This window comes from Ornithodoros turicata, chromosome 7 (assembly GCF_037126465.1).
Source record: "Ornithodoros turicata isolate Travis chromosome 7, ASM3712646v1, whole genome shotgun sequence".
Lineage (NCBI taxonomy): Eukaryota > Metazoa > Arthropoda > Arachnida > Ixodida > Argasidae > Ornithodoros > Ornithodoros turicata.
The window spans coordinates 21,439,419-21,583,597 of NC_088207.1; the positions used below are offsets into that span (position 1 = coordinate 21,439,419).

Here is a 144,179-nt window from a genome sequence, read left to right on the forward strand (position 1 = left end):
GATGGGTTTCCCGCATGGCATGGTATGCACGGCATTCTGTCAGGATATGCGCAATTGTCTCCGGATGATTACAGTGTCCGCAACTGGAATCCTCCCTGGAGCCGATCTTGCACAGTTGAGAGTTCGTGAACGCAGATCCTGTGCGTAATCGATGGAGCATTGTCTGCATACCACGGGGAAGATCTTTCGTGGGGAGAGAGGGTCGGTGATTCTGCATGATGTCCTGTATGCCAGGGTGACGCACCTCAACTAGCTGTTTGACGACCAAGAGCCTGTCAGTGTCGGCCGGGACTGCTAAGGATGGGCTGCAGCTGTTGTGTGCTGAGGAAGCTAGCTGGTCCGCTCGTTCGTTGCCTCTGATGCCGACATGAGATGGGATCCATTGGAGCGTAAGCTCACCTCCGGTTAGCCTATGCTGGGCACACGATCTCCTTATACATCGGGCCAGAATGCTACCACACATGGGGTTTATCACGTTGTTGAGGGCACTTTTGGAGTCCGTAAGCAAGACGGCCTTAGGTATTCCGGTGACTTGAACCGCAGCAGCTGCGTGTAGCAAGGCCAGGAGTTCGGCCGTCGTAGATGAGATTGGCCGCATAGCACGCTCCTAGCCAACCATCATCTCGAATGATAACGAAGGGTGTACGCCTTTCTTGTGACACTTATGCTGTTCATAATTGTCACAAAAAAGGGTACGCCTCTCGTTTTCAGCAAACCAGGGCAGATAACGATATCATTCGAGATGATGGTTGGCTAGGAGTGCTATGCGGTGAAGTTCATTTCTAAGGGTGTACCACGATTTGTTGAAAACGGGAGGCGTACGCCTTTTTTGTGACACTTATGAAACGAGGGGGGGCGTACGCCATTTTTGTGGCATTATGCAGTTCATAATTGTCACAAAAATGGCGTACGGCCCCTGTTCATAATTGTCACAAAAAAAAGGCGTACGCCTCCCGTTTCCAGCATATTAGGGCAGATAACGATATCATTCGAGATGATGGTTGGCTAGGAGCGTGCTACGCGGTGAAGCTCATTTCTAAGAGTGCAGGACTGCAGAAGCTCAAGTACACGGCTTCTCCGTTGAAGTACCGCAGATGCTGCACTGTAACGCCAAAGAGTGTACCCAAATCAACAAAGAGCGTACCCAAATAAACGGGAAAACAATCCCGCCGTGGATCTGTCGAAAATAAAGACCGCCTGACCCATTGTTCACTCGCGGACTGTTGTTCGCACCCGCGTTCTAATTGGTCAGGTGACATTCGCAGCTGCAACTTGCTCCAGAGAAGGTGTCCCACCTGCGTGACTGCTCCCTTGTTGACAGTTGAGCTTTGAGCCGAGCGAGAAGCCACTTTCCCTCCTCATTCCTTTCACGGCGGAAAAAGCACCCGTAAACTTTGCGGAGTCAAAACGGAACAAAAAAGACGCGAAGAAGCTCAGAAAAAGGGTGAAAACGTGCAGTCCCAGGTGCGCAACTTTTTTCCTTGCAAAAGCCGACGGAAGGCTGGCCACTAGAAATAAAGGAAGATGCCCCTTACACATACTGTGAAGATAGAACTTCACCGCAGTGCACGCTTCTCAATCACCATCCTGATTTTCGTTGAATACAGGAAACGTACACCTTTTTTTTTTTTTTGTGTGTGTGTGTCTTTGTATTGTTGTTCCGTAAGTCTTTTTTTATTTTTGTTAAATAGTTGTCTAAAAATGGCGTGCTCTTCCTGTCTTCAAGAATCCAATGATATTGCCGCAACTGGACTTCACTTCATAGCACGCTTCTATACTATTATAGAAATGAACTTCACCGCATAGCACGCTCCTAGCCAACCATCATCTCCAATGATATCGTTAGCTGCCCTCATTTGTAGAAAACAGGAGGAGTGCGCCTTTTTCGTGAAAATTATGAACAGCAGAAGCAGAGGCGGAGAGTTTTCATTTCCCGGAGGGGGCAAGGGCGCATCGCGAAGTAAGTACTCTGGCGGGGGGGTGGGGGATATGTTTATTAAGAAAAAAAAAAGAAAAGAAAGGTAAGCCAGATGGATGTCGGCTTGTTATTCAAAAAAAGAGTGAAAGGGGGAAGTCAAAAGCGGCAAAGAAAATAAGAAAACAGAAAGAAGGAAAGACTTGCCCCCCCCCCCCCCCCCCCCGCAGTCGGCGCCTATGGGCAGAAGTGTCACAAAAAAGGCGTACGCCTCCCATTTTCAAAAAATCAGGGCGGATAACGATATCGTTCGGGATTATGGTTGGCTAGGAGCGTGCTATGCGGTGAAGTTCACTTTTAAGAGTGTAAGCAACAGTCGTCCCGAATGATCGTTCCCTCTCTCGATTTGTTGAAAATGGTAGGCATACGCCTTTTTTGGACATTTTATAGTTCAAAACAGTTGTCCCAAAATAGCGGACACTTCCGGTTTCCGACGGTGCAGCGAAGTAGGTAAACTTTAAAAATAGAACTTCACCGCACGACGCGTTCGGAAACGACCACCATACAGAATTATATCGATCTCTGGCCTGATTTCTTGCAAACTGGCGAGGTGTATACGCCTTTCCTTGACAATCTATTCTTTTTTTAAAAAAATCTGCGTTAGCGCCGCGAAGCAACGATGACTATGAGTGACGTATACAGACCAGGACGGATGGAGAGCAGGAAGAGGGACAGGGGGGTTAGTATGCGTCCTGGGCCGACTTCATGGGGAACTGTGCCAACATTCGTTTGGAAAGTCTGCAGGAAAGCCGAGGGAAAACCTCAAACAGCACAGCAGGATTCGAACCCGCGTCATTTCCCGCGTCTCGGCGTACTTTTTTTTTTCTTTTTCTTTCTTTTCTTTTTGTGACAATCTGGACATAGTACGTTAATTGCTCGCGCGCGCTCTCTCCGGAGCGACAACTCTATGGTTGGCTATGCTTGTTGTTGGCACAATGGTTGGCGTAAAGCGTGCTATGCGGTGAAGTTCTGCATTTTGAGTGCATGTATAGTACAGGTCAAATGCCCCCAAATAACGCTGTTGTTCAAATGCCTGATTTCACTGAGCATATTCAAACACAGCGGCCATGAATGTCGTCACGCAGGTGGTAATTTTACACTGTGATAGACGTTTTAAGATAAGATTTATGAACTCCTCCATGCTGCGTAGGCAGCACTCGTTAGCGAGATAAAGTTTTGGTGCGCGGGCCAGTTTTGGATAAGTGCTCTACACTCAGCCTTCGTTTCGAGACATTCTATGCAGCTGTATGGTTCACTTGGATGTGTCTGTATAGTGTCATAAACAGCACACTACACGTGATGCAAGCACTATAGTTGTCTCACATACCTGATGTGATGGGATATATCTGGACACCACTTCGTAACCTTAGTTTTTTCCTTACAAACAAACAAGCAAACAAACAAACAAATCTCTCATTTTTTTCCTTTTTAAATAAACATATCCACCAAACCCAGCACTTCTATGAGTGCTGTGGTAGTAGGTGCATGCGTCGGTGCCAATGGAATGCTGGGGTCGTGATAAGAAGAAAAAAAGAAAAAAAAAAGACAGCGAAAGGATGTCCAAATACTTTTTAAATTTAATTTCGCTCGAAAGGAGCCGTGCGGAGAATTTACAGCATCAACAAGTAAATCGTGACAATGGGATGGGGCGATTCGCCGCTGGAGAGCAGTACACCAGCCTTGCACGCGAACTTACAAGAAACGTAGAACAAGAAACGGCAATTTTTTCGACAACAACCCTCGCACGTACCATGGGGACAATTAGGTTTGGAGCGACTATGTAATGGTTTATGATTCGCGGAACAGACGACCCACTAATGGTCACTTTCTCAAAAACAGTCTATCGTGCGAGCAGTGATAGCGAGCAAGATATTACGCTACTGACCACAACAGTTTATGCATGCCCTTGACGTCCGTCGTATTTACATGGAAGAGCAGACGCGTGCGATCATTTTTGCACATTTTCAATTGTGAAATATTTGACACATTGCCAAGACAGACAGCTAGTACACGTCTTTCGGCGTTCGCTTATGAAATAAATAAATAAATAAAATAAAAATAAATGAAAGCTTTTCGCATATACAGAAAAACGAAGAAAGAAATGCAAAAGGCGCTATACCCCCAGAACTATTAAGAGAGAATAAGATGAACGAGGTCTTAACAAGTCCGAAACGAGCGCACGGCACGAACACAACAAGCAGGCGGAGCGGTTATAAAAAACACCATAATTCGGCTCAGTGTCAACTGCACCTGCGTTGCGTTAACACCAGTTCACGATTCTTATGCTTTATCCCCCCCCCCCCCCCCTGTTGGAAACTTTTGAAAGGAGGAGGAAAAAAGAAAAGCGCAACTGCTCAGGGGTGCGCGCGAGCAACGAAATCCCCTACGGTCCCACATGGAACAAGGGAGGTCGAGGAGGGGAACACATCCCGTAAGCTTGCGCCGACTAGCGAGCCCGCACAGAAGTTCAACTCACGTGGTCTCAGCCGGCCAATCGGGGCACGCGCGACCACTCTCCTGTTTGCCCTCTCATATAAGAGTCGTTTGCCTCCGAGCAAAACAGAAAGAAAGCAGTGTTATGGCGTGTGCTTCGCATGTTGGCTGCGCCTAGTGATAGCAGAAATGCTCGCCTCGACCAGGCGCTTGTGCTTTGTGCTGTGATCGTGCAACGATCGAAGCAATGCCGTCCAAAAGACTGTGTGACCGGTGATTGTATGACTTCCCAAAATCGTGAGCCGAGCTGAGGAGCGCGCGAGCCACCAACGCCGCCAACATGGCGACCTTCCCCCAGTGGGTCTGGGTCGTCGTGTGGACGCAGTTTGTGTTGTTCTTGTCCCTTTTATCGCCGACGAAAGGGCAGAAAGTGTTCTGCCCATCCCGGTGTAGGTGCCTCGGCGACTTCTTCGACTGTGCGAGAGCTGGATTGACCGAAGTACCCAAGGATATACCGCCGTGGGCGAAAACCCTGTAAGTGCTCGCGTTTGTTCCTCGATATTGAGACGCTGCCGGCGTTTCTCAACGGCGATATGTTTCTGCTAACGCAACTTCGAGCTTTAATAATAACTTACTGGAGCTGCAAGGGCCGAAGGAATGTCTAAAAACGTTGAAAATGTCAACAGGGGGAGAGGTCCTGACATTGTTGTTGTTGTTGATCGTTAGCGTTCCTGTGATATCCGTGTGTCACAACTGATAATGGCATACCACACAGCATATAATACATAGTTTGCGAGTCCTAACGCAAGTTAAATTTGACTGGCTATTGTCGTCTGATTCTAGCTTCCTCCAGAAACAGAGTATCACATCGCTTGCGAAATTGTTTGTTAGGCTTAGCCGTAGCCGATCCGGAGCCAGCGTTCGCTCCCTTCGAGAATACGCAATGTTCGGGGGGCCTGTGTTTACGGTTTGATTGCGTTTCTATTTTGATCAATAATATACAGTCAAATTCCTTTACAACGAAACTCAGGGGACAGCAAAAAATAATCGCAGTAAAGGTATTTTCGTTAAAAAGGATGTCCATTATTGGACCTATAGGGCTCCAGCGGGACCGCAAAAAAATTTGCTGTAGTGGTATTTTCGTTAAAAAGGTGTTCGCTATAAAGGAGTTTGACTGTATTTCACGCCGCAAGTCGAAGGTTTCATGAGGAGTCTGTTCATGAAATGCGAGCGTGAAATGTTTGGTAAAACGTTATGCATCTCGTTCTACCCACAGCCGTGTGAATACACAACCATTCCTTTCATGACATGACATATATAGCAGGAAGAAGGGCAGATCTGCAGATTAATCTGTACGTAACACTTTGGGAGTTTCCTTCGAAATTCCGAGCACAACAAAATTTCGTGGATTGTGGCCCCACAAAGCATTACCTTAGTAACTCTTTTTGTGTGACAGATAACCACAGGTAACAGATAACACACATACAAAGGGTAGACAGAGGGAGTTGCATAGCTGTGCATTGTAGATAACACGGAATATTATCGGATAAGTATTGCGTGCGCTTATCAATTTGATAGTGGGAAAATAAACCACTATAGGCGCTGTGTTTGTATCACGCGGGTCGTCATCTAAACTTATTGCGGTTTATTCGGCGTCATAAACCACTTTTTACGGGCTAGCTGTTCTTTTTTTACTATGCCTGACGCAGTAAAGAAACTACAGGCCAAAGGCAACTGATTTTGCCTGAAGAAGGCCTGATTTCCGCAAGCCATCACAAAACGATAAGACGCAGACGCAAAAATAAAATAAGGTAATAAAAATTATAAAAGCAGAAAATAATGAACACGTAATGAATACTTTACACGCATGTTACGAGGTTTACGCAATTACGACACCGTGGTGCTCTCCTCCTGAAAATTGCTGTACATTCTTTTTTTATTATCCATGTTTCCCGTTGGAATTATATACAAGGTGTTGAGGGATTTGAGTCCTACGCAGTCTGCAATCGACGACGAGCCTGAGGATAGGCGAGAACTGAAACAGCTGCCTATCGAAACCCCCAGACTATTCCATTAACCATCCACTTCGAACACAATAGTGTGACACGCGTCATTCAGCAGCTGCTGAGCATTATGCAGGTGCTGAAAGCGGTAGTGTTGCACACAGTATATAGAAATGATGTCGAGAGATAAGTTTTGCATCGTTTTTCCGAAAAGCGCAAATGTCTTCTGTAAGTTGATTCGCTGGAGAAGCCTTGTGGGATCATCGTGATTTACCACCACTACCGTCACCACCCTCTCGCTGCAAAAAAAGTTATCTTATCTGCGAAGAAAACGACAGATAACGAGAACTTGGGTGCGCTCCCAGCGGGCCCTACGGAAACTCACTTGCAAGAACAGTTTTGAACTGCAGTTGTAATCAGCTGTAATTAAGATAGTTGAACAAGCCGACACGCGCAAGGACTTCTTCTGGAACTCCCAAATTTCTAATCTAGACTGTAGTGTGTGCTTGGAAGGCATCGACGTTTTTTCCTTTCTTGTTCGATAGCGCTTCACAACGAACACGAATCGACGCTGCCTTCTGATTGATTGATTGATTTGTAAAAGAAAATTATGGAGATGTTAGTCCCGAACCACTTGGGACTAGCTGACGCTTCTCGTGAACTGCTCGCATGAACGCGGGTGCCCCGAACCGCAGAGCACCACTACTTAATTACTAAGAACTAACCACTACTAATTACTTAAGAAGTAACTAGTTGTAGTTTCAGCTAGCTCGTGAAAGCAGCAGCTGAGTCAGTAACGTTGAGAACACAGCCTGAGCTGAGCTGAATGTCTTCAAGGTATGTTTATTACGAAATATAACTAGTTAAAGCAACAGTTATAGCAAGTTAAGGTAACTTAATCACTTGTGAGTTACGGTAAATAACAGAAAAACGAGCATAGTATGGAACCACCAAAACTTCATTTCACCTCTCGGGCTGTCCAACCGCGAGTACACATATCTTTCAAAGTGCAATTCAATTTCAGTTTAATTTCAATTGTTTATTTACGTTACGGTGAATAAACATCCACCGCTTCACTCTAGACGCAATAACTGCCATCGTTCAATTGAGTGCCGTTCTTCAACAGCCACCATTCGGTTGAAATGCACCAAGTTATGCACTAAATGCACGAGTGATATATATCTACTCGAAGGAAAAGGGAAAACAGCGAAGGAGCTATGAGAACATGCGCGTGCTAACATGGCGCTAGCATGATGGATCTTTTTTTTTTACCGAAATGAGTAGACTTTTGAACCTTATAAGACTCCTTTGACCGAACTGGGATTTTGAACGAATGAGACGAATGCGTATTAAAGGATGGATGGGCTAAATTACACTTTTGACCATGATACGGCTTTGACTATATGATGCGCGTGTGACTTTGATGCGAAATGAGATGCAGCAATCACCTGCACAGCTGATCTGCAGCAACAGTTTATAGGTACTTTTATTGAAAGCGGCAACTAGCTACACTTACGAGTTACTCATTGCAATTACTACCGAAGCAGGCTCTGAGGTAATGCGATCCAGTCGAATACACAGTTTCTTGCGATTAGCCCTCTTTTTTTTTCGTTGCTCGGCAGTACAGACGAACGCATTGTTGATCTCAGTTCATCGAGGTGTTTTCCTTCCTGTGTGTGAAGACCTCTTGATTCCCTCAAGAACATAGACACCGGTCGTGGGCACCTCATTCAGGTGCTGATCGTTCCAACAATATCCAAAAACATCCATAGCGGCGTGTGAGCTACCAGCATAGATGGATCTGTCATAAGGTCCGAGTTGACGAGCGCAGTCCACCGCGATGCAGTGGGATTACCAGCATACATCACCATACGGGGAATGTCCAGGTTTGAGTTTCAGGCTTACATTGCGCCTTTCCTGCACTGTACCTCAATTATAAAGGACTTGGTTTGTTATCATTTCGAGAGATCATTCCACCCAGCACATTAGTATGCGCAGCACGAGATTGGCCAATCTGATAAAGCGTAGTGATTATTGGATAGATGTCAGACGAGTCGATGATTGTCAGTGGAGAAATTTATTACGCGAGCCGGCCCTGTTCGAAGTCACGGTGGCCCAGAGGTGAACTCGGGCGGTGGTTTCTCCGACGGGGGTCACAGTGACGTTTCCTCCTTCTTTTTTTTAAATATCTCTTCGCTTATCACTAACAGTGTCAAGCATTGAGTGACATGCAGTTAAGCAAACTGCTGTATGTGACGTACGCCGTATACATCCAGAATGTTATGAATGCTTCCAGTGCGGTGGGGCGGCCCGCGTATACTGTGCTTCACACGAGCGAGACCCTCACGGAAGATTCTCGTGGAATGAAAAGCAAAAACGTGACTTACAGTGACTAAGTTCCGTCTCGTGTTATGTTGAGCATTCACACGGTGCAGAATATCGGGAGGGCGTGCTGCACACTTAGCAGACGACACTTCACAGACGACACCGTCAGCGTCTTTCCTGTCGTCTGCTTCCGAATATCTTGTGCCTGCGTTGCAGGATATTCCCCACGGTTAGCAGTGTACGTGAACACTGGACGTTGAGCGCTCGCGCTCAGAAAGCTATGACGTTTTTCGCGTCTTCCGCTTCTGCGGGGAATGTCGCTCGTGTGAATACACGGATATAGTTACAAAGAGGAACACATTTGATGTCAGACGTACTTATAGGTGATCATGTGGACTCGAGCTTTGTGTGTTTCCCTGATTCACGTTTGTTGGCGCCATGCAGCTCGACATTGCTGCGAAACTTGACGTGTGCCAAGAGAGTACCTCATAGAAATGCACAGTCGAACCCCTGTGTCGAAGTCATGAAGTACAGTCAAACTCCTTTACAACGAAACTCAGGGGACAGCAAAAAAAAAAAAAAATTGCAGTAAAGGTATTTTCGTTAAAAAGGATGTCCATAATTGGACCTATAGGGCTCCGGCGGGACTACAAAAAAATTTGCTGTAGCGGTATTTTCGTTAAAAAGGTGTTCGCTATAAAGGAGTTTGACTGTATAGGTGATCCGACGTATACACCGTCACCTGGCTTGCCTGCTTTTGCTGTTCTTCACTCGGGCATTGTACCTTCTCACAACGATAGTTTCAACGTGGTGTACGCGGTCGTTTAGTGCACGGATTTATCAATTTTTCGTCATCACGAGGGTATTAGAATTATCCAAAATCGTAACAGCGGGGGGGGGGGGGGGGGTCGTTATTGCGGATGCGTTGCAACATCATTGCCGACAGGTATCTAAAGCTAAAATACCATGCCTGCTGCAAGGGGTGCAGGGGTGCATATAAAAATAAAAGTTAGGAGCTGTGTCGCCAAACATTGTGGGGGAGGGGGGGGCGGTGTTGGTTGGGGATCTGGATAAATCACTGCTGCATAGGAGTGTGACACCCGTATCAGCTGGCTACTGTCATGTGTATTCACGTAAGGAAAATTAGGGGTGGGATGTCGTGAGATGTTAGAGGGGTGAAGCATTCAGACAGCGTTCGGCGTTTCAGGGCTTTGCTTCGGAATAAAGTACGCACGCGCACAGCTCACGCCACGCTCGAGCCGAAACTGCGCAAAACGCGAAATGGGACAATTTCGTGAAGTATAAGATGATTCGATTCGTCGAACGCATCCACCAGTATATAGCACCAACTCAAGTAGGGATTAGCTTCGAGTGTTTCAGAGAGCCATCTCGCAACGGGCTTTTGTTTTGTGTCTGTTTTCTTTCCGTCGCCAAGGCGCAGACCAGAATCGATAAGTTGGGCGGGCACTTCGATACGCATCGCCGAAAAGGGTTCGTCTCTTCCTGCATGAACGCGATTCGTGAACGCGATTTCGAGAGCACGAGGCACGATACCGCATCCGATTGTTATCGGACGCGGTATCATAGCGCGCGCGCGCGCGCGCGGCCGAATGGTGGGGGTTACGGTGGTGGCCGACCCCTTCGTTATTCTTAGGCGTGTCCGATCGCCGCAGCGTTGACGTGCGGGTAATGCTCGCTCCCAGGTGAACGTCACGAAAAGGCCGCTACACCTTTCTTTTTATTTTTTTTGTGCAGGAGGTATCCTCGGAGGAATGTAGTTCCAGCAACCGATATAAAGTTGAGATATGTGAGGATGGATGCGTCTCTTTAATGGTGTGTACGCTCCGAAGATTCCCTTCGTTTCATGTAACGCTGTCGTTCCAATTAGGAATGTTGTCGTGTTCAACGGAGGTTGTTGTGAAAGGGACATCGTGGAATTCCGAGCTCTAAATAGACGTCTACCCGAGAAAGGTCATCGTGACGTTGGTAGAGGGACTGAAACCGAAACAAATCGGAAGGGGAGGGCTTGATACCACGAATGGGCGCTTTCTTTCTCTCTCTCTCTCTCTCTCTCTTTTATTTGCAGTTTACCGGCCTCGGTGGCTCAGTCGGTAGCGTGTTCGCCTTCTGATCCCGAGATCGCGGGTTCGAACCCGGCCGAGGACGCCAGCAACTTGGTGGCAGGGTACAAGTTGCTTAGACACGCCGTCTTCCGCGAGGGACGTTAAATACGGGGTGCCGTGTGATGAGCTTTCATCGCACGTTAAAGAACCCTCAGGTGGGCAAAAGCAATCCACAGACCGACCGCTGTGGCGTCGCTCATGATCTCTGTTGTCTCGCGGCGTAAACACCCAATTATTATTATTATTGCAGTTTGATTTCGCGCCGCCCCTCTCGCGTCTCGAATATGGTCGCCCTCGCTAGCAGACGATTCTCTCGAGCCAATAGGGAGCGCTGACTGACTTGACGTCACCACGCGCCAGGAGTAAGCGTGGCCGAGACCATCGCCGCCGCGCGCATTCTTGTAAAAAGATTTTCTCGGGGAATTCGCACTTCTTGAAGGAAATATTTTGCGTGACAGTTCCTGAAGGTAGTATCTTCATAACACGCGGTAACAAAAAATAAAAATGAAATACAAGAAGAAAATGTTCGAGGTGCTTTCCATGCTCCTGAAGGATCTCCGTGAAGCGGCGGACACACGCGTATGGAATGTTGCTTCACGAAGATCCGTCTCCGCGCACATTCCTCGTGTGTTTTATTCATGGCGACTGATGCGATAAGTGGGAAACCGCTTAACCCCGCCGCTGTCAAATGGCCGCCGCACCACGGCAGTGTAAATAAACGGAGGAGCCTTGGTTTCAGCATACGATGGACTCTATCGCGAGCCTCTACCGAGCAGAAAGATATTGCGCTGGCGGCAAGGCCGCGTCCTTTGCCAATCTTGGCAGAGGAAGCAGGCAGCGGCATGCGACCTCCTATGTAGGATTTATTCCTAGAAAGACAACACCCTGTTCTCGTAGAAGCTGACATAGACCGTATTTAGCGGGTCGATCGTCGAAGCTGCCGTAAAGTAATCGGCAAGCAGCTTATACGCGTTTGGTGTCATTTCGAGAGCTCGTAGCGTATAAATGGGGCTTCTTGCCGGCATTTATTTCTGGGGAGATTCGGCCGGTGTTTTCCGGCATTTGTACGTTTTGTCAAATTCTGATATTTTCGACATTTTAAACCGCTTGCGACGATTGCGATTTTAAAACGACTATGGGGGGGATAGGAGGTTGGTAGGAGGACTTCTGAGAACGCGAACAATTTCCTTTTCTTTGTTGGGGGGTTCCAGGTCTGTTTGGACCCTCGTGACCCATTGATTAAAAGTTTTGTTGTCGATGCGCCACAAAAACTCGAATCGTCATCATCATCATTGATCCCATTGACACCATTGGTTAGCAGCAGCTCCGCATGATGGTGTTTTCCGCATTCCATCTGGAAATTGGTGAAGGAAAAACGATGTGATGCCCCGGAGGAAGAAAAGTGCAATCGGGTACCGGCATTTTCGGCATGTAGCACCAAATGCAAGAGTATAACTCGGTGTTTTTCGGAACATGCCGAATTTTAAAAAAAATATTCGGCGGGTGTTTTTCGGCACGCGGAGCTCTACTTATAAATACTATGCGCGATAGCACACATGTGATATGTTGCTCTAAAAATAATTCTGTTAGAATCGCGATAAAATCGGTCGGGGTGACTCCTGGTGTGAGACAACCCCTATTCCAGCGGGCAACACTGGCGCTTATGTGTCCATAATATATTTTTGTTGTCAGTTTGGCTTCCACGCTGCGCGCCATAGACGTCGCTGTATTAAACCCAGTGTTACGAGCATACAATGTAGTTTTGCTGCCGTATTTGACCTGCATTGCGAAGTTGGTGTCTACTTCGGCGCAGTGTTGCCTGTAATTTTTCAATTTAAGAAGTTAAGATTTTCCCAAAACCTACGAGTATTGTGATGAAAATTATGCCGTTTGTGTCCCGAGAAGTTGAAAGAACTCACTTTATAAAATTGCACCTCAAGCCTCGCTGCAGAAGTGTGGTACGACGTAAGCTGTAATTAACGCGAAGCAAACATAACCTTGTCTCTTGACTCGCAACTGAACCTTATTCGGTGCCTGCTTTGATAGTTGACCAACCGGAATATTTCCAGTCTCTTTTTTTTTTTTTTTTAATACTCAACGCGAGACAATGTATAGAGGTTATGCTTACCACGCACGTTTCGTAGTAAAATTTGCAGGTGTGAGTGATTGGATGTTTTCGCACGTATTAACCGGTTACGCGCATGCAACAGGAAATGCGCAGCTGATGCAGCTAAATTGCGCGAACAGCAAGTGTTACATCGTGTCTGCGCCAGCTGCGTTAATGTCGGTTGGCATATAGAGTCATGAGAACGGGACAGCTTTGGGAATTTTTCCTTGGTCTGGCTTGGTTAGGTTGGATGGAAGAAAAATAAAACGGAGACTGGAGGTCACAAAGAGGGCAATGTGCTACAGTTCTTGTAATAGACCTCTGTACCCGAGAAACATCGCCATGACGTTGGTAGACAGACTGAAATCGAAAGGGTGGGCTGGGTTCCAGGAATGGGCACTTGTTCGCTGCCTCCTATTGAAAGAAAAGTAGGGCCGAAGTCGACAGTCCCTTTCAGGGACCATCGTAATCCCCTCAAGACCGTGGCTTTCGGGCGCGACCTTGTTCGCCCCCTTGCTTCGAGCGTAGTTCAACTCTACCAAGTTGGTGGCGCTGTCGAACACTATGACGTCATTTGTTTAGAAACAGGGAGAGGCCTCTTGGAAGAGGAAAGGAGGTACATAAAAAATAAGAAACGAGGAAAAATAAACGTTGGACACGCGAAGCCCAGAAATGACAAACATAGTCACAGTAAATCGTCCAACTTGGTACTACCTTTAAAAAAAAAAAACGCACAAAAGCATGCAGGAGTTGGTGACCTCTGATCGCAGGTCACGGACACGAGACGTTCGTCACGTCAAAAAGGTGTGCTGTCCAGTCGGGCCAAGGCTGCTGTCGATGCTGATGATATCGACAAGATATAGCGAGATATGTTCCCTGTCCTCAACAGACCCACGCATTCGGTCAGCTATGGGAGCGTATACTTTCCTAAGCCTACATAGTAGTCTTTTGCTGTAGGGCACATTTATGCGAAGCCAGTGTGAGATTGTGGCGAGTGGCCTTGGAAGATGTGGCGGTAAGGTATGGATATAACACTGTGCCAGCCCGGTGCAGAACACGACCTTATACTGTGCCCGAAGCACATCCGAATCTGCTGAGGAATCTCCTCAACGTTCGTGAAAGCGTGCCCTGGTGTTGGTTATCTTCACTAGGTGAGACGATGCGTTCCTGGACAAGACCGAAATGAAGTGACAGACGGAACTGATTCTGGTAGAAATTAGAGTGGCCGATGTATCAGCATCTCGAATATCGATAAAAATGAATTAAAATAGCGAGGTTTAGTGCACGGGAAGAATTCCACGAAAACGATACGATAAAGAAAGTTATCAAATCCAAGCTTGGGAATAGACCTCTCCATCTCTATAAATAAGTGACGTCATAGTGTTCGACAGTGCACCAATTTGGTAGAGTTGAACTGGGCTCGAAGCTAGGTGCGAATAAGGTCGCGCCCGAAAGCCACGGTCTTGGAGGGATTACGATGGTCCTTGAAAGGGACGCGACCTTCGGTCGTACTTCTCTTTCAATAGACCTCTACCCGTGAAATGTCGTCATGACGTGGGTAGACAAACTGAAATCGAAACAAATCTGAAGGGGAGGGCCGGATTCAACGAACGGGCATTTGTGCGCTGCCTCCTATTGAAAGACTAGTAGGACCGAAGGTCGCGTCCTTTTCAGAGACCATCGTAATCCCATCAAGACCGTGGCTTTCGGGCGTGACCTTGTTCGCCCCCTAGCTTCCAGCGTAGTTCAACTCTACCAAATTGGTGGCGCTGTCGAACACTATGACGTCACTTATTTACAAACTTGGAGAGGTGTATGAGAGGCAGCGAACAAGTGCCAATTCGTGGAACCCAGCCTTCCTCGTCCCGATTTGTTTCGGTGTCAGTCTGTCTACCAAGGTCGTGATGACGGCCTCTCGGGTAGAGGTCTATATGATATCACTCGCTCCGAAGAAAGAGGGCGGTTGCGCGAACACCTTTCCGATGCACCGAAACTCCCTAATATCTATTAAAAATACCGATACTTTATCGATATGCGCGATTCGTTATTTTATTTACGTACGTATCAATATTCGCCAGGAAGTACCACTATCGACTAGAGTAGCTTGATGGGCTTGTTGGTACATGACTCAGAGAACAAGGAGCAGTCAAAAACAGGGACAACGACACAAGAAGACACACAAACAGAGGCTCCACTATCAACAAGTTTTTACTGAACTACACAAGCACATTTATATATAAGCACCCTTGGGTATACCTTGCATACCAAGGGGTACCTTGCATGAACACGTAAGGGTCCGCGGTTGCGTTCCAGAGTTTCCGAGAACAAAGATTAGAGGACGATTCAAATCCAAGAATGAAAGAGAAATTTTCGAGGCCTTTTTGATAATGAAGTATGGGCCTGATAAATGTGTTAGTGAGCCGTCGATATCGCTAACAAGGGAAGAGTTTGGGTTCCTGGAATGCAGACTAAAAGCTGGAGTTGAGTAGTTAGATCCGGTTGTTCCTCGTGTTTTTATGGCCCCCACGTGTGTTCCGTTTCCCCCCCTTTTTTCCCCCTCTATACCATTGGTTATAAATGTGCTTGTGTAGTTCAGTAAAAACTTGTTGATAGTGGAGCCTCTGTTTGTGTGTCTTCTTGTGTCGTTGTCCCTGTTTTTGACTGCTCCTTGTTCTCTGAGTACCACTATCGTTCCATCTCAATGGGGGACACTCGTGAAGATGACCTTCCTTCTGTCGCGAAGCCTACGCGTATCGTAAAATGGCGTCGCTATCTACGCACCTGGCTGTTTTCCCGCGCGATTTGAGCGTGCAGTGCAATTATGCAAATATACGACTCACAGTGCCTCCCACAGTTTTTAGGAAGTGTGCCAGGGAGCTTCGCACACATCGGAGCACACGTATCGCACCCTCCTGACCAAAGCAGTTCTGACTTTCTTGAGAGATTCAGGTCTGATGAACAGCCTGTGAACTCAGTCGTGACATCTCATTCTTCTTCTGTGATTCATCTCATCATTCCTTCACCGTTTGTTAGTCATCTTTTTTTTTGTCATCTTTGTCATTAATCTACCTCATCCTTCTTTGATCATCTGTTAGTTTTTCGTTATTTCCAAATTCTTTTTCTTTATTTCTTATTTCTTAATTTTCTTCCTTTAATTCTTTCTTATTCCTTCCTATTTCTTTCTTTAACTCTTATCTTTTCTTTTTATTTATTTATTATTATTTCTTATTTCTGGAATAGCAAGCCGACGTCCCGTTTGGCTGACCTTTCCCCGTTTTTTTTTTCCTTTTCGTCTAATAAATATATCCCCCCCCCCCCTCCTGAATCTCCACGATTCTGTCTGAGTCGCTCCACTATTTATAACACTAAGCACTGAGTGAGCGTTGTGTAAGCGTTGACTGAGCGTTGTCGAAGCGTTCGTGTAAAGATATAAATATCTGGGCTGCCACAGCTCGTTGTTGCCCAAATGATGACGTCGAGTCTCATTTGGCCAATGGCTTCCTTTCATTCGTACGTCGATGGCGACAAATCGTTTGCTTCCGTTGTTTCCACTTGGGCGCCTCTTTCCTATAGGGTATTTTTTTTTTCTTGTCAGTTCGATATACAAGATGCGATTGCTAACTGGAGCAGATAGTCGCCATCTTATGTTTCTTTCCGCGCCTAATGTTCGACCGGCTTCAGTTTTATTGATGTAGAAATCAATCAATTATATAAGGCTCCCCCGGTGGATGAGTTGATACAGCGTGTTCACTTTCTGATCCCGAGGTTGCGACTTGGAATCCGACCGAGGTTGCCAGCAACGTGGTGGCGTTGTAGAATATAATTTAATAATTGGGTGTTTACGTCGCGAGACAACTGAGATCATGAGCGACGCCACAGCGGTCGGTCTGTGGATTGCTTTTGCCCACCTGAGGGTTCTTTAACGTGCGATGAAAGCTCATCACACGGCACCCCGTATTTAACGTCCCTCGCGGAAGACGGCGTGTCTAAGCAACTTGTACCCTGCCACCAAGTTGCTGGCGTCCTCGGCCGGGTTCGAACCCGCGATCTCGGGATCAGAAGGCTAATGTAGAATATAAGAAACGTGTAGTCCTGAGCGAGGAACGTGTGGGGTGGAACGATATGAATATTCCTTGGAATATCGATACAAAAAATTATCTTTTTTTTTTCTCGCGGACATTGACATATACATTGTGTCCCAACTCTATGATCTTGTTTGTTGCATCTTAGTCGGAACACTCTGTATATCGATAAATTACCGATATCCCCCCCCCCTCCACTGTGGCGTCATATACCGTGACCACTCTTGTTTGCGACGTAGAGAGGTTGTCGTTAATTCGAACAGGCGCGGTGTTTAGAAAACAGGCATAGACGAGCTCCTACGAGGTTGCCGGTGAAATTTGCCTTTCCATTTCTGTACGCACCCGATTTGGGTTCGCAAGGCAGTGTTTGTCAGGTTACGGCCGTCTGGAGAAGGCACGCCCGCGAACACACACACACACACACTCATTGTAGACTCAGAACAAACGGCGTGTGCTCCGTTTGCACAGAGGCGTTGTTGTTGAATTAGTGTTGCGGAGGCGTCTTCTTTGCGGCACCGTCTGTCCGGGTTCTGTAGGCCCCTTTTGACAGGAAGCGTGGGCCATTCGCCTATATAGGCACAGTCAATTGTGCAATGCGGGGCTGTGCGGCTTGGATGTGCTCTGGTGGGATCGCAGTGTGTAGTACCCCAGGCAGCATAATGTATAATGGGGTGGTCTGCTTGCAGGTGTTTTATCACTCCGGTGCATTCTTTGTGCCCGATGCGCGCGCACTTTCAGTACGTAGTGCTGGTTGGGACCTGGGGGCTTAATCGCTTCATCGTCGTTATAGTCGTTACAAGATAGCGAGTGGCGGGAAATTTAAAAAGGTGGGCACGTGATAAAATACGTGCACGGGGCTCTTTGCGCGATACGTGAAGGCCGTGGTACACGTCACGCGCAGTGTGTCACGTGCCCACCTTTTGAATTTCCCGCCACACGTTAGGTTATAACGACCGTAATGACGATGAAGTGATTAAGCCCCCTGACCTGACAGCGTGACGAAGAAAAAAAGTTGACGCAGTTCCAGAAGAGGGGACTGTATATCGCCCTTGATTCTGCGTGATGCGCGTTTCGGACGAGACAAGATCACGATGTGAGAGCAGGCATGAAAATGAGACTACGTGTAAATAATCTGATTACGCGAGATCGGTAAACGCTGCTGCTATTTTGACACCGCGCTGAAAGCGTGAAAGAAAAGACATGCTTGGCCATTATTTTGTTAACCATAAGTGCCTGGTCCCTGGTCAAATCCAACCCACCAACGCTCTGCCCTCGAAGCTCTTTTAACCTTCATTCCCCACATCACCACCATCGATGTGGTAGAGTATCGCCCCCTTGCGAAGAAGCTCCCCATTCCTCATCTTAAAAATAAAGTTGTTGTTGTTGTTGCTAACCATAACATGGTCTCCGTGTCTTCGTGGCCCGATTACAGTCTGATGCTCTATGACAAAGTATGACAATGATTTCGATCCTGGAAAATGCATTGGTTCAAAAATCTGTCAAAAGAGGAGAACGACAGCAAACACATGTGTATAGAACACAGTAAAGCTTGGCTCACGTACACTACGGCGTTTCACTGCGTACAGAGACATGCGTGCCCATACGTAGCTGGACTGTTCACATACACGCGGGCACCGTAAGTGTGTGCCTTCCAGGAAGCGTTATGGCAGACAAGTGAGAGAGACAACGTTAGAGTTCGGCGTAACCCAAACTGCGGTTAGTCTGGGTGTAATTAAAGCGTTAAAGCGTAATTAATCCTGCATCTTTCCTTCTTGCAACCTCTGTGCACTCCATGTTAGCCGCGGCCATGTTAAAATTCATATTACACACAAGAGGAGAAGCGCTTCAGCACGCAAGCGTCGAAGGCGGCGATTATTGCCCGCTTGTGCGGTTCGATGCTTGTGCTTCGGACAAAGTTAAGCTCGGGCCAACTCCTTGCGTTCTCCTGCAGAATGTCTCGCACGCGTCTGTTGCCACGGTAACTAACGATCGCCCGAATGAAATGCAGTACACTCTTAGAAATGAACTTCACCGCATAGCACGCTCCTAGCCAACCATCATCTCGAATGATATCGTTATCTGCCCTGATTTGTTGAGAACGGGAGGCGTACGCCTTTTTTGTGACACTTATGCTGTTCATAATTCTCACAGAAAAGGCGTACGCCTCCCGATTTCAACAAATCAGGGCATACAATGATATCATTCGAGATGATGGTTGGCTATGAGCGTGCTATGCGGTGAAGTTCATTTCTAAGAGTGTAGTGTGAACCATGAAATTAACGACGAAAGATGGAAGTCACTGAAAAGGTTAGCCAGGCTGAAGGACTCGAACCACATCTTCTGGATTACCGGTCCAGGGCAATCCAGAAGATGTGGGTTCGAGTCCTAGAGCTGGCTAACCTTTTCAGTGACTTTCATCGTTCATCGTTAATTTCTTGGACTTTTGAGGCTTTGTATGTGTTTGTCCCTTCTATGTTGTTCCAGCCTCAGAACATCAGTTTTCTCGTGTGAACCAAGTTTAACACTGCGCTCATGTAATGTTCCGTCTCAGCGTTACGGCACTCATACGCTATCGGTACTGCCAACCCAGTGTTTACGGCAGCGCAACAGCGATACCATTGAGTAGGGCATAAATTAGCATATACCGCGCGGGTCTTAACGCTCGAAAAAAAAAAAAAAATAAATAAATAAAGAGGAGCAAAAGTCAGACGGCAACCGCGTGCGATGGCAGATACCATCTAGCATCCCACTAAAGATAGGGAAGCTTGTTATCACATTTGCGCAGTCCGGATGCTGGCCAACTTTCCTCCGTCCTGCAGCATCTACAGAATAGGGGGGCGTAAAAAGAAGCACATCCATTCACGGCCTCCCGTCCCCCTCGTACTTTTTGTCTCTTCCCTCCTGCAAACGCCTGTTTCGGGGCCGCAAAAAAAAAGAAAACGAGCGGCCCAGCGACACTGGCGATGTCTGGGACCCGCGAAAAAGCTGGACTTCTGAATGCCATGGACAAAAAAAAAAAAAAAAAAAGAAAGAAAGAAAGGAATAATGTGACAAAAACGACTGAAGCTCCCGCTCCGAGGACGTCTCTCTCTCTCCCTCACTCTCTTTCTTGGTGGATGGAAGAACATATAAAAGTAATAGAGGAAGACGGCATGGGAGGAGGAGGGGTGAAGGTTTTTGTAAAAATAAGAACGGCCGTGTGGAAAGAGAGGGCGAGAGTGAAATGTCCCTACAAGGCGGAAATTTTAGAAGACGACCCCCCTGTCTTGACCCCCCGCTTCCAAAACGAGAGGAGGATTGGGTTGCTTTCTTTTTCTTCTTTTTTTTTTTTTTTCCCGTTCTTGAGTGGGTGGGAGAAAGGAAGGCGTTTAGGGATCTCGCTTGGGCGTGTGGTGAAGCGGCCGCTCCACTTGTGTTCCGGCGAAGATTGTAGAGACGTGGTAGCTTACGCAGTTTTATGTCGTACGTCTGCAGGACATGAGGGGAAAAAATCGCTCGTTGTATTGGATAAGAAAGCTCTTACGCTTTTTCTTATCTCTCTCTCTCTCTCTCTTTTTCTGTGCGTCATTGTACTCGATCCACTACTCGTATTCCAGGAAAGTGCTGCATTGTGCAAAACGTCCTTCGGTAGAGACTAGTGGTGCCGCCAAAACATCCGCATGCTGTTTTGTGCGGCATTGCTCCACATATGTCATTGCGGCGTATATCCGATTTCGTTAACGCAGTCCTCTGCTCTTTTTTTTTTTTTCCCTTTTTGTTCGCGTGCGACGGAGTCAGGGCAGCGCAGCCGTGAGAGACCGAGCGTTGGCTTGATCTTGTAAATAACAACGCTGTTACCACCCCATCTCGTGCTGTTGCTTTCAAGAAACAGCGGTGGTCTTTCATTTGCTCGTACTCCCTAATTTAAAGGGGAGGTCTATGATTGGCACGAGCTGGCTTGCGCCACAACGTGATATCAACTATGAAAACATGCTTATTTGGTGACTCGTATTGCCGACGAGACCGCTAACCCCATCTTATCGTCATCATTTATTGTTGCTGTTGTTGTTGTGAGAGCGCTCAGGAGTTCTCATGGTGTACACGAAGTGTACCCAAGTGCTGTGCTCTAATTTAATTAAGTATTTCGTCGTCCGTATTTCGACATGGCGTCGATTAAGTATATATATGTACTCAATCAAGTACCTAATTAAGTAGATATATACATGTAGTATAGTTGCTGTTGCACTTAGCGGCTCGCTAGATCTGCAAGCAGTTGTAGCCTACTTGTGTGCACTTCAGCTCTAAACAAGAATATGTGTGTGTTTTACATTGCAGGGAGCTTCAGCACAATGACATCGCTGACATCAACGAGCACACCTTTCGGAACTTGACGAACCTGGTAAAAATGTGAGTACCTCCCATTTACCCCGTAGGTTGTTACCGCGTGATGTCACGTGATCTAAATCGCATGAACCGTTGATGCACGAAGAATATTTCGAAAGAAACCAACCCCGTAACGAACGTCGCAGTTTTCGTTTTGTGGCTCCTAGCATTGTGGTACCGAGCCAGCGCCATTTAGCTCGTTCCTCCAATCACAGCCATGCTTTCAGCGGCCGTAGCCGAAACAAGTCAACGTAAGCATTGTGAGCGGCCACATGTAGCCAGCAGGATTTCTCTGCTTGAAATCGTCTGCGACGATTAGCTGGAGCAGACGACAGGAGGTAGAGAAGGCGAGAGAAGGCACCGAGGAGCGCTGCTTTAGTCCAGATGGCTCTGCCCTTCTTTTTTACTCGAATGTGGGAAAGCACCCTCTCTCCGTCGTCGACGCCAACGTTTACAACGCGCGTGACGTTGCCGTCGCCACGCGGACTGTTGTTGCATCGCCGTTGGAGGACGGCATCCTTTCTCACTCTCTCGTTTTGGAAACGTATGTGCGCTGGCGTCAAAGACTCCAAAAGCGCGCGCCGTGGCATTACGTCACTCTTCGAGGAAGCTGTTTGCGCCATGCGTGATATCTCTCTCTCTTTTTCTCATTTTCTTGCCTTTCTCTTCACCTGTTCGCAACGCGGTTAACGTTGGAGAAAGGGAAAATGTAGAAATTTCCTTCCCTGTGCAATTTCATTCCCGGATATTTATGTTGTAAAGACGATTGCGTAGGCAGCGGAACGTGTTTGATGACCATGCGGTAAGACGGCAACCGCAAACGCGATTTGCGCAGATGTGTAATTTGATCGCACATCTTTTCTTTGCGCTGATGTTTTCCCGGTATTGAATCTGGAAGCGCGTTTCAGCGGTTTTTACGGCATCTACTAGCCGACAATGAGTTGCAAATGTAACGAGAAATCGATCGGAAGAAAAATCGTTTCCTTGATTGGCAGTGAGTTCGATTAGCGCTCCCAATCGCTGATGAACGACATAAGCAGACTCTCGAATTTTGAAGCAACCTCCTTTTTCGAACATGTACAGTGCAGAATACGCGGCACCTCCATGGCATTTTTGCTTCTTCGTGGACTCGAGAAGAGGTTATATACCTCTGTCTGACGGCCTTTACGGTTACGGCATTAAGAAATGACCTTAAGTGAAATACGAACCAGCGGCCTTAAACCCTGGGAAGTTGCCAGACAGTATCCGTGAAGGCATTTTGCCGATGATGTCCGCATCGATAAACACATCTGCGAACATTGAATGTAATGTAGGGAAGTCACATTTTTTTTCACTGTGAGTACACGTTTTTAAAATTTTGAAAATATAACAGCAAACTACAACTGCATTGAAGAGCTTTGGATATCTTGTTGAGTGCCGTGAGACTTTTTGGATGCAGACGACACGGTGCGATGCCGCGTGCTCATTTATGCTCCTGGTACGAGGGTGTCATTACGAACTGAACAGAGAAGATAAAAAGCAAAGTGGCAAAAAGTGCATCAGAAAAGCTCAAGTCGTCGAACGCGAAAAAAAGATGACAGAACATTGTCTCGTAAAAAACATTTCATTTCGAATTGAATGAAATGTGCGTCATCCTGCTTATGGCGTTTGGTGACGAGGCTTGGGCAGTTTCGAGGGAACGCCGTAAACAGTCTTGCGGGAACTCCGTTGCCCTTCTATCTCAGGTTTGTCGAAAAGGCCGTATTGCTGACAGTCTAGCAAGAAGTTAGTGACAGTATGCACTTAAGGCCGTAACCGGTTAGGGCTGTAAGTGCGCCCGCCTAATAGGGGAGAGCTGGCTTGCTGTTCCAGACGAAAGCCACGTGGATCCGATTTATATTAATTGGAGGCCATTCAATGGGAAGGATTTCGGAAGAATTTCCATGGTATCCGAGTCGAGTCATTTTTTTCTTCTTCTTTGTATCTCAGAACTATTCATGAGCTTTTCAATTGAACTGTTTGGGAGAGACAACTTTCCGTATTTAGTGACGCATCTGACAAATTCGGATTTAAGAATGCTTCTGAATCGACGTGAAAAATGTAAATCCGCTTTCAAAATGACTCGAATTTCCCACACAAGTTTAAAATTCGGGTTCGATTTCGATCGTTTTTTCGTCGTCATGAACCTATACCAACTAGCCCGGATTGTTCCTGTTGTTCTTTTTCTTTTTTGTCGTTTGTAAAGTGTGGGGGGGATTATCCGATTTGAATCGGATCCGTATCGGCACATCCACATCACCTGTGCTCCCTACGCTGCGAGAGAGAAGGTCATCAAAACCGTATGACACGAAGCGTGCAATATAGAAGCATTTCTAGACCTCCCCTATCATTAACATTCTCCGCCTTGCAAATCTCGAGTCGGATCGTAACGAGTTTGCGAATTTTTTTCCCCCCGCCTCGTCCGTTGTTGGATCTTTATGGTAGCTTCTTCATTCCCACGGGTGACGACGCTCGTTACCAGGGTGGGGCTACGCTGCCCATTTATGCTCCTTTAATTCAGCGGGCTTTGACCGACCCTCATTTTGTTGTTGTTGTTGTATATGAGGCGGGGGCCCCCTTCACGCTCACTGCTTCGGACAGGAATCGAAAGCGACGGGAGGGAATTATAACTTCGCGCGCTGGAAGGAATGGGACGTGTCGAAAACACCTTGCGCATCTGGTGCGTCGGAAATAACGCACGCGCGGTTGAGCTGTCTCAGAAGACGGCGTTGCGCGGCATGTTGTCGCGCAGAACCTGCGAACAATGGAGCTACTGTTTTACAGTGCGATACCTAAGCGCCTTTGGGGTCCCCAAAAGGAGTAAAGGGGTCGCCAGGGTGGACGGCCAGAACCTAAACATTGTTTTGTGCAGTGACAACTCCTTGAAAGATGAAAGTCACTGAAAAGGTTAGCTAGCTGTAGCCTGTAGGGATCGAACCCACATCTTCTGGATTACCGGTCCAGGGCTCTACCAATTGCTGTAATCTGTAAGAGAGAAAGGAGGGTGAGTGAGAGTGAGTGGCTGGTTTGTCGTCCCTTCTGATGACGCACCCCGATAGTCGGTGGAGAGCCGTGTTAGCTTAGCTCAATTGGTAGAGCCCTGGACCGGTAATCCAGAAGATGTGGGTTCGATCCCTACAGCTAGCTAACCTTTTCAGTGACTTTCATCTTTCATCGTTGATTTCTTAGGCAATTTGAGGCTTTGTTTGTATCTGTCACTTCTATGTTGTACCAGCCTCAGAACATCAGTTTATCTCTTGACAACTCCTTGTTTGGTTGGAGTTCCAAAGCGCTCGAGTACCCTGTTCTAGGACCATCATAATGTCTTCTTTTCTTTCTTTCTTTTTTTCAAATTCCGCGTGTGCGCCGCGAAGCACCTGTGGCTGTCCTGAGCCGCCATCCTGATATGTACCATCGGACCAATGTAATAAATTTTCTTTGTGTATATAAATATGTAGAAAGTAGCTTGCGCACTATTCCTCAAACTTTTGTTCATTTCTAATCAGTTTATTTATTTATTTATTTATTATTACCTTCTCAAGGCAAAGCACTACAGAGGGGAGTGGTGACTACTTATGATGGCGCGAAAAATGTCAGAGTTAATGAGCAGCAATGGAGGTGAAAGGTGGTTGCAGTCCGTACTTGTTTTTTGTTTTTTTTTTACTTCCCCTCACGAATGGATTTAAGAATGCTTGAACCTGCATTATGGGATCGCTATATATTGTAATCATAATCAACACGAGACAAAACACACAACATAGGTTAGGACAATGGTGGTTAGGATGATCGCTTTCCAGAAGTGACGTGGGTTCGAATTCGGCTGTGCTGTCTGAGGTTTTCCCTGGGTTTTCCAGCAGAATTTCCGGACGAATGTCTGTACAATTCACCCTGAAGTCGGCCCAGGACTCACACTAAGCCCCACCCCCTCTTGTTCCCGCACTCCTTCCTCTTGTCCTCTCTCCATCTTTCCACGCCTGTACGCCGTTCATAGCTCCAGTTGCTTTGCGACGCTAACGCAGAATTAACAAAAAAATAAAAAAAAATAACGTACGATGAGCTGAAACTGCGAGAGGGTGCTCTTTTAAAATGAGGTTGTGCTAGTGCACGGAATGAGAAAGACACTTACAGCCGTGCTTTCTATATGAGTGATACATATCCGAAATCACAGTCTTATATTTACCGAACGTTGGTGCAACAATCCTTTCTGTATTTACTGTCCGCACGGCGCGAAGTGGCCTTCCTCACTCTCTCCTAATCCATATACATAGATCTCCGTATACAGCGACCGGTAGGCAACAGCAGAAAAGTTCCATCTGACGCCATCGTCGCGCAATGAAACGTCGTTAAGTCGAGCGTTGTTGAGGCAGTTTCGCTCGCACACTTTGACCGAGTGGCGCTCTTCAAACCGGCTAAACGGATGGCCACTGGGAACCGTCCCCTAATTTAGTGACAATTCGACAGAAAACTTCTCGGAGCACTATATAGATAGAACATCGATCCCCCTCCCTCCCCCCCTTACCGAGCTGGGCTCCCCTATCACTCCATCTTCGTTGTTCCACCCGATTCGAAGCGGGAAGCAAAGAAACAAAACAAAACAAAAAAATTGATGGACAAAAAAAAAAAACGAAGAAACCGTCACACACTGGAGAGGCGACGATGAAGGGCACCTCTCCGGACGAGACACGTGACCTGACGTCACGTGATCTGCCCTCGCGGTGAGAAGGGGAATCCGTCCGGACTCGCAGGCGCCGCGGTGTTTAATAAATTGACTGTTCGCTTTGTTCACTGCTGATACATGCTTTCCCCTCCCTTTATATACAACATGAGAGAAGCCTTGCGTTGTTGCATTGACGCTTTTGACAGGCGTGGGGTCGGGAGGGGGGTCTCCGTACTGCGTGACACAGAGTCGGCACTCCGCTTGTGTATACTTCTTGGAAGTGTCGGCTAGTTTATGTTATGCTACACGATGTGCCTGTCAGGTGACGAATTTGTCGCGCATTTTTATATTCCGCCGTTCGTTATTATTTGTCGGAGCTGAGTGATTGTCGCTGAGCGTCGTCTGCTTCGTTTACGGCTTGGCTTCGTTTGGCTTGACTTCTTTTTTTTTCTTTTTATCATTGAGAGGGTTGTTTAGGCGCCTCAGAATGACGTCCTTGAGAAAGGTCGGACGCAATCAGTATATGTCAAGAGAGTTTTTCCGACTCGTTTTCTGGGCTCGCCAGGTGCTAGACGTCGTGCCTGAAAGTCGCCGCTTAATTTACCTCACGAACATACCAGTGGGGAACGAGTGTCGCGACGGCGTCCAGGTTAAAGGTGACTCTCCTGGCGTCAGTCGCAAATATCCCTTACACTTTTTTAATACTCATTGGCATTCGCATGTCGTCCGCTAATAGAAACTTTTTGCTCGTTTGTCCAAATATGTGCCAGTTAAGTAGCACGACTGTTTGTGTTTGTCGTTTGCGCATAATGTAAGTTATGTACTGGGTAATGTAGGAATATGGCCTTCTTGCGCCGACTATTCGGCACCCTTTCTGCTCTCTCGAAACGTGTGCGATAATTTCGTGCGGTAAATCCGAATTCGAACGGCGCGAAAATGCAGCGTTCCCGATGCGCACACAGATAAAACGGAGACGTGGAGATATTATTCTCGACGCGGGTCAGACTGGCTCCACACTCTTAAAAATGAACTTCATCGCGTAGCACGCTCCTAGCCAACTACCATCTCGAATAATATCGTTATCTGCCCTGATTTGTTGAAAACGGGAGGCGTACGCCTTTTTTTATGACACTTATGCTGTTCATAATTGTCACGGAAAAGGCGTACGCCTCCCGTTTTCAACAAATCAGGGCAGATAACGATATCGTTTGAGATGACGGTTGGTCAGGAGCGTGCTATGCGGTGAAGTTCATTTTTAAGAGTGCAGCCTTCAATAGAAGAGCAGCTTCTCTGGTGGTCGTAGTCAGTGAATACTGAAACATCGAGAAAACTCAGACAGACAAACCCAGAATAAAGGGCGAATAAAATCGAGACCTAAAATGAAAGTAAAAGAATCAGTATAAACCACCACTATAAACCAGTGGCGTTATTCTTCCTACGCGTCACTCGGCGTAACTTAACGTCAAAAACTCGAGAACAACGTCTTTTTTTCTTCTTTTTTCCTCCTAAAGGCGCTCTTCCAAAATCCCAAAGGCAACATCAGTGGGCGACGCATTGGACGAGTGCCGTTGAACCGACGCGTGCTGAGGCGGCGGCGTGGGTGTGTTGATGGCCAGATTGGGGAGTTCCTTCTTTGATTGGGCAGGGTTACGAGAACGGACGACCTTTTTCATTCAGCCGGTGTGTGTGCGTGTGTCTCTGCGTACACAGCTGCTGCGCGTGGGACGATTCAGAAGGGAGTTTCGTTGTCGCGCCAGTTTCCTTGTGCGGAAAAGCAACACGCCTTTTTTTTATAGAGCGGTTGGTAGAATGGATAGCTACTGTGCGATTCTGTAGACGTTGTTTGGGTGCTTTTCTTTCCGGTTGTGCGAAAGGTTGTATATAGTCAGTCGAGTTTGGGTACGGAATTGGGGACGCAAACGATGCCAAACGCGAGACAGTTTCAGTCGAAACATGTGTGTTATTAGTGTTTCTTGAGCTCACGTGAAATTCTTGATCCTAATATTGCATGAGTGAATGCTCTTAAGATAATCACTGTAGTTTTGAACTCTGTAAATGTGATGTTGTCGCAGGTAGTGTAAAACGGGGGCCCGGGCTCGTCAAGTTGTATTTTACAACTTTTTCTCGGTCCTCCTTTCGTCACATGATGAAAAAGTGATTGATTTATTGAAGAATACTATACGGCTCCCCCAACCGAAACTCAAGACTCAAGCAGCTTGTGCTTGCAACACGATCATCCGGTAGCCACAATATTCGTTCTGTGTGCGGACTCATTTGACTTAAAAGGATACGTTTTCGTTTAATTTAAAAATGTTTTGGTCCTAGATATCGTCGTTGAATTTCTGTTACACTAAACGATGTGCGTTTCTTTCACATCTTTTCGATCATCGTCGTTGTAGTAGTAGTTGTTGTTGTTGTACTCGCAGTAGTACGCGTAGTAGTACTTACTGGAAGTGGTGCTATAATCGTGTTCACGTTGGACACCATTCGGCCGGTAGCGAGCTGGGTTGTCCTTACCCAGTATCACAATGATGTGGGCTGTTGCAGCATGATGAGAACATACAGTCTCAGATCTGACAATGGGCATACGAAATTCATAGTCTCTGATAATGCAAATGCCTGACTGAACTGGACCTAATGTAGCGTAACTCAACAAAATTATTCGGCGCAGCATGATCCTTGTTGTCCTTGCACCAGTAAGGTCAAATCAAATCAAATCAAAGCTATAGTCGTGTTCAACTTAAGAAGGAAAATAAATCTAGTCCGTCAACTACGTACGTCTGCGCGCCAGGAGAAATACTACAGCGCCACCATACGCCATCAGTGGGGGAGCGCACTTTTTGCCGCAGCGTAGTGCTATGCGGCCAGTCTTAACAGCCAATACGGAAGCAGAGTGAGTATAGGGGATTACATTATGTGGTGCAAGAGGGAGCGTGACCTCTCTCTGTGTCCAGCCGCCCTATATCTGCGGCGCTATAATATTTTGAAAGCCGACGGACTAGATTCATTTTCTTTCTGAAGTTGAACACAACTGTAGCAGTAGTACAGCGTCGCACAGTGGCTACAGGCTGTGCCGCGATCGACCGTATTCGACCAACATGCTGCCGAAAAGCCTTATCGATTCATAACACATCCAATTGCAGCGGTCGCCTCTTTTATCTCGGTGTCGTTCATGTGCCCATCGACTGTAAAGGGCCCGGCAAATGATGATGCACGGTGTCGATTTTCATTAGAGCGCGGGAGAGCGGCCGTGGTAGGGGAAATATGGGAAGCTCATTAAGGGAGGATTCGGGGGAAGAGGCGCAAATTCCGATTCATAATTCTAGGCACGCTTCCGGTTGCAGTTCGTCCCTTATAGTGCGCAACGAGAAGGTTGCTCGTAAATTTACGCGAGCTGTATGCTTCACGCCTTGCTTGTTTTATGACTTGTAGGAGGGGTTCGTTATTTAATGGGGCTCACTACCACGGGCTTTGATTTTTTTTTTGTCAAAAGGGGTTGCTATACGCGACTGGTAAAATAATACTTTAACGAGTAACTACACTCTAAGGGGAAAAAAAGAGTAATGAAATGGTAAGAGTAATAAGATGGTAAAATTGGGAGTAATTGCAGCTCCTATATTCCCCTAGGCGGCAATTGCCCCACATTTTAGTCCCCTAGCCCCGAAATTTATTCCCGAGAACTGCAAATAGTCACTGAACCTCGCAGATAGCCTCCTGAATGAAACAGTCCACGTAAGTATGTGCTCTTCGTGAATTTGATGGAATAAGGCCATATTTATTTATTTATTTATTTAGAATACGTTAAAGGCCCAAACGGGTACAACATAACGGAAGAGTTGGGCGACAATAACACTGTAAAAACTGAAAAAAGTAAATAACATGATCGACAAACAACAAAAGAAACGTCAGATATAAAAAAAAGAAATGCAACACTAAAGTCATCAAGACATAATGCAAAAAACCAGCAAGGATGTACATATAGATCCTGTAAACAACAGTGCGAAAAAAGGAAAAAAAGAACGTAAAGAAGAATCAGGGAAGATAACAAATTGGTGATGGCCGCCTATGATATAACTTGATATAATAATATGATATAACTTAGCAAACTTGTCAATATTCCACTCACACGGACGAAAAAATAGTTGAGAAGTTCTTTCTCGCGAAATTGTGCTTTATTCGTGTCGCAAAATTTTGTGTCACTCGACATATCACGGTTGACAGTTTAATTCAAAGTACTTTCATTCACGCACATGAATTATTTACCTAAGACGGCTAGAACAGAGCGATGTAATCCCCACCCTGTGACATTCATTTACTCCCGTGCATTCACCCCCAAAAGGGACTGTTCTTTGTGGCAATGCATTTACTCTCCAAAATGACAAATTACTCGTTTTTTAGAGTGTATATATACAGAGGAAATATCGCTAAAGTTATACAATATATTTTTGCACCTCTCGGGTGTAAACGTCTTTTCGTCCTATGGTACGCACCCTTTCGGCGTAAGTGGTAACACGACGTAGAAGCGAGTGTTTTGTATTATGTACACCAACTTAAATGGTGTATTCTACAAAGAGAGATACTTTCAAAGGGCACATTCCACAGAAAGCGCCAGTTCATGGACTGTATACATATGCCAATTAAACAACAACAACTTTATTTTCGGTCTTGGAGAGTGGGAAAGGCACGTTTTCAACACACATTACATCTTTCATTTGGGCTAGCGGAATTAATACTAAATAGTGTATGTACAAAAACGTCCCTTTTACACCGTGAAAAGTGTAAAGGAATACTGCGATTGTACGGCTGGCGTGGAAAGTATATTTTGGACGTTTTAAGTTGGGAGTTGGGACGATATTTCGCCACGACATCTCTGCCGCGAAGAAATTAATGTTCCGCTTCGGTGATGGGCCTGCGTGAATTTCACCATTCGATCCTTTTCATGGCAGTCAGGACAATAATCTCGGCGACTCGCAATTGCGCAGCATGCACTCTTAAAAATGAACTTCACCGCATAGCACGCTCCTAGCCAACCATCATCTCGAATGATATCGTTATCTGCCCTGATTTGTTGAAAACGGGAGGCGTACGCCATTTTTGTGACACTTATGCTGTTCATATTGTCACAGAAAAGGCGTACGCCCCCCGTTTTCAACAAATCGGGGCAGATAACGATATCATTCGAGATGATGGTTGGCTAGGAACGTGCTATGAGGTGAAGTTCATTTTTAAGAGTGTGCCTCAGTCACTCGGTTACAAGAACCTATACGTACACAAAAACGTGATTCAAGGAATGGGCGCTGCCATTCGTGCTGCCACCCCATGGTAGTCACGGGAACTGTGCTCGTGTGGACTGCCGTGTGCAGAGTTCCTTCATTTTCGTGTCCGTTCGTGTTCATTTCGTGACCGTTCATTTTCTCCCGCTCGGGAACCTGTGTAAGAACAGATGTCGCGCCAGCCAGCACTTCTCGCGCGAAGAACCTTGCATATCGCACGCGGAAGCCAGCAATCTTCTTTTTCCTTGACCTTTCGAACGTTGATGTACGCTACTCTGATCTTTACCGGATGACTATAGTTATATGGAATGTTACGCTATCGTAACTCATACTCATTAAAGACGGCGGTCACCAGTATTCATCCCAATGCGAAGAGCGATTTTGGCAGCCCACCCCTGTTGTGTCGTCGCTGGGAACGAGGCTAAGGAGCGCGCGGAGACTAGTGGTTTGAGAGTAACGCGACAAGGTCTATACGTAAATGCATTTTTTCCCCTGTCACATGCCGCGTCGCTAGATGTCCGCTGGCTCGTTGGAACGTTCCCACCCCCCTGAACGTGTCCTCTCGGAGCTCAAGTACCCTGCTGAGCACTTTTGACGAGCAAGAGAAGAGAGGGAGAGGGTGTGACGTGGCGCATGGCCGCCGAGCGGAAACACTCTGTTCTGTGGCACAGTTCCCGTGTTCACGACAACACCAATAACGCCCTCTCTCCCCCACATCGCAGGAATCACGGCTGCATCGCTCGTTGTTTCTTGCTTCTAACGAATGGTGACACGTAAAATGATGGAGCCATATATATACGTATAGAAGCCGTCCCCGCGCGCCATCAGAGCGGCACACTGGTGCTCCGCTTTGAAAACGAGGCGGGATGCGGCAGGGGTGCGAAAACCATGTCGCTCCCCCCCCCCTCCCTTTTTCGCCGTATGGAAGGGGAGGAGAAGTACCCCCCCCCCCCCCCCCCCCTCTTCTCGCATCCGACAAAATTCTCGTCAGGCAACCGCTGTGACGGTCCTCTCTGGCGCCGGTCGGAGAATGTTATTCGGCATATTTCGTCTCTCGCGGTCTGCCCTCTGTTGGATTATTGAGAGGATCTGAGCTATTCTTGTGTGGTAATTAAGTTGCGAGTATCCATAGTTACTCATTGAAGTAGTTACAATATAACATCTTGCTTCTCTATGGAAGTGGCTTCTGTTACCAAGAATTACTTCTTTTTTTTTGTGGAAGTAAGTAATTTACTCTCGCAGTGCCACGTTTTTTTCAAGCATCAAGTGCCTGTGTTCGTTAAACTAGAATGTTGTTGCATATAAACAAAGGGGAAAAAAACCCAAGCAGCACAATGTACTGAAAGTCGAGTGCAATAGGGGTGGACGGTATCTGTCTTATCAATGTTCTTTAGTTTTACGAGGGTGTTCAAGGCCTTCCACCTACCCGTCCACCCCTATTGCACTCGACTTTCAGTACATTGTGCTGCCTGGGAAGACAGGTGTATAACCGAGTGCATACAACGTGCGCTTTTCTTGGAATGCTTGCACCGAAGTCATGCCGATCAAGGTCATCGTCAGAGTGTGAGGTCACAGATTCGAATCCTGCGATCGCATGTGCTGTCTGAAGTTTTCCCTGAGTTATCCGGCAGTCTTTCTACGCGGGATGTCAGCAGATCGAGTCACCCCCCTTGAAGTTGGTCCAGGACACATACTAACATAACGTTTATGCTGTTGTGCTCTCCACGACGTCTGTACGAAACTCACAGCTACGGTTGCACCGCGGTGTTAAGACGCTGAGCAAAAAGAAAAAGTGTATACCCGACGTGTTGCATGACTGCTCCTCGTATCATACCGTATCACTTGGTCAGGCGGAAATCCTTTATCCCGTATCTGAGGGCCAGCGATAGTGATGGTGTTAACACATGCGCATTTACAGCATGAAGATTATTGTCGCTCGGCGTGATAAGCTGCGATCGGAGGATGAGATACGTGTATCGCGTACAAAGGCAGAACAATCTGTGTCGTTATCTCGGTGATCTCACCGGATTTAGTGTGAGTTCCAATAGGGACTTATCTAAATTGGACAAGATTAGCGTCTTGTTTATGCAAACTGTCTGATTCTCGGCATTCCTATACAACGTTGTTTCGCCTGCAAGGTTGGCGAAATGAATGATTCATGTGGTCTTTGAATTTGCATTCATTTGTGTTTGTGCAGTCGACCGCATGTGACAACGCGATGGAATCTCACGATAACAGAGCAGACAATTGGATTGAATTTGATTGTTTATTCTGAGTAATCCGACCGAATGGCCTGTTCTGCGTGAACCAAGATACATTCCTTCCAGCATTACTTGATAAGTCCAGGGAATAAAGCACTCTTGTCAGGATGTTGTTTATTACGCGGGTAGATACTACGAGGTAGATCGGATAAACCTAGGGAAACCAGTAAACATGCACGACCACGCGGCCGTTCCTCGGAGAAATGTAAGGGGTAGACCAGCGGCGCAAGAACTCTGCTTCACCTATAGCACCATCAATTGATCCTCCAAGTGCACCATATATATATATACTTGTGCAACGGCCAGGTGAGAGGCAACATCACACGTATGCTGCGACTCTGAGGGACGGCCCTGTACCTGTTGCGTCACAACACGAACACAGCACTCTTCGAAACAAAACTTTAATATTCGCAAGCTTTCGTGCAGATATAACCTGCACTTCACCAGGTGAAAACACACACCAAGAAGTTTTGTTGTTGTTGTTGCTGTTGTGTGTGTGTTTTCACGTGATGAAGTGCAGGTTCTGCACGAAAGCTTGCGAATATGAAAGTTTTATTCCAAAGAGTGTTTCATTCTCTGGACTTATCGTATTCTCACTACTACCAGACTGTACTGTGTGTTTTTTTTTTCTGTTGTTTTGTTCTTTCATCATCCAGGTCTAGCATTACTTGAAGTCCAGTTGGCACTTGAAACTGCACAGTGCGAAACTTGTACGCTCGAAACATATTGCGTATATAATTGTATCTTACGTTATAAAATGTTCTAGCAGCTACTTAAAAACTCGTCGCAGAAGGAACATATATCTCATAACGTGAGGAAGTTTTCTGCTAGAAGGCTTACGATGCGAGAAGACGGGTCAAATATGGTACAAATATTTTGCGCCCGGTAAAATATAACCCGCATTCCGACTATCGCAGGATGTCTTGCCCTCAGCTAAATTGTATGACACCACGTTCTACGAATAAGCGGAGTAGCCGGGAGAAGGAAATGCATATATATATATAAAAAAATCCGATTACGTGCAACGGACTTGCGAGCGAGCAATTCGTCCAGAACGCCCAATAGAAGGGCGCGTCGCCTATGCAGGGCCTGCCAGTCACTATACCACATGCTGGGACGCTGTCCGTGGGCCGGATTCTGCCCCCCTTTGGAGATGGATTGAGAATGGGGGGATGGGGTGGGGGGAGGAAGGTAGCTCCGGAGAAAGGTGGTGTACATACGGCGAGGCGTCTGCCCGTCTGACCTCCGCTTGACACCTCCGACTAATATAATGTGGCGCGAGGCTTTCTTCTTCTTCTTTGTTTCGCGCACATTCATTTCGAACGTCGGTGGTCTGTACGTTTGTCATGCGCTCTCCTGGTGGTGCGGAGGCGCCACCAAAAGCCCACGGAGGGTTCCCGTGTATTCACACGAGCGACATCCTCACGGAATATTCTAGCGGAAGAAAAAGGCGAAAAGACTGCTCACAGAGACAAAGTACCGTCCCGTGTTATGTTGAGCATTCACCCGGCGCAGAATATCGGGAATATCGGGAGTGGCGTACTGCGCATTTAGCAGACGACACTTAGCAGACGACACCGTCAGCGTGTTTTCCTGTCGTCTGCTACGGAATATCTTGTGGCTGTGTAACAGGATATTCCCCACGGTTAGCAGTGTACGTGAAGATACGACGTTGAGCGCTCGCGCTCACGTGATAGCAGAAAGGTATGAATCCTTTCGCATCTTCCGCTTCTGGGGGAATGTCGCTCGTGTGAATACACGGTTAGGTTTGTGAACGTAACATTCACTATACGATGTCAAAAACTTTAGAAACTGTGTCCTAACCTTTGTACGTATCCTCGCGTAACGCTCACAGTAATCGTGCAAAGCATTGCAATTGAATTTGCGGTAAATTTATCTACAGATGAAAAGAGAAGACGCATGGTTATTGCGATGAAGCACGCCATGCATTTCAACGCAATTATAACGGTGTTGTTGATTAGCTCTGCGTGCCCTTTCGCTCGCCTAACAATACAAACCGCTTGCCGGGTGCTTCCATGGAGCTCCGGAGTTCTGTTGCACAGCACTTCGGAATGTTCCCGTAACGACGGAAACCTCCCTCCGACCAGTGTTTGCTTTCTCGTCATGCGTCTGTCAGCAGAGGACATGAAAGCTCCGGAAGAAAGTCCCGTAATGGGGGCTCCGATAAGCGCCTTATCTGTGGGTCACGTCTCATGTGGACTTCGGAAGGTCGGCCGAGCTCGCGATAACAGCCCTGTCAACATGATGCAGGTAACCGACGTACATCACTCCAGAGACACAACAAAGGGATAACGCGAGATCCAGTTATGTCAAACGGCAAGATTCCCAGCAGCCGTCTGCGCATGATCCAAATGATGCCAAATTGCCAATTACCGTGTATTCACTCGACATTCTCCCAGATATTCCAGCAGAAGATGAATGAAACGTCATAGCTTTCTGTTGCCACGTGAGCCTGTAGCAGACGATATCGAATTTCGTAGCAGACGACAGTGCCGATGGTGTCGTCTGTTATATTTGCACACTCTCGATATTCCTGCGCATACGAATTCTTCCACCCCGCGCGCAGTTTTTTCTTCTTTTTCCTCTTTCTTTTTTTGTCTTTGCGTATTATTCTCCTCGAATGACTCCACGGACACTTCTAGCGTCATATGCGCCTGTACCACTTCCTGGTTTTGTTAGGTTCGCCACAGGCTCACGGTTCGTTCGTTCACCCTATGAAATGCCGTAGATTAACGATTTTAGTTTGCACAAGATGTTTCTCTTACTTTGATTTACATCCATACCTCATCATGGAAGAAACTTTCAAGTTGATATAAATTTAGAAAAACATTAAGCAACCACGCTTTTAAAACATGTCCACTCCACTCCATGATCCACTCAAAAATCGATTTAATATTAGCGTATTTTGAAATATTAAATTTGAAATATTCATTTTTACCTGCTACGTTTAGCCCTTAAAAGTAGTCCCAATTACACGTTTTACTTTAGTGAGTGGGCAACGGCAACCTAATCGCGTTTAATAATGCACTAGAAAAGGGATAGGTGGCACGAGCTTCGTAAATAATGCCATTCGGGACCCAAATGACAGTAGATAATAATGGCATTTTTCGTGCCAGTGTGACAGGACGCATTCATGACAGTACTCAACTGAAATGGAGGAGTTGGACTTTGGGAGTGGCATCAAATGAGGCACGTTGCTATGCTGCTGAGAAATTCATGTCTGGAGGCCTTGCTGGAATAACTACTCAATAAAATGGCGCGTGTTATTACAGGGTGTCTACCAACCTGGAAAACCTGGAAAACAGGGAATTGTCAGGGAATTTTGATGTGACTGGAAAAGTCAGGGGATTGTCAGGGAATTTGGCCAAAAAGCAGGTGAAGTCAGGGAAAATCGCGGACAAGTACCATGATGATGCACGGCGAATTCGCGAGTGCCGACCGGTGGTTGAGCGGCGATGCCGCAGCAACATTACCGCGACTAGCAGTTTGCCAGTACGACAAGTTCTGAGGCCAGAAAAGTAGGATAGCCTCACTAAATGGTCTTTCTTATGAGGGATCTATATAAAAACGTAGAAGCAGGAACCAAGTTCCCCTTGGATTTTGTCAGGGAATTCGCTTGAAATAATCAGGGAAAACCTGGAAAAGTCAGGGAATTTGAAGGCTGCAGTTTGGTAGACACCCTGTATTAGAGATCGTTTCCTGTGCTTGTCGCCGAGAAAGTCCTCCGCATTTTGGGTAGACGCGTCATTTTGAGCAGGAGAAAAAACAAAAACAAAAAAGTCTTCTATATATGCGTTGCGTGAGGATGTATTTTTCATCGCGGCGGATTTGTCACCGGAGGCCTGTCTTGAGCAGTAGAACAGGAAAACAAAGTTGTCAGGTGTCTCCGCCATCTATTCCTGTCCTAGCCCAGCAAGAAATGATGCATTCCGACGAAAAAAGCGACGAAGCGAACACCGCGTGAAGAATCTCTCTCGACGTCCCGACATAAATCAAGTGCTTTCCAACAGTGCACGTGTACGGTGCTTGTTGTTCAGACTGTCCCGATTTTTGTTCCCTCTCGGTGCTGGTGTAGCCCACTGCCAAGTTCGGTCTCAGTGATCTCAGAGCGTTTTTGTTTTACCTACTCGAGCGGAATTTGCGGAACTTCAAATTTGGATACAGTCCATATCCAATCTTATAATTCGTATCGTTTGAATCCGGACTCAATAGTCCTTCATCTAAAGTGGCGTGGTGCTGGGTACAGTATCTGCTTAACGGGGGTGGCTTTAAAGGAGCAGTGAAAGCTCCGTTCCACAAATTCTCGCATTCCTCATTCGATTAACCATGGTTAGAGACCTGAGGGAGCACGGAATCTCCTCAAGAACGTCTCTTTCGAAAACAAGAAACGCTCCTATGTATAACGCGCACCGGTAGACAACGTGCATGCCTCTTCGGTACACTTTTAGTCTTGGGTGGTAAGTTTACATTGGGTAAGTTACAAGGAATTTGTTCCTGTAACTAGTTACCTTTTGGTTTGGCGAAAACTACTTACAGAAACTGGTTAGGGCTCTTGGGAAATCCTCTGATTATGACAGGGTATAACTATGTTAGGACAGTAAAAGAGCTTAAACAATTCTTTTTTTTTTAAGTTACATTCATTCGGATTTTTTGGCTTAAAAGGTAAAATTTGTAATCTGTCTCAGTCACTTTAACGTGGTAACTATAGCTGTAACGCGGTTACTACTTTTGCAAGCTAAGTGTAATTTAGTTACTGTAAAACCCTTTAATTTCGCGGCCCTCGAGTTTCGCCAATCGAGTAACAGGGATATATTCGCGACTACTAAATTTCGCGAGCTCCTCCAGCTCCTCCTCCTCCTCTGTTTTGAAATTTTCGCGTGCCTCTAAAGTTCGCGAGTTTTCTCGATTCGCGATACTAGCGAAACTTAAGGGCTGAACTAATAACTTTTTTGCCCATGACTGATGCAACATGGACAGTCTGCTACTATATCGTTTGAGCTATCAGGCCAGTGAACGTTCACGCGTCTGGCCGACAATATCCAGCTGCTTTCCTTTCCCCAAATATCAGTTTCGGCTGGTTTGTCCGTATTGACGGAACGTTAACTGTCGGGTGCCGTCAAGCGTCATTGCGGTTGCAAGGCCTGCGTTTTCAGTCTATAGAGGGAAAATATATGAGGGCGAGAGAGAGAGAGAGAGAGAGAAGGTCCGTCCACATCTGGAAGGTGTCTTTGCTGCTGCCCACATGGAGTGTTTGAGGAAACGACGCGCCGCCCAGCTGTGGGTGGATATGTAGAGCCAGCACCCGAGGAAGAGTGGCGAGAACTTCGCGTGTGCTACAAGACCTCCCCAGATAACCGGGACATGGACTTTATGTAGACGTAAATACCAGGCGCTCGCCCGTATATGATGCTTGCTGCGCAGGAACGCCGTACATGTATAGTATAGAAATGGTTTGTAGTGTAACCCGTCTCTGGAATCTTTTTTTTTTTTTTTTTTTTTAGTGTGTGGAACATCTTGGGGTCAGACTCTTCTGGGGTTTGTTTTGACGGGTGGATGCGGTAAGGACGTTTTTTTTTTGTTGCTTTTGTTTGTGTTTGTGTTTTAAATGGTTATCTCAGTTTTTATTATATCACGTGGTTTGGTACGGCTCGCGTCACTGTTAACTTGAACAGCGTTCCAGCCTGCGCGAAGCGGCAAGCCAGCCTGGCAGCGCCAAGCGGAAAACAACGTCTTCATATCGAGGGTCACCGCCCCCTCTATCACTGTAAATGGATGACCAAAGCACCCTCCGCCGTTATTTCTACTAAGTAAACTCCACCAGGGTCCTCAGCCCGGAATGGCGTTAAAGTTAACTCTGATGCGAACTGTACATGTTGTGCAATGTGCAGCCGATAAAATGATTTTTTTTTGTTCTTCGCGCTCTGTAGTCGAACGAAGTTTGTCACAACACACACACACACTCACATATAAATGGGATGTTGATGTGGTGTGTCACGAACATTTTTTTTTAAAATCCCATGTTGGCGCCGCGATGCAACTGTGGCTATGAGTGGCGACGTGGACAGAGGACAGCAGGAAGGAGTGGGGGACAGGGGGGTTAGTATGCGTCCTGGGCCGACTTCAGGGAGAACAGACAACACAGCCGGTGACAGGATTCGAACCCGTGTCACTTCCCAGTCTCGGCGTGGAAAGCGATCATCCTAACCATTATGCCAGTGTCACAAACAACAACAACTTTATTTTTAAGATGATGAATGAGGACTTTCATCGCTAGTGGCGATACTCTACCCCATTGCTGTGTCACAAAGAACCGTAACACGAGCTTTTGCCAATGATGAGATGACATACAGACGCAGATCCCAAGCAGCACAATGTACTGGAAGTCGGGTGCATTAGGGGTGGACGGTATGTGTCTTATCAATGTTCTCTATTTTCATGAATCTGTTCAAGGCCTTTCATCTACCCGTCCACCCCTATTGCACTCGACTTTCAGTGCATTTTGCTGCTTGGTGACAGTCGGGGAGGTCAGAGCTCGGGCACAGCAAGCACAAAAATGCCGACACGCACTAAAACTTCACAATCGCAAGTGTCTCAAGAATACGATGCTGACTGCAGAGTGATGGCGTTTTGGAATATATATATATATATATATATATATATATATATATATACAATTACATTTTATTCGACGTTTAGCGCCATAACGCCCTCCCACATCTGACATCACCCTACCAGCATTTGTGGACACTGTAATATTCGCCCTTTCAGTTACTGGAATCGACAGAAGATGACCGCACGGCAAAAGAAAAAAAAAAAAATGTATATACATCCGCACATTGCGGGAATGACGGCAAGATTTCGTCCCAGCCGTTCTGGGAAATACCACCTTCGGATTAATTGCATAAACCGCGGGAGTCGAAAGCGTTTGACTGCAGCCGCTCAGCGGGAATACTCTTGAGTCTGAGTATGCTGCGTGGTCAGCAACACACCTTGCCGTCGGGGCGCAACAATGAAGTTTTTAAAAAAAAGGAGGAGCGAAAAAGCTTCAAGAGAAAGGGCGACTTCGATTGAAGGCGTTCCTTTCTTCTTCTTTTTTTTTTTTTTGAAAACATCCCGCAATCCTGTAGTGGCGCAATACCCGCCGGAATATAATGAGAAGAAATAGCCGTCTCAAGGTCATCTTTTTTTTTTTTTGTCTTTTCCCGAACGTATATAAGCTTCATTAACGCCTCGTAAATGAGTTCAGAGATTAGATCCGACTCCATCCTAGCGTGGTCTAATAGATTGAGTTTCGCGGAATTTTTTCCCGAACGTCGAGGGATGCAAGGTGGGATGACGAGATTGATGTCGACAAAAGCGGGTCCCGCCTCTCTCTCTCTCCTTGTTTCTCCTCTTCCGAACTTTTCTGTCTTCTTCCATGGTGGGCCGTACGTAAAATGTGCGTGTGCGTTTCGTTTCCGAGGGGAAGGAGGTTCCGTTTTAATTAAGGTTGGCATTTCTTTTGTTCCAGCTAATTGTTGCCGGCGTTGGGTGTTTTCTTCGTGAGGAGGAGGCAGATAGTTTTTAGTGCACGCAGTACATGTGTATACGTGCTTTGTGCTCGTAAGAGGCATTTCATTAGAGGTACTTTATTGGGCGAATGGGATCATGTTATAAGCAGACTTGTGCCCGTTACTCGAAAAAAGTAATTGATTACCGTTACCGTTACTTGTACGGAGAAAGTAATTGATTACCGTTACCAATTACAGGACCTTAAATGTAATTGAGTAACGAGTAGAAAAGTAACGCGTTACTCCGGTCGTTACTCTGCATTCACGCAAATTATACCAGTCTTTGTGTGCCTCAGCAAAAAAAAAAAAAAAAAAAAGAAGAAAAAAGGTAAGTTCAACAGTGGAACAGCTGAAATAACCCAAAAATAAGTACGTCTACTGTATTTATCGCCCAGGAAGACGTTGACCCGATTGTGGAAGATCATGGGTGGAACTTCCCCATGACTCACTAAACCTCCAAAGCTACCACAAAGGTACCACCACACTGGTGCAGGAACAGATTAGGGGGAGAGACCCTGAAATTCCAGAACAAAGGCTGACGGCACGAAGATCTTGACTTGGGGCAGAACATCTAAAAGATGAGTTAGTCTCTGCCGGGAAAGTAATCAATTACTGAGTAATCGATTACTCAGAAAAGTAATTGATTACTCGAAAAATTACTTTGACTTTAAAGTAACTGATTACTCGAAAAATTACTCAAAAAATTAATTGATTACAAGTAACGCAATTACTAGTAACGCGTTACGCACAAGTCTGGTTATAAGGCATCTTCCTCCTGGAAGGTCGTCCGACGTTAATTCCACCTGGCGTGTGATGATTCGATTAAGACTCGTCTGGCAGAGACGGTATTAGGCGGCACGTTCTGCTGCACAAGCTGCGAAAGGCTACTGCACATGGCTAACGCAGCTGGTTTCTTGGAATGCGCGCGCGACTGCCTGCAACACTTTTAGAATGATGCGTAGTTGAGAATTACCACTATATAGAAGTAAGGACTATATTTCCACTATATAGAAATAAATAAGGGGCCGTCAGTGCGCATGCGCAGAATATTCATACGTTGTTTTGCGCAATCTACATTGACGACTCCGCGTACTTCTTTGCGGCACCAATGAAATAAAGATTTGTCACTGCGTATGGCGCAAAACATTGTTTGGGTGCCGGAATTACGCAGTGAACGACAGCCCAACTTCATTGGGGGCCCTGTGCGAACACTGCGTCATTTTGACCATTAATTTACCATAACAGAAAGGAGGAAAGAAAAAAAAAAAACAGTCCGGTCTTATATACGTGTCACTTTCACGCCACAACCAACGGCGCCCCAATCGACGAAATGAACTTGGGTGGCGTTTTTCTCCGGCGTCCGTCGGTATACTCTCTGTATATGCTGCAAATTAAAACTAATTCAATTAAATTACAAAAATCACTGTCCCTTATGCCAGAGAGATTTTTTCCCGCGATTTCATTCCAGCCGTTTTTTCTGTTTCAAAAGGAACGGATTCAAACTTCTCGGGGCGAGTTTTCTATTAAAACGATCCTGCGCGATTCGGCAAATTCTTGGGTGGTTTCACACAAAATGACACGCTCGACGCGGATTTCACCTTTCGCAGTTCGACGAGCCAAATTATCTTCCATGCGCAAGATATAGGGTCGCGACGGGGACCCATAGACCTACATAGTAGACGGTACGTCGAGCGATGCCACCGCCTTTCTTGCCCCTTGGCGTGGAAACGATTAGCGAAGCAGTTGTTGCCCCGCCTTGTCCGCCGACAAGCAGGTATATACCCGACGCGCGCTCTCACTTTTTGCTATGCTAGAACAAGGGCCCCAATTTTCTAAAGCGACTCCTCGTTACGTCCGAGAGGCGCCGCTCTGTCTTGGTATGGTTCCTCGGCGAAATTAGCCATCTTCTGCAGGGAGGAATTCTTCCCTGCGCTGACCTGGAGAAAGGGTGCACACAGTGGGTCGAGGAGTGTAGAGCTTTGTTTTACGGTTTTTGCCACGAATTAATAAAGGATAAAGGATATCGAACGTGACATTACGAGGACCAAAATGATGATGGTTTTAGCGATTGAAAGATGGGTTGATAGTAATATCGTTGGTTCACCTGCTTCGATATAATGATGTTAAGTTAGGTCAGGTTAGGTTAGGCTGTAGCTGTCCTTATCAGGACATCCCAACTAACATTCACCAAGACGATGAAAAAAGATGGAGCGCTCTATGCGAAGGAGACCAACGGAATGTTGTTAGCTGCAGTTGGTATTTATTTCTGTTCTGCCTAATTGGATTAACTGATACGATTAATTCGCTAACTTAAAAAAAAACCTGTTTGCTTAAAGGCCGAAATGCGAATTGGAAACTTCTACAGAGCATATTGAGAAACGTTGGCATATCCAAGGATATGCCAACGTTGTAGAGTATCAAGTACGCGTTGGGTGGCGTTCTTACTGAAAAACAAAAACAAACAAACAAACAAACAAAGAAAAAACAGAAAACACGCTGTCTATACACGTTGCTCGGGATGAGCCCGTTTTGTTTTTCCTTATCTATAGTTATCTTTGTTTTATTGCGCCGCCAAATGTTCTCTTCTCATATTACGCCTACACCTCCAGCAATTACCTTTCGGATTACGCAATCGTGTTCAGGTACAATGCTACTATATGTCATAGTGAGTGGGAGGCGATGTCTAGCGAGTCCTCCCACACTTTCGAAAAATGTATAGGGGGCTATACCACCCGGAAATTTGTTCACGGTAATGGTTTCGAATACCCGACCCAACCCAACCTAACCTAACCTAAAAAAAACATGAAAGCCAACATAACGGAACGGTTCTGACGCTGAGACACACAACAGAGGAACACAAGCCTCAACAGAACATGGGCAACTGAAATATTGTCCAATTCCCGCCGCTGTCTGGATTGGATTGGATTGGATTGGAAAAGAAAAAAAAATATGGAGAGGTTAGTCCCGACCCAGTCAGAACTGGCTACTCCAAAACGCGTTTGTGGGTAAACAAAAAGAAAGAAAAAGGTCAGCTACGAAAAATTGGACAAACAAACAAACAAACAACCAAGCAGGATAAAGCATAAAGGAAGACGGGGGAAAGGAAAGGGGGAGACGTTCGACGCCGAGAAACACTCACTGGCCGCTGTCTGGCATTTCGACGACTGCCATATTCCAACTGAAATCCAGTCGCCTCCATATTGAAGGTGCCTGAGCAATGGGCAGAAGACAGAGAAAACACAACACCCAATAATGCGTCCATCGCTCAGGCACCTTCATGATGGAATTCGTCTCCACCATAGCAAGACTGTTACCACGCCATTTTATCCAGGTACCAGCTCGCGTGGCATACTGGTTAAGGACGATCGCTTTCCACGCCGAGACTTGGAGGTGACACGGGTTCGAATCCTGTCATCGGCTGTGCTGTCTCAGGTTTTCCCCGGATTTTCCGGAGACTTTCCAGACGAACGGCGGCACAGTTCTCTCTGATGTCGGCCCAGGACGCATACTACAGTCAAACTCCTTTACAACGAAACTCAGGAGACAGCAAAAAAAAAAAAAAAAAAAAAAAATCGCAGTAAAGGTATTTTCGTTAAAAAGGATGTCCATTATTGGACCTATAGGGCTCCAGCGGGACCGCAAAAAAAATTTGCTGTAGTGGTATTTTCGTTAAAAAGGTGTTCGTTATAAAGGAGTTTGACTGTAACCCCCCTCTGTCCCCCACTTTTTCCTGCTGCCCTCACAATCTGTCGACGTCTGTTCGCCGCACATAGCTACAGTTGCTTCGCGGTGCTAACAAGAAATTTTAAAAAATTGCGCAATCGGCTGATTTATTTGACGTGGCCGATACCACGTTTTGCTAATCTTTGATTTGACAGCTTCCTTTTTCCTATCGCTTTCGTAGAGTGCTACCGACGCATTTTCTCGGCCGTGTTTTTAACGGAGGCAGTACGGGCCCATTGGAACCTACGGAGCCCGATTGCATTTGAAGCAAACAGACGACAAATACGGTAGTGCGAAACCGGCCTTATCTGTATCCTTGTATCGATCCATCCCCTATTTGAAATACCTCTCGTCTCGCACGTTTTTCTGTCGCATCTTTTCCCACGTGTATTATGCGAACCTCAATTTGCATACTGTCCGCACATTCGCCAAACGACCGTCGGCCTTCGTTATGGCAAATTGGATAGCGTCCGAGGAATAATGATAATCATAAAAATTAAAAAAAAAAAGGTGGAGGGAGTCACCAGTTCAGAGCAGGTGTCGGCTATAAAATGAAGTGACGCCGCATCAATCACATGTTTATCGTCAAACGGGGGGGGGGGGGGGGGGGCAAGGGCGGGGGGGGGGGCCATAGAACAAGTGCGAAGACGCGGAGGGGCTCTAATAATAAAAGCCCCAAGTATAAGAGCAGGTTTCGAGATGGACCGTTCGAGCGAGGGGTGGGCAAGGGGAGGGGCTCCACATCGTTTGTATGCGTCCGGAGGAAAAAACCTGTCTCGCGACGCCTCGCACAAGCCCTGCTGTGTGGGCACTGCATCGCGCGCATCTTGTATCGAAGAAGCCAAAAGCAGTATGACCACGAGGAATGGAACGATACAGGGTTAGCGAAGATAAAGTACGGCATTTGGTCCTCTTCGTAGAGAACACCGGTTGTACGGGGCGGACACCGCCAGTGTCGTATGGGTTACTAAAAAAAAAAAAGGAATTAGAAAATTTTCAGCTTCCAGGTTTGATATGTTCCGATATGTTCCGATATGTCCTGTATTACTTCCGATATGTTTGATATGTTATACTGATATGTTTAATATGTTATATGAAAATTTCGAAAAATGAAAAACCGTTCGTTCCGATGCATTATCAAAGCCCTATTCTGCCGTTTTCTTGAGCTGACGGGAATCTTCGTGACTACGCAGTTAACCCTAAAAGTGGTACGGCAAAACTGCATGTTATGCTCGGAGATTGTTAAAACACTGCAAGTTAAATATCGCTACAAAGTTCAGGCTTCTGTACGAAACTATATCCAAGTACTCGCATACGCGCGTGGTGGAAATGTTAAGATGGCAGCGGTATTTTATTTTTCAGTTTTCTCACAAAGGACTGGAGCAAATTGCAATTCACGTATAAAATTTTAGCACGTAAGTAATGCATCTTTTAATGTATAGCTCGGCTCCCAAACGCACATTTTATTCATTTTGTCTTCATTACAAACCCCATGCTTTATCTTGCCGAACCCCACATACATATCGGTCTTTTAAAATTATCGATATTTTGAGAACATCTTGGTTATCGACACAAATCGACAGCTACATATGAATTAGCTACATAAGTTATGCCGATAATATACGTATTGATGAGTTAGCGAGTTACGTGTATTTAAAATGGTGCTGTTTGCATCGCAGTGGCATTTTACAAGACCTACAGCTTAGGGAGTAAAAGACGCGTGTAAAATTCCCCCGAATCTCTTCCGAGCGTGACACCACCACAGGCACCTGTGCCAGTGTAGCGGCCGCGGGAGAAGTCACGTGCTTAACGGCCGGAGGAGGCTCTCAACCCTATGCGCCGAAGTTTCTTGTTGGGTTTTGATCTTGCCGAGTACGAACACGTAGAAAAAATGATTTTTTTCGTCAATACTCTGACATGCAGTATAATGTGTTGTCGTGCATCGTGTAATAACCACATGTATCAAAGTGCCACACAACCCATCGAAACCCAAACCCACTGGAAAAAAGGACAGAGTGAACCTTGTGATGTTGTTTTTTTTTTTTTTTTTCATAATGCTCAGTCATTCTAGAAAATACCCAATTTACACAGGCAGTCAAATATTTAAATCGAAATTTATAGTCGACATTTTTCATGCCGTGACGTCACTATCGGTAGTCTGTCTGCAAAGCGGAGCCACGGACTCGAGGCAAAACTCGCTGATTATGGTCTACCTTGTCTCAATTGCCTTTACCATCATCACCATCATCATCAGTACCTTCACCATTTGCATCGCTCGTGCATACTTCACCCCCCCCCCCCCCCCCACGAAAAAAAAAAACGTAAAAAAAAAACAAATCCCTAAAGGGTGCTCTGTGGCGAAATTTTGCAGCATAGAGTGTCTGCCGCACGTAACTCACAGTGGGAATAAGGCTCTGCAATCTATACAGGCAAGTCGACAGCTTGAGACTATCTTCAAGCGCAACAGTGTCTGACGCAACGGGGTCCGGCGTGTGCGTTGCGTGATTCTCTCGGAAGAAACAGGCAGACGACAGGTGACCCGCTTGGGTGCGAATGACTCACGGTGATGGCGGCAGCTCCGAAAGCGGTTCATCTCTGTGCTCCTATTTTGAGCTGGATGGAAGAAGGCAGAGCAGACGGAGGAAAGGGCTATCCCAGTCTGCTCGCTTCTCTGTTTTATTCTTTGGCCTTGTTATTTGTTGCGCTTGCCATTCTAATTAAGGACAGCGATGAAACATGACTTGTTTTGGGTCTTCAAACTGCGCCGCGGTCGCTCCCGATTGGGAATAACGGTTTTGTTTCCTGGTGGCGTTTTTTTTCTTCTTCTTCTCTGGTATACGCTAGCGAGTTTTAGCGTATCGGAAGACGTTCGCAACAAAGTTTTGCCGAATACGCCATAAACCATTCGCGTTCATCCTTAGGTGTGAACGACATCAGATTCCTAAGCGTGGATTTCGTCTGTGACTACCTTTGCCTACGGCTGTGACTACTTTTTTTTTTTTTTTGCATTTCGACGAATTCAGACCTGTAAAGTTTATTAATTTCCGTGTTAGTGCCGCGAAGCAACTGTTGCTATGAGTGACGTACAGATGTGGACAGATGGAGAGAGGACAGCAGGAAGGAGTGGGGGACAGAGGGGTTAGTATGGGTCCTGGGCCGACTTCAAGGGGAACTGTGCCGACATTCGTCTGGGAAAGCCTGCCGGAAAACCCAGGGAAAGCCCCAGACAGCACAGCCGGTGGCTGGGATTTGAACCCGGGACCTGTAAAGTAATTAAAGTCTAATTAATGACGTTCTCAGTAATTAGTTACCTTGAGGATTACTTTCGACATTATGAAATTGTAACAGTATTACTTCCGGAAGTAATTTGTAATGTTTTGTAATGTAATTTGTAATGTAAACTTTTGGAATTTTATTTGCGTGCGATTTGGCGCGCTTTGTATGAGAAAATACAATTTTTTCGCCGTTTTACTGCGGCACTTTCAATGCGGTCACCGAATTTCTGGGGGACCATCCCAGCTTCAAGTCAGGCGTGTTATTATGGTGATGCTAAGCATAGATTTACCGCTACAACTCAATTACCATTTCGGCGTAACTCTAATTCCAATCCAATTACTTCGAAAAAGTAATTTTACTTACAGCATACACCCAACGCAAAAATCGACGGGTCTTGTATATAGCACGCTCCACAAAACTTACGTGCCGATTAAAAAAAATCTATAACGTCCGACACGGCATGTGGCCATATTTTTACGAGCAGAAACGGCCGTTATCATAGCACTCAATCGCCCATACCGACAGGGCATGCCGAGCAGCTCGTTAGCATGCCGTACGGAACGCATAACACGCGATGTTGTCAAGCCACATGAATGGGACCCAAGCTACCACACCGCGGATATATGGTAAACAATTTCTCCGGTTGTGTTTCGCTTTGGTTGTGTAACGACATCGTATGTGTTGCAATTGCGTATATGTGTACGGAGTTTCGATAAGAGGGCTTCTGCAACGAAAAGCGGGCGTATAGGTCGTTATCTTCAAAGATGTCAATCTGTGCGGAGTTCATGCTGTATAGTTACTGGGAAGTATACGTGAAGAGAATGGCATATATAGGGACGAGAGATTTTAATGTTATTGGTTTTTCCGTGGCTTTCTTATCGGTTCTCGCCCCCCCCCCCCCACACACACACTATACGATCGTGCTTTGATACGCGTGATAGGAGTGATGGGTGTTTCCGGCGCCTTGATTGGAACGGAAGTGCTCAGCCCGTGTGGGTTCTGTACTACCTGCTGCGGTATTTTTAATGTAAACCGCGTCTCTAGACCACGACCTACTCGATTATAAAAACCATGTCATAATCGGCAACCCCTATGAGGAGCCCATCCCCACGATCCGCAAGGGGCGCTGCTCATCGTCCCGCGAGATTACATCATCATTGGACGATGGCAATTTGAATTTTGAACGCGCAGAAGAGGACGAACGACCACCATAGCAGACGACAGCAACAGCTCCAATGAAAACGCGTAGAATGAGAATGATAATCAACTTTGGAAATAAGCATCTCCCTTGGCACATCCACTGCTTGTACAAAAATATTGAGGTAAGTTGAAGTACAAATTATTGCAGAAATTGAGGAAGCAATAACCGGGCCGATGAGTAGCGCCACCGCTATAGCTTCCAAATGCGGCGCTGGGAAGGGGTGCCTATGACGTGGTCGTTATAATCTAATAGGTCGTGCTCTAAACAAATTTCACAGCCGCAATTCATTGGCGGTTCTAATATGAAGTAAAGAAATCACACCGCTTTTGAAATGATAAATGTGAAACTTATTCTCGAACAGCACATTGAATGTGAGAAACATTTCGGAAAGATAGTTGTCGCAGTAATACGTACCATGCGTCTGTTTTGCGGCCACGAACAGGCTGTTGCTTTGCGTTTCCGTGAGCCAACATGTTTTCAAGTTCATTTGCAGTGAACGTGCGCTACCACAAGTTATGAGGGTGCACACGTGGAGACTAATTTAATGCGGGAGCAGCAGACAAGCTGGCGAACATGGCTTTGTAACCTGCGCTTTCTTCGTGTGTTACATGCTATGGGCAGAAGTGCCGCTCTGCTAGAAACGTGACAACGCATACATTCCTATAGTGGAGCCCGAGAACACGGTTCACTGACACGCGAAGCGCTTGCTCGGTAGAGGCGAAACGTCGTACACATACATTCTTTTATTATTTCGCTATTTGCTCTCGAATACGACCAAAATTGAGCGACAATTACTTTACAGAACAAAATATAACAAAAACACATCTTCACCATGCAAAACTCATTTGGTAGAACTACGCTTATAACTTATAAGCTGACGCTTGGTAAGCAGACGACATCACCCGGACTCGTCGTCTGCTCCATTAAAATTCTTCTCTCGGATCGAAACTTGGCGAATAGTCGTCGGAAGCCGAAGGCGAAGTGCATCCTAGTTAAGTGCACACAGCCTAAACGCAGGTTCCGATGTAGATGCGTGATGCGGCCCTGCAAAATGGAATTAGCGTCCGGTTGCGAGGCTACGCGTTGGCGGTACGCGATGCCGCGCATTAGAAAGCGGCAGGGGCCGTGTGGGTGGTTTCTGTTTCGATAGGAAGCGTGCTTTCGTGATGTTCCGCATTTTCGTCTACGCGGGCAGCATACCGAAGTGTCACTGATTATTATTGGTACAAGGGCAGCAGCAAAAATTCATAAGCGCACGCGTCCCTGCCACACAGACGGACTGGTAGTCGTAAACACGTGGTAATTTGTGTAGATGTCTCTGCATTGTTGAGACTGCCGTCCGTATTTGTAGGCTGTTGTTGTTGTTTTTTTTTTCTTTCGTTTTCTTGTTTACAATTTCTCCCCAGTTTCTGAGCGGCGTCGGCCTGCTGTATAGATGACTTGCATTTCAATATTATCAAACGGTACAGCCCGTTTTGTGCAAAAACCGTTTGCATCCTGGATGTCTTGCCCGACTTTTGCTCATTTTCCTGTGCGATTCGCAGGCAACGCTGACCACTTACACCACTTTGATGCGGGTCGGTTAGAAAGGACGTTACATCTAAACAGCTCTTGATATAAAAAAAAAATCGCGCGCGATTTATATTGGTCTTAGCGCCTTCCCCGGAGTGGACAATGACCCAGAACGTGGACGCTGCGTGGACGGAACAAGGAGCAAATCCCTTTGTGTATGGCGTGAAGGGCATAGCGGGCTCCACGAATGAGATTAGACGGTCCAGTAAAGCGGGGGTGCACAAAAAAGGGGTGCGGAGACAGTTGCTTTTGCAGGTGGTCCGCCGTCCCTTTGTGAACGGGTTCCCCCGTTTCAGGGCAACAGAAGTGAAAGGCGCGGTCTTTAGCAGCTCCGCTGAAAAGGTGCCAAAAAAGACCCACTGTAAGGTGGATGGTGTTTCCTGGAAGGTTGATTTTACGTTGCTTTGCATGCCTTTTTGGTCTAGGGGCGACAACGGACTGCTTGACTGCAGGTTCAATGGGTGGATTTTAAGCGGCGGAAACACAGCTGTGACAGTTGTCGAAACAGGAGACACTGCCGCGCGTTCGTCCTGGGACTCGCTTCCTGTCTTGTGCGTCAATGAAAGATGGATAGGGCGCTGAAAAGAGAAGCATTGTGTTATTGCCAGATGTAAGAAAGTACGCGCTGCGGGTGCGAAACGTCAGATTTTCTAACCGTGCTAACAAACGAATAAGAGACATGCGCACCATCGACGCGACCACAATCTTCGATGTATCACGTGCAGGGTTGAATAAAATCCGGATATTTTTAAAAAGATCCTCTCCAGTGGGCTTTTTTGTATAAACCCCGGATATTTCAGGATATTTTTGGAGAATATATACGAGACTAGAAATGTGACACAGACTCAAAACAAATGCGCTTTGCTGTTCTTGATTTCGTGTGACCTCTCATAGTTTATGTTTACGGAACTGCCTGTCCCAGCAGCACTGTATCAGTTTGTATTGCTTTCCCAAAAAGTGTAGTTCCATGCACGCGTGGAAGGAAGCGGAAGAAAGTCTCTTCCTGAATGGGCAGAAGTAGAAGAAGGCGGGGAAAAAGTTAAATAAGAAAAGTTCTAAGTTAAAACGTTACAAAGTTAAAAGCTAACGTTGCGCGCACCTGGGCTTTTGCAAACAGCTAGCCAACACTACAAGAAAATAAACCGGGAGTTTTCCGTGCGAAATTTAAATTCATATTGTCTTCGCATAACCATCTAGAGAAAATCTAAAAATTCCATATAAAATTGTGTGGATAAAATCCAAAGAAATCCACCGGATAAAATCCACGTGGATTAAATCCAAACAACCTTGATCACGTGCCTGCAGCGTGAGTGCGGTGTAAGTATATGCGAAGGCCCGTTCTTGGCATGCTGTATTTGTCAACGGGAAGGAAACGAACACCGATAAAACGAGGAAAAGTGCTCGCGAGGGAAAGACAAGAGCTTTCCTGCCCTTGACTTTGTCAACACTTTTAGTGGCGCGAGTCACGAAAAATGTTCAAAGCGGTTTATAACGGAAAACCCGGAGATCAACAACTCGGGGGCGATATATTTGATTTGTACGCCTCTTTCACGTTTTCAGCCTTTGCGAGTCACTCGTTTTCGCCGAACGCGATATGCGACGCCACGATACATAGACGAACGTAGAACGTTGCGGTTTTCTTGTCAGCTTTCCTGTCGCAGCTTCTAATGTGCATACAAGAACGAAGCAAGCGCATTGAAATCCATGCGTACACTAGGTGCAGTGGGAGCTGCTCTGTCGGCAACCGATAGGAAAAACGCCTTTACAAAGCGCATTCCTTCGATGCAGACGATAAGTTAGGAGCTGCTCCTTTTTTTTCGCAGACGACAGCCTTACGTGGCGCGTTGTACCGGCATGCACGTGTTTAGCCACGTGAAATGCACCAGCTGCTGCTTCAGCGATGATATACTCCCCAACTATCACCTTTTTTTTTTGCACGCTTTGGAAGATGAATCAGCGCGGTGGAAACATGACATGGATGGATACGGGGCGCTGATATATGTACACGCTGAGCCAACGTGGTCGTCACGCACGGCTGCTGAAATTGTCTGTTTCCACGCTATTTTCGCTTCCTCGCTATGCAGCTTCTGATCCCAGATGGGTTTGGCATGCTTTGTTCCCTTCATCCTCGTGAGAATAATCCACATGGTCAACCCCACATTTGGTCGAGTGCTGAGGTCTTGTTTTGAGGCTATATATTAAATAGTGGGAAGGAAAGCGGACTGTGGGAAATATATCAGTAGGAAAGCATAATTAGTAACCATCGTTGGGCTGGGGAGCACAATATCACGATAGAATTTCAACGCTTCGTGCTTGTCCTATTCTTTGCTCGAACGTACTTGTGAATATTTTTTCTTTCCCCATTTTTTTTCTTGGTTGTGTAACAGAGCTGGAAGCCACAAAATGTAACATTGACGTTGTAAAGTGACTGGATTGGGTTATGTTGTGTTGGGGTTGTATCGTGATGGCCCTTGAGTTACTTAGGGCATGTGTTTGACCAAACACTTTGAATGGCCATTAGAACTTATTATTGATAAACTCTCTTCTTGCAAGTTAAGTAGTCTACGTTTGCAGAAAGAGACATTTTATCCATGAGCTGTAGCACCATTGTTTTATTTTTTTGCTTCGTACAAGGAAAATAATTTCTGGTTTGCAATGCAGAAAATGCATATCTTGGTGGAGTGGAGTGTTCTGTGTAACATCGTGTATACCACATGCAAGTTAGCAGTGCTGGCAACAGTGGTTTCTAAAGATGCCATCCTCATCTGCCATTATTCATTACATAATTATATTCATTGGATAATAAGTCTTGCAAGGAAGCGAATAATACGGTAGAAGAAAAATGCAAAGTCACTAGTTTATATCACAAGTAGTTGCGATCACTATTGAAAAGAAAAAAAGAGAAGTCAGAGCAGTGTACTCTTCATAGGAAGATGTGATACAAGTGTATGCAGACATCCAGTTTTGGATGAATTATGATATGTCTCGCACATATATTTAACTTTTTGGGGTTTGGCAATTTCGTATTATTTATCTATTACTTTGTCAGTGTATTATTCAGTGATGGCCGCTAACTACTTCTACAGTAGTTTAACTATAACTACTAACTACTTCGCGATGGAGTAGTTTAACTAGTAGTTCAACTGCTTTTCAGGGGAGGTAGTTAAAACTACTTCTTTAACTACTGCAATGTATTTTAACTACATCTATAACTACTTAACGTTGTCCATCAACACCAATCCCATTCTATAGTATTCTTGGACACCTAAATATGAATCGCAAGCAGCGATAAAAGTGAAGATTTAATACACATGCACGGCACAATTGCTCTGCACCTCCGTTCTCATCAAACAAGTAGCTCCAGGTAAAAGTCGGAAGCACAATCGTGCCGTAAAGCTTGCGGTAAAATCAGAAGTAGTTGGTGCCTGCAGTAACGTAACTACTGTAGTTAACTACTCGAAATAGTAGTTTAACTAGTAGTTGCCACTACATTTCTGCAAGTAGTTAATAACTACTTTTTAACTACAATGAGGTAGTTTAACTAGTAGTTTAACTACATGTAGTTAACTACTGGCCATCACTGGTATTATTATCATTAGACATTATTGTAATAATTGTTTGCGTTTGTCAGTCCGCATGAACGATGGCAGTCGAAGAAAAGGAATTCAGCTTCCTTCAACTGACATCATTCAATCGAAGTATGCAACTGGGTGTTGTGAGGCTTGCATTTTGCTTGTTCTTTCATGTGTAATTGCCTCATCCACTACAATGTTACACGTCTTGTGGGCCTGCAATCACAACGCCACCTCATTGTCTTTCCAGTGATCTCAGTCACAACAAAATTTCACGCTTGGAGAACACCACTTTTCGGCGTACGCCTGTCCTGGAAACACTGTGAGCATTTTCTACCCATGTGTGTTCGACCCACTGCTACGGTGTGCCCGAGACGCCGCTCGCATGCACGTCACATGTTTCTCTCTTTCAAATTTTGCAGAAAGCTTGCACACAATCAACTGAGGGAAATTCCCAACCTGGGCTTTGTTCCAAAGCTGGAAGACCTTTCTCTGTGAGTACACGCCTCTTATGGGACACACACAGGACTAGAATTCGTTCAGGGAATTTGTTTCGTATCGCATGTTCCGTGTGTGTCACATGGAGGCTTTTGACTTTAACCGAGTTGCTGAAGTGTTCGGACTATAACTGCCTTTAGCTGTAGCATTGGCATTAACGGGAACTTGGCATCAACCTTGGGGATCACCCTCTCTTTTTACCAAGTTCATATCTTCTCACTATTTTATACTATAATGTACAAGATTACGATATATAAGGGCTTCGAAATTACCGGCTCTAGTTTATCTACTAGTTTTACACGGTTATTTATGGGTAGAAATTGTGCGTGCAGTTTTGTACGAAAAAAGCAACATTCTCCAAATTGTGTTTGCATGCTACGAAGTTGTACATCCTTAAGTGTTGCCTACAGCAGGTATGTGTAATGTAGATACGCACATGCATGCTGCACATTTTTCATCGTAATAACGTTAATTATTCGAGGAATACCTGCTGCGCTCGCCTCACCAAATATCAGATTGAAGTTCCTCGCTGCAGTGTTTTCCAAATCCAAACAACTAATCTAGCTGTATATGAGGGCTGTGCCTCACACCATTTAACTGCCCAATTGGCCAGTAGTAAGCAAATTTGCCCATTGATTGGACATTTGTAATCTCAAGAATTGGTGTGGTCAGCAAGTGTTCCTTAATTAGACAACTGTCTCCAAAAATTATGCTGAAGTGTTTTCCCCCTGCAATTTATCGTTCCAGAGCCCGCAACCGCATCAGGGTCCTGCTACCCTACATCTCCGAGTACCCGTCTCTACGTAGTTTAGACCTAAGCTTCAACAGAATCAGTGCCATTCCTGGGGGTATCTTCACAAACAGCTCAAGACTAGTCAACCTGTGAGTTTGGATCAGTGTTTGCCAGTGTTGTTCCCGTTGCCGGAATATGGTGTTGTGATACTTATACTCATTACTTCGGAAAAATAGTAGCGAAATACTGATATTGATACTTCTTTTTTGCCAATAAATTTTTCAAAGTATCATAAAATAATTTTTTTTCTTTCCAATACCCATAACAAAAAAAAGACAGAAAAAACATGTTAATTCGCCCGATACTTTTGCTGGAGATTTTGATGGAGAAGAAGTTGCATAACATGTGCAGCATTGAAATTTTTCGTACTTGAGCACTCCATTTGAGAGAGCTTCTCCGCAGTCTCTCCACTGATCACTATTGTGAAGTCCTGGCGTATTTTCTCAAGGATACCTGCAGCTTGTCAATATTTTTTTGCAAGATATCGAAGTCCTGGTCATAAACTGTGTTTTATATGATATAAGACACAGTTCTGCTCTAAAAGTTCTGCCATCATTTTGTCTGGGATATAAGTTATATCCCAGACAAAATGATGGCAGAACTTTTAGAGTTTCCTTGAAAAGAAACAAAAAGAACTTCAATTTTTGTTTCAGAATTCAGTGAGAACCATGTTGTAACAGTGTTATGTACAACACTGGTGTTTACACATTGCACATGCACATCGTTTTCATCCAGAGCCATCTTGTGTGATGTGCACAGCAAATGATGTGTATGCAACTTATGCCTTCCCAGGTCACTAAACTCCAACAGAATATCACGGATCGAGAAGGGTTCCCTCGACAACCTAACAAGGCTGAAGTCCCTCAGCTTGAACCGCAACAAACTTGCCCATCTTCCAAAGGACTTATTCCTTCAACTGCATTCGTTAGTCAATTTGTAAGTGTGTGCGCTACCGTCAGACTTACTGTGATTGCACTATTGTTCTCAGTTTACTTTCATTTTTCGGTCGTGAAGCGCGATTTCAATAGGAGGGGAGAGCAGTTCGGCGTGCCGGTGACAGGAAGAGATTGATTACCATTCTGAAGTTTCCTCTGGGCGGAAAAATAATTCCGCAATTCTATACCATGAAAACTTCCTCAAAAATAACCTTGAGCATTGCTTCATGCAGCCTTTTGTTAGATGTAACACGTGTACATAACCTAGCAAAACTATGACGAGTTCCATGCAGTGTGTTAGAAAGCTGTTGAGCATATTATTTACTTAGAATAACTTCAAGAGGCCTAAAAAGGGGTGTTAGAGTGGTTAAAGACAATACGACAGCCATTAATCTTTGCGACTACAGAAAAAGCTTAAAGGAACTTCTTATCTGCTCGTGACGTAGTACTTTACAGGGTGGGAGCTCTGAAAGATCAGTCACATTTTCGCGCATGACGTGATGCTTCCATGCCCGATATCTCGTTGACGCACGACTTCCGCTACCTCAAAGTAAAGCATTTATGCCAGAGAAACTTGCGAAAAAATTGTGGTTAGCAAGCACTGTGTAACAAAATAAATATGACCATGCCAACTTTCGTCTCAATCCATCGGTATAGCGCATGGAAAATGTACGAAGACGAAAGTTTGTGTTGTCGTATTTATTTTTTTAACGCTGTGCATGGCAACCACGATTTTTTTGTACGTTTCTCTGGCACAAATTATTTACTGTGTGGTAACGGGAGCCTGTTTCTCAAGTAGGTGTAGCGTCACACGCGAAAATGTGACTGACCTTTTATATATCAGGGGCTTACAGTAATAACTGTGAGTGGTTCTTGCAAGAGGGTATTTACACCGTCACTTCCGTTTCTTTAATGGTTCCTATGGATTTGTCGGTATGTAAGCCAAATAAAAATATATGTTCGTTTGCCTGGTGTATAGGGAACTGAACAAGAACCGTATTGAAGAAATTGAGGGCCTCATCTTCAAGGGCCTTGCATCTCTGAAATCATTGAGCCTTCGTCATAACAACATCGGCGTGATTTCTGACGGTGCGTTCTTCTACCTCGGAAATGTCCGCTCACTGTAAGTTTGCCTGCTTGTTTAGGTGCATAACAGTGCACAGTCTTCAAGATCTTCTTTGAGAACATTGAGCACAGACAGCTTTGAGGTTCCATGACTTTAGCCACTATAATAGATGGGAAAATTCGCTCACCCATGAACATCATTTCACCATCGCGTAATTGATAATGTTGAGTGATGGGGAGTGATATGATGTAATGTTGAAGTTGATGTTGAATGATAAGCTTTTGGTTTTGTAGTTGAAGTGTTGTAATGTTGATGTCGAACGATGGGTTACTACGTTGACATGATGTGATGGGCTGCGAGTAGAGCTCACCTTGATGTGGTGTTGAATAAATTTTTAGAAAAGTGCCGACTCATGGCCACTATGGTATACATACTCATGTGTCTTCCTCATTCTACCTTCCGCAGGAACCTTGATTCTAACAACCTCACCATGGTGACAAAAGGAATGCTGTATGGGCTGACAGCACTCGAATCACTGTGAGAAAACTTTCATTGAGCTCTCTACCAGCACGGTTTCTTCCCCTCGTTAGTGCTAAAATGTGCCATTGCCTATTCCAGCAACCTTACAAGCAACAACATTACTGAAGTGGGCATGGATGGCTGGGAGTACTGCCAGAATTTGGCTACATTGTAAGTGCTCATGAAATTGCTACCTCTGTGCACTTTGTACGCCGCAGCAATCACTCGTACACCATCAAGGTGACCTTAACGCTATTCAGTAACATAGGAGTAACGTGGAGGGATTCATGTGGAGGGAACATGCACATGAATGATACACTTTGCCGTGACGTGTAATCTCAAATAACTGGCGATTGGAGTTCTTTTCAACAGCGAGCGAGGGCATTGCTCTCGTGGTGCCACTTGCAGGGGAGTGACAGAGTCGCTGGCAAATTTGTCGCCATTTTTTGTAGGTTCAGAGGTCCTGACCGTCCCGACCTCCACTTTCATCACGTTCACTGTTCATTTGGTGTGTCTAAGTTCTTGTATTGTGTGAATACATTATCTGTACCATATCCCAATGTTCTCAACATTGATAGTATTCTAAACATCACTTAGCAGTGTGTGAGAACCGAAAGCAAACTTTGCTGGATCTACATCATGGCGACTGTCTCGCCTTTTTCAAGCTAGTGCCCTTTAGGGGGGTGACGCCAATGACTAGACCCTATCCTTCGATGAGCCCAGTTTCCTCTAGAAAGAAGGGAATTCTGTAGGCCTATTCTTTATGTGGGACTCCTCCCTGTGTGAGACACATCGTCATATTTTTTTTTACTAATACACCGCAAACAACGGTGGTAGATCGAGTATTGCTTGTGAGAATAAGTAGAGCCTATAGTTTTCGGGAAATATTTTTTTCTAAATTCGGGGAGTAAAAATTGGGTAAATAAACACCTGCTCTAAATTCATGCAAATTCGGGTGGAGAAACTTCCAGTACACTACATTCGGGGAGAAATCGGGCTCAGTTACTCAAATTGTACTGGTTCGGTACAAACGGTGATACAACTGCGTTTGCTGCCAAACAAGTTAGTGTACATTCCTACAGACGTCTCAGTGATGGCAATTTGCCGGGTAAAAATCGGGTTTCACCCCAGAGAGGCAACCTTCGATTTGGGGCGCAAATTCGGGGAAGAATCGGGTTAAACACTGAAACTTCAGGCTCTAAGAATAAGGTGTCCTGAATCATCGTCAAAATAAAGTCGTCGTTGCCGTTGTATGGCCTACTTTGCTCTACGGTGTACAGCCACTGCAATTTGCTTTGCTGTTCCGTTTTTCAGAGACCTGACTCTCAACCGGCTGCAGGCAATCACAAAGAGCACATTTGCCAGGGCTGCATCTCTGGTCCGCCTCTTTCTGGACCACAATATAGTGTCTTACATCGAAGAAGGTGCCTTCAAATCTCTACACAGGCTGCAGGAGCTGTAAGTTCACGCGTCACTTCTGCTTCACTTCCGCGAGCGACCCGCATTTTCCTGCGGGAAAACTTCATTAATGGCTATTCCAACGCCACAGGCACTTGAACCACAACGAGATCTCGTGGACAATGGAGGACACGCGGGGCCCGTTTCTTGGCTTAAACCGCCTGGTCCACCTCGGCCTGGGTGACAACCTCATAAAGTCTCTGACGGGTAAAGCCTTCTCTGGCCTGGGACGACTGGAAGTTCTGGACCTGTCCCACAACCCGATCACCACCATACATCAGAACACTTTCCTCCCACTGCAGACGTCCCTGCGTGACTTGTGAGTTGATCTGCCATTTGTGCTTGATGTGGATGATGACCAATAACCATACTCATTGTCAGTTGTGTTAGGCGTAAGATTCCGTAAAGCGCGTAAGGGTGAAGGCGCTGCCTTTGCGACATTATTATTGAGTTAAGACAATTCAATTTGGCAGGCGCCTGGACACAAATAACCTCCTGTGCGACTGCAACCTGCGCTGGTTGCCTGCCTGGATTGCGAGTATGGGGTTCCAGGCAAAAGTGAGCCTTTACTGCGGGCATCCAGAAAACCTGAGGCACAGAGCTGTGCTCAACCTGCATCTGAATAACTTCACCTGCGGTGAGTAGGGTTTCACCTGGTTGTAGTCAATCTCCTTCCAGAGCTGCATGTAGTGAAATACTGAATACATGTTTTTGTTGAAATGGCTGTTGTGCTGCACATTATGCAGTTAGATGCAGTGTTGAGAGCAAGCACATCCTCCCTAACCCAATTAGCCAAATTCGTCTGTGAGCGCTACGAGGAATTCTGCGGCTATTCGAATGTCCTGAAGATGCCTAGGAAAGGTCACTATGGCATATTTGGTTTAATGGCAATGTTCCCGGTACCATTCTGTGTCGTCAGTTAGCAGTGTCGTGAGTTATGCCATTCGTGGGCTACCACATAGCTAAGATAGCGCAAGTTCAAAAGCCGTGCTTTCGTATTCACGAAAGTATTATATACTATATAGTATTGCAACATATTAAACCAGCACGTTGTCTGATACTAAAGTGTTCAAAAGAATTACGAAGATTGTTTTTTTGTTGCTCGTACACATATTTTGATAATACGTCAATCACGTACAGTTTCAAACCATGACGCATCACATCTTGTTGAAGCTTCACTTCAACATCAGCGAGACATCTTTGATCATATTGTAAAGAAATATAATCGTGCAGTTTACTCAGAGCGTTACATTTGTTATTTTCTGCAATATTCGCTACATGAGATTCAGACGTAAGCAGGAACATTCGTTATTTTGTTGATGGCGCTCTGGAATTATGAGTTGCATCTCCGGTCGGCGTGAATGTTCACTGCGATGTGGAAACAAATAATGACCATGTACTTAACAAGTTGCCTCTTCTTTACTTGGCTAATCATGTAGCCTCCCTTCCTCTAATGTGCAGAGACACTGTCATAGCATAGTTCTGTCAGAGGTCACTGTGCCATTTGCCCTGGATTCATGACTGTTTTCTTTTGCATTCCAGATGGTTTCCAGAAGCCAGAGATCTTGGAAAGCCCCGAATCCAAGATTGCACTAAAGGGTCAAAACCTCACCCTGATTTGCAAGGCCAGCAGTACAAGTGGCTCCACTTTGGAGTTTCAGTGGCGGAAGGAACAGAAGGTAACCGACCTTTAGCAGGCTGCGAGCCACGAATCATGCGTCTGTTCTTGGGCACAACAAACTCATTCATTCATTGAAACGTTCATACCTCAGAATTGTGTACATAATGCCAAGTTGTACGTCAGAATGACGTAGGTTCTGGAAGATTGGCCCCTGTACTTCCTGTACGGATAACGAAATCCTGATAACCGAGACAAAAGCCAATGGTAGCTGGTTCGTTCCCGGTAATGAAGTCCAGATGAGTAGTTCTCCCGGATACCTGAATTCCGGATAAGGAAGGCATGACTGTAGCCTCTGGGTGGAAAAGCAAACAAATAAAGTGTGTGTCTCGCATTTTGGACAAGTGATAAGATACCTAGTGGCTGTTCTGATTGCGCAGTGCCTAGTGTTCTCCAGTGCCTGTTTGGTGACTGACTGACTTTAGTACTTTAACAAGCTCATTTTCGGGAATTTTTTCAGTTTTACTCCACGTGGTAATGATGTGAACTGGGAGGAAAAAAGGGGTTTCACTGGGTTCCACACTTTTCGAAAATCGAGGGCCAAAAATTCGTTTTTTTTGTTTCAGGAGCTCTAAAACAGGATAGGAGCAACAACAACTACTACAACTACCTTATTTTTAAGTGGAATCAGGATAGAATTAGGTGATATCAGGTGGAAAAGCAGATTTATGGGTGAAAACACCTTTCACATTTCAGATGAACATGGGTGACTGTGCTGAATGCATAGTACAGAAGTTCTCTAGTGCCTGTATTGGTGGGCTACCTCACGCTTTGTGAAGTTAGTTTTCGGGGGTTTTTCACGTTTTACCGTAAGCGTAGATGGTGCAGATCGGGGAGTACAAAACGGGTTTTACCATGTTCAACCCTGGAACACAAGGCTTATCGATAAGACCTTGTTTCAGATTGCAATCACTAATTTGTTACCATCATATAATCCTGAAAGTCGCAGGACATTCCAGGCAGCGCAGTGTACTGAATGTCGAGTGCAATAGGGGTTGACGGGCAGGTGGGAGGCCCTGAACAGACCCGTGAAACTGAAGAACATTGACAAGGCACATACCGTCCACCCCCTATTGCACTCTAGTTTCAGTACATTGTGCTGCCTGGGAAGGGGCCTCTCCAAATAAGGTTCTGCTATACTCGAACTAGATGGTTAATGTGTGTTCCTTTTCTGTCGTGCAGCTTTTCACCGACGGCGAGACTGAGTTGTTTCAAAGTGCCGAGCCGGGTGATCGGACGGTGTTCACCAGCCACTTACACCTGCGTGACATCCAGAACAAGGACGAGGGTCACTACCAGTGTGTCATCCGCAACCAGTTTGGATCTGTCTATTCCAACCAGTCATACATTAGAGTCTATGGTAAGGCAATCTCCTATATGTAGAGCTTGAAGTTTTCGGGAAATATTTTTTCCTACATTCGGGGGGTAAATATCGGGTAAATAAACATGCGCACTAAATTCATGCAAATTCGGGTGAAAAAACTTCCAGTACGCTAAATTCGGGGAGAAATCGGGCTCAGTTATTCAAACTAACTGTAGTGGTTTGGTAAAAACGGTGATGTAACTGCATTTTTCTGCCAAACAAGTAAGTTAGTGCATTCCTACAGACATCCCAGTGAGGGCAATTTGCCGGGTAAAAATCGAGTTTCACCCTAAAGAGGCAACCTTCAATTCGGGGTGCAAATTCGGGGAAGAATCGGGTAAAACCCTAAAACTTCAGGCTCTACCTATATGCTATGGAAGCAGGTCAGCCTTTTCCTTTCCCCTCATTCACGTAGGACGGTTGTCATTGGATCGCTCTCAGATAAGGTACCACAACTACTGCACGTGAAGTCCACGTTGCTTCATCATTTTCACGCTAGTGTTGTGGCGCGTCTGCGAATGCCCCCTTATTGCTGCCTTCTGAGTGGACAGACGCTTCGTCACGCGCTTTCTCCAACCTTTTCTTTCTCTCATGTGCGGAGACGTACTGTCGTAGCGTAATGTCAGAGGCAAGATATGCATCTGTTCATACTAATCCTGACCAGCACTTTGTTACACCCCATCAACGGGCAGAAGAAAAAAAAAGGAAAAGAGGCAGAAAGTAACATCAGTTCATACTTGTGTGTGAAATTGGGCGAGCGTCAGAATTACGGGTATCTTAGAATCATGTAAATACGATATTTGTTGTCAGTCGTCCGTGTATCATTTAATTGTATTGGGGGGGTGGGGGGGGGTATTTCTATGGAACCAGGTTTGTTTTCTTAACATGAGGCTTTTAAGGCTTTAAAGCATGGTTAAGGCCCTTCTTTTTCTGCGATTCCGCGATTCTGCAAAAATTCGCGGAATTGTGGGTCTGCCGCGGAATATGAGGTTTTGCGCAGAATTTTGCAGAAACCGCGTGCTTAACTCAGTTTATGCGCGGGATGAACGGACTTTGCTCGCACCGGATCGGCTTGTGTTACAGCGTAAGTGTGCCAACCGGATAAGGCCACCAGGCCGTGATATGGCCCCATCTGTGTGCTGGAACAACCCTCTAACTCCTCTCTCTAACCCTCAACCCTCTCTGGGATTCTGGAGTGGAATGCAAATGCTGACCCCTGCTTTGGTGTCCATAGCTGTCAAGTACCTCTGTGTGACAGTAAACTCTGTGCATGCAGAGAGGTCACTTAGCAAGTACCGTTTGATAGTCAATGACAAACGTCTCTCCCTCTCAGAAGAAAGTACAATGTACCTTGTTATGCTAAGTCACAAAAGTTTTTGGAGTTGTAACCGTGTTTCTCCACACTAAGAGCTAACAGAGAGTATTTTCTGTCAGAACTAGGGCAATTTGCCTTTTACCGCGGAAAAATGCAGAATTCATAGCTCCCTGCTGCGGAATTCAGGATTTGCCGCAGCAGAAAGAGAAGGGCCTTAAGCATGGTTGTGTCCGCTCTTGGTGCTCTGCGAACCCATTCATCAACTCGTGTAGTATGCCTCCGACTAAAATATGCCGTAGTTAATCTCATGGTGCTCTCAGTTTTGCATCTGACAGTTGAGCTATTTTATCTGCAGTTTATCCAACGTTTGTGAAGCAGCCCGCCGACGTGATGATGCCAGCGGGCAAGACGGCTCGTCTGGAGTGCGGTGCGCAGGGACAGCCTGCCCCGGTGGTAGCCTGGCAAAAAGACGGCGGAGACCAGTTTCCGGCCGCCCGTGAACGACGTATGCACGTCATGCCTACAGATGACGTCTTCTACGTAGTGGCTCTCAAGCCCCAGGATTCTGGCGTCTACACCTGCACTGCCACAAATCCGGCGGGCACCATCAAGGCGTCGGCAACGCTCACCGTGCTCGGTAGGCATGGCACAGTGATCTTTTCTTATCTCTTTCTTTGCTGGTCGTACCTTCGTCTTCAACGTAGGATACTTCTTTGCCCGAAGTTGCCCGGAGCATTACAAGATTAAGCTAGATTTCAATGCCTACTGCTGCTGGTGAAATTGTTAAAGGTGCATGGCAACAGCGTCACGTGATGGAGCATAGCTGTGCATGGTACTTACCGCGACTTACTGCGACTTTTGCCTTGAGATGATGGCAGAGGCACACGAGATAAAAAGTAGATGGTGAAGAAGGGTCTTACCGGGTTCAACCCAAATTGTAAGGCTCTGCTTATAAATAGGGCTTCGTGTTTTTGTGGTTTTTATATTTTTTAAATATTGGATGGTCTGGGTTGAAACTTGAAAGTAAGAAAGGAGCACTCTCTTCTCGCATTTTAAATGAACACAAGATTTGGAACTGCCGTTCCTGTTGTGTACAGTAGAGCCCTGCACCATCCGCAAGTATATTGCGGATATCCGCGGATATCCGCAATATACTTGCGGATTCGGATGAAAATTTAGCACTTTCTGCGGTGTGCGGATCGGATGCGGATGGCTCCAGGTTGGATGCGGATCGGACGCGGATACGAAGGCAGCGGATCGGTAGCGAATCGGATGCGGATATACCGCGTGCTGTCATTTTTCCACCCGCAATTTATTTGTATTGCGCGCCGACAGCCGACAGCGAGCGCATGCTCTGGTTCACCTTTGACCATGCACGGTGCCAAGACGGGAGAGGAGGCATTCAGGCGTCTCGAACCGCGCGAGCGCCGACGAGGTAGCGTTCCACGCGTTCCAGAAGTCTCTCCATATCGCGTTTGTTGAAAGGTTTACCTTTGCTTGTCGTCATGACTGAGTCCTTCCGTGACAGCATGGAGGCATCCGAAATTATACCAACATGCTTCCGACGGTCTTTACGCGTCTTTCGAAATGTGCGGATTTTTGCGGATCGGATGCGGATGGTGCGTTTTGCTCAGCGGATCGGATGCGGATGTAAACTGTTGTGTATGGTGCGGATGTGGATCGGATGCGGATAACGTGTGCGCGGATGCGGGTCGGATGCGGATGCCAAAAACCTCATCCGCGCAGGGCTCTAGTGTACAGTACTTAGCATTGTTTGCAGTTCCTGTATTGGTAACTGAATTGGCACATTGCCAAATTTTCATGTGTTTGGGGGATTTTTTTTTAACCTGAAGTGGCTGTGCAAATCTCGGTGTAAAAGTGGGTTTGATTAGGTTTAGCCCTAAAACACAGTTTATACACAACCAATGATTTATATGATACCAATGATAACAGGGATTTTCGGGGGGGTTCCCGAAATCCACCATTAAGAATAAACGTTTAAGAATAAAACATTCAAGAATAATCTGCTTAAAAAATACACGGTTAAAAATATATCTCCTAAAATAAACCGCTTACTATCCCCGCTTAGAGATCACCGTTTAATAATCCACCATTAAAAATAAACTGTTTCAAAATCCCCTCACCATCTAGCACGGAGGCGGACTGATTGCAATTTGCGCCGGGTTAGATCATGTTATGTTAGGTTAGTTTAGTTTGGTTTCGGTTAGTTTAGGATAGTTTAGGCTAGTTTGGTCCTGTGAGGTTAGTTTAAGCCCCTTGCTTACAGTTCACCTTGATTTGGGCCATACCACATGACCCTAGATACTGTAGGGTGGATTTGGGGGGATTCTGAAACAATTTATTTTTAACGATATATTCCTAATCGTGGATTCTTTAGCGTTTTTATTTAAAAGTGGGATATTTCGGCGATTATTTTTGTGCGTTGTTTCTTAAGCGTATATTCTGGGAGATATATTTTTAACAGTGGGTACTTACGCGTTTATTTTTGAAAGATTATTTATAATGGTTTCAAACGGGATACACCCGGATTTTCCCTCTGGTTCCTTCAGTTCAATGCTAATTATATGTATTATATGAATGAATGAAATAAAATGATTGATTGATCGAATATGAATGTTCCTTCTTTTCTAAAGCAGCCACCATTTCCATTTGATGCTCCTTACAGAACGGCCGGCCTTTGTGCGCCCCATGCAGAGCAAACAGGTGAAAGCTGGGCAAAGTGCAGTGCTGGAGTGCTTCTCTTCGGGCAGCCCCAAACCCTCGCTCTCGTGGCTCAAAGACGGCACGCCCCTCATCGCGACAGAGAGGCACTTCTTTGCGGCAGAGTCCCAGCTGCTGGTGATCATCGAGAGCGAGCCTTCCGACAGTGGAGAGTACACCTGTGAAATGTCCAACAAATTGGGGGTTGAGAGGGGAATCTCCCTGCTCAAGGTGGTGCCTGGTAAGTTTGGGGACCTATTCTTCGTAGTTCTTGTTATTATATTTATCTGCTCAGTAGCATGTAGCCAGGACTGTTGTTGCCTGTCTCTTGCGGGTGCCTCGCCGACGCCATTGCACAGAATTGTACCTTTATCACTGTTGAGAACGGGAGGCGAGGCCTTTTTGTGACACTTATGCAGTTACGTTATTTGTCACAAAAAGGCATAAGCCCCGTGTGTTTCACAAATCAACCGTGATAAAGGTGTCATTCCGCGCAATGGTTGGCCTTCAGGGTGCTATACGGTGATGTTCTTTTTTGTAAGAGTATCTGTAAAGGAAGCTTTCCTCTGTATTCTTCACTACGTGGACATGTAGGATCGTCATTTTTTTTTTTTCATCAGCCTATCACTGCAGACGATTCCAAACACAGGTTTCTGTGACTACCATGCTGCCCATGCTACTACGCTGCCCATGCAACTGACGGTGGCTCGTCTGAGTAGATGACAGCACGGTTGGGATTGGGGTGCTCTTGATCACTACGTCACATTGTTTAAGCGATTAGTAGGGCTGTGCGAATGGTAAAATGTTGAATATGAATCAAATACAAATATTTGACATTGAATATCGTATCGACTAATGACTTCAAGTGGCCCTGTTTACTGCAATGTGCACATACAGCACATACAACCACATTTTGATAATCATAGAAATATGTGGAGGCATCAACTATGAAAGGATGTCGAAAAGGTTGTCACTGCCACAAGACAATTGACACTGCCACGATTCCAGCAGTAGGGACAACATCCGTAGGTGCGGCATTCCAATATCTCAATCAGATGAGGAGAGGGGACTAATGTGAGCACAACACGAACCCGCTCATAAGAACGGCGAAACGAAACCAACAATCGATAGCCATTGCACGCACACATGCACCCCACCTGCGCCACTGTTGTGTAGTTCTGCTAGTTAAGTATTGTAAAAGATTTATTCATGGCCAATGCGTTCTATATGGATATGTCACGTACATTGGCGAGAAGCCATAGAGAAATCGTTTGCGGACACGCTTGATGATTTTGCATGACGCTGACATCACGAGCACGGAACGATAGAATGATCTCGAATATTCTAAGATATTCGATTTATTCGAAAGGCACAAATATAAAACCATTGAATCAAATCTAATACGAATACCGAAAATACTAGATTCATATTCGGAATGTCAAATATTCGCACAGCCCTAGCATGATAAGGCTTTCTTTATCTAGGTAGTGTTGACATGGCCGTCAATTTATGTTGCATACTCAGCCAGAAATTACATTAGAAATGACAAGCGACGAGATCCTTCCCTGACTTTAGAGAAAGAAATGAGAGAAAGCTCTCAAAGGCCACTACCTGTTCTCTACCTTCCAGAAAAATCCAGTGGCCTTGCTGCACACGGCACCACAACTGGCATTGTGGTGATAGTCGTGGTGGTATGCGTCGTTGGAACCTCCTTAGTGTGGGTTATCATCATTTACAAGACACGCAAGAGCAGGCGGCAGTACGGGCCTCCGGGAAGCGCAGCCCTTCAGAGAGGTGGCCCTGAGCACCCCACACTTGAGGAAGTCGCACGTCTTCCTGTTGGGGAACACACTGCGCTGCAGGCTACGGACACTACCTCTGGTACGTACCGCTATCCCTCATTGCATAGAGCTGCAAGAACGGTGGGTACAATGTTCCGGCAGCACAGTGTAGCAAATAAGAAGCATGACTATTTCCACGAATTTGCACCCTGAACCGAAGGTTTCCTCTTTAGGGTGAAACCCGATTTTTACGAGGCAAATTGTCCTCACCGAGACATCTGTAGGAATGCGCGCCAACTTATTTGGCAGCAAACGCAGTTACATCACTCTTTGTGCCTAACCAGTACAGTTAGTTTGAGTAACTGAGCCCCGATTTCTGCCCGAATTTAGCATACTGGAAGTCTTTCCGGCCAAATTTGCATGACTTTAGAGCAGTGGTTCCCAAAGTGTGGTCCGCGGACCCCCGGGGGTCCCCGAGAGTGTTCGTGGGGGTCCGCGACGATCGAAGGCAGCCCGAAGACCGTCTTGGCGAGTGTTGGTCACGTCATCTCTGACGGGGACGCGCGAATCTAAATCGAAATATACTTAACCTTCTCATTTCCTGCATGGCGGTGCCTTGTTTGTTTGTTTTTCTTTCTTCACATCCCTTATTTATGTCAACATGAATTGTACCTAACGGGGGTCCTCGAATGGATTCTCAGTAGTTTTGGGGGTCCGACACAACGAGAAGTTTGGGAAACGCTGCTTTAGAGCACATGTTTATTTACCAGATTTTTACCCCCCGAATTTAGAAAAAAAAAAAAAAGAGTTTCCTGAAAACTTCAGGCTCCAAGTATTTTACGGCTCGTGGGACCCTTTTACTAGCTTACACAGCGTTTCTGAGTTGCATTCTCGTTTCTCGACACCAGAGGGCTCTGGCCACAGTGATGGAAGCCACCAGGAATCGGAAGAGCTGGTGGACAGCGGAAGCCGCACTTACATTCTGGGTCCCTCAAACTTTCGCACTTTGGCTCCGGCGTTTGTTCGAGACGACGGAATCGGCTCCCAAAGTGGTGACAGCAATGCGCACACCCCGCCGACTCCAAGGGCGACAAGCAGTGTGGCGTCTAGCTTTGGACCACGGGCCATAGGGCGGCTTCCTGATGTGCTGGTGCACCGTATGCCACCGGGGAGTCCGGGGTAAGTCAGCCTTTGTTGTGTGAAAGTAGCAAAAATGCTGTTTTTTGAAGGTTGGGAAACCCTGATAATTTTTTGTAGAGCTACGCAAATGGCGAAATTTCCGTTACGAATAGTTTACGAATATTTTAGTTACAGTGCGAATGGAATCCGAGTAACTTCTTTAGATGGCGAATTGAATTCGAATAATGAGAACAGGCCCAATTCGAATAATTTTGAATACCTCATGGTGAAATATTTTGTGGTGTCGTGCTCATTAGGTGATGTTCTGCTTTAAACGTGTGAGCCTTTTCAACCAGCATAACATATCGTGTGCAAAGGGTACCTCTGTGTTGTGTATGGGTAGGCTGCATTAGTGGGATGAACGGCATTGAGAGTTAGTCAACATGTTCCATGCAGCCTGCTTTGTGTGCATCTCCTGATTTTCAGGTTTATTCAGGACCATGAGCGTCACAAAATTTGTGACTTTAGTGACAGAATACTGTAAACAGTGTAAAGCGGGCTTCACCGAACGATTGAGAGTAATGAAGTGAAGCCGACTTGCAGAATTGAGCCTCACACCAAAAGAGCAATGGGAGTAATATGAAGTGGACTTCACCTAACTCTTTAATGTAACAAGGCAAAGCCCACTTACAGAATGGCGATAACGAGACCTCGCTTCAGCACTGTTCGAAAAATATTCCAAAATTTTCTATTACTGAAAATAGGTTGCAAATAGCATTCGAATAGCATCAGATATTCGTTTCATATTCGAAATATTCGCGCAGCTGTAATTCTTTGCAGTCTTTGAAAACCATTGATTTTAGATCTTTGTTGTTATTCTCATGAAGCTGGAGTGCAAATTCTGCTTATCCAGAGTCGTAACTGGAGTTTCTAAGCCACAAGAGTTAGCACTCATTGCAATAGCAATCAGTGGCAGAATCAAGGAGTGTGAGAAATGTTGTATTCATCAACCTTCCTTTCTATCCTATGGTCTTTAACATCCAGGAGTCCTCGATCACCTACCACATTTGTCCGAATATAATGCGAAGTTTTGCAACTCTTAAATGAGTTGTCAAAAATGGGTTGGCATTATACGTGGCACTTTCACGCCAATGTCACCTTACGAGCCTCTACGGGCCTCTCGCGTTCCGGATTTTCACTCCGCGCTTCCCTGCTCCGCAGCGATTCGTCTAGAGCAGTGCGTGGTGTCTCTGTCTCTCACGTATTTGTGGATGTGTACTGGTTCTGATACAAGCCTTTGGAAAATCGAAAAGTTCTGAAAATGTTATCTTGGAAACTGAGCCCATCCGCAGGGGGGGGGGGGGTGCTGAGGAGGCCGACTCCATCACTTCTTTGTCAGTGGGAAGCAGCGTCACGGGCCAACATTGGTCGTTGCTGCGTCATTGAAGTAGTGCTGTATAACAATGACTCGTCTGTTTACGAGAAGCCTAGCGACAAGGAGTCATTCGTCAGACAGCGACAGTGATGTAGAAAACATGTGAGCGTCGAGTGTTAACTGATGTTTTCGCGCAATAAATCGTGCGTAAATCGCTCGCATTCTACCCACTTGTCTCGCGTGTGCTGCTGTAACTATTATCGTAGGGGAATGCAAAAATTCTGCGTCACATTAGTTGCAGGTTCAAAGTAGCCGTTCTGCCGTGGTACAGTGAAAATGTCATTATGGGTGGGGTCACATTATATGTAGAGCCTGAAGTTTTAGGGTTTTAAACGATTCTTCGCCGAATTTGCACCCCAAATTGAAGGTTGCCTCTTTAGGGTGAAACCCGATTTTTACCTGTCAAATTGCCCTCACTGGGATGTCTGTAGGAATGCATTAATTTACTTGTTTGGCAGAAAAATTCAGTTACATCACCATTTGTACCAAACCGCTACAGTTAGTTGAGTAACTGAGCCCGATTTCTCCCCGATTTTAGCGTAACGGAAGTTTTGTCACCCAAATTCGCACGAATTTAGTGCGCATGTTTATTTACCCGATTTTAACCCCCGGAATTTTGAAAAAAATATTTCCCGAAAACTTCAGGCTCTAATTATATGTGGTCAAATACGGTATGTGAACGGATCACTATTGCACATGAGGTGCCCGGCGTCTCACGTTCACCTGAAATATGAGTAGACCCTGATGTTTTAGGGTTAAACCCGATTTTTCCCCAAATTTGCACCCCGAATTGAGGTTCACCTATCTAGGGTTAAACCCGATTTCTACCTGCAAAACTACACCTAGTCTAGGCACCTCAAGGCATCGACATACTAGTTTCTCACAAAATATGTGACTGCCCCTTACTTCTGGCACTCTGAATAAACGGTACAGTGAACATTTATTTTACAGTAATTTCTCCCCGATTTCTCCCCGAACTCAGTCTGATGGTAATTTTTCTGCCCGAATTTGCATGAATTTTCGACATCAATTTATTGACCCGATTTCTACCACCCCAAATTTGGAAAAATATAAAACCCGAAAACTTTAGGGTCTAAATATGAGGCGTGCTTCCATCTTTCATCATTAATTTCTTAACGACTTGAGGCTTTGTATGTATTCTTCCTCTCTTTATGTTCCCGTCTCGGAACATCAATTGTCTCGTGCTTTTTTTCCCCCACCCAATTCTGCCCAATCTTGCCGTACTTTGCACCTCCTGAAACAAAACTCGAATCCTGACTCTTCTTTCTCGAGAATAAAAAGCACAAAACAAATACTATAAATATTTCGCGTGGCACATTCTGAGACTAGGGAAAATAACGGGTGAACAAACATCGTATTTTTAGGCTGTCTTCGCTACCTGCAGCAGCCTCTCCACGGTCCCTCTCCGAAGGCTTTCTGGTGCGATCGCCGTCTCGCGATCGCCACGGCCGGAGGCGCCTTCTCACCCACGGAGCCAGCGTCAGCAGCGACGGCAGTGCTGTCACGAGCAGCAGTGACGAGCGAGATTCCGGCTTCTCTACCTTTCCCAGAAGCGTTCGCACCTGGAGCTCTGCGTCTCTCCAGTGCCGCCTGAGGCCAAGGGGTATGTGGCGAGTGCCAGGTTGTTTACACTGCGATACTCGGTTATATGTGCAAATGCAGCAGAGTGAACGAAAGCATTATTATCATTCAGGATATTACCCGCAGTACTCTGTAGTATGTCTGTTCATGGAGTCTGCGTAGTACTAGAGGTGGGACGAATCCGGGGTCCCCCCCCCCCCCCCCCCCCGCGTCCAAATCCAAGGAAGATTCTGCGCATCCACGAATCTCTAATCTTTCAAACACGTTCTTTAAAAAAAGAAAAGAAAGAAGTCTGTTGAGAGTTTGAAAAAAAAAAAAGAGAAAAGTTAAAAAGCAAAAAAAAAAAAAAATCTCTGCTAAAAAGTGTTTTGAAGCAAAATTTGTTATCTTTGTTTAATTAAGAACAAATTAAATAATAGTTCACTTTCATGAGTAAGCATACCCATATGCTCTTCTTAAATATAATTTATTTTACATGTTGTTCATTAATGACAGGAAATACACAAACCCTCGAATCTGAATTCTTTCCCTAAAACTAAGGAACAATCGAGAGCAAAAGCGTGTTACTTCTAAACTTATAATGCAAGAGTTCCTGCCTGAAATCTTTCAGTTCAGAGCAACGTAAACAAACAAACAAGAAAGCACCTGCCGGCCAATCAGACTTTCGGCGGTCTCTGGAGGCGCAGATTTTAAAAACAAACAAATAAACGCGATTGGTGGATTCGAAAGATTCCATTCACCATTTCGGGCACTCGGATTCGAATCTCGAATCCCTGCCTGGGATTCGAAGATTCGCGGATTCAGTTGGCCCATCCCTACATAGTACCATACTCGTGTGATTACAGGATAAACCCTGTTTCACTAACGAATTATTTGGTTTACGAAACATACAGCATTTACTGCCCAACTGCTCCTTTAAGGTCTGTTTCTCCTACAGACATGCAAATTGCTCGTGAATGATTCACTAAGTCGGTCCCCCCATGTTGTCTCCGCAGACGTGACCAATGAAAGCAGCTTGGTAACCGTGAGTGGGGAGGACCCGAACGCCTCCCCGCAGTTAGAAGACGCCATACCCTCTAGTCGCCACAGCCTTCACACCACAGTGGAGGTCAGTCCAAGTACAACACTCACACCGGCAGCCATCACCCAAGTGGAAAGGAAGGAGAACGACGTGCAGCAGCAACTTGACGTCAGGGTCACCTAACGACTTCAGCTGGCTTCAACCTCACGGCATGGCGGATGCATCTGTGCGTGTTCCTTGAAAAGCAAGGGCCGCTTTGCTTACCAGTTAGTCTGATTGCAGCGTTACAGAAATCTTCCGTAAGATCCACATTGCGTGCTTCTCAAAATATACAGGGTGTTTGTTATTATTCGACATTTTTTTTGTGTATATGAAGGCAGTGAGAGGCTGTTTTTGTGCAAGAGAGGACGTTCTGCACAAGATTGTACGTAACAAGCGGACCAGTAGTTTTGCTGAAGTTCATGGCGAAATGGATGCTTCAATATGTTTGTTCCAGAATTCTTTAAAAACGCCCGGCTTTAAACAACGACCCCCTTTAAATCCTGTAGTCCAACACGTTCCCTCCACAAAACCTCCAATTAAAAAGTGATTCATTAATTTTAGGTAATCACTCATCTTGTTGTTACATGCTCTCTCACACAGAATGTCCTTCCTGGCAATATAACCCACGTGCATAAAAACGTGCACGTAAAAAAAAGTGATTGACACGTGCACATAAAAAAAACAGTGATTGACAGACAGAAAAAGAATATGGCAAAAACCATATCTGCACTGCTGCATTAGACAATGAAAGGAAAAAAAAACTTGCACCGAGTAAAAACACCCTCTGTATACGTGGAGAAGCACACAAAATTCAATTTGGAGCATGCTCAGACTAATGACAAGCGGAACATCGTCGATCAGCAGAAACTTGCAGTCCACCATGCCGCGGCGGAGCGACAGCCACTTCTTGCGCAGCCAAAGATGATTTATGCAGCCCGAGTGATAAAAGTGCAGACAGACTAATATTTCTGTGCCATGAAAAATGTGTTGTGCAACCATGTGTGTGCATGTGTGTGTGTGTGTACATAGTTTAGTACAAAAATAATAGTTTACAGATGTACATAGATATGCATCTATATTATATATATATATATATATATGTATATATTTAAAGAGTCACCGTAGATGGTTGTTCGTGTGGTTGTAAACATATCTGTCGTCATTGTCACGCTATCATCACTTTGAAACTTTGACGGTGTTGCTGTCAGTTATGGATTTGTAAGCCTCAGTGCCATCTGATTGAGGATAAAAGCATTGTGCCTTTGTGGCAACTACTGTGGGCAGCTGGATTCTCATTGGTTGTTAGAAAGAATTCATCCGGTCATTGTAAATAGTCTTGTACATAGGTATGTACAGTGTCTAGATTAACTTACATTTATCATCTAATTTGCCATCCATAAGACAGTCAGTTTATTTAAGGTCTGTAAATAGCCGCTTCCGCTTTCAGGTTTGTCTCAAGCACGTTGCTACGTTTTTTTCTCAGCGCCGTGTCTACAATGAAACAGGTTGAGTTCAGTCTAAATCTCAACAGATATCGAGTGAGTAACGTTAACAAGAGGAAGGCACGTCCTCGAAATCTCACATAGAGGAAACGGTCAGATGTCCCCAGGACTTGATACATATTCAGCAGTGCTTGTAACTTGTATTACAGGATTTCTTCATGCTGTCCCAAGTTGCTGTCAGCTCATAATTTATTCTCGACTCCACCTCCTCAAAAACAAAGAAAAAAAAAAAATTTTTTACGGGTTTTTGAAAGCTTTAAAATGTGACGCGTCCTAAATTTAATTGCTAGTGTCTGTCAAACAGATCAGGGTTTTGGTAGCTACATATTTTAGAAATAGCACAGCATCAGAAGCTAGGACAAGGTATAACCAGCGATGTCGTGAGCCTTGGGAAGTTCAAATTTACAAAGGTTAGCAATATTTGAGCTTCTGTTTGAGAAATCTGAAAAAGTTTGCTGAGGTTTGACTGCGCTGTGCATCATTGTCCATCTACTTCCGGAATTCGGAAGCACACGTTTGATGAATCGAGACTCTGCCACGTACTGGTCTGCAATATGATACTGTAAGTCTGTTTAGCAAATTAAAATGTATTTATTTGAGCTTGTGTCAGCCAGGTCGGAAAGGCGGAGAATACCTTTTCTGCGCGCCACTTAGCGTTGGTGCGCCAGAACGAAGACAAAATCTTTAAAACTTTTTCTTTGTGTACCGAACATTCATGACATGCGATTTTAAACTTGCGCTTTGCAATTATAGAAGCCATATCAGTATACAGCAACTTTAATCAGAATTTGGAGTATCAAGTCCGCAAACCTTGGCGAATCTGACCAGAAACTTGAAAGTCGGTCAAACCGCACAAGCCAGCGGGTTGGACTGCTAACCTCGAGACATCACTAGACATTATGATATAATGCAAAAGAAGCGAAAGGGATAATGTACATCACATTTAAAAAAAAAAATTTAAAATGTTGAGGTGTCACAAATCTTCCCAAGAATAATATACTATCGGAAGCAGCTACTCTCGCTTAGTTCATCGCTTTTTTTTTTTCTTCTTTTTGCTTAGTACATTTGCATTGCCAAACTCAGGATACCATGTTGTGACTAGAATTTGTTAATATTTTTTTATGCATAGCACTTTTTTTTTTCTTCACACCACCACCAGAAGGGGGAACATTCCTTGCCGAGGAAGAAGTATGAGTACTGCGCAGACAAAGTGCCAAGAAGTTTGTTCTTTTTTTCACTTCAGGGTTTCGCCGTTGCCATAATGGTGTGTCATTTCATTGTCCGTTTGTTGACTGAATATTGTAGATAAGAGTGTAACTATATCTGTATTTAAAACACTGGAGGCCCAGTTTTTGCCCACTGCAAGGATATCGGAATTGTAACACCATACTTGTTTTCACATTTACGTGCCATAAAACAGACACTTTCTTTTTCTTCACGTTTTGGGTGCAGCAAGCACTAGCAGACTATTTGTGTTAAGTTTTCCCAGTTTTTCTTTCCCAGAGTCAGCACTGTGTACGTTGCCAAAATGTTCGGACAACTGTTTTCCTGGCCAGTTAGCTGCAATATGATATCTAAACTCACATGCAGGAATTTTTCATTTTTATTTGTTGCAGTCCTTCTAGTGGCAATGAGGTCATAATAAAAGGAATATGACATAGCTAATTTGTTGTTGTGCTCAAATTCTTGTTATATATAGCTGCGTTTACATGAATACGATACAAGCCTATCGAACCCACCCATATAAACTGGTCACTTCACTAGGAGAGCGTATCATATTCAATCCACTAAACAGTGGTGGAGCGAGACTGTGGATGCGCATTCAGATTGTGCACGTAAACAGATGACGCGCATCGACTGAAGAAGAGAGGATTATGGGAAGGGGAGTTCGGCTGCAGGCTAGTTGCGTCGTCTGCTACTCCTAGTCGGAATGACAAAATGGTGATATTAAGGGGTTCTCAGCCACGTTCCGTTTTGGATATGTAGGTTAGTCTACACTGACAGAAGCAGCAGGGTTTGCAACCGCTTGTGTCGTATTCATCTAAACGCGGCTTATGATTCTGTTTATGAAAAACATGGAAGAAAGAGGGAAAGGGAAGTTGTTGTCTCGAGCGACGATGGCGCATATGAGGAGGGGGCTAAAAATTGATTTTGTCCCCGTAACACACAAGGCTTCAAATGTGGTTTGTGCTCCTACGTTTTGTGTTCCGACGTGTGGATGCGTGTTGTCAGGTGCCGTATGCATACTGTAGGGAACTTTCGTGACATTTAATACAGCGTTATTATGTTCCAGCAACACAACAGTATAACACACAACATGCGAGGAAGAGCAGAAACTATACATGCAGATTTGCTCTTGCATTACTGCTGTTTGGAGTTTACACACTGGAGGGTTCTAAGGACGTGCAAGAGTTTAACTTCCAAGACTTTGAAGTAAAAACAATTTCCTGAGTTCCACAGAGCTACCCACGAGTGTGCTAATGACAAAAGTACACCTAACGAATATACCTGGACACCTGTGTTTTCCGGATTTGATTTCTTTCAAATTGGGGTGGTAAAAATCACGTTTTACATTAGAAGTTACAAAAACAGGGTAAAATCTGGTGATATGTAGGGGTGTACGAATATTCGAGTTCTCAAATTGGAATCGAATATCAGTCACTCGAAGTATTGAATCTGCGAATCGAAGGTGCAATATTCGGTTTTCTGAATATTCGGCTGTTCTCCAAATATGAACTACACCACCCTGAAAGTGGGCTTCACCTGATGCCTCTCCTATGTCAGTTGAAGCCTGCTTTACGAAATTGCCAGTGCTGCAAGACCAACACAGGAGCAGTTGTTGTTGTATTGCTCGAAGTGGGACTCCGCAACAAAATCACCACAAAGGTTGTGGTATATCCGTAACCTTTGGGATGTCAGGAACATTGATACGAAATATCTCGTTCTAAAACTGCACAGATTTTATTTAAACAAGTTTATTACAACGCGAGCGCTTTGCCTCTGTGAAGCGAGAGGGCACTGAAAGCAACACACTGCTGATATCATCCGACAAGGGAGAATGCAGGTTTCGAAGCAGACGACAATGCTGGGGGATCTCTCTTCCTCCAGACGAAGCACCATAGTATGGAGCTCTCTTTTCTGCTCTTCACATTTCCGTTTCGCTTTGCTGTTGTCATCACTTACGAATGAATTACTACCGCAAATTGTATGCGAATGTTGTCTTCGGTATTGCTGTTCCCTTACACAGAATTCTCCTGGTGACAAAAAGAAGTGACCTCAACTCAGCAAATTTCAGGATTGCATTCGTAAAAACAATGATTGCAAAGATTCGATGAAAACGAAATGGAAACGCATGTCATAAAAAAAATCCGCGCATAATGTGCGCAGCGAAAACAGCCACAATCCATGGCACTACCCTAGCTCCAGTGCTATCCATGGCGCTGCAATCCAGAAAAGCGACTATTCATCCACCCATCCGCAGCTTATGCGCACACATGCGGATTCTTTCCTCTCCGCAGACGCAATCATAATGTCTTAGGTGGACCGGACAGCTGTGTCGCTGTTGGTGAAATAGCGCGAAGGATTCGCGTTAATTCTGCCATATTTTTTTTATCATGATAAATCGTGGCTTTTGGAACGCCTGAGCACGGATCTCGATCCTCACTACGAAGCTGATCATTACTATATACTCACCAAACTAACACGAGCAATGGGGGCAAGACTACTGCATGTGGCAACAAAATTCCCCAGTCATTAGCACTAAAATAGCGTAAGTTGTTGTTCATGTGGAACAGCAGACTTTTGAGTTAAAAAGGAAAAAAAAAAGTGATTAGCATGGGCAAAACGCTGAGAGGTGTGAGAGATGCATTTAGCTTTCACATGTGCCTGCCAAGTGACCGAGTTTGCGTTTTGGCGAATTCGCTTCTCGGGTGTTTTTCGGGTTTCGGTTCGGGTTTCCGGTGTTTTTCTGTCTGCTTAATGGAATACTACTGTGGTAACATAGACAAAAAGTGCGTGCAACTTATTTTGTGACATTAACGAGAGTGAGAAATTTGCTAATTTTCTCGAACTTGTGCGGTTCAAATTCCGAAGAATCGACATGATCCGAAGCATACTTCAGTAACATCACGTTGGACTTCACACCTATATGGTTTACCGGCACATAAACATGTATCTGATTGCATTGAACACCCACACGCGTGCAAGATCTCGCATGCCGAACAAACTGACGTAAACATCTGCAACAACACAAGTCATGGAGCGCTTTCCCACATTGAGTTGCAGGGCAGCTTTCGTGGCAGGTCTCCAATGTTCCTATCCAGTGGCTTCACTGTTTTGGGGCTACATAGACGCCTATGCGACACGGAAAATGGAATAGTATTCTTGAATGGCATAGTAATTTTTAGGACCTTACAAGCACTGTTCCTGGTTTCTTTCACGTAAATATGTAGCATTCAGATGGACGTCAATACCTGCTGACCATTAATCTTATTTCGGCACACATGACAGGGAAATGTGCATGTATAACAATGGTGATGAACAGGTGTAAAGATACTCAGTGCTGTTTAGATAAACATGACCTTTAAGCAAAATCAGCAGATGCTGTCTGTCAGACCAATACGACCAGACCAAATCTCATGCAGTAAACCGTCGATTTATGAAACGTTGACGTTCCTGGAAAAGTCATTCATAAGTCAACATTTGTAATGAGGAGGGGGAAGTACCTTCTTGTCCTAAAGAGCACCGTTCGTAAAGCGGAGGAATTTCTAAACCAAGGGTTTATAAACCAGGGTTGACAGTACCTGTACTTATACAGCTCTGAAAGGGAAATCAATTGAAGTGAACAAGATAATGGAAAAATTGTGGCATGCATGGAGTGCCACATAGGAAAGTGCAACAATGCACAACTCGTTCTATTTATGGTAATAGGAGCTTCGGGCTCAATAGGTTTATCTTTAAGATGAATCATTCGTTTGCTAGACACTGGTATTGTGCTATAAATTTCCACAAATTTCACTTGGTGCAACACCTGCAAGGCGTCTGTCGACATTCATTGTTCATAAGAAAATATTGGCTTTAGGTGAACGCGAAACAAAAAAGAAAGATTACGGAATGTGGAGTTTTACGATGCAAGCTGTGCATACATTTCTGCTCTACAGATGTATTTGCACGGTAAGTAAGGTTCTGTGTGTCTCCTTTATGTGGAAAAAATAATAATAAAGGAATGTCCCCCTTTGACGAGCAATAAATAAATTCTTAGATACAAATTTGTTCACAAGCATCCGCTTTCATTTTGCCGATATGGATGTTTTTAGTTGCAATCCATTTATTTCCAAGCCGCCGAACAACCATGCACAGGTTTCAGAAATTTGAAGTTTTCCAGATTTTCTAAGCGACTTGAAGCAGCTGAAGTACAGGATGAATGAAAATTAAGGCAGCAGCAGCAGCAGAGGTTGTCCGATTATCCAACATTGTCCGATACGGTTCACAGATAATAAGGTACAAAATACAATATGCCCTCAAGTTTTAAAAAAACATGCAGTGCTTAAATGCACATTTATCCAAAGAGCGGATGTGTATATAATGACTCTACTCTAACTAACTCTAACTCAGCTACTGGGGAGGTTGGACGGAGGCAGCCAAAGTGAATATTGATGATTTTGAAATTTAATGTCTCTTTAAAATTACAGTACTTCGAGTCTCTGTGTATTGCATTAACCCGGCATGTTTCGACTGTAATAATTAAGACCTGACGTTCCCGGTGAGAAGTCACTGTTAAAAATATGTATGGGTGCAAAACTTGGAGATTTTTAATTCATACTTAAAGAAATTGGATGCTACTTATGCACTGGAGTAGAAAAAAAAAAAAGAGGTTGTGCTTAAAATTGTGCCAGACCACACCTTCTGTTATACACACAATGGAAAATATGTGTGTACCATGTGCACAAGCTCAGTTTTGGAAGTTATAGTGTTACGCAGTCACAGTGATATTGAACATCCCAAAATTCAAGTGTGTGGTATTACTGTCATGCAACACTGCAAATTGGGTAAACAATGTTGCAAGACAAAACATTTTTGTCTGCAGCATCTCCCGAATTTGCCTGTAAACGAAATTTGGTAACATGGAACTTCAGAGGTAAACAGCACAATTTCCAACCCAATCCACAACGTGCGAAAACTGCAGCGCCATCTACAAATTAGGCGCAAAACATAACACGTCGTAGAAAACAAGGATATTGGGTTGGAAAGCAGACCAGCCGGCCCAACCGCTGCCATATATGTGTCCTAGTTTTCCACGTACTTTCTGCTTCCTTTTTCTCTTTCACCCCGGGTTGAAATGGCGGATTGGCTTCCAACTGGCTCGAGCATTAATGAGCACGAAATGTGCAGACCGTAAGCACACTCCTTACTGTTGGCAGTCAAACTCACATTTGCACAAACAAACACACTGTGTTTCCCAGTGTGGCTCGGTATGCTGATGAGACCCACTGTTGGTGTGCGTTCATCAACCTCCATTTTTTTCATTGAAGTGTGCAACTGAGCATTGCGAGGATAATGGACAGGTCCATTGAGAACGCACCCCCCCCCCCCCCCGAAAATTAATTTTGTAAAGAAAAATAACATACACAAGCTCAGTCACACACAGGGACGGATCCAGACCTGCGCTTTGTGGGGGGGAGGCGGTTTCGTTGTTGAAGCGCGTAATTGGGGAGGGGAGAGAAGGAAAACTAATGTGCAACCTAGCGTTTTATGCATTATTTTATGTTATGAGGTTTGATGTGTTATTTATATGTCATTATTTCCTCCCCCCTGGACCCCCAATGGTCACACATTGCTTACGCTCAGAAAACAAGGAAGCATCACATTGTTTACGCACAGTACACCAATGTTCCTTGTCAAAGATGGAGTGTCTATAAGCAACTTGTACAAATCACCGCATTGCGCGCAGCCAGGTTTGAACCCGGAACCAATGATCCAAAGCTTGCTGCCTGGTTAGAAAGTGACACACATAACGTGTGGGAGTGGAACGGAAGCAGGTGTAGGTAGGTACTACTGTGATTTTCAGACCCCACATATCATCTTCACAGAGAGCGTAAATTGGTTTCTTGCCAACATATCTGCATATGATGAAAGATGAAAGTCCAGCCTCAGAACATCAGTATATATCTGCATATTGCTCGCAAGTTTATCCCCTTGTTTGTGTCACGGTCACCAGATGCTACGCATCACGTGCTTTCCTGGTGCAGAAATTATGTGCCATGAAGATGGTTCCTGCAATGCTTCAGGATGATAATTTTTCTCGGTAGAGGCTGTTTTAGAGATCCTTCTTTTATGCATCAACAAAAACTGTGGAAATTAACACACCGGGAGCACAAATATGGTTACAGTACATGAAATGATTGTCCTCGGTTGGATTCCAGAATTGTGTACAGGAACCACAAAATAGTGGAATGCACAAGGGATGCCAAAGCTTTATCACTAAATCAAAAGTTTGCTGCTACATAACACACATGCTCAGCAAACACAAGAACGAATGCAAAATGCGGACAACATCAAGAAGACCTGGGGTAACTGCTATTAACACGCAAAAACATACAGAATCAAGGTAATAAAATGGCTGCAAATATCAACGTATCTATGTGTTGCTCTGATGGCTATATTTGGATTAGAGAACTGCACGGGCTCAGGCTTGCTCGAAAACCCGAGCCTGGCCAGTGGGCCGGACAAAGCTTTCTTTCTGCGGGCCCGGGCCAGCCTCAGGTTTGACCATTATGCACCCGGGCCGGGCACGTACATTACCGGGTCTTGGGCTCAAGCCTGTGTTACCACTGTGTTAGTTAGCCACTGTCGAATTTTATAGCCCGATACACTGGGCCGGGTAGCCTATAAATTCCTTGGGCTCGGGCCGGGCCCTGGCGGGTTTAATCAAAGAATGGCTGGGTTCGGGCCGGGCCTAAGAATGCGGCCCGCGCAGTGCTCTAATTTGGATTTGTCGTTGGGTTGTAATTACTCTTGCGAGACACTCATGTATCAATCTACATGTATGTTTAGGAATAAAACATCACATATACTACGGATAAGGCTTAATATACATAAATTGACATCTACCTTTTCACGGCACACAGCCCAATTCTGCTGAGATCATTAAAGATTTTTGGTAAGTTGATCGTCAGATCATGGACATCAACAGAAACTTTCACTAGAGTGCAAAGTCAGTATGGTGTGTGACACTATGTGATCACTATGTGACACATAAGTGTTACTTATATTAGCACCACTTTCGATGATAGTTGAGACAGGTCACAGGGTAGAGAAACCTCATCCTAACGATATATGCTAACACCTCAAGGGCCGCTCATTGAAAGGTTTACTAGCAACACACGACAAAGGTAGTACCGGGTACAAAAAGTAGTAGCGGGCAACGGTGACTAAAATCACCGGATCGTGTCGCGGGGCACGACCAATACTAGGTATGAACATCAGGAACTATAAAAATCACTGTAAAAGCTCTTCGTCTGTTTCATTCGCTGCCGCGTGAGAGGTGCCTCTGTAGGTACCGTTCACTTTGATCGTACGCGATTCCACATCAATCGTTGCTGGAGAACTTTCATCATCGTCTTCCTCGTCGTCCTCTTCATCCGTGGATGCGCTCACCAAACATTGGCTCTCAGTCACTTGGTCGGCCGTTTGACTGAGCCGTATGTAACGGCATCCTCTCGCACTGTCTTTGTTAATAAGTCTCGACTTCCTCAGTAGGTATATCGAGAGAGCCAGTATGCCAAGGGCTCCAAATACTGCCACGACGATGATCAACACATTTTTCATGGCCGTGTCGACAGCTTCGCGCGCCAGTCACAGAACAGATTGTCTTCACATAGTCCCGTTGTTCAAAGCGGTTTTGGACGGAAGAAAATGCGGTCTATACGTTTGTCCTGTACCTCTCTTGAGCATGAAGTCAAAATTGTGCCCTCTGCGTCCATCCCATCGTTATAATGGGGAATATCAGATTAGAGACAAACCGCTGATTGAATGCGCATACAAATGGCAGGCTTCTGTTTGAATAGCCTCCGTAAAGGTGGCGCCAGCCCTGGGGTGAGAAAAACAGTTTCGTTTTCACTATCAGACGACAGTAACGGACAGTTTCGTTTTCGCTACCATTGACAATAACGACAGTTTCATTTTCTTTAGATGTGATCGGCTAAGGCTGTATTAGGAAGAGTTGTCACAGAATGTGACTTGTGGTGGAGGAAATGTACGAACCCCACACATCTCCGCTACCCATCGTTTTTCGAATGGGATTCCTGGAAAAAATGGGAGAGGTCTATAAAACGCTCCGTGTTTGTAAGCAGATGACGTCATAGCGTTCCACAACGCCACCAATTTGGTAGAGTTGAACTACGCTCGAAGCTATAGGGGCGAACAAGGTCGCACCCGAAAGCCAGGATCTTGAGGGGATTACGATGGCTCCTGAATGGGACGCGACCTTCGGTCCTACTTTTCCTTCAATAGGAGGCTGCGAACAAGAGCCCATTCGTGAAACCTAATCCTCCCATTCCGATTTGTTTCGGTTTCAGTCTTTCTACCAACGTCATGATGACGTTTCTTGGGTACCGTATGCAAAACCTAGCGCCATCTCGTGGCACTCCCGGGAACCTACCGACATTCCGCCATGTATGAGGCGTCCCACCCGGCCCGAGCAATGCAAACGACTGTCATACAACAGTTCTCTGGCGTGTCATGCTTCTCACATATACTGTTTCAATATCTTATCTATGCGATGAGACGCGGTTTTCAAAGGGGAACGTACACCAGGTAAGAATACCTCAAATGTCTGTACTTTCAGGGCAGCTTTCAGGGCAGTGACATAGGTTGGACAGGAAAATTACGTTAACCTAGTGGAACGACGGCGTTATCCCATCCCAGGAGAAATGTATACAGTTTAATACAGCTCATTTGAGAACTTGTTAGTGCACTTTATACAGAGGAAGCATTTGGTACGACATAAAAGCTTAGTACGATTGCAGTTGTTGCTAGGAAACCCGCTGTGATACTCACCGTTACGCACTGGCAGAAACTATCGTCTTTCTCAGCTCGGTGAATCTGAGTTTTCGCTATTTGACCATCTCCCACATAACTGTCATGTTTGGTTGCACTGCATTTCATATGACTGTTTACCAGACATGTAGTCCTCTTTAGATGTGCCCCTAGCTCAGACGCTGCACTCTGACTATTTCAATCATTTAGTGCGAAGACACTTCGTGCTTGCCTTACAGTCATCTTCAACAGCTTCCCTGAGACAGAAATGACTGCTGACCACCAAGAGAAAAGATACGTCCAATGCTGACACAGCTAAGGTGTGTTCACGGCACTTCAAAGAGACTGATTTTGTCACAAACGTACCAAATGGAAAACGGGGTGTCTATGAATTTGCTGCGCCATCAGTCTTCACATTCAAGAAGAAGCCGGAGAGAAAATTACCAAGGGAACGCGTAGTAGTGATACGATACTGTCGGTAACTTAGTCATCGATAGTGTACAGAACCATAGGTGCGGCACCCATTCGAAGCGCTGTGCACGAAGAGCATGCACACGCATGACTTATCACACATGCTGTAGGAGCGACTGCACTTACGAGGTTAACAGAGCAGTTTATTTACTTCCACCCTACTTCAACAATTAAAAGAAAAGTGGAACAAATTGACATATTTAGTTTCGTATAAAACGAAGTGATACTGAGATAAAATTAGATAAAACGGCACAATAACTTCACTGCGAACATGACATGTAGAAATTAAAAATTAATATTGAAACACATGACTTCTACGGCCATGTGTCATCGTTATTGATTGTTGAGTACTATGATTCTTGAGAGCTCCTCTCGTAGTCGTGGTCTGTCATTCACGTTCTCTATGTGCTCCTTTGCGGGATGGCGAAGTCGAACCTTGCTATAGCAGTTAGCTATATAACCTTCATGAGGTGAATGACGTGGTTTTCATCAGGAGGGCACTCGAACATGTGCTCGTGGACATCATGATGGAGGTCAGTAGGCACTGCAGTGAAAACCTAGAAGTTATTATTTTTCATTGATTCATTATTATTATTACTTTTTTGCAGTGCATGATAAACACCTAACGAGCTCGGATGTATTGGTTCCTAGAAGTCTGAATATTACGCCACAGGACCCTGACCTTAGACTTCGACTATCTTGAATAATCAGATCATGGACCTGACTTTGAAGGTCTAGGTAGTGAATGTAAAATTACATTGCGAGGAACCATAAAAGCAAAAAAGCAGAGGTGTGTCAGTTCAGGCCCTAATTTTTGCGACGCAGGTTCTGCATCCGCTTCTTCGGCACGGCTGTGAGACTGTGAGGGAACCTGTGTGGCACAAGCGCATTGTTTATAGAAAATACATGGTTTTGAGATTTATAAGAGCAGCCACACATAATTTCTTAGTACTTAAAGGCACCAGCGAAGTAGCGGTGCAAGCAAGTCTGAGTTGTCAGATGCATGCGATACGAATAAACACGATTTTTCCTCAAAATGGAAAGCTTACCTGTGAAACATTATCCTTCTTTCTGTGTCCGTGCGTGAAGTGCACTCAAAACTGCAACAAACTGGCATAACATGCCCTTTAATTTAAAGGAAATTTAAAGAAACGCGGGCAGCCCCGCTTGAACTAAATGCAGACGACAGGATGCGTTGGGCCCACCAATATGGCGGCCAGTGACCACACTGTGGCGCACCCTATGCGCGATCCAGCCAATACTATGGTGTTCTCTCTGCGATTTGGAAATGGGGAACTGGTTAAAAACTGTAGAACATTTTCAAAATGTGCATGGAGTGCACGCATCTGCATTACGCAGTAAGTTGTCTCGAGAATCCAACTACTTCCGCATTGTCTCGCCCACGGTGGTCTCGCCCGTCAGGCCAGTCCGCCACTTTGAGCGCAGAGTAATTCCAGCCGTCCGAAAAGTCCAGTCAAATGTGGCTACTCTGGAGTCACGTGATGGTACAGGCTCTGGCGTCATTACCCAACTCCCTGGCTACACGGGTTGAATAAGAAAACGCGCCCAAAGTTGATGCAAACTTCGCCGCGTGCTCTTCGCGCTTGCGCGCGAGGAGGATGGGCTAGTCGAAAAGTTAAGCAGACGACAGTTTACGAATGCTGTTTTGTTTGCACAAATGGCGGCACAGCGTTGGTCAATGCATTGGTATACCGTGAAGGTGAAACAGCGCGGGCGTCAGGGCGTCAGTCGTGACGTTGCCCACATACGTGAGGCCGACAACGGCAAGCCCTATCACCATCACCACCACCACCTGAAACAGCACGGAACAATTACACTTGTAGGTTCAGTGTCTCACCTTAGATACGCATTAGCACTCAAAAAATTAACAAAACAATTAAACAATTCATGAAAGAATGAAACTTACAATAAAAAAGGACATAATTTCATCGGCGCCAGAATAGACCTCTACCTGTTTGTAAACAAATGACGTCATAATGTTCGACAGCGCCACGAGTTTGGTAGAGTTGAACTACGTTCAAAGCTAGTGGCGAACAAGGTCGCGCCCGAAAGCCACGGTCTTGAGGGGATTACGATGGTCTCTGAAAAGGACGCGACCTTCGGTCCTACTTTTCTTTCAATAGGAGGCAGCGAACAATTGCCCATTCGTGGAACCCAGCTCTCCCGTTCCGATCTGTTTTGGTTTCGGTGTGTCTACCAACGTCATGATGACGTTTCTCGGAAACCTCTACCCGAGAAACGCCATTACAGCCGATTCCATTCGCGCGCCTCTCGCTATACGTTGCAGAAGTATGGCAGTAGATGGCACGCGTAGCGGTGCGTGCTTAGAGTGCTCGTTCGAATGCTTTGGCTCGATGGCGCACATATGACGCACACGGTGACGGCATGTGTCACGCCTCATGCACCCCACGTGTGTGTTGCTTCCGGTCTCTCTCCCCATGGTTGGCAAACGAGCTGCGACTTTCTTTTACATTTATCTTACATAACGTGGGACGAAGTGCTGCAGCCCGTCTGAGAGGGGTGTACGTGTCTCATTGCGCATCAGAGGAGACGAACAAGAGAGACGTCATAAATCAAGCCAAGCCACATGACTAGCCAAGTAAGTGGGCAACTCGTCAAACAGTTGGTCGTCCTTTGGGTACATCACTTAGTTGGCCAAACCTCTTTGTCTCAGATGCAGAGTCCATGCAAGAACGCGTATGGTTCACCTCGAACTTATTTCCCCATTATTTCAAGCCCAACCAATGAGGACACGACCTTCGCAAATGAGGCACAGCGTATCAACCTACAGTTATAATTTGCGTATTGAATATATGGATAACATACCGCAAGCAGTGCACGAAACACATGCATGCAGTTAAAGGTGATTTCTCTACCCTCTAAAGCCAATAGACTGCCACATGGTTGAGTAATGACTTTAATAATCATAATAATAAAAAATATCGATGTAAAATTATAAATAAATAAATATTCAAGGCGCTGGAGGCACAAGAGGTAGAAGCGTGCGCTGAGGCCTAGTGGCGACCGTTTGTAGGTGAGGACTAAGCCCGCGTCCGCAGATATTGCGGAAGTCATCCATTTCAACGTCGTGGACCGCCACGCAGGCATCGCCGAGACCTTCCTTGGAGAGGGACAAGAAACGGGTCCCTAGGTTTGCTTCGCTTTCGTAGACGGCTATGTCGAAGTGGTTGGTTACGGTGCTTGCCTGAAAGAACGTACGAACAAGGAAGTCAATTGCGGTGGCTTTATTGGCGGTTTGGAAAAAAGGAAACCACTACGGGCTAAATCTAGTGTCTTCATAATCTTACCAAATTTATGTTACTGAAATCTTCTTGTCTCACTTTACATCCGTGCAAAGTATTTTGGCTCTACGTGATTATTAACAATTATTTGAAAATTATATTAAAAATTATTGAAAATTAATTTTTATTTTTGAGGCATGTTAGGCTCCGACGGAGTGCCCGGCTCTCATCTGGCAACGTTGTTGCCCTTCGCGTCTTCCCGGGGGGCTCACTTTTTGCACTCCGTTAGCGGAGCCCCACGTAACATACCCTCCGACCGCTCCGACCTTCGAGAAAACATAAGGAGGGAGAAGACATCTCTCCCATTTCCTCCTCTTTCGATCAGCGTCACGTGACTTCTCCACCAGGTGACCCTCCCGGACGCCGCGGCGTCATTGCTAGGAGACGAGTGCTCTCTCCAGGACACGATATCATTGCGATTTGTGGGCTTACGATTGCGTCACCCGCTCCTCACGTAATCGAAACTTGTTGAAGCTCAGCAGATCTTCAAAAATTGACAAATGCACAGCGTTCGTGAACAGGATTAAAATTTCGCGTGTAGAATCCTTGAGACGCGATCTTTTTACGGACTAAATAAAATAAACGCTGTTCCCGAGTGCGAAGTGGCACTCTATGCCACACCTAATGTCAAAGCAATGATTTCAAGGATGGCAGTTGACGCAAAGTCCACGAGAACCCTGGTGCGGAGAATCGAACCCACATCTGACTGCCAGACGTTCGGTTAGAGTGTGGCGCGGCGACACTGGCGCCGGCTTTCTTCGCTGGTGGTGGGAGGACGAACAGTTCTCCAGCATATTCTACAAGCGTGCACGCAAGACGATCTTGGCGATTTCACACGTCATGGCGTGAATTCTGCCTTGCGTTCGACCGATTGCAGTGAATGTGTACAATGACTGATGAAATAGCTGCGGGAAACTGCGAAATAACTGAATTAAATGCTGGAAATAACTTCCCCTTGCCACCACAAGTGGCACTGATGACAGTGATCGAGCGCGCCCCTGGGCAGCAGAACGAGCCTATTACACCACTTCGGGACAATGCCGCCTGCCTCTGTTTGTCAGGGTGTGAACAAACAACAACCTTATTTTGGCGACGATGATCGGCCTATTTCATCGTCAGAGGTGGTACTGTACTCGACTGCTCGCGGTAATTTGGTTGATTTGGTGGATTTACAGCACTGGAGGCCTGCAGACCTACGTTGTGCAATAAGGTTAGTCCTGCTTCTAGGGCGGAGCGTTGGTGGGCTGGATTTGACCATGGACCAAGCGCTTTTGTCATAGTCAGAGGGCGAGAGTCTAGCTGATTTAGAGACATTGTAAGGGTGGTCCTGAAGGGTTGGTAGTGCGGGCAATGAAGAAGGATGTGCTCTAGATCTTTTAGATCACCGCAGTGACAGCCTCTTGGAGAGTCGCCTTTGGTAACGAAACTGAGCTCTGAAATTCTGTTTGTGGTTGTGAGACTGCAGGGAGCAATATGTAAGAGAAAGTGGCTATACCGGGTGTCTCAGTTCAATCCCCGGACTAAATAATTCGCGAACGGGTGCACCAACCGAAGAATTTTCTTTTTTTACAAGTATCTATCCGATACCGCCTACAGGCTGCACACCGTGTGAATGCGTGGGAGGCCCTCATTATTTAAATAAAAATTCAAAGGAGTTTCGTGAAAAAACATGACTTCAAAAGCATTTAGAAAAGGGAGACACAAGGAAGAGCTCTCCAATGTCCAATAGGCACAGTTCATATAATATTCTGTAGTCCTTAATGTTGACCAAAACCGGAACAAAATATTTAATTTGGTGTTGCGTGGCCACGCTCGCCTCTACAAAGGATGATAGCAAGAGGGAATAAGCTTGACAGTCATAACGTACCCTATAGGTGACTGAGCAGTCTCCACGCTTTTGTCTCGACGGTGTTGTCCAGGTGCCATCGCAGAGCTCGAAATGGGCGACGTATCCTGGTCTCTGTGAGAGTCCCTGCTGGGCACCAACGCCCAAAGACAGGCCGCCAAGACGAGTTTCGTCAGACACGTAGGTGCGGGGTGACAGCTCCAAGGAATAGCAAAACTGGGTGCGAATAACGCAAAATGATGCTGTAGTAAGGCTTGACGTTCACGGCAGTCGTCGAGCATAGAGAAAAAGATAAGATTGGAGTGAGAGGGAGTGATGCAGAAAAGCGGCTATATCCTGATCAAATGTCTTGCATTCGCTGCTAGCATGAGAGAGAGAGAGAGAGAGAGAGATTATCGGCTTAATGGCACAAAGGCAACAAAGGCCATAGAGCGCCAAAACTATGGTGAGTGTGTGGGAGATGATTATGGGAGAGATGATGTGAGAGAGAGTGTGTGTGGTACTTAAAAGCTATCTACAGGTATGGGGAGCGATGAGGTGGACCAGGATAAGAGAGAGAGAGATTATGGGTTTAATGGATAAGAGAGAGAGGAGGATGACGATAACAAGTGAGTATGGCAGTTAAAAGCTATCTACAAGTGTGAGTGATGAGGTGATCCAGGATGAGATATTTACACGAGGAGCTAGCATGAGCAATCTTTCTCGAAGGACCACAATTCCCTTCTTGCCGGCAATATTCGCAAGGATAATGGCCTATATAGGTGGCGCTGCGGTGGGTTGCAACAGTGTGGATGGTTTGTTAGATCTGCATAACGTTCGAAGCGATTGTGGAAAAATTGTCCGTTGTTGCTCCGTTAAGCATGACGGATGGACGTTCTGAGGCTGGAACGCGGAAGGACGGACACAACGCGACATCAAGTTACCTAAAAAAACATTAGACAGAGAAATATGGCAGATGTCGAAACGGCCAATCGTAGCGACGGGACGTTATAGTGCGATATATACTGCACTAAACAGGGCATTAGCTTTCATGCGTTGCCGAAGGACGAGAAACAACGAAAAGTTCGGTGTGTCAAGCTCAGGCTCAGGAAACAGCTACCGAAATATGCGATCATGTGTAACAAACACTTCACCAACGAACATTTCAGGATGGTAAAGGAAGACGAACAATACCAAGACACAATACCGTTTGTAGAACTTGTCATCTGTTCAAGATAGGACGGATGAACTCCACAATGTAAAAGCCTGAGTCTGGGCACACAGAGGGACGACACGAACACGCGACACATTGAGTCGTGTCGTCCCTGTGTGTGACCAGACTGAGGCTTTTACATTATGGAGTTATCATCTGTTACTCAGTTACTACTGTTATGTTCACAGCCGACGGGTGGAACCTACCTGTTCTTCCGCACGACTGCATAGCAAGTCGCTGCAAAGCACCAAGTGCGTGATAGAATTATATTTATCGTATTGAAGGGTTTTCTCATATGTTCCTTTTATGTTCCTGTTAGGTAGCCGTGTGATGACACCTCTCGTATAGTTACTAAGTATAATCAATCAGTCTGCATTGCTTAGGATAATGATCATTCGGAACATGTGCACCAGCGCTAGTCAAGTGGAGGCTTACTAACTGAGGGGCACTGTGGAGCCCGGAGGTTTGGATAACATACGCAGAACACTATACACTACAATCACGACCTGCCGACAGAAGTTGCTTTCCTTTAAGAACGCAGCGCCTGCTGTTCCCAACGTGCTCCATTACAGTGAGTAATGGAGGGGGAACGGGGGGCAATGGAGGGAGTTCATCCTAGAAGTGCCCTAGCACTGTTCTAAAGCTGTCCTCAAGTAGTGTCTGTGGATGCTCTGAGGATACCGTGGGGACGCCATATAGTGCCAAAGTGACACGTTGAGGACTTGAGGATCAGATTCACCCTCCTGGGGATGTCACCCCTGTCCATGCCCCAACAACACACCGTCATCCCAGGGATATCCTAAGAGCATCATGCATGGACGGGAGTGACATCCCCAGGAGAGTGAATCTGATCATCAAATCCTCAACGTGTCATTTTGGCACTATATAGCGTCCCCATGGTATCGTCAGAGCAGGGTTGCGGAGTTGCCACTCCGGGGTTGAAATGATTCCAGAATCATTCCAGATTTATCAGATCCCGGAATGAAATTGGAATGGAATGGCTGAAACTGTCCTGGGAATGGAACGAGAATGGAATTAGGCATTTTTTCGCAGGCGGAATGGAATTGGAATGTAATGGTCTGGGTGCCACACGGTCAAGGGCGACGGTATGGTTTGGTCTTAAGAAAAAATAAAATTGAGATTTTGGCTTCACTAGTGTGAGGCCCGCAGCCACACATCACTTGCACCAGTTACTTTAGAGGAGGAGGAGGAGGAGGAGGGCGAAATATAACCTTGTCTTCGTGCTTTTTCCGTGAGGGTAATCTCCTTTATAGCGCTGCTGGGCTAGCTAGTACGGTTACCGGTCCTAATTCTTTTATTGGTGGAATTAAAGTAATGGAATGGGGTTGCCAAGCCATTCCATACCTTTTCATTCCGAGGAACTGAAAGGAATGGAATTATCACAAATCTTCATTCCTCGGAATGGAATTGGAATGGAATGGGTGACCCCATTCCGCAACCCTGCCTCAGAGCATCAACACCTTTTATTTCAGACCACTTTTTATTTCAGAAAAATATCAATCGGGGCCAAGGATCGGCCCCAAAACAAAACAAATGTGTTTAGGGAGTCTTAGCAGGTAAACTCGTCCCACGTGCTACCCACAGGGCCGGGCACAGGACGTATCTGAATGACTCTTCACAGACAGTCGGTGAGTGTCATCCTCAGGACGTTCTGGGGATACACCTCGAAGGAAGAGGACACGATGACACTGTGAGGACATTCTGAGGACCGTGTGTGTTCTTGGGGATGTGTTTTGCTGTATCTTAGCGTTTTCTTTCACTACTTGGTGCCGACCGGCATTCATTGCTCATATGACTGTCTACAGTTATGAAGAAGCAGGTGTTTGGAAAGAAATGCAGCTATCAGCGCCATTCAGAAAGAACCATGCGTCTGAATAAGTTCATACAAAACAGTGTAACCATGAGACTGTGCATGCGGTCTCCAGACGTATCTCCATTAGAGCGGTAAATGAGCGGTATCTCCAGGTGGGTACACCAGAACTGTTGGCTAATTAATCGAAATTGTGTAGAACATGCATAATCGTTGATCGAAGTGTGTCCTAAGCCCCGTGACTACATCAGACAAGGTGACATCAGTAGTATAGATCCAAGAGCATTTTAGTCTACTTACTTTTAATCCAGTTCAAGCCAATCCTAATCCAGTTTGTAAGCTGCTACTAGACTTCTAGGCCTGCTCATATATAGGCTGGGCCCTAACAAACTCCTCGCAATTTCTGGGACACTTATTAATGTAGCATCCTGGGGTGCTTTCTCATTGACTCACTCACTCAGTAGCTGCTACGGCTGTCATTGGCCCACCATGCCAGGACACATTCTTATTGGTCCAGGACACTACAAATGATTGGCTACTCTCCACAGAATCTAGACTTCCCAACTCCTGCCAATGGCTAGTCGTACGTGCGCTCCCCCTACAGCCATTGGCCATGGTTGACCATGATTCCATGACTCATTGGTCCAAGTCACTACCTCAGACTAGGGGTCCAGCTTCTATGGCTGTCGTTGATCTTTTCCATTGATTTCTACAATTCTGAAGCACGTTGTCATTGGCCATCACACTTCCAGGCCACTGATAGGCTGTCCGTTGCTACCCCAGCACACTTCTAGACCCAACCGTTGGCTGGCCACTACCCTCCTTACACATTATTATGCATGCATTGTTCTGTCGAGGCATTCCTGAACTGGATTTTCACAGCGTTACTGTGCTCTCCTCAGTACAATCTTACAGCAGAAGGCCTTGCAACGACCGGTTCACTGAGCTTCTGGTTGAAGCAGCACATATATCTGCCTTCTTCATGGAGGAGTCCAGCTAACTTTAATCGAACTCCGCTCCAGGTTTTGGATTCTGAAAGGACGTCGGACAGTGAGGCGGGTATTGAACGCTTGCTTGCCGCGTCGTCGTAGACGCTTGCGTCCGGAGACTGCTCCTCCCGCACCGTTACCGAGGGACCGGATAACCGAAACCATGCCGTTTGACGTCGTTGGGATTGACTTTTGCGGACCCCTGTACTGCCGCGCGTCACAAAACACTGACAGGGAGGTGTACATAGTTGTGTTCTCGTGTGCAGTGACAAGAGCGATCCACCTCGAGTTAACGATTGATATGACGGCACAAACATTCCTCCTTGCCTTTCGCCGCTTCGCTTCGCGACGGGGTGTGCCGTCCACCATCTATTCCGACAACGCCAAGACGTTCCGTTACTGCGCTAAAGTACTGCGCGCGCTCTTCGACGACTCTGTCCAAGACCATGCCAGTTCCCTCCGCATCCAGTGGAAGTTTATCGCTGAAGGTGCGCCCTGGTGGGGCGGTTTTTGGGAACGGCTCATTCGTACTATCAAGGACGCACTGAAACGTTGTCTAGGGCGCAGTGGCCTCTGCTATGAGGGGCTTCTCACCGTACTACTCGAAGTTGAGGCGGCCGTCAACTGCCGTCCCCTCACCCAGCTTGCCGACGACACAGAGGACTGCGAGGCTCTGACTCCTTCCCACTTCTTGATCGGAAGGCGCGCCGTAGCCTTACCGGCCAGCCTGGGGTTAGAGATGCCCAGTTCCACTCCTGCAGGTCTTCGTCGCAGAGTTCGACATAGACAGGCTCTTCTTGTGCAGTTATGGACTCGTTGGAAGAAGGACTATCTCCTGCTTCTGCGTTCTGCACACCACAGTCAACCGAGGGCACATCCACGAATTCGCGTCGGCGACGTCGTGATAGTGGAGGACAATGCACTGCCACCTCTGGTTTGGAAACTCGGACGCATAGTTGGTTCCTTCCCAGGAAGAGATGGTGTCGAGCGCTGTTTCAAAGTACTTCTCCCGAATGGTCAACAGCTCCGGCGTCCTCCCCAACGTTTGTACCTGCTGGAAGCTGACTCGTCCAACGCGGCCGCGGGAGGATGTTGAGTATGCCGGAAGGGGGCGGCACTGGAGGAGCTCATCTTCCTCCAGTGCCGCCCCCTTCCGGCATACTCAACATCCTCCCGCGGCCGCGTTGGACGAGTCAGCTTCCAGCAGGTACAAACGTTGGGGAGGACGCCGGAGCTGTTGACCATTCGGGAGAAGTACTTTGAAACAGCGCTCGACACCATCTCTTCCTGGGAAGGAACCAACTATGCGTCCGAGTTTCCAAACCAGAGGTGGCAGTGCATTGTCCTCCACTATCACGACGTCGCCGACGCGAATTCGTGGATGTGCCCTCGGTTGACTGTGGTGTGCAGAACGCAGAAGCAGGAGATAGTCCTTCTTCCAACGAGTCCATAACTGCACAAGAAGAGCCTGTCTATGTCGAACTCTGCGACGAAGACCTGCAGGAGTGGAACTGGGCACCTCTAACCCCAGGCTGGCCGGTAAGGCTACGGCACGCCTTCCGATCAAGAAGTGGGAAGGAGTCAGAGCCTCGCAGTCCTCTGTGTCGTCGGCAAGCTGGGTGAGGGGACGGCAGTTGACGGCCGCCTCAACTTCGAGTAGTACGGTGAGAAGCCCCTCATAGCAGAGGCCACTGCGCCCTAGACAACGTTTCAGTGCGTCCTTGATAGTACGAATGAGCCGTTCCCAAAAACCGCCCCACCAGGGCGCACCTTCAGCGATAAACTTCCACTGGATGCGGAGGGAACTGGCATGGTCTTGGACAGAGTCGTCGAAGAGCGCGCGCAGTACTTTAGCGCAGTAACGGAACGTCTTGGCGTTGTCGGAATAGATGGTGGACGGCACACCCCGTCGCGAAGCGAAGCGGCGAAAGGCAAGGAGGAATGTTTGTGCCGTCATATCAATCGTTAACTCGAGGTGGATCGCTCTTGTCACTGCACACGAGAACACAACTATGTACACCTCCCTGTCAGTGTTTTGTGACGCGCGGCAGTACAGGGGTCCGCAAAAGTCAATCCCAACGACGTCAAACGGCATGGTTTCGGTTATCCGGTCCCTCGGTAACGGTGCGGGAGGAGCAGTCTCCGGACGCAAGCGTCTACGACGACGCGGCAAGCAAGCGTTCAATACCCGCCTCACTGTCCGACGTCCTTTCAGAATCCAAAACCTGGAGCGGAGTTCGATTAAAGTTAGCTGGACTCCTCCATGAAGAAGGCGGATATGTGCTGCTTCAACCAGAAGCTCAGTGAACCGGTCGTTGCAAGGTAGTATCATAGGATGCTTCAACTCCTCCGATGCATCAAGGGCCTGCAGGCGACCACCCACACAAAGCAAACCTTTCTTGTCAAGGAAGGGCTGTAAAGTCAGAATAGTGGAAGCAGACTCGACAGATTGTCCGACCTCTAACGTAGCGACTTCTGAAGGAAACGCAGAGCGCTGAACAAATCGTATCCAGTACAACTCTGCCTCACACAACTCCGCGGCTGTTAGCGGTCCGGAGGAGGACGTGGTGTGGAGTGACGCATTACGAAGAAACCTTTTGATCCAAGCAGTCACTCTTAGAACCTTAGTAAGGCGTCTGTAATCATTAATCCTAAGGAGTGGATCGTGCAATTTCGGCAGCACGTACCCACAGTGAACCGATGTGAACGACCGCCGTCACACTGGATTTGTCACGCTGTCTCCTCCTCCACCGGTCGCCGTAACCTCACGAAGATAGGACTGCCGTCTTTCAGAGTAAGGCCCTCCTATCTGCAAACCTGTACTATGCAATTTCTATCACAGCTTATGCAATTTCAGCATGATATCACCTGCTTGTCTATACCACAAGGCTGCCATCACGTGACTTCCCCGAAGCTAGCATGCACATCTGTATCCCAATCTACCACCACACTGAGGTACTCCCTTAACACATTTTATGGTTCTTACGCAGTCTTGCACATGTGTATTCGAGTTTTCACTCAGGATGGTACTACTTGGGATCAATGGAAAGACTGATCTTTGCACCGCTATTGCAAAAGCAGAACAATAAAAGTAAAGTAAAAATATGAATGTACTTTTGAGTTGCATTTAAATCACCATCACACAAAACGTCATCCCAGGGATCTTACGTCAATGCTATATGATCGGGCATGACGAGGTACAACTTTCCAATTTCCAGGAAGTTAATACAGCAGATCTACACAGCTTGCACAGAAAACATCCAAGTGACGGTGTTGCATTCTTGAATACCCACTAACGTGACAACAACACTTTCTACGCACACCACAGCACATCCGAGAATTCATATCAGCAGCGCGCAGACCTTTTTTGTGTAAAAATAAACACATGAAAATTCCACCCTCTTTGCTCTTGCATGAGCGCCTCTTGGCAATCCAGCCTTTCACCTCAACTTCATAGCAGACCACGTGGTCTATCTCAGCCTGCAAGAAAGTCTGCAGAACTGTCACATGTTATCGTAAGCCTTTGATTTCACATCAAAACACAATTGTTCCTCCGATCGTGTGCGCATTGCGATCACACAACAAGACTTGGAAAACAGTAGTCTTATACGGAAGCTCTTTCACAGCTTGCATGCTCTCATCACCATGTGCCTCATCCCCTTCATTACTCATTTGTTGAAATTAAAATTTTTTGTGTTCTATGCAATGTATTCAAAAATCGTAAAGCATGTATGTCCTCTAACAGAAAATTGTTTATTCAGCCTGAATCTCTCTCTGTCATTGAGATGTCATATGTTAACATGCTAGAGAATAACATAATATGCCAGTTTATTCTCTGTCAGAGAATAAACATATAAACATGTATCAGAGAATAGCCCAGACAAACACAATGTCAGGGGGACATCCAGAAAATGTTCTTTGTGTACACAGGATGTCCTACAGACATCCCATAGGCGTAAGTCTCGGAGATAATTTACAGCCCAGGGCACTACAAATGATTGGCTACTCTCCGCAGATTCTACTGTACTAAGCCCACGCCCTACCAATGATTGGCTGCTCATAACTGCACCCTCCCACTGATTGGCTCTCATTGTTCTGTAGTTCCATCACCCATCAGTCCAGCTTCTATGGCTGTCATTGGTATTTTCCACTCATTTACACAATTCTGATTCCACACGATTTTGCACATGCATATTTAAATTTTCCATCAGGTCACCGCTGTTTGGGAACAAAAGGATTGAAAAGACTTGTCTTTACACCACTATTGTAACCGCAGAACGATAAAAATGCAGTTAAAAGCAATGAACTCTGTTTCCCATGAAATCACCATCAGACACTCCCCTGTCCTAAGCACTGGAACATCGACAATTGAACATGAACATTAAACCATCGAACATGAACTTTGAAGCATTGGAACATTGGCCATTGAACATGAACATTAGGAAAGCACCCCTCAAATGGTGGAAAGTAAGCACCCCAGAAACCGCAGAGGGAGCGGTCTGGGACCAGCCTACGAGCAAGACTAGAAGTCTGGATGCGGTTTAGAAATGGACTTAGAGAGAGGTTAGAAATGGACTTGACTCTATACTAAAGACATCCTGCACGTGGAATTAATAAGCAAAAACTTCTCGATACTTTGATAACAATTCAGAAGGAACGGGATTCATCTGTTGGGTTGTTTGTGATTTATGCTCAAACCAAACTGTAATCTACACTTTTCTTCTTCCATACCTCTCAAAAAGCGCTGCAATTCAGAGTGCGGCATCTTTGTTCTCGCGGTGGACGTCTGTCATTGGTCTCCCAAGACGACTTGTCCACTCATGGGAGGAGATCGTTTGAAGACAGTAATGGTAGGCCGCACCACATTGCCATCCTTCTTGAGGGGGAAGGGGAAGGAAAGCATAAATTACAAACAAGGCAATGAATAGATATACTTCTTTTTGCCTTGATGCAAAGGTAATTTGGTGAGGAGAAATGTTAGCACATTAGCGCCCCTCAAAAAGGGTAGTGGCATGTAGCTCATTGGAGAACCTGCTCCGCTTGACGGCGATTCACGGTTAAACCCTGTTAAACCCAAGAAGATAGTACTGCCACGTGTTAGAGGCAGGTATTTTGCTCTAGGACAATGAAGATATGGGGGAATGTAAGAAGATACGTCATAGTAATATATGTAGTCTTGAAAAGAGTGTATGCGAGTATGAAGCCCTGGCACATGACTCGTAATGTAGCAGCACATTAGCTGACAAGAAAGACATGGGGACTTCCCTACAAATAGGTTTCGAGCCATGTTAGTCGGCACATCGGGTTTCGTCTTTTCAGACCGCGTTCGTGGTCTCACGAGAGCCAACGACGATTGACTTCCCAGGGGTTGTCATCAGAAGATGTAAATTTAGCAGCACAAATAATGTATTAGAATATCCCAGACAAACACCAATGTCAGAGGGACGTCCAAAAAATTTTTCTTTGTGTTCATAGGATGTCATGCGGGTATCCCATAGGTATAAGTCATATTACATATCCAGAAACGAACATCCTCTGGGAGCTTTGTAAATGAATATCTCTGGTTGTATGTCTGAATGATGTCCCGTCGTGGCTATTTCAAGGATTGTCTGAATCAGGTCCGGGACTGGATGTTACATGGAGCGTGTGCTGCGAAAAAGAGGGAAATACTGATTGTGTAGCACTGTGCAAGTTTGACTTTGGATGGACATACTGAATGTCTCAAACCGAAAGTAGGAAAAAACAGACGTTATCGTGATGGTGGGGTGCTCCGAGGAATTTCTCAATTTAAAATGTTTTTGTGCACGCAGTCGAATTAAAGTTATGTGCTTCAACCTTCATTTTGACTCAGAAGCGAACAAGACTCCTAAATTTGCAGAAGCTCGCGAGACAAGCAATATATAGTATCTGTTTTCTCTTGCCAAACGCCACTGCAGCTTATGCCTGTCTAAGTGAACCTTTTTGGACTTGGTGGTCCTGGTAGATCCTACATTTCTCTTTATATTTTTAAAATTCTCATGGTCGGTTATGGGACATACGAGAAACAAAAAATGGAATGTGAATAAAACGTGAAATGAATTAAAAAAACTGAATATGTGGTGTCGGAGATAAAAAAATGGCAGAAAGAAAAAGACAACACAAGCACAGTAAAATATGCAGGAAAGGAACAGGGGAGGAGCATTAGAAACGTTCCATATAACATAAGAAAATGCCCTATGCGATGCCATTAGATTGTACGGTGCAGTAGATTACAGTAGACCCTAGTGGTGCCTCTGCCCGAATAGGTGCGAAAGCACCAAATATAGTGTCTGTCATCACAGCAAAAACATGAAATTAAGGTTCCAAAGCACGTCCTATTAAGGTTCTGAAACATGCCCTATTATGTCCTTATCACGTCTCTCGGGACCTGTAGTTGACATAATACAAGTTTCCTCGATATTCAATGGACGTCCGGAATGACATCATCTGGATATTTATCGACATCCAGAGGACGTCAATATATCCTAATAAGGATCTTTTGCAGTCATCCTACAGACGTTAATGGTTTAAAGATGTGACAGCAGATGTAAGGTGTTAGAGAAGGGTCGCACAGCTCCCGTTTTCTCCAACTGACGCTATAATTCTGACTGCTCGTGGTTACGTAGTAAGGTTACCTTTCTGGAGGGTATAGTATACTGATGAAATATGTACAAGGTATGTACAATGTACATATGTATAAGGGAAAGTCCAGGACCGGGGGCTCTGAGCCAACTGAGGCCTGGCTTCAGCAACGCTGCTTAACTTTAAACCGAGATCAAGCGTAGCTGAAACTTGAAGATAACACTCAAATCTTTTTTACAAACGTTAGTTGGTGACATGATAAATGCTTCAGTGACAGTAACTACCTGAGTTACGCGTTAAATTCACGTTAAGAGGCCATTGATCTCGGATCAAATGTTAATGGGCGTTGGTGAAACCGGGCTTTAATGACATACAAGTATTCCCATGAGTGCTACCTTTCTAGCAGCAGATGCAGGCAAGGTGCTGGCGAAATAAAGATGAGCTTCTATTACGACCTTGTGGTCGTTGACGCACCCGATGACGTCGCCGAAGGACCGTGAGTCAACCTCAGAAGTTGTCGCTATCACCATGTAGTCGACAATGCTGTTGAGGCGAATCATGTCGAACCCGTTCTGTGTGAGAACCCACGAACGTTTGCGAGATCATGTAAGATATTCTCAGAATCGGCGCAGCAGGCCACTTCATGCATCTCGTGAAAATCTGTTCTCAGGTCGCTACAGATAAGAGTAGTTATGTGCCGCTTCATTCTCAAAACGAAACCTCACTGCGTAACGGGTTCAAGGACACAGTTATGCTGATTGTAACAAAATGGCGTACGCAACGCGGTTTTAACAAATCAGGGGCAGTGATGGGAAGTAATGCGTTACGTCTCAGCTAAAAGTCAATGTTAATACGAGGGGTGTTCCAAGTCAAACTGAGACTTTCTGTCTCCTGAGTGTACAAATGGCTCGCGCTACTTCTTTTTCGTGATTTTCACACGCGACAGACCTCCGCGTTTACGACCTGGAGATACAAAGTTTGTGCAAAACAGAAGACATGTGCTGGACAAGATGACCGACAACGAGGTGAGCGGACACATCGAACAGCCAATTGTTATGAAGTTTCTCGTGAATGAAGGCATAAAGTCATCTGAAATACACAGAGGACCTCAGGCTTAGTATGGCCACGAAACACTTAGCCGCAGCAAAGCGTTTGAGTGGTGCAAACGGCTGACCGGCAGAGAAGACTGGAAATCTCCCAAGAGCTAAGGTACCGTTTCGACACTGAAGGACAGCCGTTCCTTGATCGGATCATCACGTGCGATGAAACGTGGGTGCAACATTTCACTCCTGAGTCTAAACGCGCACCAAAACAGTGGAAGCATCCGGGCTCGCCAGGTTCCACGAAGTTCCGAAGCACCCCGTCTGCGGGTAAGGTCATGGCCACGGTTTTCTGGGATAAGGCTGGCGTTGTTCATGTTGATTTTCTGCCCAGTCGTACCATCATCCATAGTGCATATTACTGCCAGGTTCTCAGGGATGTGCATGAGGCGCTGAAGCAAAAGCGGCCGGGCCTCATCACCAAAGGAGACCTCCTCCTACAGGACAATGCACGCCCGCAAAACGCGCATCTCACGACGCGCACCTTACAGGAACTTGCCTGGGAGTTGCTGCCACATCCCTCTTACAGTCCAGGCCTCGCCCCCAGCGATTTCCATCTCTTCCGGCCACTGAAGGCGTTCCTTGGGGGCAGCCACTTCAGCTGCGATGACGAGGTCAAGAATGCGGTCCGATCATTGGTGCTCACTGCATTGGCGCGTCAGTAAGGATTTCTACGCGGCTGGCATCCAAGCCCTCGTGAAACGCTGGGACAAGTGCATTAGTGCAGCTGGAGATTACGTTGAAAAATAAAACTAATTTCTTACCTGTAAGTTCATTTTACTTTTGCGAAAAATGAAAAGTCCCGGTTTGACTTGAACACGCCGCGTACATTACGTTTTGTGGAGGAAGAATGAGTAACGTAATGGATACTACAATTTTCGTCTGGTAATAGGTAATGAATATAATTTAGTTGAGTTGAAAATTCAGGCGCTCTCTAAAGCCATCAGTTACGAATTGTACTTGGCACAAGCCCTCCTGAGCAAACGACAAAGTTTTCCTCCCAATCACGATCTCAGTTTTTCAGAAATTCAAGACTGAATATTGCGTGCAACACTGTGCCGATGTAGACAGCAATTTCGTATTGCCTGTCAAGAATGTCTGCAAAATTACATTGCATGCAGGAAACACTGGGCCTAAAGTGGCGACGTCTACTGCGTGCAGCGTGGAAACCAAACCATATTCATAACAAAAAAAAAAGCTCAACATATGAGCGCCAGTGTTGCCTTCTGAGATGTTTCTTTTTTTTCGAACCAGACGTCGCCCCGACAGATTTTATGGCAATTTTGACAGCGTATTAAGATAGTTTAAAGCGACATGCCATGTGTGTGCCGCAATGAAAGGTACTTAGAAACATTACGATATGAAATGACAGCAAACATGCAAGCTGCTTGTTGGTTTATGGCACCATTAAGTGGGCTCCTACCTGTACTTTGGTGTTGTCGTTTGGCACGCGGATAATAATGACAGGTTTCTGGATGATCCAGGACAGTGCTGAACGGACGCTGGTGATAAAGTCTACGAAGGCGTCGCGGTCACTTGCATCGCCGCACTCGCCTCCTGGAGTTCGCCAGTCCAGGTAGGCACCACTGAGTCCGAGCCGTACCAAGTATGTGGCAAAGTCAGAGCCAAAGATGGATCGTCTACTAGCGCTGCGCAGCGCTAGTGATATATTTGCACCGGAAGATTCATCTCCGCCGAGTGACAGGAGCACGGGCATATTCACAGGACTGCAAACAGTACGAACTTTGTAACAATTAAAGGTAGAAACTCTCCAGCAAACTTGCTTATAATGTACGACCTTTCACGATAAAGGTCGGTCAATGAGGTCAGAACACAAAGGTATGTGCATGATTGAGGACAGTCGCCCGTCCAGGACAATGGACTGTTGAGAACGACTGTATAGGTTCTGGAAACTGCGGGTGAAGTTGTCTTTTCTGAAGGTGTTCGGCCATCTCATCACAGAGCGCTGGATGTCGGATGCGTCGGCAAGTCTCTTGCCCTCTAGGGCGATTTTCAGTCGAGGAAAAAAAAAGATATCAGGTGTAGCAAAATCAGGTTAGTATGGGGGTGCGCAATTGGCATAACTAAGACTGTATGTGGTCTGGCATTATCATGGAGAAGCAACCACGAGCCTCTCTTGGCGTATTGAGGACGTCGACAACGTAGTCCCGCCCTTGTCGAAACGTTTAAACCATTCATACACCCACTTCAAGAGCGCGGCATCATCCCCGTAGACTTGCTTCCAGGGTGGCGAACCGAGGAATTTTTCGTTTCGGTTCAAAAGAAACGGTTCCGTTGCCCTCTCACCATGCCAAGCAATACCGCGTCGCTAGTGACCCTTGCCGAGTTATCGGCTTTCCGTGCGACGTACCGATAACTATCCCCGGATTCCAGATTCTCTAGACACCATTTATCGCAACATCAATAGCGACGTAACCATCAAAGAGCGGGTTGTACTCCTCCTGCAAGTGAGCTCGAACAGTGCCCCAGTGCTGCACAGGTATGGTATCAGAGAATGTTTCCACTGCGCACATTCATCACAAACTAAAGGAGCGCCTGTGTATCTGAGACCAGATGGTCGCCCTGCTAATGTACCAAGCGACATTTCTATCCGTGGCAACGTAACTTCGGTCACTTGATACTTGGTGGCTCATCACGACCTTCACTCGTGCTGCTTAAACTGTTTCCGGAGTATTCGGGATCCTTCGTCGTAAAAGTCATCCGATCTGGACCCCATACGTGAGTCGTTCTCTACGTTACCGCGACCTTCCTTTCAAACTTGTTCCCAGGCGTCGGAGAGAAATGCGCTGTCTTGCTGCTTAAACTGTTTCCGGAGTATTACGAGATCCTTCGTCGTAAAAGTCATCCGATCTGGACCCCATACGTGAGTCGTTCTCTACGTTACCGCGACCTTCCTTTTCAACTTGTTCCCAGGCGTCGGAGAGAAATGCGCTGTCTTGCTGCTCCTCTACGAAGTGCTCGAAGTATTCTCCAGTTAGGCCTACTGCGTCTTCGACGACTATCGACTCAACGTCCTCAAGTTCTACCCATTCCACCACGTCTAACATGTCCACTGTGGGCAGTGTGAGATCTGGCACAGTCTTCGTATCAAATACGCAGCCACTGTTACTCCCTGTTTCAAAATTATCATGCGCCATCTGACTTTTGGGTCCAAAGTTCAACTGCTTCCAGAAAACGCTTTCTGCCCTCAAACTTTGCAGCTCCACCCGTAATTGATGCATCTCAGCATCTATTTCCCTGGCCCTGGTTCTCCCGGAGAAAAGGCCTCACCAGTGGGTGAGGCCTTTGGTATCCACGGTGTCCACACGAAGACTGCAGTGAGGTGAGAAGATCAGCGCCGGCAGACATGGACGAAGGATATTGTCCCGAAGACGGTCAGACAGAGACGATGGCCTAAGCTTCACTGCTGAACTCTCGGAATGGTCATCATAGTTGCCTATTCTGGATAAGCAGACCCCAGCGAAGACTCTTCTGGCATCTTGTGGACTGCGCCAGTTAGGAATACAGGTTCGTTCCAGCCATAAGAAACATCTTAACCATCAGAAGGCCCCAAGTCTCAAGCTCCTTGTTCCTTGGTGCCACGCACCAGACTGTAGTCGTTGCTGGTCGTGGACCCTTTTCTTCACTTTGTCACATGACCATGTCATCGCTGGAGCCTTTCTTCTTCTACAATCTTGACTGGGGGTAAGGGCGGAACACCCCGTGGAGCTCCAAGGTCACTTGTGAAAATTCTGCTCTTTATTCATAGGTCATGATTCTTCTCAGATGTCGTAATGGTATGAACTTCCGAACAGCCGTACAGCCCGCAGTGTCTGCCTTCAAGAAATGAGGTAATGGGGGTGCACGCTCTGCCCACCACCTGGAAGCACTTTTTCCCCACCCCCTTGGAAAGATCCAAAATCCCATGATGTGGTTCCCTCTCTGTCATTCGCCGTCGAGGGCCATGTTTTAAGATATCACCATGTAGAACTTGGATTACTGATGTGACACACGCACGTTATCATCTTTCAGTTCTTCATACTCTTCGTATTAATTACTTTTGAACACTTCTATAGAAACTGAACGGTGGCGACCCCTTCTATATATATACATTTTCTCAGAAAAACAGTGGGAGCCCGAGCGGGATTGGCGAACAGGTATCACGTGATATTGAAGTGCTACGTAATGCATTTGAGACGGGTTACTAATTGCTATTAGACCTGTTTTGAACACTAACAGCAACTTTTGCGAAGTCAGTTTGGACTGTTGTAACCTGCAAGAATATCTGTGAGATGTGCGTCATCTGTTGGCCTTTCAATCCCTCCGCGTCTTCATGTAGTCTGCTCCGCCGCCATTACCCACAGTCCCGGGGCCCAATTCTCGCTAAAGTAATCGACCTCGATTGCTTTGTGTCTCGCCTGTCATTGGTCGTTAAGTGAAGAAGGCGTGAAGAACAGATATGAATGTCACGCGCCCTCAACCAATAGTCGAACACTTGATCCTGCACTCTTCATACTTTCTCACTAGACAGCGTATTTTTAGGCATTAACAGGGGGCGTTCTTTACCGCATAGCACGCAGTATGCCAATCATCATCGCGAATGATATCGCTCTGTCTCCCGATAAGCTGAGAATGGGGGCGTCCACCTTTTTATGTATCAACTTTCCTTCCAATCGGAAGATAAAACGATACGATTCTGAAGGTTGGTTGGCCTCGAACAATTTATACGACGAAGAGCGCTACCTGTTTCTTCATCACGAAGATTGCAGGATCAAGAGCCCAACTATTGGTTGAGGGCGCGTGACATTCATTTCTGTTCTTCACGCCTTCACGTAACGACCAACAGGCGACGACAGGCGAGACACAAAGTAATCCAGGTCGATTACTTTGACGGGAATAGGGCCCCCGGCATGAGTAGAGTGACCAAAAGATAGATGCCGCGAAGGACGCTTGGTATCGGTGCTGTTTGCAAAACCCCGCACCCAGGAAATTTCTACGGATGTGTGGTTTACGTTCTAGTGTTCAGGGATGCACCAACCTTGGGCGTCGAGGCGCATATAGACGACCCTCTGTTTACAAACATGTGACGTCACGATAAGACTGGTTCGAGGTTATATTTTGCTGTGGTGGGCAAAAAGCGGGAAAACGCGTCGGCTGATAGGCGGAAAAGGCTGATAAGGTTGATAGGTGCCCACCAGCATGCTTTGCGCAGCGGCGAAACGTAATCGGTGACGTAGGGGTGCAGGTCGTCTATTGCGGTTGGCCACGACCTCCAAGGTGGCTAGCCTAATTGCTTGCATTCTCAATGGTGCACGTGTCGCCTCAAGGTTGCCGCGTCATGAAATCGGCAGATTGTGCTTGGAGCAGCATTCTCTGAAATTATATAGCTAAAACATCCCCAATGGACAGCAGAGCTATTACGCATATCTGAAGATTCAAAGTTACAAGCATTCAGAAAAACATATAGTTTCTACAGGTTTACCATTCACTTTACAGTTCCTTTAAGAAGTTACTGGAACACCAAAGTAACGAGCTACCAAAAAAGGAACTATGTTACGGGTTACTCTCAATACCACATGAAACCTACCTCTTTTTGACAGCTGCGACGAGAGTAGTAAGGTAGGCCACGTCTTGCTTGTAGCGCGGGGTTATTTTACCGTCGCTTGTAGTGCTGAAGTAGCCGAAGACTACGCAGGAGCAGAAATGCAAAGGTAAGTGGGAAGCTAGGTGTGCTTCTTGGGGCCTGAAATTCCTGTTGCTCAGCATGCAGATCACTCGACGACGAAGAACAATGGTCTGGTTGAACGGTATATTTCCAGGAGTGGACCTTACGAACAATGAGAAATGTTGAAGACAGGAGCCTGTCGCACTACAACAAACGTAACACTTTAGTTTTGTACCTGTTTCATCTACCCCAATTTCGAGATGTAATTTGGTGCAAATGCAAGGTGTTTTTCTCAAGCGTTGCAATTTTTTTTGGTAAAGAAATCTATTAGAGCACCGCAGACGCCATTCTTGCAGGTTAGTGCTACGGCTAGGTGGACATTCCATGTGACTCAATATGTAACTACTTTCTTTCTTTATTTATCATCAGGTCGTGCAGAATAACAAAGGGGAGTGGCACACGATGCATCGACTATAAATATAATGCTTCCAATAATTTCCGAAACCTTGTAGGATCAGGGACGGCGACGGTGGAGGCGGGCAGGTTGTTGCAGTCTTTAGCTATCTTAGGGACGAAGGGGTTAGCATAATAATTTGTACAGCTAAATGGGACGAATAGTTTCTCAGAATGGTCTAGGTAATTGGATATGTGATGAGGAGGTGAAAATAGAGCTTATCTAGGAAGAGTGTTATGATAGTAAAATTTATGAAGTAAGGAAAGACGAGCGGTGATACGGCGGGTAGAAAGAAGCGGGAGAGATTGAATATGCGACTACTATATCACTAATCACCATTAACTAATTTCTTAATTAGGAAAATGTAACGTCTTGAAACACGCACGCACTTTGAAATATCTGTTGCCACATCTTGGTTTGCAAAGGAGCCGAAACCAAGCGCGTCGTGACGGCAGGAAGAACAGCTTTCATACCACGCCCGAGAGAACGCGTTCTTTGAAGCGATGGAGCTCACTGGAGTAGGCGCCGTTCAGCTGTACCAATAAACGGTCGACGCTGGAGGTGGTCTTCTTCCTGTGCTCTCGAAGCACGTAGTTTCGGTTTCGGCTTATTCGCATAGCAAAATTTGGCGATGGATATCGTGAAGTACGTGCGCGATTCAGAATTTTCTAAAGGATGGGATAGCTTGAAATGGTGACGGGCTTTAATTCTGCTCTCTCAGATTTCCTCGAAAACATTTAATCATAATAATGTTTAGGTAATTAGTCATCTAGCAGTTGTATATTCTCTCTCCAACAGAATGTACGCCTAACCGTGTAACTCACCTGAAAAAACAAACAAAAAAACGTCATATTTGCTGCCCTTGTAAATTCTATTTTGTAATTTTTGCCCTAAATTTGCAAACAAATTTGTTAAACACCCTGTATATAAGGAACCACACGAAGAGGACCCAAGTCTACATTGCCGGGAGGGGTCACCAAGACCATTAGGGCGACGTGCGGTTGAGCTGATTGATTGAGATATAAAAAATGTGGAGATGCGAGGCCCAGCTATGGCTCAGGCAATTTTATGTACTTTGGCGCAACGTTATGTATTATTAGCAGACTGCCAGCGACACAGGTGCACAAAAGAAAAGGCAGGTCCTTACTTTTTCATGTCAACGGAGCGAATTGTCAACTTTGTGGAGCACACAGAGTGAGATGGTTCTTCTACATTGTGCTTGAATCCACCTCCTACACCCAAAGTGGAGCGTCTTCTGGCTAGGCCAGGTGTGTAAGGAAGAAGGAAAAGACCCAGGGGAATAAGCAGGGACACAAAGCCCGCAGCACACAAGGTCCACATGAAATATAAAGTTGTGTGGCGCACGGGGACCTGCGTGCACGAGCAAGGGGATGGTCACGTCAGCAGGTCGTTCCGCACTCTTTTTTTGTCCCGTTTATTAATGATTCGGGTTACTATGCTTAATTGTAAGATCTCCCGATGGCTCAAATCTGTCCCTCTAGATTTTAAAGCGATGGTGCAGATCCAAACAGAAGCTACACAAACGCTGTCACTTGTTTTCTTATGCTTTCAAAGACACCACCAGTGACCGTGGTCAGTGACCTTGTCAACCAGCTCCAGCCAGATGATATTTTTGAGGCTACTTCCTTGGAGCATATCCTCTCCCTATCGTCCCGAATGGACCTGCTGCGTGATTTCATCACGCCGTATACGTCACCATTGCTTCTGGCTCCTCTGCGCTAACTACAACGTAACGCAGCGTTTTCTGCTTGCGGTAGAGCAGACGCATTGTAGACCTACCAGCCTAGTCCGGATGGTTATGACCGGCCTTGGAAACACTACATTGCAGTGTGGTCAAGTCGCCGGTTATTGCACATTTCTATCCGGAGAGAGTTATAAATGCAACGCTAGCTACGATGAACGTAATCGATATATTGCGATTGATATCTTGCTCGTATATTGCTTTGGCTACACCGCTGAAAATTATCATGTCCTCATGTCTTGTAGGCCGTTACACTGGACCCTGTAGAGTTTTCAACTGCCTTTGAAACGCCACGTACACTGTAGAACATACCACCCTGACAGTCGTCCTCGTGCCGCTGAAAACGTACACGTCTACCTGCCAACGCGTTATGAACTTACTAGTCCAGCAACCATACAATCTCCAGGTCTATTCCTAACCAGGGGAGCGAGCTTCTCAACCATTATCCCTTTTCCAACGGATTTGGTCCACTCAGATAACCTTCGGCTATCACAATTTTATCCCGTCTTATCTCTCAGAGTATGTATTGTGTCCGGCGCTGCACCAGTGGTGTAACCTCAGGAACGACGGTGTATGTACTCACACGCTGGTCTATGCCCGTATCCTCGACGGTCACGCTCGCTGGTCGGGCTTCGGGTACGGCGTCGCATTTAGCAGGTTCATTACCACTCTTCCCAGACTCTTTATGCACTTCTTCGGAGCTGCTGGAGCTGGAGTTGGAGCTGGAGCTAGCACGTCTAGTAGTGGAAGTCTCTACGTTGCTCATTTCTTCTCACTTATGGATATATGTACTCCAAAGAAAAAGCCGACTGGTGTTTAACGTTTGTCCTGGGACATAGAGAGAGAGACTAGGAACTACTAGACAATGCACGAGTGTTATCAAAATAGGATCGCAATTAGCTGACAGTCGCTTTCATCAGCGGCAGCAGGAACCCTATTCAGTCACCGGTCTTGTCAGTGGACCAATGCTGTCAGCTTCACGTTGCGGCATTTTAACATGTTTACTTGCGTTCTTAATCTTGACCTGTTGGAGGGGCCCGGGGAGGAGCGTTTCAGCGGTTCGAACACCCCGCCACCAAAGCCGTGTCTTTGGTGGTGAAGGGAAAATGAGGGTGAAATTCTCCTCCCCATGTAAAGTTTCCACAGATCCGCTACTGAAATTTTTCTGCTTCCGCTACTGATCTTGGCACCGGGACGGTGAATATTAAAACAAACTTGAGCTTTCTATGTTTATTCTGCATGTAGATTGCTACATGTAAACTGCTTATAGTTTTTGTATTCATTATGCCTGTGCAATCGAGTACGTGACTTGAATTTTGACATCCCTTGACAGGGGTACAATACATTGGATTAAGAGTGGGTGTTGGGATGCCACAGAGGAACATCTGGAGTAACCTTGCCAGATCACAGATGAATCAATACGCAATGAACGTAGTCAAGGTCATGCACATCCCTCTAGCTCCCTCCTCTCCCCGTTTGTGAAGGCAGTGTCCTAATTGGTCAGGTTTCAAATAAGGGGATAACACGCTTTAGGTGGACCATGAAGCACCAGCTGGGACCCACCATGGTGGGCCATCAGCTCGCGTGGCTCAGTGGTTAGCGTGCTGGCCAAGTCACGTCGAGATTGGGGGGGGGGGGTACCCGGGTTCAAATCCCGCTGCCGGCTGTGACGTCTGGGATTTTTCCTGGGAAACTTGGGAACATGGCCGACATATGTCTAAAAGCGTCTGAGGAAAATTTTCTCCAAACGCTTTCAGATATAGTCGGCCAAGCTCCCTTAGAAGTCGGCCCAGGACGCACATTCCTCCAGGGCGTCAGTCGTGATGTTGCCCACCTCTGTGAGATCGACAACGGCGAGCCCTTTCACCAGCACCACCACGCTCACGGGACGGGTCTCAAGTGCAGTTCTCCGACGAAACAATTTCGAGGTCCTCCCAATGCATGTTCTGGACTTGTGAGCCCTCATCAAATAAGCGAGTGTTACCATTTAACTCGGCATTGCATTGGCGGCTATGATTTCAGCTCTGGAGAAGTCATGCAGTCTTTCAGTGGCTATCAACTTCACTGAACAGTGCATGGGAGGTTCTGGGAGAAGTGGGCCACCCAGAGAATACGTTGTGGTTGTGGTGGAGTGTCCCCTGGACAAATGAAAAAGGGAATCGAAGAACCCACGACCTACACCACCTAACTGCCAGTGTGCACACCTTACGTACATAACGCTACACACAGCCTAAAAAAGGTACGACGATACGACACGATGTACGTGTGGTTATGGGTGCACCCATCAAACGTTTGTCACTGTGCTCAAAGGTAAAAGATGTAAAAAAATCGGCGCAATGCCAAATTGCCCACAGAAACAAGAATGTCAAATGTGCACAGGAGGTCGTGCAATCGAAGTAGCACTTACACGTGGTAGGGCATACACATGCAGGGAAATAACCGCTCTTCCAGAGTTCTTTGTAGGAAATACAGCAAGCACACCGTTCCCGGGTTAGGAACAGAATGAGGCTCGTGCCCCTTTCCTTCACTTCTTTATTGTCTCCTCAAGCACTTTACATTCGTCATAGGCCTGTTTCTGTGGGCTAGGTGGCGCGAGTGAGCAGCGCCCCAAAAGTTGCAACGCGCTGTAATTTAGCAGACGACTGCGAAACTTTCAAATACATGGCCTCGAGTTGTTCGCACTTTGCAAGATGCACAGCTTTTTCTACGGATTTTCTGCAGGGTTTGTAGCTTTCCTTGGTGCCATACCGCTTGAAACATCATGCAGAACGGTGACGAGACTGTTGCATCCGTAGCCGCTCGCGCCCGAAATGGCGCTGCGCGCGACATGGCAAACTTCGCTGCAATAGCCCAATGGTGCAAGAACCTCTATCTGAACCTTTCCTAACTTCAAGAACTTCAAGAACGAAAGAGTGGCTAAGGCTTCCTGATCTCCTGCTTTTAAAGAACCTTTACATGGTGATAAACACGGCCAAGCTGAAGAACTGAAAAATGGTTCTTTTTCGAATAGTTATCTTTCCCTGTGCATGGGCCAGACTGGAAGATGTTCGAATGTAAGGTTGTGAGAGCATGCCCTCTTGATCAAGAACACAGCACTGGGCCATCTCGCGCATCGCTGCATGAGACTGCCGAATGTAGTCGTCCGACGATGCTAGGTCAGATGGATATGGCGCGGATGTGGAAGACAGTTAAATCGATAATCACGGATGGTTTAAGTACGGTCATACGTTACATATGTGGGCCTGCATTCTCATGTTGGAGCAGAACACCCTTTTCCAGCGGTATACGACGTTTTGTTCGGATGATAGGCTGCGATGATAGGCTGTGATGTCACAAAGACATCACAATATGTTTCATTGTTCATTGTTTGCCCCCTTATGCATTTAATGTTCAGCGACACCCTGGTGAGTCAAGAAAGGGGTTCCCATAGCTTCGGCCGTTACAGCAGTTCGCAGGCTACCAGGTCATGGCAAGTACAGTGCTGGGCAAAAGTTTACGGAACACGCTGCGCTGCATTCCTGCCTGAGAGTAGCACGTTAGCAGCGAATGGTACCCTGCGGACTTGCAAACAGGCGACTGGCTTACCTATAGGCACATGTCAAAGTCCGTACGGTCCCATTCGCTGCTAGCGTGTCACTCTGAGGAAGGAAAGCACTGGAGCGTGTTCCGTAGACGTTTGTCCGTAGACATTGTTTCCTGCGAACTTACGCCCCCCATTTATACACTTGCCGTATAGTGCTATCGAGATACCAAGGCACTGTGCTTTCGTGCAACCGTGGATGTCAATGAGTTTCACACTTTCACTCACGAAGAGACGAATGACTGTCTGCTACACTTCTTTGGTGCAAACCTCCAGCAGGACTGACATTTTGAAGCACCTGTCGCGTGACTACATGTGGGAGGCTGAGGCTTCCAAAAGCAACGCACATATTAGAATACCTGACCTATCATCTGCAGTAAGAAAAGTGAACACGACAGAGTAACGTTATGTACTGAACAACCAGAAACTAAACTATATTGTTGTTTGATTTAATTTATTTACTGAACGCCACTGAGATAGCGTGTCTATAGTGGGTATGAAGATCAGTCAGCTGCAAGTCGTTCAGAATGAGTCAAACCTGCAATACCATCTTGGCGCCCTGCACGGGGTGTCACATCTTGAGCGTGTGATCGTGACAGTGTGACATTGTAAAGCTTGGCCAGTTGTGAGTAAGCTGTTGCCCTGTCGTTCCTAATACCCCGCTTACTACACTCTAAATATTTTCACACCTTTAAAGGTGTAAAATTGGTGTATTCTCATGTATTACACCTATTTTACACCCTAGAACCTTGGCTTGAAAATTTTCGAGGGTGTAACTATAGGTGAATTACACCCTTTTATGAGACATTGTCAGGAGGGTGTGATGAGGGTGCAACAGAGGGTGTATTTGGAGGTGGGACAGGCTCCATTACACAGGCTAGAGGTATTCCTGTTCCTGTGCAGTTTTGGAGTGCTTGTGGTACTCAGAACTTAAGCTTGTGATACAAGTTGTGATATAAAGACCAAATGCATAGTTACTCAACATTTGGTACACTGTCATCTAACCCCTCAAGGCTAGATGACTGGAAAATATAAAATTACTACTGTGTGATAAAGCTGTATTAAGTGATACATTTGAATACCTTCATGTCTACGTAATGTAGGATATATGCTGCATGGCATAATATCAACCTAATAAACGCATAACTATTCAGTTCCTGTGATTTTGTCTTACATGTATGACACCCGCATATACCCACATCAATCACCTATAACATATGTGTGCTGTGCAACATGTGTCTGCGATGTCCTATTTTTGCTTCACACAGGGTACAGCTGAGGAGTATACCTGGATAGTATTACAAGTTCAGTGTGAGAAAAGTGTATTCTTGGCTTTTTAAAGAATATTTTGCATGGCTGTGATCGGAGAGTGATGCCAAAATAGCCACAACGACACTCCACAGTACCAAGCATGCGCCTTCTGTAGAACCTAGAAACACTATACTTTCGCAGTGAAGCTGTAATTTCACCTTTCCTTTGTTTTTTTTCTTAATAAACATATCCCCCACCCCACCCCTGTAATAATTTCCAGCTGCCTCTTCTATGGTTTGCAGGTTACCATTACACCCTTGTGATGTGATGTGATGTGAATAAAGAAAAAAATGGGGATGTAAGTTTCGACGAAGTCAAACTTACACCCTTCCACACAATTACACCCTTGATTACTTGAGGGTGTTCCGTTACACCTTAAAAGGTGTGCGCCATGCACATGTTCTTTTACACCCTTTAAGGTGTAAAATTATTTAGAGTGTAAAGCGTTAAGAAGATGGGCTCACACCTTGTGACTCACCTAATCAGTCAATAACACAAACAAGCAATGCACGCCATGCAAATTATAACCTAATTTTACTGCGAGAAGCACAGATTAATCTTGTCTGACGTGTGTACATACAAATGGTCGAATGTGCATATTGTGATATTTTTAGTAGTTTGTACATTCTATAGTTTATACTAGCGAATGTTTGTGTGCAGTAACATTGCCGTTATCGATGCGTCATCTTAATTTTACGGTGTCAGAGGTATAGCATAGAGTTACCCGCGATCGCGTCGGCGTCGTCGGCATTCGCATGTCCGCACAAAACTCTTATCGCATGCGCGCTGAGCTTTGGGAGTAAGGAGGAGAATCCCGCTAGTTTACAACTGCTATCGATGGAAAGTGAGATAGCTGCGTGAGCTGGCAATAACTTCAACTTCTATCACGGAAAGGCGAACATCCACAGAACTTTGACTGCAAAAGCACAGCCTACGCATCATCACTACGCAGTGCGTGGAACAACTTGACAAGCCCCACTCATTGACACTCGCAGCCCTAAATGTACGCTCCGTAGAGATCCACGCAGAAGACACCACTCCATACGACATCGCTTCTGTGTCTTTCCGAGACGTGGATGAAGACGGAGAGACCGGTACAAGTCGACGGCTTCAAGTGCTGCTGCGGAGCGCGTCGCAGAGGCAAGGGCAACCGAGCGGCCAGAGTTGCCAGAGTCATTTGCTTGCGTTCCTGAGTACTGGCTACACCACTTGAAGTCACCCTTCCTGGAGACGACGTCAGAGAAATTTGCGCCGGAACACATCCGCGACTTCATCGTGTAGATACTCGCGCCTTACCGCACGCACGAGCTTCTCGTCGTCTCGTTTCACTGACCAAGAACACCACTTTCCTAAGTGATATGCCCAAAGAAATGGACCTTTTGCTGTGCACAGACATCCGCCAACCCACAACTAGACATGGCTCATGCATATAGACTTGGTGTTCCAGCACAGCTCCCTTGTTCACGACACCAAATACCTCACCAACCATGTCAATGACCACAAAGTAATACTCATCACACTTAAATAAATTTGTCTACACACTTTCATCCGGCCTCATTTCACCACACGCACATTTGACATTGCACGAGTCGTAATTTTTTTAGGTTACTAGTGAGCAGCAAAGTGTAATTAGGTCAGTTACTTTTTCGGGAGTGTAATGTGTTGATGAAATATTCTGAACGACCAAAGGGCTGCAATACGTGTAAAGGCGTCTACATCCATGGTAGGTTCCCCACCTGACGACAATACACACCAAAGCCTCAGTTGTTATCCAGTATGTAAGATCGAATTTTCCTACGTGTAAAAGAGGGACCACCTCCATAGTCCCCCTACCCTACGGCAGTACACACAAAAGCCGCACATAGCTGCACATGTGCGTTAGTATCGTGCGGTACAATATTAGAAACGGAAAGAGACAGGGAGTTTTTTTTTTGGGGGGGGGACACAAGTATTGTAACAAGCGTAGCGGATGTCAAATGGTATTATTTCTGGTAACATGATAGCTGAGAGCTGAATAACGTCAACCTCATTCCGTTCGCTCGAATACTCACACGTTTCAATGCTCTGTAGGGATGTTGACAGGCACGAACAAGCAGTTGTACCTCAGTTCCTTGAATGGTGAAGCAGAAAGGAACTTTTCGCTACTGATATTGATGTTGATAGCACTGTTGCTGAGCAGGTTTCATTGCCTCGATGGTAGACACTCCACGCCTACACGCGCAGATGACAATGGTTCGAATTACGGCACCGACGTGCTGTCATGGTGTTCTCGATGAGATTTTCTTAGGTCCTTTAAATGCAGTTTATGTTGACGGCGTTGTTTGACACCGTGTTGCTTATAAACCCAACGTCACAAGTTACAAATCTAACAGAGAACGCTTAATATTTTTAATTTGCAAGCAAACTTGAGGTAAAATAGACCTCTCCCTGTTTGTAAACAAATGACGTCATAGTGTTTGACAGCGCCACCGATTTGGTAGAGTTGAACTACGCTCGAAGCCAGAGGGTGAACACGGTCGCGATCAAAGCCACGGTGTTCAGGGGATATGATGGCCCTTGAAAGGGACGCGACCTTCGGTCCTACTTGTCTTTCAATAGGAGGCAGCGAACAAATGCCTAGTCGTGGAACCCAGCCCTCCACTTCTGATTTGTTTCGGTTTCAGTCTGTCTACCAAAGTCATGATGACGTTTCTCGGGTAGAGGTCTATAAAGTGCCTGGATTGGGAAAAGTACCGCTATCATCTGATCTTTGCCATCGCGACCTTGGAGCAACAATGGCTGCATGCCAACACATGCTGCGGCCGCCATTGTTGCTCCAAGGTGAAGGCGGGAATGGGAAAGGATGGCGTTACTTTCCCCAGTGACAGTGTTGTCCGCCTGTAATATATAGTTTTGCCTACGTAGTAGAAGAGCAATACGCAGACCCCTTCGACGGAGCGTTGCCCGTAATTTTCACTTTTGATGTACTTTAAAGCTACGAGTGCAATTGGGACCAAAATTGTGACGTAAGAGTACTGAGAGCTCAAGCTATCGAATAGATTCAGCTTCTGAGATTGCACCTCTACTGCTTTACGATACCTTTAAGGCAAATGTACGACACAGTCCCCTACGCAGTCGGCCCAGGACATATCGCTCGGCAATAAAACACCACTACCCTATACTACTGATGTTAGATTCTTTAGCTGGAGCCCATGATTTAAGAATAAACAAGTCCCATCCATGTCCGCCACTATGCACATGTCCAAGGTTATTTTGGGACGGATATTTGCGCAGGATTTTCTTCACGTGACCCCATCTTTGCCACCTTTCTACAGTATCTACGGTGCTACTTTTTTTTTTTTTGGGGGGGGGGAGGGCTCGACTTTCGTAGGCCGTGCGTGATACCCATATTTGATGGCTTTTTATTTTTTGGCAGGTATATTGCAGGAGTGCTGCAAGAATATTGCAGGTCCCTGGCCGAGTCCAGTCCACCAACGCTCTGCGCTCAAAAAGGTCTTTTGACCTTACTGGACACAATCAGACCTCGATCCTTATTGTGAAGGGGCTCAGTATTTGATTCCCCACGTCACCACCACCAGTGGGGCTGAGTATCGCCTCTGGCGATGAAACTCCCCGATCATCATCTTAAATCAAATTGTTTGTTGTTATGCGGCAAGACTGGGGGGGGGGGGGGGCGGAGGGGGGGAGTTAGAGGGATGACGGAGGGTTTTAGTAAAATCCATGGTTCTGTAAATTGCGATTACGGCTCTACTGGCTAAGCCACCGTAGCACAGCATTGCAATACTAGTTAGAGCTTACACCCAAGGATGGCTCACTTCGGTTGACAGACTCAAAGTTATTGAAACGCTGTTTCGACTGACAGCACGAGTAAGGCGTGAAGTCTCAAGACGTCTTAGCCCCTCAGTACAGCTGACCGTCTGAAATTCGTCTCCAAACTCTTCCGGAAGGTAACACAGGTGAAGGCAAATTTCTGAGGCGCTAATCTGCCTGTGTTCTTGAAAAGTTGTTTGTAACGGTAGAGCACCGTGTCTGTCAGCCTTGTACGAGGTGATATCAAAAATCCTCAGACTAGGTGCGTAAGAAAGCAAGTATTTGCTTTGTTTAAGTTTGACTATTATCACCCTCAACGAAGTCCCCTTGCGCAGTGATGTACCGGTTCCAGCGCTTTTCCCACTTTCGGAAAGCTCTCCTGCTCTCGGAGCATATCGATCACATTCTGCGGTTCACCTGGACCACGCTCACGCTTTCGAAACGGCGACCCTCATCGACGGGAAAAGGAACAAGTAGCAGGGGCCAAACCGGGTGAGTAGGGCGGGTGAAGAATGGTGATTATCTTTCTGCAACCGAAACGCTGTCGAGTTCCTAATGCTGTGTGAGCGAGAGCATTGTCGTGATGGAGCATTCAGTTGCCCCCCACGCCACAGCTCAGGCCTCTTACGCTGAACGTATTATACAGAGGTGGGGAGTAATGCATTACAAAGTAATGCATTACCGGTAATGCATTACTTTTGAGTAATGGGTAATGGTAATGAATTACGTTTTGCCAGCAAGTAATGAGTAACGGTAATGCATTACATTTCGACTGAGTAATGCAGGGCGGCATTACTCATTACTTTTGTCGAATGTTCATTGCGCCACGTGAACATTGGGAACATCCAGGTTTTCTTCAACCCGCCTTTAACAATGAGCACAGGGCAACAAGGAAAGAGAAAGGCGCAGCCTAGGGAATTCTGCAAGAGTTCAACAGTCGACGGTGTGTGTCACAAGTGTCTACATGATGATATCATTTGAAGTAAAGGAAAATCAATGAAATAGAAACATAATCTCTATGAGGGTAATGCGTAACAATTGCTGCAGGGATTCACTGTTTTGGTATGGTACCGTGTTAGCTTCTCTTGTGCTGTCAGAGGTAGTTTCTCTGCCAGGACTGAGGCTGTAGGCTGGGCCTGATCCGCCGGCTCCATAATGCTAGAAAAGGCATCATCTGCAATAAATCTTATCTATAGCTTTTGCCTATCAGACTCTCTTCTTCGGGGATCTAGTGGCACCGATTTGGGGATACTCGGGTGGCTATTGCCTATAGCAAAAAAAGCAAGGAAAAACCTTATGCACAGCACCTTTGAGGCTTATGCCCTAAAACGTAAATGTAATGTCAGAGTAGTGCCATTACTTCGTTAACGTAATGGCATTACTAATGCATTACTAATATCCAAAAAGTAATGAGTAATGTAACGCATTAGTTTTTATACAAGTAATGAGTAATGGTAATGCATTACAAAATAAAAGTAATTTCCCCACCTCTGAATTTACGTATACTCCCTCAAACGCATGGGAACGTCGCCATAAAACTGCGCGTCGTCCCCAATTATGACCCTCGACATGAATGTTGGACCGCTCAAAACCTGCTAAGCAAGATCCTGACAGAGTTCGACACGGTGATCGTTCTGTGTGGTGATCAGGATCCCAGGTAAAGCTTTTGCCGCGATGCGGCACGCGCCTAAACCTAATCTATGGATTCCCTACACTATTCCACATGACGACACGACGGCAATGTCAGCAATGTCCTGAATGATCCTTCTACAGTCCACATGCACAAGTTCCCTTCTCCCGTTATCTATAATCCCTTATCTCATCGACGTGCTCGGGGGTAGCGCTAGGTAGCCTTCGTGGCCTCTCCTCGTTTCCCGACGATGTTAAGCCTTTCTTGAAGCGCGAGTGCCACTCAAAACACCTTGCACGACTCATTGCCTCGTTGCCATGAGCCTGCTGGATCATTTTAAATGTCTCGGTTGAAGATTTTCCGAATTTGATGCAGAATTTGATTCTTGTTCACTGCTACAGTTTGCAGTCCATACTGAAATCGCAACGGTTCGTGAGCAGGAGGTCACAAAAAACGCGCGAATGAGAGCAACCGATCCTCTAAAAAGGGACGCCACTGAGAACGTATGAATGTCATTGATATCAACTGCCGAACCATCTATCATGTGCTCCCTTGGACTGCGACATCTTTCCCTTGGAGTTTTCTTGCATGAAGAGGAACTTCATAAAAGCCCGAAGTTCAACCTGCTCATAGTAGACATGGCTCTGTTTGTAGCCAGAGCAAAAGTGAACGCTCCGCGTTTTCGCGAACGTCCGCCTTTTCAGAAAGAGCTGGTGCCACTGCAAGGCTAACTGGCGAAATAGAGTGGTTGTCAATCATGGCATGAACTAAAACCATGTGCGTGCTGTCTCAGTTTGTCATAAAGGGTTAATTGGACATAAACTGGAGTTCATGGAGCGTTTGGGATGCAACATCGTATCCGGGGACGGGGGACTTATCTGTCATCACAGGCTGGAGCAAGGTTATTACCGGTGTTAGGTGCCCGAGGAGCGAGCAAAGACTGGACTTCTTCTGCTGTGGGTTTAGTCGTTTGAACGGAAATTGGAGGAAGCAAAAGTTCTCCCCCTTCTTGTACCTTGCTTTGCAAGTGCTGATCGTACATGCTACTACCATTTTTATCAACAAGACTTCCGCTTCCCAGGTTCGCGAAATGTTGCCAAAACGTGCAACCCGATACCACATACGTACGTGACGGCAGACGACGGATGACAACCAAAGTGTTTCGCTAAAGTCCCGATAAGATACGCCACCGTCTTGCGTATGCTCCCTTTATAGAGGAGGCGTTGGTTAAGGTTTTATGAAAATGGCATATGATTGCTCTTCATCTTCATCGTCTCATTATTTGTGTCTATACGATGACGAGGTCGCATTCGTATATCTGGAATTGGATCGGATCGAGAACGTTTCAGCGCACCCACGCAAATGTCTGGAAATTACAGCAGAAAAGTACTCAAAGCAAGACAAAATACAAGGTAAAGAAATTGAAATGTATTTGAAGCAAAGTACAAGCACTCGGTACTTGGCATTTCAAGTACTTCACATCACTGCCTATGCTATGGTGGATTACACCTATAACTAAAAGCTCTTGAGGTAATTTACTGGTCAAGTACTTACGCCGTATTGGTAGGATCCACCTCATTAAAAAAAAAAAGAAAAGAAACCCGCTGCACTAACCGAAAACTGAGTGTTAAAGGAGCATGGAAGTGAAGCTGTCCACAAGGAGTCACCACGCAAAATATATATTGAGTGGTGGGTCTGCATTAACCAATCGTGAGCTTCTTTCAGCCGTGACATCGCAGAAGCAGGGGTTTGTTTTGCTTCCGATCACTCGAAGCAGCAAGGCGGGAAGGCGACGACGACGACGACGTGAAAATGGCCCCGAGTTTCATCTGCCAATTCATGGCTGTTTAGTTACCATATTTCGGTATCGGGATCACAGCTTCGAAGGTGTCATCCGCGTTCATGCTACGGATATCCGGCGCGGATAATAAACAATCACGGTGGTACCGGTGCATCACGTCGCAACGAGATATCCCGTGACTGCAGCAGGATAGCGCTCTGTGCTCGGTCGTATGTGAGAACAGCAACCGGAAAAACAGCGCAGGATTTTGAGCGCTATTTTCAAGCGCTCTAAAGCGAAGCGCTGTATGTGGGAACTGACCTTACGGCTCTACTTCAACAAGAGCGGTTTTATAGCGGTTCGTAGCGATACGAGGAGGAAAATATAGGGCAATTTTCTAGCGCTATGTAGCAAAGCGCTGTATGTGGGAACTAGCCTGTATTGTCACTGCGCAATAAAATATAAAAAAGACAGTCGGAAAAAGCAGTCGCTGACGAGAGACACGAGCCCCGCGTGACGTAGAAACTGCTTAGGGCCTTTTTTCTTCGTTTTTTCTTCTCGGCTCACGCGCCGCTTATACATGCTTGAGTTGTGCCGTTGGACGTCGCTGGTCACGTGCCGGAACCCGTGATACGTCAGGACGTCTTCTGCCTCGCCGCTGCGCTCTTTGGATGTGGAGAGGGTTTTCGAAAGGTTTGCGGAACAGAGCCTTGCGCGCGCTATAGGTTACCTGCGCTCATCGTTCTTTCGCAGGAGCTCATTTTACTCGTTGCAGAAAAACAAAAATATTTTGGCGGTCACTTCCATGCTCCTTTCAAGCGAGAATGGAACACAGAAGTAATCAAGTCGTCGAAAACATTCCGCCGATATAAGCCACTCCCCCCGTCACTCTGCCAATAATCTGTTGCCCCGAGGCTTTTATCGTTGCAGATGTTCATCTAAACCTGCTAATTCCATTTCCCACGCATCCCATCTTCGATTAGCCGTTTGAAGGGTGCATTACCGAGCGAACAAGGATAACAAACGTAATCCACTTTCCGTCCTAATGCCTCTGGTGCTCATTTGTTATTACAGCACATCAACTGTTTTGTGTTCTTCTTTCACGCATCGATTAATTCTATTTCGCTTCGGGTTAGTAATGTAAGGACCTCGGCACTTTTTCTAGAAAACATTTGACGTTCATGCTGAAAGTCCGGGCTTCCAAAAACAGAACCCAGCCAGCGAAAGACATCTACGGAAGAAACGTCGCGGTGACGTCATCATGACGTTGATAGACATAGCGAAAGCGAAACAGCGCGGACGGAGAACACCGCTGTTTACCAAAGCCGTATTCCTTCACGAAGATCGGGCGTTCCACCTTTGTATTAATGGTACACACAAATGAGGTCACGTTTGTAGTCGCTTTGGTGTTTTTATTCGCGTTCCCAGTCCACTGCGGAAAGAAAAGAAGGCTCCACACAAGGGTTGGTTGCATCGTCTCGAAAGTCACTGTCGTAATCCTGTGTCGAATATGTTTTTTTTAAATTCCGTGCTAGCGCCGCGAAGCAACTGTGGCTATGAGCGGCGTATAGACGTGGACAGGTGGAGAGAGGACAGCAGGAAGGAGTGGGGGATAATGGGGTTAGTATGCGTCCTGGGCAGTCTTCAGCGAGAACTGTGCCGACATTCGTCTGGAAAGTCTTCGGGAAACCCAGGGAAAACCTCAGACAGCATAACCGGTGACAGGATTCGAACCCGTGTCACCTCCCAGTCTCGGCGTGGAAAGCGGTCATCCTAACCACTGTGCCACGGGAGCTGGTGAATGTGGTTTGTTATCACGACTCAGTTGGCGCTTGCTTCGTACAGAGACACCAGGCGTGCACTCCGAGAGGAACTCGTACACTTCAGGTTCCTGAAGATGGAAGAGCACGGTAGCTATCTTTAGAATGGGCTACCGAAAAGGTAAGGTTACCGGTAGAATGGAGCAGAACAAGGCCATACAACTAATAATGTGTAAGGAATTGCATAAGAATCTCACAATATGCAGGGAATTGAAATTGAAATATCGCCTGCTCCCGTCCTGAGGCAATTCCCTTCATACTTCCTTACCGGTTCGATGGATTTCTACCCGTCTACAATATGAAAAGCTATATTTAAACGCAGGAAGGGAGTTGCCTCAGGACAGAAGCCGCCGATATTTCGAACAGAGACTGTTCTTCTTCTGGGCACGCCCAGGGACACGCCCAGAAGAAGAACAGTCTCTGTTCGAAATATAAGCGGTGGAGATAGCTGGAGTAGGTGCCGCTCAGCTGGCCAGATAAGACCCCGTCGGAGTGGGTGATGCTCTCCTCAGGACAGCTTTTTCGGTTTTGGCTCAGCATACCAAAATTTGGGGATGGATATTTTAGTGCACGTGCGTGTTTGAGGAATTTTTAAGCGTGGAATGGTGTTCAACGAGGATAGACTGCTCTCATAGCTGTTTTTTAAATAAAAATTCTGATGAGTTTTACATGGTGCATCCTGTATATTGTCCTCTAGATTGTTTTTAGTGGTTTATCGGGGAACCGTGTGTAAGCCGAGTCAGTAAACACTTTTACTATGGTGGGCTAGAAACACCCTCCTCTTACCATCACCACCACACTGCTTCTACTGTGACAGCACTCAAGTCTGCGTCGTCGACGGACCTTTCGCGAGTTATCGCCGGGATATTACAGACAGGTCCTTGTTGTACGCCGTAGATCCAACTTTGTCGTCTTCCCTCCGAGGCCGTTTGCCCTCCCGTCTCCCCTCCCTTCTGCATCGACTTCGCCTCAATGTGGCTTTCACCCCGCAGTTCAGATACAGACTAGGGTATGCTTCAACCAGCTCGTGGTCTCGTATACATTTCAGAGGGAGCAATGCTCCAGTCCCAACTGACCCGTATAAACAAGCCGCTCAGCCTGCCTTGCCGCAATCTCGGGTCCTGGTTGTATGCCTGTGCAGGAGTATTGGGGATTTCAAATCTCAGATTTGATTTAAATCCAACAGAGAGATTATGGTGGGCTAGAAAGACTGGTGTGCTTACCGCGCATATTCAACACATAGAATGCACAATGCCCCTGTTTTGAAGTCAAGCTCCAGACCCCTGGCGGTATGCGCTCGCTGCGAACCATGTGTGTTCTTATTGAAATAGTCCAACATATCCAGTGTGTGACGGCGTATGTATGCTTGACTATTTTTTTTATCGTGAACATATTTCGACCAGCACTATTACGTTGATTTGCGTTGCAGCAGCATTACGTTGACTAGCATCCGCAGTTCGTTTGTACGAGGCTGGGAGGAACCCGGGTTCGAATCCCGGTACCGGCTGTGCTGTCTGGGGTTTTTCCTGGGTTTTCCTCAGACGCTTTCAGACATGTGTCGGCACAGTTCCCTTAGAAGTTGGCCCAAGGTGGCACATTGCCCCAGGGCGTCAGTCGTGACGTGCCACCTCTGTGAGGCCGACAACAGCGAACCCTTCCACCATCGTGGCCACCACCACCACCACCACCAGTTCGTTTTAACCAAACCACGTGACAGTTTGCTGCTGTCACGCCTGCCTAGTCGACGATCCTTGCAAGCGAAAAAGGAGGGGGGGGTGGTGACGTGGGGGTTTCGAGCGGTCTGCTTGCCTAGATTGGCGGCACGTTGCTCGGATGAAAGAGGGTGCGGGAAGGGGGTAGGCGAAGAGGAAGGCTCACCCGTCTGGTTCTACAGATCCCTGCACTACAACCGACCGTGAGGGTCCACTGCCTTCAGAAAGTAAGATTTCGCTGCTTTGATGTCATTACTGTTACATCAAAACGATCATTTACCATTGTGCATAACATATATTCCATCTCCGATCGATGTCGTCATCGCCATCACAATGCCCGTTAACATTGTCCGTTGACTGCTGTTGTCCTTCAAAATAAATAAAAACGAGTGGTCCCAATACGGAACTACACGCCGTTCATTGACCATTGTGTGTAACATATTCCCTCCCCGAACGCTGTCATCATCGCAATCACGATGACCGTCAACATTGTCTGTTGGCCGCTGTCTGGCACCATTGCATGATTTACAGCCGTATTTGAGGTACCGAGTACCCTTACGTCCGTAAGGTTTACTGCCGTAAACGTGGCTGTCTGACAGGGGCATCAAGACGAAACGCCAGTGGAAAATTTGTCAAAGGGATTTTTTACAGGACATTGCGCATGCGCACACGTCCAACGTTGTGGCTGCCAAATTGAACATCCTAGGTTTCCAACTGCTCGACCAACTCCTCTACTGGTCTGACATGGCCCCTTCGGACTGTTAACGAACTTGAAGAAACACCTGAACGTTTTCAGGACATTTCGGATGTGACACACGTACGCACACATAAAGGGAATGATGATGATATGGTGGATCATTCACTGCAACTAGGGGGTACATTGCAGCATTGCTCTTACGGAAAGGGTGAGAAAGGCATGATGATGGAAAAGCGTCCTATTAGAGTTCGTCCTTTAGTCCAGTGCTGGAGAGGAGCTCGGAAACAAATTGTAGGCATTGCATCTGATGTGAGGGGTCCGACCATGGTACGGGAATTTTGGCTAAGCTGAATAGGCGTTGATCGACGCATTGCAGAACGATTTACATGAGGGCGCTCTCTCGATCCTACTGTCCGCAGACGAAGAGGATGTGATGGAGGATTCCGACGTCAAACACGCTGCTGAGAACTGATTTGAGGCCCAACCACGGGACTTTTATTGGAACGGTCTGCAACAGCTGCAACTATGCAGTACCAAGTGCGTCAGACTCAGAGGGGAATGAATACATGTGTAATTCCACAACTTTGGCTCTCTTCATCCTGGGCAAAGCCAGGTACTTATCAGCACCGCCTCGTAAATAGTCAAATTTCGCTATGAAGGAGGGAGGGGGAATGATGATGGTGCAGTGGGAGGGGGGTGCACTACCTCTTGCTCTGGGATTCGGGTGGTCTAAGAGGATTTACCCATCGCAGAAAACATGCGACCTTCCCTCTGTAGCCTTCACTGGGATGCTCCCTGTAGCACGTAACCGCCAAGATGTCTATTACCCGTGGACCTCTCCTACCAACACACCAGCAAAATCGAATGGCGATGACACTGTTAGGTGACCTGTGGCCTTAAAAATGGAAGTGTTGATAAGATGAGTTGAAACTGAGTAAAAAGAGAAGCAACTACCTGCTGGAAGCGTTACAGATTTAATAAAGAACAAAAGTATGAGGGTGCGCGTGAGTGTGCGCCCGTGCACCTGGACAAAAAAACTGTCATTGTTGTCGCCCAACCAACACCCCCCCTCGACAACTACTCTTAAATCAACCCCATCTGAATTCTGAGGGCTTCGTGTCGAAGACGAGGAAGTGGCTTGGTTAGGCCGTCTGCTACCATGTTGCTACTCTGGCAATATTGGAGGCTGACAACCTTGCGAGCGACCAAGTCACGTAAATGATGGTGGCGAACATCGATGTGCTTTGTTCTTGCTCGGATCGCCTCACCAAGGGACAACCTGATGCACCCCTGGTTGTCCTCAAACATGCAAGTAGGTTTGTCGACGCTGTGTCCAAAGTCTGACAGAAGGTGTCGCAACCAGAGTACCTCCTGAGATGCATGTGCGGCCGAAACGTTTTCTGCTTCAGTTGACGACAAATGCAACTGTCAACTGTTTCCGACTGGTCCAGGAAATAGGGCCTCCGCCGAGCACAATGAAGTAACGACTCGCTGACTTGCGATCCACCAGGTTTCCTGCCCAGTCCGCATCGACGTAGCAGAACAGTTCGAGATGCGGGTCTGGCGAAAGCCTCAGCTTTAGCGCTCTAGTGTGCTTTAGATATCGGAGCAGTGTTTTCACAGAGCTCCAGTCGCGCTGACGTGGGTTGCTGACACGACGGCAAAGTATTCCTATGGCGCAGGAGATGTCCGGTCGTGCAGTAGTACTCAAGTAGAGCAACTCTCCAACTGCTTGACGATAGAGTTCGTTGCTCGGTAGAAGATCGTGTTCTCCCGTGAGCTTCAAATAGTTTGAGTCCATCGGTGTGGGACTACCCTTCGCGCTTGACAGGCCGTACTTGTCGATAAGGGCGTCGATCTTTTTGGTCTGCTGAAGCAGAAAATTCCCATCTTGAGTCCTCTCGATTTCAATACCGAGATATCGCCTGACTGGCCCTAGGTCCTTTGTCTCAAAGGACTGGTTGAGTTCCCTTCCGACGTCAGTAACAACATCGGCGTTTTCATGACAAATCAGCATATCGTCCACATAGAGTAACACTACAAACGCGTGGTGCCTACTAACTTGGAATATAAACACGGATCCGCTTGGCTACGTCGAAAGCCGCGTTCAAGGAGGACACTGTTTGCCTTTATATTCCAAGCCCTGGCTGCCTGCTTGAGACCGTAAAGGGATTTTTGCAACTTACACACGAGGTGTTCCTGTCCCTCCGCAACAAACCCTTCCGGTTGCTTCATATAGATGTCTTCTTCGACATCGCCGTGGAGAAAGGCTGTTTTCACGTCGTAGTGACGGACGTGTAATCGCCGTGTCGCTGCCAGAGTAAGAAGTACTCGCAACGTGGTCAGCTTGGCCACGGGCGCGAAGGTAGCGTCATAATCTTCGCCGAATATCTGCGAGTACCCCTGAGCAACCAACCTTGCTTTATAACGTTCTACGTTGCCGTCGTTGTCCCGCTTGGTTTTGAATATCCACTTACAGCCAAAGGGCAGTTTGCCGTGTGGCAGCTCGACAAGGTCCCAGGTATGAAGCTGCTGTAGGGACTGAAATTCTTCCTGGGCTGCCCCCAACCATTGGCTTCTTTCCGAAGGAGGTAATTTTTGCATGTGTTTCCAGCTCGCAGTATCAGTCACTGATTGAACCGAAGACGTGTATGCTAGACGATCTGGGAGTACACCTTTGTTGGTTCTCTCCGAACGGCGAGGTGCAGTTACTTGATCCTCCTCTTGTTGGACTGGTGAAGACTGCAGCGGAGGTGGTGCATCCACACATCGACCTCCAATTCAGTGGAAGGGCCTGGACACTGCTCAATGTGACAGGAAGGCTCTCGGCATTGGTATCTTGCAGTGTCGTGCCCACGAGAAGACGCATGAGCACCTTGTCTGCAAAAAGCCTCCATGACTGGCGTTTCGTCGAAAACTACGCTGCGTGTCACTTTGACCTTGTGGGACCCTTTCAGAAGAATCCTGTATCCTTTTTGAGTTTCACTGAACCCCACCAAGGTGCTTTCAATCGCATACGGGTCCCACTTGTGACGTTGCTCTTTAGGGACATGCATGAACGCTCTGCTCCCGAACATTCTGATATGTTCCAGGTTCGGTCTCTGACTGTGCCACAATTCATAGGGAGTCCTGTCCACAGACCTGCTCGGCAATCGATTCTGGATGTAGCAGGCTGTCAGGATAGCTTCTCCCCAGTAGGTCTTGGGTAAGTTCGCTCCAAACAGCATGCTACGCGCGCTGTCACAGAGGGTCCTATTCTTCCTCTCAGCGACGCGGTTCTGTTGTGGGCTGTAAGGGACGGACGTCTGGAGTTGAATACCGTTCTGGCGGAGAAGCTGCATCGTCTTGCCGCCAGTATATTCTGTGCCATCGTCAGCACGAAGTATGTTCGGATAACGGCCGAACTTATTCGCGACATGTGCTAAATAGACAGCAAGCTTGGAAGGGACTTCGTGTTTGGACCAACAGGTACAAAACTGTGTATCTGGAGTAATCATCAATGAAAGTCAGGAACCACCGGTTTCTGCAGGGGGTCAAAGTTCGCATAGGTCCACACACATCCGTGTGAATTAGATCAAGCACCTGTGCAGATCGCGATGCAGCGACTTTGGGAAACGATGACATCTTCATCTTCCCTTTCAAGCAACTCGTGCACTTCAGCTGATGCTCGCACTCACTTATGCGAATCCCATGTGCCAAACGTTGTGTCTCTAACTTTTTCACAGCTTCTGGGTCTCGATGCCCTAAGCGATGATGCCATACATGGACACACTCCCGGTGACTAGTAACCTGAGTGATATGTGCTCGCTCAGAAGTCCCTGTTACAAGTCGATAGAGCCCATTCTGAATGGTGCCAGTAGCGACGGTATTCTTGCCTTTAGTCACGATGCAGCGATCGTCATGGAACAAGATGTCGCACCCCGATGCTGTCACCTTGTTAACCGACAGAAGATTACACTCCAATGGCGGGACGTAGAGAGCACCGGTGACTCGAACTTTGTTGAAGACTCCGTTGTATTTGCAGTTCAGGACCCCGTCGCCCACTCCTTCGGAAGAGACACGCTGACCATTAGCCACGGTAACGACCTCATGCTCTGTGAAGAAGGTCCGGTCGTTGCACATGTGGCGGTGCGGTTTGAGAATTGCATGTTGCAGATGAGGACGACTCTTGCTTTCTTTTATACTCGTCCACGAGTTTGCCCTTCACATATTCTAGCGTGAGATCATCATCTGGTCGAGCGTCGAGAGCTGTGACGAGTGTCTCGTACGTCTCTGGTAGGCCACTGAGGAGAAGAGCAGCCACTTGAAAATCGGTGATCTCCTGACCAATACCTCTTAGGCGCTCTACAAGCTCCAAAGTGCGTCTGATGAACGTTTACATCTCCTCTTCTGTTCCAAGTCTCGACTGGTATAACTTCCTCAAGAGGTAGAGCTTGTTGCTCAGGTTGGCCCGCTCGTGCACCTTGCGGAGTTCCTGCCACATCTCCCGTGCCGATTTGCAATTACAGACATGAACAATCTGACTGTCGTCAATACTAACGCAAATGGTGCTTTGGGCTTTGCGGTCGCCTACTGTCCAAGCGGTCGTCGGGGTCTCCGGTGGAGCATCGTCAACGAAGGCCCAAGTCTCTTCGCGAACCAATAACATCTTCATTTTGAACTTCCAGGTTTGGTTGTTTCCATCAGTCAACTTAGCTAGCGTAAACTTGGCAGCGTCTGTCATTCTCTTCCAAGCGAAGAACGAAATGAAACTCACAGCCTATTCGTACAGCTTCCAGTAGCTTCTCTGCCCATAACCTGTAGAGTGGCAGCAAAGACAGAAGCAACTACCTGCTGGTAGTGTTACAGGTTTAATAAAGAACAAAAGTACGAGGGTGCGCCCGTGCACCTGGACAAAAAAACTGTCGTTGTTGTCGCCCAACCAACAGTAACAATCAGTAACAAGTAATTGTTGGGTTGTCCGTCTTGTGCCATGTCTGACACGGCAGAACATTGTTTTTTGCGATGCCATATTCCACTTTTACTGTGGAGTAGGGCGGCGCAAATATTTGGGCTCCCAGCAGTTGATTGGGCTCCCAGCAGTTGATTGGGCCACCGTAAGGTACCTGGAGCCGTTGCCGGTCGCACGCGCAGAGCGGAAGCAACTAGCATTGCTGATTTCGGAAATTAACTTCCAAATTTCGATTCGCCGGTGCCGGCTGTCCTTTGGTGCCCCTGATGTTGGGAGCATGGCTATTTTTCAGGCAGTGAGAGCCGGGCTGCGTGCACATATCATCCGTGAGCAATCATTATTTGGGTCTGTGGAGTGCTGTCGCCGCTGGCTTACAGCGACTCGGCTCTTTGATCATGATCAAGGTGAGTGGCATATCAAGTTCTAGTAAGCCCACTAGGACTGTACTCCTCCCCCGTAGCGACTCTTCCGGAGCTTCAGGATTGTTCGCAGGGTATGGCACGTACAAAAAGCAATCTCCCTTTGGAGCGTTGTTATCTGGTATGTAAGATAGAGTTTGTGTAAAAGAGGCTACCTCCATAGGTAGTTATCTTGCTTGATGGCAATACACAAGTAACCGAGGCTTAGGCTTATGCTGGTATGTGTCTATTGGGTATGCTCGGCCCAAGTGCCCGTCATCTGAGGGGACAAATGAACCACTCTCTCACTTATCCCCCTTTTACTTATTTTTCTCACTCATATACACATTCATAGGAGAACGAAGCAGCTTAGCTTAGCTTACGTTAGCTCAATTCGTGCTATGGGGCACATATTCCATCTCCGATCGCTGTCGTCATCGCCATCACAATGCTGTCAACATTGTCCGTTGGTTGCTGTTGTCCTTCAAAATAAACGTAATAAGCAAGATTTCGCTGCTTTGGTGTCATTACTGTTACATTAGAACGATCATTTGCCATTGTGCGTAACACATATTCCATCTCCGATCGCTGTCGTAATCGCCATCCCGTGCCCATAAACACTGTCCGTTGGCTTCTGTCGTCCTTCAAAATAAATGTAATAAGCAAGATTTCGCTGCTATGATGGCGCAGCTTCCGGACACTGACATCCAGTTATGGGCTGTCAGCGATTTTTATACAGCTATCCGGGAGTTGAAGTCTGGTCCCCCAGTTCCTTCGGTGGCGACGAAGCTGTCTTGGCGTTGAATCACTGCGGGCTGGCTAGATGCCCACCGCGCCAGTCTTCAGTGGAAGTTGGCCCACGGTGTTCTTCCTCTTCGTGAGCGACTACACCGTTTTCACACCTCTCGCTCTGACGGTTGCCCGTCTTGCGGGATGTGTGAAACCGCAGAGCACTGTTTCAGGCGTTGTCGTGTTCCTCTTTTGCTGTGGCGCAGAGTAACCCAGGTATTTCAGCTGTCGACTGTCGCCTGGGCCACCATGCAGTTCCTGGAACCGTTGCCTGTTCCGCGCGTTCAGCGTGAACAATTGGCTTTATTGATTACCGAGATCAACTTTCAAATTTGGATCCGTCGTTGCCGGCTGGCTTTCGGTGGCCCAGACTTCGGAGACGCAGCTATATTTCAGGCCGTCAGGGCAGGGCTTCGTAGCCACATTGTCCGTGAGCAAGCACTGTATGGTCTTGTGGAGTGCTCTCGCCGCTGGCTGACGTCTACTCGTCTAATCCGCCACGTTCAGGGTGAGTGGCGAATCATGTTCTAGCCAGCTCGCTAGGACGGTGCTGCACTCCGCAGCGGCTATCCCGTGTTTGGATTGTTTGCTTGGTATGGTCAGTACGAAAAGCAAACTCTCCTAGAGAGTGTTGTTATCTAGCTTGTAGGACTGTAACGTAAAGTTAGTGTCTGTCCAAAGGGGTCTACCTCCATAGGTAGCTCTCCTGCTTGATCACAATACACACATAGGTGTATGTCGCACTGTGAAACAGTGGCACCGTTTGCGGTGCTGGTTCCGGGAAGACTTTTTCCCCAAAAAGTATGTCTTACAGCCAGCTTTGCTGTAATGTGTCCCTGAATATATATATATATATATATATATAAATCTAGACGTTGTACAAGGATGTGCTTGCGGCCATTTTGCCACCAGGAAAGACCGATTACGTAAACTTCAACTGCAATAAACTGGATTTTAAAAATTGGTCTCTTTAATTTGCGAAGTCAACCCACGTTTTTCCAAAGGAAATAGAAAACGCATGTTCGCTTTACCCAAAACATCATTTGGTCTTTGACATTACCTTCATTTTCGTTTATTCCGATCTCGTTAGAGTTACAGACAGTTGCGCTGCTTGCGTGTGGATCAGCTGTAGCCTGTAGGAAACATTTCACAAACCACATAAATGCATGCTGTTGTGATTGGATCTACGCTACAAGGCAGTCGGGACCTATAAGACATTACTAGCCACTGCAGTGAGATACCTGATAGACTTGCGCAGGGAGCTACCTGATAACAATGCAGTGCAACGCACATGACGCAGTATGTCATGCTCATTGTATTCGGGCCTATCACGGTTCATTGCATTTACCTATATTCGAGTTCTGTATACATAGGGCCACTGTTGCGATTCAAGAAAATGGCTATGTCGTGTCAGCCACCAAGGTGAAAAACAAATGGATGAGTAAAAAAAAAAATGAAGGAAAAGAAAAGAAGAAGAGAAATACCGCTATGCAGGAGAAAACGAGTGGCGACCACCGGTAAATATATGCTCGCATAAACCACATTATGAAGCAAGAATCGCTAGGATGCTGCAGTTTCAGCTTGCCGCGCGTTGATGACGAGGTTTTATCCAAAAAGATCAAAGCTGCGCCGCTGATTGACGCAGTATTCCAGAAAAAAGAAAAAAAGAAAAAGAAAAGGATGTATTCTGCAATAACCTGCTAGCTTGTGTGGAATCTGTGAGCTTGGTCACGTGCGATTCATTCGATCACGTATTACAACCTGGTCACGTGACTACAGCCTGCCCGAGGCTATACGGACAACCTACCTGCCTACCTACGTAGAAATATGTAGGAACACACCCAAAATGTAGTCCCGAGCAGAGTAAGTCACGTGACCAGGTTATAACACCTGGCCCTAAAATATTTACTCGGTCGCGTGGCTCTGGGAACGCATGGGCAACTGTGGCCGAGTAAACATGGATGCGGGCGGTTTGTTCAGACGCGCGTCGCAGTTATTTTATAGCGAAGGTGCCGGTTGGGAAGTACACACTAAACTTTTTTACACCCTTTCCAGTGAAAAAATGGTGTTTGATAACTCACACCTATTTGGGTGTAAAGTCTGTAGGGTGTAAGCAGTTACACCCCTTAGAACGGTGCACCTCTGTATTTGCTTTTGAAAATTTATTACATCATTTTAAAGATTGAGACCGTAACTTGAATGTAGGCCGCACCATGCACCGGTAGTGACGTCATTTTTCTGTCAAATGGTCATTTTGCTAAATAGATTCACGGGAACGTGCTCTAACTTTTTTACCTGACTTGATGCGTTTCATGCTCCGCATGGGAATGAAACTTAGACCTTGCTTCCATCGAAGTACCGTCGTTTTGCACTCACTGTTCGTGACGTCATGGTGAGCAGGAAACCGAAACGGGATATGGTTCGGGTGTTCGATTTAATTCAATTCCTCGAAAACTATTTGCATTTCAGATGTGTCCTTGCACATACAGTATGTACGCCGGGAGGAGAACGTTATTTAGGCGGAATCTGAATGCCCGCTGGGGTCCCTACTGACTCTTTTTAATATGCTTTTGCTTTGCCATTCTGATGTCTTTCGAAGGTCGCATTAGATTGAAAGAGTTTCATCAGTTGTTTTCCTGCATGGTTGTGTACATATTAAGTGCAGTCCAGTGCTGCCATGCCCATGTTCACCTCTGAGACCCTAAATAAAATATCCACAGTTACTGGTCTTGGTAGTTGGCCTGTGTAAGAAGTCGGCTGGCATCATTTGCATATCATTTAATTATGTGTAGTTCTAAGTAATGTGTATGATGTTCAGTGCCACACTTAGAAACACTGGAGTGCATGGACTATCCTCACAGCACAGAACGAACAGAAGCTAAGATGCATAAGTCCCATCGCTGCTAAAATTACAGAAATGCTGTGTGCAGCTCACCCGCCTTTTACACCCTATGGGCCTGATGACCTTCTCACGGAGGGGTGTAAAAAGCAGGCAGAAGGGCGTTGACAGCAGGATACACCCCCTTTACACTCAAATGGGTGTTAGACAGTTAAGTGGAGGGTGTAAATTGTGCGATACACCCTTTGAGCACCTAAAGAGGTGCGAAATTTTTTAGTGTGTATGTGATGGATGTTCTGCAAGACAGCTGCGTAAAAGACAGGTGCAGCTTTTCTGAATCAAAATACGAACAACTAAACTATATTCAAATGACTGTGCCACGTGGTTTTATTTTATTTTTTGTCCGGACACACTGCAGAATAAACTTTTTTCTTTTTGTCCAGGGTATCTTCACCTAAAATCCACGGTTACGCGGAGGCTATAGGGAGTGTGCGACAAACTGGTGGCGCCGCGATGCGGCCTCCGGAGAAAGTACCTTGCGTGATAGCTGCCGGGTAGCCAGCTTTGTTTACATGTGAAGTGCGTGCGTCTTTTTTTGCCACACTGGAACTGTTGCATGGCTAACGGCGCCAACACCTAAAAGAACTCTTCATTAGGGACCAGATGTTTAATTTCTCGTGATTTCTATGCTTCCAATACCACCGAGGGCACTAGACTCGCAGCGAATAGCGTTTGTGACGCGCGTTCGGCCATTGCATGAGGTGTGCACAATATTTCTTCTGTTCTAGTTTCAGTGAAACTGAATGAGGACCTGCGAAATGATCAATTATTTACAGCTGCCACTTTCGTGACGCTGAAACGCCGCTGGATACTGTATCACCGTCAAATGCACCGACCAAACGGCAACCTATTTCGAGATAATGATTGAGGTGTTTCATCGCCAGTGCCCAGAGCCGATATTGCTCCCGGTAATCTGGTTGACGAGTCTCACAGTGAGAACGGAAGTTCTACGTTGTCCAAAAGGTTTAGTTTTAGTATTTACGCACCAACCATTTCACAGCTGTCGTGCCGCAAGCCTACGGCGATAGCCGAAGTAAAAACTCATATAATTTCTTCGTTGAGGATCTCTTTAGCGTTATTGTATCTGAAGACACTGGAAAAACTGCAGTACAAGTTTAGACAATAAGTTGTGATCTCACGTGGTTATTTGTATGGATAAAACGGACGCACGATGTAGCTTTCAGTTGATGAAGCATGTGTGTCCAAAGAGGACGAAAGGAATACAAGACTCAGTCAAAAACATGATATTACAAATGGCTGGAATCAGAGAAATACACGTATCTAGCCTTCGCTAGCAAGCCAGGATTTTGTGAGGCTTCAAATAACCATCCTCTCGACGTATCACTTACAGGCGTTTTGACCAGACAGACGTGAGTGGCTGTTCTCCTACCCACTGTTAGATACATTATAAATACGGTGGTTGCTTCTGTGCAGTGTGTCTCCATTCGCTTCGTTCGCGCCCCAGAAAGGTTCCACATTATTTGCACTTCGAAATTAGCCCTTCTAATTACGGCGGTCGCCACGTAAGCTACGGTTCCACTTGAGAATGCATAGAACGGGCGACGTGGTATCACGTCGGATACTTCCAAGACCGCCACTGGCGGCGCTGTCGCGACGGAGCAGCGCGCCCCCTTTAGGTGTCGCACGGTCCCTATAGTACCCGTTCAGACTCGTGAAGTCTTCAAAAGCCATTTTCGGTTGCAGAAGAACGGGTATTGTTGTTGATCGCGGCAGCCCTGGCCACTGATGGAGTCAGTGGCAGGCCGTCCATAGCACCAGAGAAGGAGCTGATGGTTTTCATATGGTCTCTTGCAAACATGGAAGGTTTCAGGTAAAGGGTTATTTAGCTATGTTACTGATCCCACAGTTGCCTTATTGCTGAAAGATGGAAGTCACTGAAAAGGTTAACCAACTGTAGGACTCGAGCCCACATCTTCTGGATTACCGGTCCAGGGCTCTACCAATTGAGCTAAGTTAACGCACTTCCCCCAGCGACTTCCAAGGGCGCTTCATCTGAAGGGACAAACGAACCACTCTCTCACTCATCCCCCTCTCACTCATTTTTCTCACTCATATACACATTCAAGCGACGGGAACGAAGCAGCTTAGCTTAGCTTAGGTTATGTGAAGGTTCGCTACCGACGCGTGAGTCCACGCTGAGAGGAAGTACACGACATACCAAATTTTCATATTTAAAATAATAATTTTAATATGAGCACGGAGTCAAAAGGCTGGCTCACAAATCGTTATCTTCGCCCTGTCTATGGGTTGGCCTGTCTTCCGAGTCGTTGCAGTGGCTGCTGCCTTGTCTCTTGGCTTTCTCCCTCCTGCCGTTTCGTTCCTAGACCCTTGTCCTCCCTTCGGGAGCTCTGGCACAACTGCCTTCTTCCCCGGAGGTGATCGGGAGTCGAGAAGCGACAGAGACGGGGCGATGGACGATGTCGCATTACACCCTTTCGACTGTAGGAATTGGACGGCGGCCCCGAAACCATAAATAACGTTTGTGTAACGGCTGGGCTGTTCACTTCACGTCCATTTGAGCTGTGAAGTTAAGCAGTCACATCTAGTCCTTCACATCCGCCCACGCTTTCTAGAGGACTGCTCTCACCAAGAGCGTTCCGATACGTCGAAGGCCCAACAGGTAGGTGTCTGGGAGCTATGCAGGTGTTGCACTGAAATATTCGGCCAAGTCTCTCTTGGGCACACCTCAGGCCTTTTTATAGACACGTATGGTGGAAGCACTGTGCGCTCGCCCAAAGTAAGGGGTCACTGAGCTGTTCCTTGAGCCGGTATACGGGAGAAGACACTTATGACGTCACCGATATTCAGCCCGTGCTCATTTTCAAACGGCAAACGTCTTAAAAACCGATTCCTAACTGAATATATAACTGAAACTTCTGATGATCAATGCACGTAGCAGATTAACAAAGGATATGGCACTTTCTCACACCGCTATGAATACAATGGAAAACAACAACAGCACTATCAAAATGCGTATCACACATGAGACAGCATATATTATGCAACCACAGCTGCATGAACTAAGTCTTAAAGGGGCCGTAAACAGGTACACAAGGGGCCCATTTCTTTGTGTTATATTATTGAAACTTAGGCAGTGAAAACTCCTTGCAATTACTAACGCTCAAGACCAAAAGGCGCTTGCATACGAATGAAATATTCACTGCACTCTTTCGCATTGTAGCTCCGCCCCACGCTCTAACTTTACGTCATTTTGACGTAGCGCTTTGCTCACCAATTACGGTCGAGTGTTCCACGTATGATTTTATTTCAAATGCGGAATTGGACTAGATGAACGTGAATCCTCTTCTGTTCAAAATCTAAACAGTTACAGCCTCTAAGTGAAAAAGAAATTCGTTTAATTGATGTATCATACGCGCACTACGTTTTCTGGGCAGTAGCACGCAGCACACCACGAGCGCGAATGAATATCCGGGACTACAGTTCCGGAATCTTAGGTAGGTGCGCGATGGGACATCTTCGTCATCTTCGAATGGTTCCGTCAACTGGCCTGCCGTACTTTGGCTTGAGCCACGCGGCATCGCGTCACCAGCTCGCGTGGAAGAGTGGTTAGTGTGTTGGCCATGTCATGTAGTGACTGGGAGGAACCTGGGTTCGAATCGCGTCATGTGATAGCAGCCCAACTGTTGACGTTTGCGACAGCCGGAGATGTTGAATATGCCATGACGTTGAATTTCGGAACCACGGAGCGCAAAATGTAGTTCCACACAAACAAACTGAGCGCTCTGACTCACAGCTGATAATGAAGTATGTTTATTGGCTGGTAATTTGAAACGTCATGTGCGCAGCTCGGCCCCCCGATTGGACGGCAAAACGCTACGTAGCCATGTGACGTATGCGTGGTGGAGAGAGGCTCCCTGGTTACTCATCTTTGAAAGCAGTTATATGGGTCACCGAGCTGGCACGGGCCAGACCAAATGTATATTTGGGTATTATGATCTGCATTCTTTCATAGGGTATCATTATTTCTGAAATGTTTGGTGGCCTGTTTACGGCCCCTTTAAAAGAAACAGGAAAACCAAACAAATGTAATGGAATATAACCAAGCATGCTTGTATTCCGTGACGAATCAAATAACCAAACGAAACAATGATATCCCTCCAATATGGTTTACTCAGCTGAATACCGACGAATTGAAATATTCATTATGCTAAGAAAAGGCATAGTACATAACATCATTCTATGTGGGTTATAATACAATAATGATACATATAATGATAATAATAATAATGATAGTACATAATAATAATATAACTATGCGGATTACAATGTTCACAATGTTCACGAACTGTTACACAAAGTAAATGCAGAACATTTACTCGCAGCCTACGCCACCTGTACTTCTCAAAGGATAGCGACATGGTCGAATGAGGGGTGCGCTCACAGGACAAGTTAATCCACCGTCAATGGTTCCATTAACGTTCAGCTGGTGCTGCGTGGCTACCATGTTTAACTCTACTTACACAGGAGCTGCTATAGGTAGGGCTGCATCGCATCTGGCCCAAATGCTACAGCCATGGGAGGATCAGGTTGGCGGACACCTTGTGAAGCGGTGTTCTCTGTATGGAACCGCACACCCTGAACCTGACGCGTCCTCGGCGTTTCGTCCTCTACCTCCACACCGCCGTATTCTGCCTGGAGTTCATACGCCGCCTTCAATCTGTTTGCGTGCAGGTGGCGTACATCGTTCCCATGCATAGCTTTTATTTTGAACGTTACCGGGGGCGTTTTTTCTATAACTCTGTAGGGACCCCTCCATTTCGGACTAAACATTTTTGTAAGGCCCTTAGGGGTATAATCAACGCCAAGATAAACCCTCCTCTCCTACTCTGTAAGTCACCTCTTTGCTTCTTTTGTCGCACAGCCGTTTCCGTTTTCGGCAGACCCCTTTAGTGCCTTGGCCGCTACGTCATGCGAGATCTGCATTCGCTTGGCTAATTCCTCTCGATAATTATCCATGCAAGAGTATGCCACTTCTCGCGGCGCGTCGATGATGGAGCTCGGCAAATCCGGCTCCCATTCGTACAGCAGATAAAACGGAGTCTCTCCACTGCCATCGTGAACAGCCGTGTTGTGAGCGAAAGGGACCCACTCGTCCCATTTACGCTGATCGTGGGTCACGTAATGCGACAACATATGCGTCAGCGTCTGGTTGAATATTTCCACGGCACCATTGGACTGCGGATGGTAGGGCGTGGTCTGAATCTTGTCGATAGTTAGTAGCTTACAGACTTCCTTCGTCAGTTTTGAAAGAGAATTTGTGCCCTTGTCAGTCAATAGCTGTCGCGGCACTCCGTGTCGCAGTACAATTTTTTTCCACGAATTGCCTCGCCACCGTGTCCGTTTTCTGATCGGGCATTGCAATCACCTCCGCGAATCGAGAGAGACGATCCACGAACACAAGTGGCAATGGCAGTGGCCCGACGATGTCCATGGCAGTGCGCTCGAACGGACGACTAACTTCATCAAAGAGCTGCAGCGGTGCTGCCTTTCTACCTTTCGGTGTCTTTCTTTCCACGCATGAATGGCACTGCCTGCAATAAGTGGTCACGTCCTTACCCATCTGCCGCCAGAAGTGGTGGCGCTCGATGCGCTTACGCGTCTTGCGTTTTCCGAAGTGACCCGAAAATGGAGCCTCGTGGAAGGCCCTCATAACTTTCTACACTAGAGCTCTGGGAACGACAGGTCTTTTGCAAGTGCCGTCTGACCCTAAGCGGCGCCGCCGTCCGCGAATGCATAGTGTGCCCTCCTGACTGAGAAAATACGCGTCTCCTACAATTTGAACGTCAACACCCCGCTCGAGAGTGCTAATAATCTTCGCCAGCTCTGTATTTCAACGCTATCGAGGACAGGAACGAATTGCTGCACGGTGCGCACTGGTGCTGACCTGCTCAGTGCGTCCGCATTGGTGTGCACCCGACCTAACTTACGTTTTATCTCAAAGTCATGCTCCTGCAAAAGGAGATTCCATCTAGCTAATTGCGAGCTTGGATCGCGGACCGACATAAGCAACCTCAGGGCCTGACAATCTGTGAGAAACTTTCTCCCGTACAAATAGCACCTGAAATGGCGGACAGCCCACACTACGGCCAGACACTCCCGTTCAGTTGCTCCGTACCGCCGCTCTACATCGCTAAACTGCCGGCTCGCGAATGGGTGTTCGCCGAACCGGGTGTTCACCGTCGTCGAAGTGCTGTGAGAGCACCGCACCGACCACAAATTTGGATGCGTCTGTGGCTAAGATGAAGGGACGTCGGAAGTCAGGGTAGCGCAACACAGGTGCCCCGACCAATTTCTGTTTCATCGCAGAAAACGCCTCTTCCGCCTTTGGTGTCCATTTAAAACATGTACTCTTTTTCGTCAGAGCCGTGAGGGGTTTCGCGATGCCTGAAAAGTCGCCTACATGTCTACGGTAATAACCCGCGAGTCCGAGGAACTCCCTCACTTGCTTTACGTTAGTAGGCCTCGGAAAATTTTGTACAGCTTTTATTTTTGACGGATCCGGGCTTACTCCTTTTTTCGATACAACGTGTCCCAGATACTCCGATACCTCCGACTGCAAAAACTGGCATTCCTTTGGTTTTATTTTTAGCCCTGCGCCATCCAGCCGCTCTAGGACGGCATGAATATCCCTTAAATGATCCTGGAAGTCCTTGCTATAAATAATGATGTCGTCCATATAGACAAAACATTGTTTCCCAAGCATTCCGGCTAAGATGATATCAGCAGTACGCTGCCGGACTGTTCGCGAGCCCCATGGGCATCCGCTTCCATTGGTAATGGCCAGTGGGAGTATTGAATGCAGTTCTTTCACTGTGTTTTGGGTCCATCTCGATTTGCCAAAAGCCTGCCGCTAGGTCCATCACAGAGAAGTAACGGGCAGACCCAAGCTGTGAAAGCGTCTCTTCAATGTTTGTAAGTGGGTAGGGTCAATTCGTGTGACTGTTTCTTCCCTTTCGATAGCCTTCGATAGTCAATTACAAATCGATAACTTCCATCGTGCTTCTGTACCAGCAAAGCGGGTGAACCCCACGGTGACTTGGAATGTTCAATAATGTCCTTCTCGAGGAGTTCCTGCACCTGCCTCTCCGTTTCCTCTCGCAAGGTGTACGGCACTCTGCACTCTAAAATGGGTACCTTATAACGTACCTTATATCGAGCTGTAACTGGTAAATATCAGGTACATCAGTGCTTTTCCGCAGTTGCATTAAGAGGTACTGGGCGAGACAAAGGATCTCGCTTTGTATGTATGAGGTACAAGCATATTTATGGGGTCAGTTTATGAGGTACCGTGTCTTGTAGCGTATAAAGCAGTACCTCTTGCGCAAAATCTTATTGTTCTCTCCGCTGCTTTCAGCACTTGCGTTCAAGTAACGCCCTAAAGGGTTCGATGCAGTCAGATAATGCATGTACATCGCACGGGCTCGGAGGTAAAGATCAGCTGTTGATTTACAACTATGATTGTTTCATTCACGGCAGATGATAAAACGTTTCCTGTCTATGTCGTCAGCTAAAGAGCCTAAACCGTGGTACTTTTGTTTAAATTGTCTGCGTCTGTTTCAAGTATATTACGAACACAGGCTAGACAGTGAGGAAGGAAAATGCCGTTCTGTATATGTTATGTTTACTGCTTATTGGGTATTTACATTCATAAAAGAGAAAGTGATTGAACTCTCTCCGTGTGTTCGTGAAGGAGGCAGGTTTTCTTTTGGCCAACAAGAAAACGAGAAGAAAAAGAACATTCCGGAACAGATAAGCTGTCGACGAACCGAGAAGCCACACCTTCCAGTGGCTTCATGAGGTCAGGCTGGTCAGTATCTTATTTTTTCTTTAACTTGTCTCATATCTAGCGAATCGAACCTTTGATACCTACGGAAGAAACATGCGTTATAAGTGCAGCCGCGTCCGCGTGTGAAGGTTATTTGTGATCAGGAAGCCGCCGTCTTCACACGGTTAAGTTGACCGGTTAAGGGACATGGGAAGGCCGGGAAGGTGTACCTGCTCATGGTAAGTTGCTCTTTAACGTTGTTCATTTCCGCTACAACTACGTGCATGCCGTTTCCCAAAACGCGCATGCGCATGTAGGGTAAGCGTAGCGAACGGTAGTTTGCCA

At 46.3% G+C, this 144,179-nt stretch overlaps 2 protein-coding genes and 1 non-coding gene across 6 annotated transcripts; 2 read left to right on the top strand and 1 right to left on the bottom strand.

Moving 5' to 3' along the window:
• The first annotated feature begins 4,520 nt into the window (after positions 1-4,520).
• On the top strand, positions 4,521-77,047 carry LOC135400330 (leucine-rich repeats and immunoglobulin-like domains protein 3). The gene is made up of 20 exons (XM_064632161.1): positions 4,521-4,942; positions 21,363-21,434; positions 54,785-54,856; positions 54,957-55,028; positions 55,780-55,914; positions 56,618-56,761; positions 57,740-57,883; positions 58,292-58,363; positions 58,445-58,516; positions 59,660-59,803; positions 59,895-60,122; positions 60,277-60,440; positions 61,346-61,482; positions 62,664-62,841; positions 64,515-64,796; positions 66,846-67,121; positions 68,510-68,761; positions 69,570-69,840; positions 72,601-72,839; positions 73,813-77,047. The coding sequence occupies exons 1-20, from the start codon at positions 4,749-4,751 to the stop codon at positions 74,019-74,021; spliced, it is 3,357 nt and encodes a 1,118-aa protein (XP_064488231.1). The 5' UTR covers positions 4,521-4,748; the 3' UTR covers positions 74,022-77,047.
• Trnat-ggu (transfer RNA threonine (anticodon GGU)) lies at positions 24,503-24,575 on the top strand. Its single transcript has one exon. It is a non-coding gene; the product is annotated as a tRNA-Thr (tRNA).
• An 11,763-nt stretch (positions 77,048-88,810) lies between the features above and the next one.
• On the bottom strand, positions 88,811-117,643 carry LOC135399674 (uncharacterized). Of its 4 annotated transcripts, XM_064631405.1 has the most exons (9): positions 113,058-113,153; positions 112,635-112,788; positions 111,234-111,478; positions 110,036-110,259; positions 108,357-108,596; positions 104,193-104,496; positions 102,065-102,241; positions 91,079-91,273; positions 88,811-89,114 (listed from the first exon to the last, which is right to left on the bottom strand). In XM_064631405.1, exons 3-9 carry the CDS (start codon positions 111,414-111,416, stop codon positions 88,881-88,883), a joined length of 1,557 nt encoding a protein of 518 aa, XP_064487475.1. In that variant the 5' UTR covers positions 111,417-111,478; positions 112,635-112,788; positions 113,058-113,153; the 3' UTR covers positions 88,811-88,880. The 4 variants fall into 4 exon arrangements, with proteins under 4 accessions (XP_064487475.1, XP_064487476.1, XP_064487474.1 ...); XM_064631406.1 differs by lacking the exons at positions 112,635-112,788; positions 113,058-113,153 and adding an exon at positions 117,593-117,643 and having other exon boundaries at positions 111,234-111,441; XM_064631404.1 differs by lacking the exon at positions 112,635-112,788.
• Between the last annotated feature and the right edge of the window lie 26,536 nt (positions 117,644-144,179).

Coding starts and splice junctions, on each gene's coding strand:
- LOC135400330 (XM_064632161.1), top strand. CDS start 4,749: ATGGCGACCTTCCCCCAGTGGGTCTGGGTCGTCGTGTGGACGCAGTTT. Junction 56,762..57,739: donor CTGCATTCGTTAGTCAATTT/GTAAGTGTGTGC, acceptor CCTGGTGTATAG/GGAACTGAACAAGAACCGTA. Junction 62,842..64,514: donor GTCATACATTAGAGTCTATG/GTAAGGCAATCT, acceptor TTTTATCTGCAG/TTTATCCAACGTTTGTGAAG.
- LOC135399674 (XM_064631406.1), bottom strand. CDS start 111,416: ATGAGCAACGTAGAGACTTCCACTACTAGACGTGCTAGCTCCAGCTCC. Junction 104,497..108,356: donor GTCGCAGCTGTCAAAAAGAG/GTAGGTTTCATG, acceptor TACTGTTTGCAG/TCCTGTGAATATGCCCGTGC. Junction 102,242..104,192: donor ACGACAACACCAAAGTACAG/GTAGGAGCCCAC, acceptor GTTCTCACACAG/AACGGGTTCGACATGATTCG.